General features: G+C 30.4%; 2 protein-coding genes across 2 annotated transcripts; one reads left to right on the top strand and one right to left on the bottom strand.

Moving 5' to 3' along the window:
• Positions 1–5626: 5626 nt before the first annotated feature.
• On the bottom strand, positions 5627–6304 carry LOC133320070 (uncharacterized). Its single transcript, XM_061526816.1, has one exon. The coding sequence runs from the start codon at positions 6302–6304 to the stop codon at positions 5627–5629; it is 678 nt and encodes a 225-aa protein (XP_061382800.1).
• A 23665-nt stretch (positions 6305–29969) lies between these two features.
• Positions 29970–68944, top strand: LOC116775048 (mucin-5AC). Its single transcript, XM_032667882.2, has 10 exons — positions 29970–30253; positions 56232–56438; positions 63732–66621; positions 66699–66937; positions 67017–67093; positions 67170–67533; positions 67635–67765; positions 67852–68001; positions 68110–68261; positions 68433–68944. Exons 2-10 carry the CDS (start codon positions 56363–56365, stop codon positions 68566–68568), a joined length of 4215 nt encoding a protein of 1404 aa, XP_032523773.2. The 5' UTR covers positions 29970–30253; positions 56232–56362; the 3' UTR covers positions 68569–68944.
• Positions 68945–121896: the final 52952 nt, after the last annotated feature.

Here is a 121896-nt window from a genome sequence, read left to right as displayed (position 1 = left end):
ACCAAGATGGGAATAAGGAATGTAAGTCTTAGTCACACCTTTAGTCGTTAAGAGCAATGATTTTGAGCTTTACCTTAAAGATGATTCGAGGGGACGCGAAGAGTGGCAATTTCCTGAGCGGAAGTGTTGCCATGATGGAGTAATTCGCAGCCGCCCAGTTTTAAGGACTTCTTCAGATTTAAAATTTAATGCTTCTTCCAATAAATATTACGTATCCGGTGATAATCACCGCTTTGTTCCTTTTGTACAGAATCACGAGATGTTTTTGAGAGAATAAAATATAGCGTAAGAATAAAAATCTGTGAAGTTGTTCAACAGACTGTCGGAAGCCCAATGGGGTTTAAGGGAGCGGGTTAGTTTTTTTTCTAAGGCAAAGTTTTCTATCTGATTTTATAGTCTGGCGATTTATTAGTATTTTCCATAGGGGGATGTTAATTTAAAACTACAATTATTTACGGCCTTTCGACTTTGGAGATATATTTTAAAGATTTACTTTCAATAAAAACTTTGATGCTATTTATATTTAAGCACTTCTTGATAAATCACAATATAATAGATACCTAATATACAATAAATAAATATATGCGAAAAGGGCTATCTCAAAAGCTGAAAAGATTTTACAGAATATTTGATATCATACCCATACATTTTTAAGAAAATTTAATTGTTTAGGGTTAATCGATCATCCCATGAAAAAAATAAAACCTGTTCGTTTTCTTGAAGTATCATAATGCGGCGTAACATTTTCTTCCATTTACGTAATGCGCTCTGCAATTTGCCTCTTAAGTTAAACTTGCTTTTATGTAGCATTATAGACCTAATTGCAGTTTAAAATTTAAATATAGCAACCCTACCTTAGAAGGCTAGAAATTTAGAAAGACTAGACTGTAATGGTTTATAAGCATTCGTTATAAGGATATAGTTACTGTATGACGTAGTTATTAGTAATTACCTAATATAAAACGTCTTTTCATTGCCAGCTTCGTATTCCATTTTTAAATACAGTTTTTTTATGAAAAGTTGCAAACTTTTATAAAATATCTTGATATTATGGTTTATGGTTGTATTAAATTTTGAGTACTTTAAAGGAAAAAGATATAAATATTGTACATATGTATGTATTTATAATCACCCTCGAGTCTCTCAATCATAACCCTCGTTGCTAATGGATGTGTAATTACATTACGTTTCCTTCAGGTACATTAGTTGTTTCTTATAATCAAGTTAATCAAAATATAAGGAGAGAATTATTAGTTAATAAATACTTCGACCTAATAGACTACTTGCATGGTCGGCGTTACTATTAGAACAAGAAAATGATAAAATGTCAAGTAATTTGTTTTACGCTCTACGTATTCTCCCCCCCCCCTGTCTATTTCTTTTTTCATTTGCTAGCGCTTTTAATCAAAATCTTTAAAACGTGGCAACATTACTGTATTTGTTGATTCGATCTCAAAGACGTGTAATCACTGTATTTGTACCTACATATTATAACGAATAGATATAATAAAAAAAGTACTACAGGTGTCACTTCAAGACGATAATTTATATGTTTCAGATACATTGATACCTTTCATGCATATTTTTTTAAAATTAAAATGTAGAGACAATGAGAATTTATATTAAATTTTTTCTACTATAATTTTATGATTGAATAATTAATCTTATATGTAATTCGCTGGTCACTGCAGATAAGGTCTATATAAACAAATAGATAGAATGTAATAATTGTAAACAGAAAGTATTTAAATAACGATTTAATGAAGATATTAATGACCTCAAAACAACAAGAGCCAGAGTAACACAAAGTTTTTGTTCAATTTTATTTTATGACAGATAATTATAATTTTAAAGATAATTAATATTTATACACACTAAATTTATTCCTAATACACATGCGTTCAGATAGAAATTTTGTATTATTTTTAAATGCACTTGAAGGTAAAGCAAAAGATAAATATAGAGTTGAAAAATAACACAACGATAAAACGAAACTAATTCTACTAGGCATCAGGTAATGGGGTAATGGCATTGAATTTCACCTTAAGGGTGTTTCATGAGGGCACGAGAATTGGCAATTTCCTGGTCGGATGTATCGCTATGCTATCGTGATTTACCTTTTTTTTTTTTTTTTTTTTTTGATGACGCAGGGAAACTCTTTTTACGAGCCGTCTCACCGGCCTTGGTGGGGCCGGAGAGGATGTGTGAGACTCGACCTGGGCAGGTCCCTACTCACTAAAACCACTGCGAAAGCCATCGGCCGCTATGTTGGTGCACCCCGGATCTGTCAGCGACAGGGCACACCAGCGACTGGCCGGTCCTGGCAAAGACCGGACTTACTGCCTCGGAGAAAGGGGGCGATCCCGGCAATTAGGATCGCCCCGACGACGCCGGGCTTTCACAGGAGCCGGGTTACCAGCCCGACCCCAGCCCGGGGCGCAGGGGCGCTATTGGAGGAGGCGTTGATATCGCCCCCGGCGCGCCCCCGTCCGTCGTCTGCGGAGGGAGGGTGCATCAGCCGCAACCTCCCGTTCCCGCTCAGATGCCTCCTTCGTGGACATGACCGTCTCACAGAAGGAGGACACCGCCATCCAGGACCTGTCACTCTCAAGCATCTTCTCCGCGACACTCGAAAGCGACAAGCCCACTCCGCCGAGCGCCGCCACAAGGTCTTGGCGCCGCGCAGCCCATCTCGGGCACACCTCGAGGGTGTGCTGGGCTGAGTCCACCGCAGCGCCGCACTCATGGCAGCCTCCTCCCGGCTCTCTCCTGGCCACCCGACACAAGTAGTCACCGAAGCAGCCGTGCCCGGTGAAAACCTGCGTCAGACGGAAAGTAAGGGGTTTGCGTTTCCGCCTCATCCAACGCTCTAGGACCGGACGGAGCGCAGCCGTTGTACGTTTACCGTACGGCTGGCCCGCCAGGTCCTCCCCCCACTCCCGCATAAGGCGCGACTCCCCCTGCCGGCGAACCGCCCGGATCTCCTCTGACGAAGGGTTCTCTCCGAGAGCCCTCCTACCCGAGACGTAAGAGAACACCTCGGCGAGAACCGACGCCACCAGATCCCAGGGCGGATCGCCAGCAAGAGCCGTCGCTGCGGCCCAGGAGACCGTACGGTACCCCCTAATCACCCTCACCGCGGGTGCCCTTTGCGCCGAGCGCAGTAGGGCCTTGACCCCGCGGCTCATCGGTCGATCAGCCCAAACGGGAGCACCGTACGTGGCTATACTCCGACAGACCCCAGAGTATAGCCGCCTGCAAGCTGCGCTGGGTCCTCCGAGGTTCGGGAGGAATTTCCCCAGCGCACCTGCCGTCCTCATGACCTTCGGCCCCAACTCCCTGAAATGGGGCACGAAGGTCCACCCTCCGTCAAGGGTGAGCCCCAGATATTTCATGGTCGGGCTCACCCTGACCCTCCCTCCTCCTATGAGAAGGGTGGCACCCGGCGGGGGTCCTTTCCGCCCAGTCCCGCGGAAGAGGAGGGCTTCGGTCTTGTCGATTCTGACCCGAAGCCCCAACCTCTCTATGCGGCTGACCACGAGATCAGTACCGACCTCGGCCAGCCGCGCCGCCTCCTTGTAGCTCCGTCCCCGGGATAAGACGAGGGTGTCATCTGCATAGCAAATGACACCCATCCCGGGGAGGAGGCGACTCCGCAGGACCCAGTCATACCCGACGTTCCAAAGGACAGGTCCCAATACCGAACCCTGTGGAACGCCGTTGTCGACTGTCCACCACTCTATGGACCCCCTCCGGTTCTCGACTGCCACCCTCCTCTGGGAGAGATAGTCACCTATCAGCCTCCTCAGATACAGGGGCACTCCGAAGTACTCGAGTGCCACCTGTATCACGCTGTGTGGGAGGCTGTTGAAGGCGTTGGCGATGTCCAACGACACCGCCAACACTACCTCTCCTCTGCGTTCCGCCTCTTCCGTCACCGCCCTCAGGCGTTTGAGGGCATCGACGGTCGACCGACGGGCTCGGAACCCAAATTGGGACTCTGACAGTCCCGGGCCCGAGCCTTCCTCCAGGTGCCGAACGAGACGGGTGGCCATTATCTTCTCCAGGGCCTTCCCCGCCTCGTTCAGCACAACCACCGGTCGCACCGCCGAAGCCGAGTCCAGAGGCCGGCTGCCTTTTGGGAGTAGGCAAAGCCGGCCTTCCTTCCAGGCCCTCGGGAACTGCCCGGACCTCAGACAGAGGTCGAACAGCTCCCTGAGGGCTTCCCCGAGGTGCACCAGGGAGAGAGCAAGAACTCTCCCGTGCACCCCGTCCGGACCCGGTGCGCTCTTCTTACTCTGGAGGCGAGCCAGAATCGCCTCCATTTCAGACTCCGTGACGGTGGGCGGAACGCGGTCGCCCTCTTCCAACGTCAGCCGGGCCATTCTGGGGGGAGTGAATCCCGCAGGAGCGTCGGGGAAGAGTTCCCCCACGATCCCCCTCAGAACAGCTGGCTGGAGCACTTCCGTTATGGGGGCCGACTGGGCGCAGAGCTTGTTCCGCGCCCGCTTGTATGGTCGACCCCAAGGGTCTCGATCGAGACCCTCCACCAGCTCCAGCCAGGCTGCCTCCTTGGCCCGGCAGATGGCCTGCTGCAGGATCAACTTTTTCGCGACGTAGATCCTGTACAGCCGGCCATCTCGCTCCTCGTCCTGGGGGCGGCGTCGCCTACTCCGGGTATATGCCCTCCTGGCCCCGTTGCAGGCGACCCGGAGGTTGGAGATATTCTCCGACCACCAGTACACCGCTCCCCGCGGGGGGGGACGTCCTACGGGGGGCATCGCCGCTCTGCAGACGTTTTGGAGAACGTCTCCGAAGCGACTAGCCCCTTCATCCACCCCCAACTCCGCACTCTCCGGGAGACTCCAGCGGCCGACAACGGCCGCTTCTTCAGCCAGTTCCCGGTTGAGCTTTGACAGTGCCCAACGCGGGAACCGACTTCTCTCCCGGGGCGACGAGGAACTCGACGCTGGACTCCTGCGACCTGCAGGAGTGGAAGACACTTCGAACCGTATGTAGCGGTGGTCCGAGAGCGTCTCCACTCCTGCCTCAACCCTCCATCCCTCCACTCTGCGTGCGATGGTCGGAGTGGCGAAAGAGACGTCCACCACTGAACCTCCCGACCGTCGCACGCACGTCTGGACTGTCCCTGTGTTGAGAAGGGACAGTCCGGCAGTTAGCGCCCATTCCTCCAGTTCCCTCCCTTTGGGTGTTGTGTGAGGGTTCCCCCACGCCGTGGACTTGGCGTTGAGGTCCCCCATCACAACCACCTGGAGAGGCGCTAACTGCCCTACCACCGGCCCGAGAGAGTCGAGAAATCTCTCGAAGGCCGGCAGGTCGCGGTTCGGGGAGAAATATACCCCAACTATGGCAATCTCCCCCCGAACCGCCGCCACATACCCGTGGCCCCTCGCTTTGACTGCGAGGGGGGGCACGGCGCCCGGCCTCGTGACGATAGCGACGGAGCCGTCCGCGTCTCCCACCCAGTGAGGTTGGGCAGGGACATAGTACGGCTCCGACATCACCGCCACGTCAACGGCCCACTCCACCATGGACTGCAGGAAGAGATCCTGAGCCCCGGCGCAGTGGTTGCCGTTAGCCTGTAGGAACCTGAGATGTCCAGCCATTACTCGGACATCTCAGCTCCTGACGCCTGCCTCGAAACCCCCACCCTTTTCGGTTGGGCCGGGAGTTTCCCACGGGTGGATGGGGGGCGGCACGAATGACCCCCCATCACATGGTCCGCCGGCATGCTCGCGTCAGCGCACACAGCGCAGCGCGGTGACGCGGAACACTGGGCGGACTTGTGGCCCTCCTTGCCGCAGCGGTAGCACAAGCCGCTGCGGTCTTTTGGACTGGAGCACGCGGCCGCAACGTGCCCCATTCCCAAGCACTTAAAGCAGTGCTTGGGCCGTGCCTCCATATATGAGAACCGCACTTGGCTCCACCCCACCAATATACTGCCCAGCTGCAGCAACTTTTTGGCCGCCACAGCCGGCACCTCCAGTAGGGCGGAGCCTGTGCCTCGAACCCCAGGTCGCACGTTGCGCACCCTGACCTGGGCCTCGGTGCAGCCCCCCTCCTGCGCGACCGCGGCTATTAGCCGGTCCGCGGTCGTCGCATCACTGAGGCCCGTGACTCTCAAGTCAGTGAACTTCACGGGCCTCGTAACCTCCACCTCCTCTGCCAGTGCGGACTTCAGCTTCGCGGCCAAAGCGTCTGCTTTGTCCGCACTGGTGGAGCCGGGAACCTCGATGATACGGGCCCCCGTTGCTGTAGCACGGATCTTCAGGGGCCCTATCATCGTGATTTACCTTGCTCCTTATTACATATTATCATGAACTATCTTGTTAATGAAAGCCAATACACAAATAGCTATAAACATGTCTAATATAACAGCCTGCTGAACTTTTTTTGGGATGTAAATCTTTTTTATTTGATATTTTAGATTTAAACGTATGACATCTAAAAATGTTTTACGGTTAAATTTTTTTTTCTGAATGAAAAGAGAAAGGGACAAATATTTAAGAAACAATGTCGTTATTATAAATCGTACATTTTAATGGAGTAAAATAATGGCTGGGTTATTTTTTTTCAGTCTTATAACAAAGTATTACCTTATCAAAATAACATGAACCTTAAATACTATTATTTAAATAATATGGGATGGGACGATTGTCATAAATTTCAATAGTTACAATTGTTAATATAAAATATATAATTTTATAGAACACCACTGTAATTTAAACATCATTTTTATTGGTGAAGAGCAACTTTGCAATGTTTTTTTTTGTTTAATCAATATAAATAGCACAAACGAATCCACAATCCCACTAAATATATTTTGTGAGAGGTGGGCCTGTAACCTCCAGGTCACCACGACTATATAATATAGTATAACAATGAATAAAAAATTTTTTAAGGAATTTTGTAATCAGTATCTCGTATGACGTTGTTTCTAAAAAGGAGAGTATCAGTGAAATTTTGTCAGTTTTGTATTTAATATAAGTTAAATCAATATGAAAAAAATAATAGTGGATATTATTTTAAAAAGTTTCAATTAATTTCAGGTTTCATTCAATTTTTGTTAATTATTATATCATTTAGGTATGTGGTGGACCCAAACACAAATTTCGAATCTAAATTAAATAAGTTGAAAATATTTGTAATATCAAATTTCGGTCTGAGGACATTGCCAAAAGACTCAAGTGCGAGGCAATTAAGGCTGTAAAGAAGCAGATGTAAAAAGTTATTAAATATTTTAAGCGGAAAAAAATTTGTGATTAAATGTTCTTTCCATTATGTTTTTCTTAAAAATATGGTTTTAACAACCTCCCTAAAAATAAAATGATGTGTAAAATTTTCTGAATTACAAAGTATTCTGTAAATACGTATGAGTATTTGCGCGTACAAGATATTTCATTATTAACGTTTATGATAACAAATGTTAATTTTTTAAATGGATTTCACAAAAAAGGAACACATTACTTTTGAATTAATATCAACCTGTCAAGTTTTAACTGGAGTTATTTATAACATTTTAAATGCAGACAGCATAACGCACTCACGTGAATTCGTCAATTATTTTTCAATTTTCGTGTGCCAACAGTAAATCCCATTCCGAACCGATAGGATATTCGGCTCTCTGTGTAATTGGAGCATCAATATTTGCTAGTATGGCCGTTTGTTCATCCACGTAATTCTGACTTTTAGATAATTGTCCAATTCCTTCTTTTTTCAATAAGAGAAAACTAAATTGGATATTATAAACAGTATATATAAATTTTGAAATAGTTATTGCTAATAAATATTAAGAACAAACTTAATAATAAATTAAAATGGACTATTCGTTTTCAGAATCAATTCGAGACATTCATAGTCATAAATATTAGAGGAGAAGGCTAATGGAATAATTTAATTACTTAGGGGATTGATTTGATCATGTTCCTTTTTCCGCATAAATGCCTCACAAGTTGAATCGGACGGAAATTGCTTTCATTATCTTTTTACTTTTATTTTTACTCTTACGTTATTTATTTTGTACAAAAATATTTCAGTAATTGTGTTATGTAGGAGAATTTTTTGTTTATTAATCAATTATTATGATAAATACTCGACTTTCAGGTACTATGTAATTGAAATTGTTTCAATATTTTGCAGCAATTAATATTTAAATTTAATTTTGCTATCAAGTTAAATCTGTTCATTACTAAGTCCGTATGAAATAGGTTTGTAGCTAATACTGTCTGAGATATGCGTTGTCAGGATATTACATTCTGCATTGGAATACAAAGAGCTTGATTAGCTAGGTTCAGTAAGTTTGAATACCAGCACATAGCACCTGGTACACGTCAAAGAGCTTATAGTTTCAAAACTCAATAGAGCAAATATCTGCGAGGAAACCACGATGGAAACTTTTAAAAACACTAAATAAATTCGGTTGAATGTTTCAAAAGTTTTATAAACCGAGAACGGATTTTTTTTTTTATTTTATTCATATATATAGTCTCCTTTGTTTGAGTTTTTGTAATATTTTATATTGAGATTTAGAAAAAAAAAGAAGTCCCTCATAAATAACATTTTTCTTCCAATAACTCGACCCTGTTTGATTTGCTTATCCTTTCTATACTTATTTCGTATATTAAAAATGCTTCTTGGTTTTTTATGTAGAACATAAGGTGAGATTTGGAACCTTATTGCCCAAACATAATAACTAGCCACAAAATATTAAGCATTTAATAACAAAACTTTACAGCAAATATGTTTATAGAGAACTATAAGATCACGATATGTAATATATACGAATTCTAAAACTTTTGTTAGTCGCAGAAGTAAAATTTAATTTGTCCCTTTGTTCGAGTTTTCCAATGATTCGTATCTCCTTTATAGTTCGTATTGAGATTGATTGATATGGCAATGCTCCAAATCCAACTTTGAAACCTGATTAACCATTCAAATGGGACACCTATCGAATGCATATGGTAATAGATATTACCTCAGTAATTCCATTGATCTCTATATGTTTCATAGATACATTTAAAATGGAGAATGAATTAAATATAAGATATAGGCAACATTTTAAATTAATTAGTAATCATCAAAAAAACGCAGAACATTAGACATATGTCCTGATATGACTATTAAACATATTTAGAAAGTTACATGTAATAACTCTTACAAAGGGCTGAATATAGGCGGACTGCGAGGCTCCGGTTGGGAAATTTCGGGGAATCCCGGTGAATTTATAATTCTATGTTATAAGCTGAAGTATAAAAGAAGTGTGTATATTAACATTGCTTAAATTTAAAAACAAATTCTAATAACTTTCTGTACTTTTATCAGAAAAAGTTTATATATTATAAAGAATATAGAAAAGTGTGGACATTAGTCTTCATAAATACCTAATATAACACAAATTATTCAAAATGCAATTATTTATCAATATGACGGGATTTAAGAATGAAATGTGACCTTCATATACTAGTATGTAGTTATTACGAACTACTTGAATTATGAATATAAAAATATTTTTCAATACATACCATAAAACTTAGGTTATAAAACTGTCATATACAAGATAATAGTTTTAATAACATTTTATATATAAGTATAAACTAATGAAATGTAACCTTTTATTGTTAGAGAATAGCATTAATAATTTTAAATTTGTCATACAATTAAGTTTTACCACCTGCTGCTATTTAAAGTTTGCGGTCTAGTTCGTTAGGGAGACAGTCTGTACAAACAAGGTAATAAAGCAATCTGAGTCTATACATTGTGGGACAATTGCGGAAGACAGAGCGATCAAATTGAATCCCGAACTAATTCAAGTATCAGTTTGATCATGTAACTAGTACAATTGACTGTTTCAATTCTAATTCATTTATGTCTTACAAAAAAAAAATTATATTTTTAACAAACAAAATATATATCATTGTAGTTTAAAGTAGGCTTTAGTATTCACATTTTACAAACTTCACGTTACAACGGTAAATCTTTTGTTGAACTTTTGAATGTTTCCTTAAGTATTTATTTTATTTTAAGTTCGTCATCTACAAGGTAAGGTAAACAATAAGTTGAAATAAAAAATATTGGTATTTGAATCATATGTTATAAACTTAATAAGTAGTATTCTATTGCAACTTTTATAATAAATTGTTGGTTGTTAAATAAATTCAGTCCATTAGGAAAAGGTACCAACTGTTCTAAAAACAGAAAATTTATTACAACTGGTTCACGTAAAATAATTAATTTGAGCATATTTTACCACATACGCACAAACAAATTTTACGTGTGACTGCTCATGAAAATTGGTCCACTGCTCCGCTTTCAGAACTAGGTCCGGTGCTGGGGAACATTAATCATGTAAACTTTAAAATATGTTTCGTTGGTTTCGAATTTTCACTTCGTATTACTCATAAAATATGTAATTAATTATAACATTTAGTCCACTTGATTTTGAGGTTTGACGAAATTAACTTCTAAATTATTCAATCTCTATTAGATACAAATGCTTTAATTGATTCGACAGTTTTTGTTTGATGGAATAAGAAAGAATCAAAGAAACTTCAGCATTTATAATTTTAGTAAAATATGGTAAACCATGAAAATTTTAATATCATAAAATTGTACTGCACTGTAGAACTGTGTATTAAAGTAAATAAAAGATTAAATAAAATATGTAGCCAAAGGTTTTTATTCCTTTGTAGTGATTCCTACACATTCCTTCGATTATTATTTATTCCAAGCCGACAGCTAAATCTATGACTTTCCTCTCGTCTTTCACCTTTTATTTCCGTTTTATCGTAGAAGTGTATTTTTATTATTGTTGTTTGTTTCAACAGATTTTCTACAATTCATTGCTAAGAAAGGTTTTTAACATATTATATTTATAGATATTCTCTTCCTTGGTGTTTAATCTATAGTTAAATTTACTCTTTTAGCATGGCTTGTCATGTTTATTTAAACAATAGGTATATTTTTTTTGTAATCAGTGTTACTGCTAGCCCTGCGACTTTTACAGCGTCACGGGGAGACTGGGTCAGTACTGAGACCTGCCCGTTACGAAGGGGCCTGAAGGGCCCTGATGTACTATATTAAGAGATCGTAAAGTATTGTTTTCGAGAAATGTTTGATACCCTTCTAGCATCTGTAGGTGTTAGTTTAATGTAGTTAGTCTGATAAGTGTAACTCGGTGAAGAATTATAATGACAACAATATAGCTGGTGAAAAATTTCAACAAAATACTTTAAATTAAAAAACTCTAAAATCTTTTATTCTTTTATCAATTTTTTTTAAAGATTACAAAATTTATTTGATTTATCTCTTTATTTATCTTACTGGTAGGTATTATGTTGTATACATATAATTATACCAACAACAATAATAATAAGTTATAATTTCTTGTATAATGTTAAATTTGGGTTTTGTTCCTTTTAAATAAATTCCATAGAAAACTAGTCATAACAAAAGATGTTTTCAAATACAAAGCGGGATAAAATGGGATTCTCTGAATAATAATACTTTTAATCTTACTATTTATTTCGGTACGGGTTTCGTTGAATTCGATTTATTGCTGCAGAATAACGTCTGTGAATAATAAAGTTTTCTGCGGTCTGTGGTCATTTAATGGCGCAAAAAAACATTTTAAACTTTAATGTAATTTAATGTTTTACTTAAAGTTATTGAATAAGCTGTAAAATTTGTTTTATGTTTACAGATTATGTAACTAGACGAAAATTTAAAATGGATTTGATCGTCATTTTAACTTAATAAGTTTGTAGTCCAATAAGATATTGTATATCATGTTTGTGCAGAAAATTATCCAAGTCTTTAGAACTGTTCGAAAGGAAATATAGAAAACTTAAAATTTAATGGTATCGAATTTTAAAATAGTTAGTTTTTGTTGTTACAAAAATTCTGTTGTTATTACTTTGCAATAAACTTATTTAAGGAAAGTCGAGGTCAAGGTAACGTATTTTGTTATGTTACTTGCCATTTACCTGAGATTACATACTTTATTCAATAAGTTAATGTTGTCAAATCTTATTACCCGGGTGATGCTGAACACCGAGAGGAAAAGAATCATAATGAGTTTTTTAATTTTTGCTGTATAATATTGATGTAGACTAAAGTTGAGTTTGAGAAATATCTTCTCCATTTTAAAAATAATACCTTTTTAATCTTGTCGGTGTACAGAATTAATTTGATAAAATATGTAAGGCCATTAACAGGAACAATGTTCAATATCGCCGAATGGCTAATTCAATTCAATAATGGCCGGCAACTGTTAACCGCCATATAAATGTAAACACAAAATTTATTTACTCCCACTACGGATTTTTAAACTCTTTAAATAGAACAATTAATTTCTTAATAAACGGAAAAAAGGTTTAATCGAATTAATTTAGTATGAACCTTATACTTTATTAAAAAAAAACGAGATTGAACAGAATTATAATATAAATTTTGTTTTCGGTCTTTTGCTTTGGAACAAGGATTCAATTAAGGGTTCTGTGGCGAACAATTTCGAGTAGACAAAAATTTATTTTCAATTTAGACGGCATCAAAGAATTCAAACGGAAAAGAAATATACAAACATAATTTATAATTGCTTTATTTATACAACGGAATAAAATGGGTTTATTAGGCATTATTTTGAAAAACATATTCTCTTGTATATTTTATTTTCGAAAAGATTCCTGTCATGTTTTGTAGGTACTCGTTTATTTGTAATTCAGTCTCGTGCTCCATCGGCTTATTTTATTATATATACATATATACATACATACATACATACCTACATATGTAAGCAAACATATGGTTATGTCGGTAAGAAAAATAAATTTGAGATTGATAAAGGAGATTAAAACATGATAAAAATTAATGGAAATAATAAACCCTTATAGAAGATTCCTTTCCATTTGCGTGTATATTGCATTTGTATGTATATATGTATAGGGTTTTATAGGGTTTATAGGGTTTTATAGGGTTTTCCATTAAGGGCGCTTGATCTTTGAAATGCAAAAAAAAATACATGTAGGAAAGATATTTGCGAAATTTTTTTTTTATTTGGAAGGTCTATCGACCCCATTATGTATGGAATATGACATCATTCAAATGACCGCCACGGCTTCGGTTGGTGGCGCGCACACGAAAGGTCCAATTTTCGATGACTCTGGCGCACAAATCGGGCTGTATTTGATCGATGGCGTGGCGTATGTTGACTTTGAGGGCATCGGTGGTTTGCGGCTTGTTGGCATAGACCTGCGACTTAAGAAAACCCCACAAGAAAAAGTCCAGCGGGGTCAAATCGCACGATCTCGGTGGCCAGTTCACGTCGCCTCCGCGCGAGATGACCATGTCCAGAAATTGCTCGTGCAGAACTTCCATCGTAGCGTGTGCTGTGTGGCACGTAGCGCCGTCCTGTTGAAACCACATGTTGTCCAGATCCATATTCTCGATTTCAGGCCAAAAGAAGTTGGTTATATTGAGAGTTTCTGTATATTTATACATTAAACAATGTAGTTTCTTTTGATAGGAAATTTAACAAACAATTTGTATGCAATAAAATTGTAAGAAGCTAGTATTTACACTTAACATAGTAGATCCGATAGGCTTTGTCTTGTTATATCAAAGATATCATTCAGACTGGGAACTTTAGATAATGGATAACAATTATATAATACTTATTTTCAACTAATATAACCCCAATTAAAGCAAAAAAATTATACAACGTCACTCTAGAATTATGTGATCTTCGTAAACGACATTGAAGTTGGGCAAACTATCTGACCAACTGTCAAACAATAGATAATTTAGTTTTCTTAAAATTAGTCTTGATCCCACAATGTTTAAAAATTCTTACCTTTAAATGAAACTCATCTTATTCGGATATACTACGCGTGCTTTATTTTTGTAAAAAACTACATACTCCCGAAGTTTCTTTCCTGTTTGAGTATGATGACAATTTTCTTCAAGGTGTTCTTGACACAAGTCACGCCTTCGTGGGGTTAGATTATGTATAATAGTCTCGTTTTTAAAGATATTTAAGGCATTTTAAAGTGAATAAGTGAATTAAAGACACATATCTTTGATTTTCTTGACCTATCATCATACATTGATCATTTGGAGACTTGGTTTTGTTTAACAACGCCAGCTGCTGTCGAGTAGATTTAATTTTGTGACTATGTCGGTAAAACAATTTTGGTGTTATTTATTTTCATTGTATGAATAAACAGTTAAAACATCATTTTCTGAACATTAAACCAGGCTAGATTGATTTTTTATCCCCGAAACCTCGTTCTTTTTATTATGATTATTTATATTTTTATATCCATAGATGCATGCGCATGTTATTATATATATATTTTTGTTTTATGTTAAATTCTATTATGTAAGATACTTTATCATCTGTAGACATGAAATAGGTGCTAAAAATAGGGGTAAAAGGGCAATAATATTCTTAAGTTATGTAATAAGTTGTTTGAAATTAGTTTTATTACCTTACAGAAAGTCGAGATGCTGGGGATTTTTTTTTAAACTTCCTTTAATTTCGATTTAGATGTGCATATTAGATATACTTGTTTTGTTTATTTCAAGAACGATTCCTTTCTTAAACTACAAAGTTGTAACATGTCCAAAAACTTTTGTTTTAACAGGACCTTTATATTGCACAAAGGCTGCCTTATATGCTGTTTTGAGCTGGGAACACCATACATTTTAGCTAAGCAAACATACCACTTGTACGGGACTAATTTCTAACTTAGTTTTAAGCGTGAACTTCCTTCGCACTAAGTAATGATAAGTAAGACTGAATTTCATGAAAATCTTTTAATATGATCGTTAATAATTCGATGCATTTTATTGAATCTGGCCTAAAATAATTTGTTTCATGTCTGATATTATTTCCTTACAGTTTTTTTCACAGAAAGTTATTAAAAATTTATTCCAAATTCAATGGGCTTGTAAAAAAATTTTAACGCAACATCATTACAAAATTCAGTTGATAAAAACTGAAAAAGCAAAGCTTACAGATACGATCACATTTATAAATATCAAGTAAATAATGTTTGCTATAAAACTGAAATTAATAATTTCATAGTTTAGTTTAAATAACTGTTAAGTAATAGTGAATTAAAAACTTTTGGTGACTTGTTATTTATTTAAAATTTTTTAGACATTCCGATTCAAACTTAATATATTCGATCCTCTGATATAAAGTACGAATATTTTGGTTGTAAATATAATAAAAAAATTGTGGTTGTCTCCTATAATAAAACTATTATATTAAAATATAATCCAAAACATTATCCAACGTTTTGTCATAGAAACCAAGGGAAAATAATTTAGGCCGTATTAATAAATCTTTTTAACGACTCTAATATATTATTGAAAATAAAATTATTGTAGTCACATTACACATTTTCTTATTCTGATCACAATGAAATCATGATTGATTTATAGATATTCTTTGTATTTAATTCAAACAGTCAGCAAAGAATTACAAAGAAGCATAAGATAACTACTCAATTGTATGTCTGCCGTAAATTTTACAGATCAATGGATTAGAAGAGAAAAATCACACAACTTGTTATTGGAATTTTGTTATGTACGTGAAGATTTACAATGAGTTATTGTTTCTCCTTTTCTAGTTTTCAGTACATTATAACATTTTATTTGTTGTAAGTATAAAAATGACAGTCATGTTGTTACTGGAAATGAGTCAATAATGTGATGGATTTTTTATGTTATTGTTTTAATTACTTCACGTCATGTCTAAAATACATATCTATCAGATATATATTTTAATTTTAAATCTTAGTTCATTACAATAGAGATGTTTTTTATGTGAAGCTCATTTCAGTTTAAGAGAGTAGGGTATCGAAGTGATTTCTTGAGCAATTATTTAAGTTTTGAAATATTTTGAATGTGCATTAATTATGCCAGTTTTGAGACGTAGCAAATAAGGCGTAACTCATAGAAATATCAATGACATAACGTCCCGACGTCGATATAATGGAATAACACTAAATTAAATATTGAGAACAAAAAAGATCTTGCAATGACATTCAATTTACCTTTGTACATCACCAACATACTTTGATTTTTGCTATTTGTTAGTTGTCTTTATATAAATCACGGTTCTTGCAACACATTCTTTATTAAACCTATTTTGTTTTTAAATTTCCCACATAATGTTTAATTGTGGCAAATACTGGCGACTGTTAACCACTGATTGCTTCGGTATTGTTTTAGCGAGGTTGCAATTTTCGTTTGTTGAATTTTCGTTTAAAATGTTTGAAAATGATATGATATATTTCAGTACTGCGAAATTTTTAAGTTCCGCGTTAGAATGCATGAATGAAAAATGTACCTACATCATTATTATGGATTTAGATTCAATAACACAAGAAAAACTTTTTATTTTAAGCTCTTTCTCTGGTTGGTCATCATCATATGTATGTTTGTCATGTATGTACGTCATCATATGTATCAGAACACGTACCAAAATCGCTGTTATGATTGTTGTTAAATGTATGTTAGCTTTACTGACAGTGTTTATTGTATTGATTGATTACAACTTAACCTATATTGATTGATGTTCGTACTGAGATCACAGATGATATAACAACCAATAAGCTCAAAGTTTTATATCTGACGGACTAAAACTTTCTGTGTAGATACTTCAGTTACACTTTTATTGTCTTGCTATAGATTGAAAGGAATCTATTGAGTTATTTTTTTCTGATTTATTTTTCTTGTTTCACAAAATGTATGAATATAGTAAATGTTATTGAAAACTTTAAATAAGTATTATGTTCTATACTGGTAGCAGATTTAATATTAAATAGATATGATTAGATCAACCATTTCAAGGAAACCAAATTTTATATACGAGTTTATAAAATTTATAAAATTTAACCAAAAAAGCCTGATTTATGTAAATACATTCAATGTCTTCGATGTTTGAATCATATATTTGTGTTTTACGAAAACGAAACGTTGTTTCATTAAAAAGATTTAATGCAAATAGAAGTTATATTCTATCTTTATAAAAAAATCATGTGTATTTTAACATTTGATTATTAGCTTCAATTCGAATCTTTGAAAAGATAAGCTTTTTTAATTTTTTGTTAAATTAACATGAAATGAACAGAGCACGAAGTAAATATTGATTTCATTTTTAAGAATTCGGAAAACAAAGTTATTAAATGGTAATTAGGAATTAATGTTTTCGAGTTATAGCAAAATGCAATAAAGCATGTTTGACAAATTACTTGTCATCCAATAATTAAATAGCCTGAAAAATTTTACATAGTTTTTTATTCCTTTGTTCACAACGAGAACAGAAGAAAATCTCTTTATCATTATAACGTCAAAGTTGTCAGTTAGCGTTCATGCTAGCTTCAACTGAAATTGTCAGCGAGTTTTATCGGATTACTTACAAAAGAAATAGACATGGCTTTAAAAAAAACTTTTTCAATGTTTTGTTAGAATTGGTTTTTAATTTCTGCTACTTTGAAAATTTATTCGTTTATTTTTTATGGATATTGATTTTGGTCTTCTATTAGTTTTAAAAAGTAAAGTATAATTATTTTCTAGTATATAGTGGATTTTTATATAGAAAACGTTAAACAAGATTGAAAATGGAATAAAAAAATATATTGAATTAAAATATATAGAATTACTAATTACCTTTCAACTTTTAACACACGTGGAATATATATTTTAACTTGTTATACATAGTTATGTAAAATTACAAAAAAGCTTCGGGCTTTGTATCATACGTCTTTTTATTTATAATATATTAATATATCTACTTTTCATATTAATATATCATAAAGGAATACAAAATTATTCAAATTATTCAAAACTTAATGATTGTTGTAAATGTTTCTGAAAAACTTCAAAGGCTTATAAAGTATGACGTCATTAGCGACTTCCGCTGTCTCTCCAATAATTTGTTTTTGATTTTACGATTAGGTAATTTTCTTGATTTAAATGTCAAAACTTTTCCAATAAATTCCAGGTTCTTAATTAAGGCAAAGTGCCCTGATTGGCTTGTACAAATAATTATGATTAATGTTGAATAACGAGAGATTTCATCATAATTTATAAGGCGGCCTTAATAAAAATATACATTCAAATATTTCTGTCTTGAGAAATTGATGTCATGCATCTCCATATATAATAGCATTATTCTTAATATCATAGAATATTTCACGACCACCTGCAAATCCCTCGTCAGACTTGCTTCTACATAATAATTTGCTTCAACTGCTTGCATTTTGACGACTGAGGTTCAAGTTTACATGATGAAGTTGAATTTTAATTCAACTTTGGTGAAATGTTTCAATTTACTTTTACATTTAAAAGGCAAAGGCTTTAATACATAAAGCTGAGTTGATATTGTTTAAATATCACTCCAACTATTTATACAATCAAAGGGAATACGGTTTCGCTAAAATTGTATTTCACAGGTTTTAAACCCCATCGAAAAAGTTACTACGACTTCTACGCCTTTATATTTTATGAATTACGTCTTATATATTTTTGTTCACATTATAGTCTATTTATTGGAAAGATTTAGTTTTACATCCACATGTGATATTCACATCTCGTCTACCAGTGAAACGGTTGCTGAAAAGTAAACGAAACGTCGGGAGTATGTAGTTTTGTACAAAAATAAAGCACGCGTAGTAGGTGTATCCGAAAAAATATTAGTTTCATTTAAATGAATAAAGCCCGCGAAAGTTTTACATCTCATTAACGTCTGATATCACTTTTTTAATGAACAGTTATTCGCTTAAATGTCATCAACTACGTAACAAAATGAAATTTTTGTATTTCACCATTTATTTATTTTAAATAAAAATAAGTTTTTCAAAAACATCAATTAAAATATACATTTCGTTTATACTGTGCAAAAAGGTATTTTTTATGTTACACAGTTTCATTATTGTTAAAAGCTTTCTTGAAATAAAATACAACGGAATGTAAGACTTCATTGTTAATTATTTTTAATATGCCACGGCTACTATTTCACGATAATTGTTGAAGTTAATATCCATATAGTACCTTATAATAATAAAAATATTATTAAGATGTTTAAATTCTTTCATCCAGATACAATACGTTGCTCGGGTGGTATAAAACCTTTCCGCATGAAATAAAAGAATGTGCAATTGTAGGTCACTTCCATAAATTCTCCCTAGCTACTTAGCGGATACCAGTATAATTTTTTTAAATAAAAGAGTAAAAATATATTTCGTATAATTCCAAGGGCAATGTTATATTTTCGTTTTGTATATTTAAAAAAAACACTTTAAATATTTTGCAATATCGTAAGCATAAACACCCTGATATATTTGATACACGTTTTATTTATTGCTTTCCGATAAAACTGTCCTTAAAATACGAAACGAAACAAAACAAAACAGCAGTATACATCCAGCGTCGAAAACAGAAAATAAAAAAATTCAATTAAGTCTGCCATGTAGATGCACGAAATACGTTTGATAGAATTCTAGCTGTGACATCTAACAGTTGTTGCCACTCATTGACTTGTTTGCAAGTTCTACATTGTTGGATTTTGTTTGCTTTTAATTGCTTTTTTATCAGATTACTATACCATTGAAAGCAAACAATCGATTAGCAAAATATTGGACTTGTCCGGCCGAATGAAAGCAAACGGAATTGGTGCTATTAAAATAGAAGAGTTTTAAAACAAAAAACAAAAATTTTTCACTGTTTTTGGTTACGGAAAACAAATTAAAAAAGGAAATTCAATGATTTTCATTAAACATAAGTTTGAAAGTTTTAACTAAACTAACCTTCGACAGAAAAAGAATAATTTTAATGATAATATCAATATTAATTTACTAAAATATATGAAAACGTTTGTCGTGGATCTGCTTTAAAATATTGAACCGAAATTGAAATAAAATGGCGCACACAAATTTGAACAAATTAATTGCCCTTAATTGAATTTCGAATACTTGCTTTGGTATTTAATACGAGCGATCTTAAGAATAGTTTTAATAACGTGTTTAAAAGGTGAGAGCCCAAGCGTGTGATGTCTTTTTATATTTGCCATATTTTTTGTTAGATTAAAATTTTCATAAAAGTTTGAAGGAGATAAAAGGTTGCAGACATTTTTCTTACACAGGTGTTCGTGAAATGTTCTATAAAGTGGGTAAACTTTTAACCTAAGCTTTCTTTTAACACTGCTATGTACTCGAACGTGTATAAAGATAATATATTGAACAATGTATATAATAATTAATTATGTTTTCAGCTCTATCCTAAACGCCTATATAACGTCAGACTACTGATTCCAAACCTTGTCCTCTTCATGAAAAAAGTTTTAAGAAGCCTTACTGAATATGCCACTTCAATAGCCGTATATAACATATCGTCAAACTACTTCCAAGATATGCCGAATTTCTCATTGCGTTTTCCTTAACCGACCAGAACTGAAGAAATACACGTAAACATAACGGTTGCCTGGAAGAAATCGCTTGTTAGCGATAAGGCCGCCATTTGTTCGTCCTAGATTTTTTCCTTTTGTTTTTATTTGTAAGTTTATGTTGCGTTTTATTAGAAGGCCGTAAAGGATATAACATTGCATTGAACATTTTTCCAGCAAGGGAATAGAACTCGCAAAACATCATACTGAGGCTCACATTGTAACCGCTACGACATAATTGTAGTACGCCAATATATCTATATAATAAAGTTAACTGATCACATATTTTTTTAATTCTCATTTATATTTTTGCTTTTAAATGAAGTTTTTTTATACATATAAAAATACATATAAAAAGATCCACAAGTTTCCAATTTTTTGGAAGATATAAACATTCAATTGTACCTACATATACAGTGTTACTTTTGTATTGTATATGGTGTGAATATTTAATGTTTGAAAGAAGTTGCTCAAGATGATATCTATACTTTTTGGGTGAACTCATTTAAATAGAACAAAATTTTTCGGGACACAACGGAATTTTTATAATTTTGTTTTTAGTGAGAGACGACCATTTCATCTCACCTGCTAGTGATCACGGTTGCTGAAATGTAATCGAAACGACTAGAAAATGTAAAAATAATATAATAAAAATAACTTAGTTATCCTAAAAACTTGATTTATTTAAGATGTGTATGTTAAAGTGGAATTGAATAATTTAATCATCAAAATTATAAGTGCAATGATCGACTTAACGATAATTTTGAACAGTATGATATAAAAGTTGAATAATTTTCTAAAAACTCTAAGTTTCTAATAACGTTGACGTACGATAGGGATAAGATTATCGAAGCTGTATTTTTCAGTAAAGTTACAAACCATTCTCCAAATATTTAATGCAGATTCATGTTTTGTTTAGTCCTATGCAAATAAGGTGAGGCTTGATATTGCATTATCTTATTATAAAAATTACTGAATGTTTTACAAAGAAATACTGCGAATTGCAAGCAACGGAATGTCCATATAATCGAAAATTATTTGTTTGAAACCTTACCTATTTGTAGAGCGCTAGAACTATCTAGCCGCAAACATTTTAAGGCTGTAAGCACAAAACGGTTAGGTTTTGTATTCGTAGTACAGTGTGTCTTGATTTTGAAACTTATGAGTAGGTATTTACGATAAAGCTTCCAGGAATTGAATTACAAGAGTTAATAGTTAGTTTCAAGGACTTTGTTTTATTATAGTAAAAGCTTTTTAGGCCATATTTGTAATATAATTTTTTGTGAATTTTCAAGAGAGGCATTCTGTTGGTGAATTTTGTTCCGAATGTGTATAGAGTGTTTTCGTTGATTTCTTATAAGATTTTTTCTCTAACATTTTGAAGAAAAAAGTCATTAAAAATAAATTTAAAATAAAAATTCGACTTTAATGCTTAAAATGTTTTTTTCATCGGTAAAATTGATTTTTTTTTATTGGTATTATGCTAAGATTATGTAAATTTAGTTAGAGGATTCTTTGTTTTTCTACTAAACCTTTTTACATTGTTTCTTGTTTTGAGAATAATTTATAACTGCAATACCACCTTTCAAATCGCACTTAGCTTTTTAAATATTAAGTAAACAGAGATTGATATTGATAACTTAGTTGTAAAATATTAATTTTATTTATCTAATATTGTTGTGCTTTTTACAAAATTTCATATAAATGTTGGTAAATATTCCAATAGCAATATGTCTAGGAGCATTACCTACATCTGGAATATTCAAATTAGACTAGGCAATTAGTTGAGCCTTAATGCTACGATAAAGCTATCCGAAGTTTAACAATGACTCATAAATCGTAGGTCGTATTACGTGTAAATGGAAGTCGGTCCTTTGGAATTTAATTGTTATCATTCGTGTAAAATTTATAGGATTATCTTATACGAATACGGGGATTAGGTATGTTTAATTAACAGATGTATATAATGTATTTAGTTCTAATGTATTTAAAAAAATCATCGACGCCTGCAGTAATAGTTAAGCAAATTAACATTGTTGATATATTATTCATGCGAAATTGTAAGGATTACGAATTAAAAACACGAAGATTTAAATTTAAATTTTTGTCAGAATTGAAAAACGTATACTTGAAAATTATTTCTATGATGAAAAAATATTGTTTAAGCATAAAAGTTTTATTATTATTGCACATTTGTTATATTGCATACATAAAAAATTTGCTAAACTTTGAATTGTAAATTCTAGATTTACATCGAGATCGTCGCATCCATACCGAGACATTTGTTTTGTTGTACTGTCATTGTTATTCTCTGGAACAATGAGTGCGCTAATGTTTCCATAAAGGCATTTAATGTTTTGGAATTATTTTGTATACAAGTTTTAAAATGGGATTTCATTTACTGTATAGAAATAACCATTTCTGGAAAAGTGTACTTTTTAATAATTTTGTAAAAGCACGAAAACATTGTTTTGTTATCAATACGTTAGCCACATCCTATATTTTACTTGCTTAGTCTAGTTTGATGAATAAACATTTTCATCCGGTGGTAAGACCGCAATAATATCTATGATTTTCCCGTGTACCTACTCATTTAAATGATCACTGATAGAAATTTCATCTCGTCTGCTCGTCATTGTGGTTGCTGCAAAGGAACGGAAAAGTCAGGATTATGTAGTCCATAAAATAATAAAAAACGCGTAGTATCATCCGAAAAACTTAGTTATATTTATAAGATAATGCCACATTTATATTACATTACTCATTAAATTTACTTATATTGATTACTTATGCAACACGCATATACATATATACATAGATACAAATATATATAAATATAGTTAAGTAACGAAGTTACAAGTTGAAGATAAGCCTTATATTAGAAAAGATTATTTTAACGAAAATCTGAAAGTTGAAGTGCTAAGAGATCGGATGTTTGCTAAATATATATCAGGTTGAAAGGATGTATTCGGTGAATCAAGGCATTCGGAACGGAGCTCGGGTCGTGCCGCTCAAAACTAACGATGTCCTTACCATGTAAATAGGAAAATATTCTCGACCTAAGCAAAATGTTTATTGGAAATCCGTAATATTGAAGCGGTGGTCCGGAAACAATAAAAAATTTACGAGCTCCAGTTTTGTATTTGTTGTTATTAGGGAAAAATCTTTTGGTCATGCGTTTGAGCTATTACATTTAAGATACTTAGTATACGTTTCATATAAATTTCCTTTATTTTCTTAATTTGAAAATAAATTATCCGACAACATTAGGTTCCTTCTATAACGTTCCAAGGATATCGTATCATTTCATAGCTATATGTCTCCCAGGTGAAATGATAGCCAGAAACTGGTTAGGAAGACTTGAATTTGGTTTCATGAAGGCTATAAGGTGGAAGCTTCATATACGTTTGTCTGGTGGCACTAAGGAATCGCTTTTTCAGAGTAACGAATTCAGTCACTATTTAAATCGTGTTCTTCAGACAGTTGCAGTAAAAATTTTAACCATGGTAAAAAAAATGTGCGTTCACTGCATTGAGTGGGAAGTATCAGTTACGGGGCTTTCAATACTGAAAAATTTTTAAGATGCTCGTCAACCTCTGTTAATGAAATTTGAATCGGGAAGTTTAATGGGATGCAAACTAGTTTGGCGAGAAACAAGAATATTTTAATCTATAATTGGACTTGTATTCTCTTTTTGTTTTGTCTCGGGTATAGATATAGAGACAGTTCTTTGTAAAAATAACCCCACTTACGACAAGGGAGTGCTTTGCATTTATCTCGAGCACAGTCCTAGGAGGCTAGTGGCTAAGAACAGGATCTGTAGTAGTAGAAGGCGTATGTGTAGGTGTAAACATTGAGTTTTATTAGTAATTTCTGTTACTTATAAAAGCAATATAACATTAATATTTTTCTAAATGGAAGAGTAGGATATTTCTCATGAAAGTTGTTTAAGAAGAGGCCATTACTACTGACTGACTAACATAAAATAAAATTTGAGCTACTTATTAAGATAAAGAGACCTTAATTTACATATACAGTATACTTTTTGTTTATGTTATGCTAACATTCAATGACAAAAAATTTGCAGCAAAACGAAAATAACCTTTTCATAACAGTAGCTTTTTTAAAACAAAAATGTAGATATAGAACTATAATTTATGTAATAGCATGAAGGTGTTTGATTATATCAATGTAATATTTCTAGTTTGCGACAAAAACTTCTAGAAAAATGTTGTAAGGTCCACGAGCGATGTCCCGTATTCCGTTCGAGCAAGATCAACTTTCCCAATAAGTGTTTCCTTGTTATACAGCCTCTAGAGAAAATGTGATATGATCTAATAGAATTGTCGTTATAGCCGGGAATGCGTTTTTAAAGTTATCTCTAAAATAACATAAAATCAATAAAGAAATTATATATACAGAAAAGTATATGCGTAGCATTATTTTCAAATAAATTAAAATTAATAGTATTGAACCACACGGTAACTGGGATCTGGGACAACTTTAAACAGAGTGTATATAGTCTTGTCAAATTTTTATTTAAGCATCTGCGTTCCCATTCCACAGAACGAGAGCTTTCATAATACTCGTACATGTAGGTGAAACAATGGACTAGGCTTTAAACATCATTTTTGTTTCCAGATCTAACAAAGAGAGCCTCAATTCAGGAACAATTTGTATAGTATAAAAGTGTTTACTGTTTATGCACATTATCTCTGAGCTCCAAGTTTAAAAATCTTTTTTATTTTGTCATTCGTTTTATAAACACTGTATGGAAACATGAATTTTGTATGAAAGAATTTAATTTTTGAACGTTTTTGGTATTTTTATTACAGAATAAAATAGTTTATATATTTTTTTTTATAATTTAAAATTTAGTTTTTCTTTCTGTTGTTATTAATTAATTATCATAAAAAAAATGTTAAATAAAATGCAATTATATAGCATTGATGAAATGAATTGTACCAATACTGGTATATTAACTTAAGTAACTGTATTTAGGTGAAATAAATACTTTTATTAAATTCATTATCTCGAATTCCAGTTTTTATTACAATTAAATTTAGTAACAAAGTTGGGAGTCTCTTTAATTAAAAAGGACGGTTCTCAGAATATATATATCTATGTATCTGAAATCTATATATCATATTAAATATAATGAAATATGTATATATTTATATTATAACATTTAATTTATTAATTTCTAATGAGATTAGTTATTTGTTGAAACAGAAAATATAAATTACATAGACTAATCCTTGCCAATGTTTCTATTAAAGGATCCTTCATTTTGTTGTTACTCGACGAAAGTCTATATTTCCTAGACATATACCAAACCCCTCATTACATTTTCTGAAGCACTCAGCAAACACTAATGAGGCAGCACAATAATAAGATTGACATTTTACGTAGGAGCCGATACAAGAGAGCCTTAATTAATGCAGACGGGGTCTGTAGTCTGCCCCATTAATTGCGTCGTTAGAAGCGTTGTAAGTCTGCGTATACACAAACATAACAAAAAATATTGCCATGTTATAATAATTACTTTTAAGTGTATAAGTAATTAAACTATTTTCTACGGTCTAATATTTGGAATTTGCATTTTTGTAGGTATATTGTGAGGTGGAAAATACATCAAACTATAAATTAAAATTTTATTGTAATACATATTACATCAAATGTACTTTAAAATCGATTGCTCTTTATTTAAATAAACAGTAAAAGCTGAAATACTCCTAGATTTTACTCTTAAATCAGAAATTATATAATATTATAATTTATCTGTGGCTGTGGACATGTCTCTCAGAAGTCAAAATAATTAAATAGAACAATAATAAATAAAACAATAATTTAAATTCCTGTGTAATTACACTGCGATTTTAAATTTAAAATAGAGTTTTCAAAAATATACTGTATTATTTAAATAAAAATAAGTTCATAAACGTTGGTAGAAGAGCCTATTGTAATGCTTAAACATAAAAACACGTCGTTTTAAAATATGTTATTTAAAAACGATGTGATTTTAATAAAATTGCCATTACTATTATCCTTGGATTACTATACACAGTATTACCTGACTCACTGTCATATATATTTTTTAAAGATTTTTCATATATATTTTTTAAAGATTTTTGAAAACATGATAGCTTTTGTTTTTGTACAATGACTTCAATGATGTATTTCGACCATTGAAATTTCTTAGATTTCCTTACAAACCAGATTCTTACTGTCGTTAGATCGTTTCCGCTTGCATTTTCTTCCAACAGGAAGAAGTTTAGGTCAGATACCTAACACGCGTAGTACTTACAGCGTATGATAACTTTATAATCGTATTAATTGCATACAAAAGGTTTGTAATCTGTTTAAATATATAACAGACTTTCAGATTTACAACGTATACACCAATTTATTAACTTAACTCTTTTTGTACTATAAAGCATCCCATCAGACAACAAATATTACCGGACCATCAAAGGAACAAAAACTTCCCTGTACCCTTCATCAAAGTCTGCTGTCTTAATTAATATCGTTTATTACAAGTCCTTGCTAACTCCTTTATGAGAGACACGAGTGGAACACAAATGCCCCTATTTTAGGTTTGCAGGAACAATGGGTTGTTCTTAGGTTAGGTTATCGTCGTAGGTTGGCGCTGACGGGGGTAGGGGGTCCACCAGCAACCTTTTGGGTCCACTTTGAAAATTGCGATATGGAACGATAAGTGTTTGCGCATAACAGCAATATTATGAGGAATATAACAAAAAATATCTGTGTTTTTAACTTTCGAGCTATGTTAACATGCATAATTCAATTAAAACTGTGAGATCTAATTTCATTCAATATTATTTATTTGAATTTTAATTGTTAACAAATAATAATTTTCCATTTATTATTGCTCCAAATATTAATTATTAATAAACAAGAAATTGCGTGGGGTTGATGTTGAATTAGAAATTGAGTTAGGTAGAAATATATTACGAAGTAGGTTTGTTATTTTGTTCATATTGAATTACGAAGAGCTCTCGCAAAATTAATGTATTGTGAGAAGTGTATATACCGCTATGTTATTAATAATATTCAAGTGCTTTAAATAAACCTAATTCTAAAATATGAGCTTGTGACGCCATTTATATTTCTTAATGTTTTCTATGTCTGTTCTATGACGAAATAATAGTATTAAAATATATGAATTCAAGCAATTCATTCTTAGGACTTACTTCGAAGGCAGTCCTGATAGGTTCGTTTTGAATTTAGTTATTTAGAGTGAGAGGCTTGCACGGTGGAGGTGAGCGTTTAACGCGCGTTAGCTAGGGGCCCCTTGAAACTACACGTGAGTCACAAGTCCCAGGCATTGTTTAAGCTCCTCTCCCTGCAACGCGATGGACACGGAACCTCCACGGTGAATCCATGGAATGTTTAGAAGTTTTCGTCTCATATAATTAGTCCATTGGTGGTAGCAACTGCTTAATTTCAAGATCCTCAGATAAAATTTCTGTATCCCATAGCATCTGATTTCTTGGAAATTATGATCTTTGACACAGTCATAGAGGAAAGCCATTAACGGGCCATTCATTTACTAAAATATTTTTTCCTAATTATTTTAGTAAACAAATGACTCTTACTGAGTAATTTAATATTCGGGTACCGGTATGATTTGATTTGCTAAGTGTTTTTCTTAGATCTTTATAAAATACGTGTTTTCGTTCGTTATTTGTTAAGGCCTATAAATCATATTTTTGAAATAAATATTCTATTAGTTTATCTAATGGAAAAAAGATACTTTCCTTAAACCTAAATACATCATGGTTACGTAGTTTCTGCGTGTTGAGTAGGAATTCGAAAAAAACAAAATACATACTCACAAAAACACTCGTACACAAATTATCAGTTTTATAATGTAAGTGGGATCGAGTGTTATTGTTTAATTTGCTGCATTCGACTTAACGGAATTTCAGTTAACAAAGGCTTATTTAGTAATGAGTGCAGACTATCAATAAACATAGTAATGTAGAATAGTAATCAGCCGATAGGTTCGAACTGGTACAGTGTTTATGTACTTTATAATGATACTTACAAAGGCAATACCTGACCTGACTACACTGTATTTTCTAATTACGTAACATTAAAATATGTACATTTTTTTGTAATATTACGGTCAATTAAGATCTCATTATTTGTTCATTTACTATAATAGCATTCTTTAATTTCTTAATTCTGATGTTTTAATAGGATTAGGCAACTTTTTGATTCTGTCACATATTGTTTTAAATTTTTAGCAATTTTTTACTTCAGGCTTCTAATCCAACTACCAACAGAATTTGTTGGTTTTTATTGGTGTGACTTTTTCAATAAAAAAAATCCTTTTTATTAAAGTAATTGTTCAATTGGCTGTTTCATTTTATTATTTAAATTTGAGATGTAGTTTTTTTTCACATATTCTATGGTTTTTTAAATAATAAATTCAAAACCTTGTACGTTGTGTATGTGTATGTGTATCTATACGTAAATATCTATACACAAATGTGTGATAATATCATACAATTAATAGTACTAGGGCTTCTGGAAGAAAGTAATCTAAAGAGAATAAGAAAATTGTATTAAAGTTGGTCTTCTAGAGAGTACGCATCTTATATCCAATTTGCTTTGTGCGGTTATTGAATCAATTCCTTCGACTTTCATTGAGCGACCGAGATCAAAGTAGTTAAACACAATTTTCTCATTTCTCTGTTTTTATTTTTAGGCTTTCGTATTCAAAGATCAAAGTGGAATATAATTCATTTAATATTATTACTAACTATTGTTGAGCTTATAATGTAATGTGTGTAGAAAACAAAATTAGATTGATATTAAATTTAAATTCTCGTACAGAAGGTCTACACTTCTTTGGATTTTAAAGTAAAGTCTTACAATTAACATTTGTAAAAAATGCACTCAACATACGGTAGTAGATAATATATACATTTTTTTTGTCTTTGCTTCATGAAAACTGAAATTTAAGATTAATAATCCTAAATTTGACTGAAAAAAAGCTTATTATAAAGTTTCCTCATATGTTCAGGCTTTTTCGTAATATTTGTTTTTATTGTCTGTTTAGGAAAAACCTACAATCATTTCAGTACAATTGAAATATTTTTACCAAAGAAATAAAACAGTAAACAATTAGTAGAGAAAAATTTTCGTGAGAACATCGCGATCACATTGTCAGTTTTTATTGTTCTATTTAACAATCATAACTTTTTATGTGTTCATATGTTTGTGCAATTACAAATATTCAAATAATTCATAAAGGCGAAGCATGGTTTCAACTTCTAACTATCGAGACTCGAATTCGGGTTTTCTGCGAGGCTCGGTTGTTGCGTTCTCTTTTACTCGCACCAGAAAGTGTATTCGCATATTTTCTATCCCCTTCTGGTCTGAGGAGGCTTGCGTGGAAAGAGAATGTGGGTAACGAACGACCTTTTGCCGTTACGGACGGCAGTGCGGAGCGTCCGTTCACCGAGATAGGTACGCTCGGTTATTCTTTAAACCAACTCGAACATCTGACAGCCTGAAAAAAATTACGTAAATATTACATACGTCCATCGATTATGAAATTTTGGTAGGTGTAGACTGGACTCTCACATTGTTATCTTTGATTTTACGAACCCAGTGCTTGTGAATACCTTTTGTTTACCGCCGGCTTATTTGTCCCTCGTGAATTTGTTTTATATAATTTTGTAACCCTGTTTCTTAGTGTTCGGACTGTGTCTTGTGTTTAACCCGGTTTGGATTGTCTAAGCGTTGTTGGTAAGTCATTTTATAAGTTACAGTTGTTTGTTTCCAATACTTTTTGCATTGTACCTAAGTCAGAGAAATCGACTGACTTGACTTTTAAACTTTAGAAAAGTAGTCAAATTGCAACTTAAGCTAAATTCAGATTTAATAGCATTACATAGTGATGGATTTTTATAAATAAAAATTATATAATAATCTAGTACTTTCTTAATGAATTTAATTATGTTCTTTTTTTACAAACACAGTTTCTGTTTTACGTAAAACTTATTGGACAGCTTTTTATTGCGTGTTCTGTTGTATAACGTGCTCGATAAAGCAACGCATATTTTAATGTTGTGTAATATTATTAAGAACGCAAAATGTTTAGATTCGTCTAAAATTGTATGTACATTTTAATAGACGAGATGGATTTAAACATGTGACCTTTGAATATTGTTATCCATGTCAGGGTTTTGACTTCTACCACCTACAAAACATCGATAATTTAAATTCCTTTCTGATTTGTCTTTGAACATAATGACATCAAACAATAAAGTTCTCTTAGTAAATTTTATTGACTATGCCTATTATATGAATGAGTTTGATCTAAGCCCAAAGTGTAATAAAAAAGAAGAAAGCCGCCGATACTTTCGCTCAAGACATCACAGTAAACGGCAATTCTGTCGGATACAATCCCTCGAACCCTTAACCAACTTAATTACTGTGAAGAAAAGAAATTTTTCCCTTTTTGATGGCAAATTCGTTACAAGGATGAAAAGAAATTAGATGGGGATGTAGCAATTATTTGTTATTTCGATAATCATAATTTTACAATCGACATCAAAGAATACGAGGAAATGTCAATTTCAAAATATAAAGTTTTTGTTTTATTTCGAATAACTAAAGATTTTTTTTTTAATATTTAGTTATGATAAATGGACTCTTTGTAAAATTATTACCAAATTTTTGCGACAGTGATGAGTGATTTCTCTTATTTGAATAATAAATTTCAAATTAATGACTGAACGAGGAGTTCGAAGCGAGATTTACCTATTTCTAATTATAATAGATGTAAGAGTAGGCTTGATTAAAAATTTTCAACTACCGTTTTGCATCATTATTTTGTTCTACCTACTTAATATAATTGTGCTAGTGTTTTTATTTTTTCGGTTATATAATTACTCAATGAATGAATGATAAAAAAAAAATAAAAAATCTTTTATTAGTACTACACTACTAGGCTCTATTACTAATTGAAAGATATCTTTGCATATGAACTTACATAATGTTCGACTAACAAGACTTTTATTTGCAACTTAAGTTTTGGAAGAAAATCTTTAAAAAAAAGCAATGCAATTGTTATATTAGAGATATATATCAATAAAATCAATGTGCAAATTAAAGTTAATGTTAATAAATAAACATATAATTATCTGAACAATTCAGTTTGTATAAACAAAACTTCGGGATTGTATAGTCTTAACTAGTCTAGACTTGTTGTGTAATCAAGTAATAAAAATTATAAATTTTGATGGTCTTCTGTTTTTTCTAGTCTTTAAAAGAAAAATAAAACATAAATTGATATCTATAGTAAGAGGACTATAAACAGTATAAGTTATTGGCACATTAAAAAAAAATATATATATTTATATATATATATATATTCTTTATAAATATTTACGTCCTCATGACAGTCGGACCAATATAGACTATACTAGTTTATAAGTTAGTGGTTTCATCAACCACAATATTTGATACGTGACAACTTATAAGTTACAGAAATATATTTATATGTGGTCGTATAAGGAGTATAGATGATATAGTCTTACAAAAAACATTTATTATGTTTTCACTAATGTTAATGATTATGACAACGGAAAAGACAATGTTGTTTTTGAGAATTCTTTGCCATTTTAAAATCTTAAATTAAATCTACCAAATATAATGTAGACATTGCTATTCTTAAAGAGAATATTTTGAAAGTGTTTGTGTTGAATTTGGAATGAGATTGAAAATATTCTTAGGTACTGTCTGTCAAAAAAAAATTTAAACTATACCTAACATGAATGTGTAAAATAGTAATAATTCACTTTTAAAAGGGTACATACTGTCGTTAATTATTATATGAAATGAATTCAAATTTTTAGTATCAATATTTTCTTCACGTTGGTTTTTAAAATGCTCGGAGATTTACGTAAGATCCAAAATACGCGTGGATGGGAGAAGGCGGATACCGTCAAGTGACCTCGAAAAAGACCTCTGACTCATGAATTACCTGTTAAATTTTAGTCAATAAAATGTTCTATACATTTTAAACATATACCAATGTACTTATATATACGTGTTCTTTCATAAGTATAGTTGAAAATTTTTTTAGTTTTGCAAATTCCGTTACGTAAAATTGGGCGAATTTTATATTGATAGTACATAATGAAATTATCATAAAGTTTTGAATTGTTTAAAAAATAAAAAAAAAATTAAACATATGAAAAAAGAAAGAAATAAAATTTCTTAAATGCTTAGACATTATACGTTACCTTGCTTGGAACTTATAATTCTGACAACGACTCGACTACGATGCCGATGCGAAGAATTCCACAGTGACGGCGATATGCAAATCACGAGCCGGATCTCAGTTGCAACTTGTGTAGTTTTACGCATTATTCAATTTAAGAAAAGCTAAAGTCAACTTCTAGATGGAGATTAAATTAAACCTTGTTTATAAATTCTTTAACACTGTACATAGAATAAAGTGAGAAAAAACGCTTGTTGAATAAAAACAGCGCTAGTACATTGCGGCATATAATTATTGGAGTATGTCAATGCCGATATTATCTTAAACAGTGGGCGATTTAGCATTAGTTTCCTTCAACGCATATTTAATTTGAAATGCAAGATTGTAATTGATTGAGAAATATGTCCAATATATTAATGATACTGATATTATAAACATGAAAGTTTTTTTTGTTGCTTAAATATGCAAAAGTTTTCTAAAGATTTGAATAAAATTATGTTTATAGAAAACATTGGTGACGCCTATTTTAATTTTATTATAAGCATATTTTACGAAAGAAGGAAAATGAATTGAAATCTTTGATGCAGCACATTAACTACTGTGAGTATTTCAAGACCGTTTCTTTCAGATCTTATTGAATTGACTAATAGTAGTCTAATACTGAAACTAAATCAAAACCAGTAAGAGAGTTTATACATAAATGTGTGTCTGGGATCTAGTGATATTATGAAAGATTTAGGTCTTCAATTATCATTCATGCTGAATCACGCAAAGTTGTCTGTCAGACGATCACATTTCTCAATGTATCGGCTTCTTTGGGCGTGAATACGTTGATGGATTACGTGAGCTAAGCGTCTCCGGTAAAACACAGACTGTGATCAATGACGACATATAAGTAAAGTCTCTATACATTTTTATAGACTTTTGTATTATTTCTGAAATGATTGCTTTTAGGTAAGTGTATGTGACTATTGTCACAATAGTATCGAAGTAAATAATCAAGAAAGGTTGTCTTTTTTGTTAATTAAATAAAGCATGGTTTTCAAGGTCAACAGGGTTGAAATTGGTTATAATTTATATGAAAGGATTAATACCTACGTTCGTTGAACTCAAAATATTACGTTTTCTGATCTAAAGATGTTCAATAAAAGAGAAAGTTAAGAAAGCGCAAGTGATGAAACTACACATGTGATATATATTACACTTTTGGAAAGAAATCCTTTTCTAACTATTAAAATAAATTTAGCAAAATAAAATAGAAATATCATTAAGCTTGAGGGCCGACTGCAACTTCTTACTCTGACATATAATTTTGGCTAGGCTTCCGTATCGAGGACTCTATGTTTGACTCGTATTTGAACTTATTCAGGTTTAATACTCGCACGGTAAACATTAATATAAGATTATCCTCCTCTCAAAATAAAACGTAATGATTTTGCCATTCTTGTCAATTATATACGTATATTTTTCAAGTCCTTTATTCGGTTGTCTACGTACCAGTCCGGACATTATATCTGGCTGCTTCGTTAGTTATCTGACTAGGAATAATAGGGCCAATAACTTACAGGCAAATAGTACAAGAGCCTTCGGAACCAATTAGACGGTAAATGGGTCTACCACAATAGAATAACGTAAAGAGTACTACATCATATTTCTAGTCACGTATTACGTTACCGTTCTTTGTTACGTGAGCTACTTTCTGTGAGTGAATAGGACTGAAGGACTCAGATGTGCGTTGAATATGATTAATTATTTCTTACTCATAAATGTGGCCACTGGGAAAGTACCCTGAATAACATTCAAGGGTATAGAGTCCATGTGTAAAATACTGTCCATATCTGTAGGAAAAGTTTCTATTGTTTGCAGTAGTGAAAAAATCTTTTCATATAATCATAACGGTATATAATCAAATTTTAAATAAAAATTAATTTTACAATTATGTAAATCAATTAAAAATTTTTTTATTTAAAATTATTTTTTCCTTGAGTTGTCACAAAACTGTTTTAGGTGTACGTAAAATGTATTTTTATAAATAACGAATATTATAATTCAATTAAGTCAAGTCACATGATGTAGTCTTAATTTTCTGCGACATTTGAATGTGTGCCATATTTTAAGAGTGTGCAGATGCCATGATAACGACGGTCAGTGTTAGTATACCTTTTGGTAATTAAACTACTTCGAATTCCTTCCAATATAATGAGGAAAAGTTGCGTGATGTAACTTATCTTCCCTAACGACAAGCAGTCTTTTGTTCAGATAATTTCGATATGGGACATACTTCAATGGGAGATGTAACCCGTTTTCTTTAGGATAAATAATTATAGCTACAAATATAAAGGCTATGAAGGAAAATCAAGTATTACTGCAATTAGTAAAAATATCTTTATATATATAAAAAAAAAAACAAAAGTCCACCTATAATCTTTTCATGATTATTGTTATGTTTATTGGTGTTGAGTAATTTAAGTCGAGTAACTTACTTATAATTATAATGTTCTGTTTCAAAGTAAAATTGTGAAAAAAAATAAATATAAGAATATAAAAAATAAGGTGATTAAAATTCTATGCTAATTAAATAAATGTTATATATATATAGTACCGATCTTATTTCAAATTCACAAAAACAAAGACTTCTTAAGTTCATAAGCCAAGGATCATTTTCAAGAATACAAATTCCAGTAACTTAATTTGAAATGCCGAGGATGAGTTTGTTTTGTTATGACATATTGAAATAGATACCACCTAAGTAATAAAGCCCTTGACGGTGACGAAAACTTTGGAAATTTAATAAAACATAACGCTACAATTTCAAACAGTTTCATTTTGTACGTAATAGCTTCATCCGAACCGAAGTTTCCAAAATACATTCAAGTTTTGCTGACAATGGACCAAAATTGGCTTCGTTTCAAGTCTAGCTTGCCAAGGTTCAAAGACATATCAAGACTTTTTTGTGCTGCCTATACGGCTATTCTTTTAGAGATAAGGCTATAAACGCCACTTGAAGGAAAAACTCATTTATTTATAAAACACTGCAGCGGAGTTTTTTTTAATTCTCTTAGAGGAGATTGTCCCGCATTTCATTATGTAAAATCGTTGAAAAGTCTGAGATGGAAAGGAAATCCACATTAAGTCTTGGGTCTGTTAAGCGGTAATTTACTTTTGCCATTTGATTTTGATACACTGTTCTTTTATACACTTTTCAAACAATGTCATAAAAAGAATTTGAAACATACATTTCCATATAGGATATTCTAATAAACATTATAATATTTTATTTGTAAAATATATGATGAGATGAAATGCGTGAGAGTAGCTTTCCAAAAATGTGAATATGTATTTTCCTTTTCGCCATTTCAAATTGTCAGCGAAACAAAAGGTGTCAGCGAATTTGAGCAGTTTGTTCACAAATGTTTTCAGATATATGTAGGCATTCCGTCTCTTTTTTGTTTTTTCTTGACACACCCTAAACATGATCTGGTGTTATGTTGGAAGCGAATTTGCATAAATTGAACTTAGCGACTCTGACTGGTTATAGCCGCTTTTTTGGAAAAAGAAATTCATTTTCTTGTTATGCCTAAAAGCGTTGTATTATTTTGCGATAAATTTGAAAATAAAGAAACGATGACTTTACAAGGTCAATTTCAAAAAATTACATTTATATTACATTTTTTGGGTATAATTTTTAATGATGATGATATTATAATACTGCATATATTTTTAATAATTTAATTTTTTTTTTAATCCGCAACCGAAAAAAAATTAGATATTTTAATGAAGATAAAATCAGTAAATAAAATAAATTAGGACATGTTCCTGAGAAGATGAAAATACAGAAAAATATAAAAATTAAAAAGCTAAAAAATATAAATAAAATGTTCACTTTAAATAAACTTGACTTTAAAATTAAACGGTCACATTTTTATTTTTCATGAATATTATAAACTAGCTGTTAAAGTTGAAGAAAACACTTAAGTTATTGTTATGACACTTGTCATTAAAAATAATCACAGGTTGTTTATGAAATGTATCAGTGATTCTGATGGGAAAGTGACATCACTGTACCACAAAATGCTAATATCAAAAGGAAAACAAATACTTTCTAACTCGTCTGTTTACTTTCTCCTAAATCTTCGATCAAATTTACTATATTTCTATAAATATGTTAATTTTATATTACAAAAATGACACAATGATTTAGTTATTCGCCGTGTCATTATCAAAAAGGTTGTTTTTTCTTAGAATATTTTCATAATGAGTATATATCCGGATGCTCTTTAAGATTTAATAGTCCGATATCGATATATAAATATAAATTATTCGTTATTCAAATTCAATTTACAAAAGACCCTGTATATTTTCTACTTCGTTGATTAAGGTCTGGAAATGATTGATTTTGACAAGAATCGCAATTAATCAATACGTAACAGTTTTTGGCTTTTCAGCAATTTCTTTGATGAACCTTATCGTCTCTATTTACTATTCTTAATCAAGTTTTTTTACTTAATTAAAAGTTTGTTTAGAAATACTATTATTTCTACAAAGTTTTCTGTTATCTTTTTTATTAATTTAATTCCCTAATAAACATAGATAATAAATATTTCTTAATTTTAAATTTCAATATTCAAATATGTTGCTATTACTATATTATTTAAATTTACCATTCAGGAATTCAAAAGGTAATTTCATGGCACACGCAAAGTTTTTACAAAATGGCGGTCAGGGCGATGAAAGGCCACGGGACGATAGGAATGTGACCGCTCGACCGCGCGGGAATGTAGACCCATAGTGCCTACTATTTATTATTTGAACATTGTCATATTTATATTGTATTTTAATAAACATTAGTTACTTCAAGATAAACACAACTCATGTCCATGAAAAATAACAAATAAGAATAAAAAAAATCATGAAGGAAAGTAAACATGTTAATTTTACTATGCATAAGCGTCTTGAGAATAAAATATATATAATATTGATAATCAAATATTTTTATTATTTGTTTCGTATCAATATCCGGAATCCATCTTGAGTCAAGCGACCATCTTTCTGCCTTTTGCCAGCAGTTTTAGTACCTCTCTGTATAGGCGGCGCCACTTTCTTTATATTGAAACTTATATAAAACACCCAACTCATGGATATTCTTCATTATAGCGTCGTTTTTCGCGCCTTTAACAAGTCAGCAAGTGGAAGTGAAGTTTAACGCGAAATTACTTTGCAAAGTGTTTTAAGTGTTTATGTAACCTCTCTGTTAATAAAATGGAAAACCAAAGTGTTGAAGAAAAATCCACTTCTCGGAAACGGAGTCGGTCATCATCAACGAGTTCATGCGAGAGTGATAATGTGTCGTCTGTTAGTTGTGGTGGCAGTCCAGCAAGTCGAGAAAAAAGAAAAGAATCAAATACCGTAAGTAACGCTCATTTTGAACTTTTATCTCAACAAATCGCCTTCTTAACAAATCTTTTAACGAAAGGCAACGAGAATACAAATTTAAAGCATGATAACACAACACAGTCAAACGATTTAAATTTAGAGCGGCCTGTTGTTAATCACCAAATTAACTAAAAACTTTATCGGAAATTAGTACAACAGTGAAAAAGCCGGTAATAAATACCTTCAAAAATTAATTGAGTTACAGAGGTTTAATTGTGATGATTGGTATGCTATTAGATTTTCCGATACACAGAAGAAATATTTAGCTACCCCCGAATTTTATAGAATTATCTGTCAACGACGAATTCAAAACGTTATGAATTGGCAATGTTAAATGATGATCCCCGTTATTATTTATTAGAATGTTCGTTCGCTGGATTAACTAATGCCTTACTTAATCAAAAAGCGGAATTACATAAAACATTGCAGATACTTGTCAATTGGGCGAGTGAATCAAAAGAATCACTTACTCCAAATTCATTGTTTAATAAAATCGAATCATTATTTTCATAAGATTCCAACTATAGCAGGATAACGGATGACTTATTACAAATAGTGCGTGGTAGACGAGCAGATTTCATGAATTTACGAAGGGAAGCACTGTCAAGACAAATCCCGGAAGAATTTCATGTCGATGTTATTTATAAAATACCCCCAAGTTCAGAATATCCTTTTAACAATAAAGCTATTCATGATTACCTTCAGAAAATAGGAGGGGAGAATAAATTACACGAAAACTCAAACTATGAGTCTAAACAAAAGTCTAAAGATATATTATATCAAAATCCGAAAGCCTCTACTAGTAAACAACCTTATGACACCTTTTTTCGTCAAAACTTTTCAAAAAGGGGAAAACGGCCGCGGCAGCAGTCCACTAACCCCAGATTTATGTCTAATAAATTACGAGACAAAACTAAGTCCCGGAAATCTCGGCTTCAGTCCTCAATTAAGCATAAACGTGGCGAATGACTATCCGAGTTTTCGAGGAAGTTGTCTGAAACAATTTCAAAATATTCGGAGCAATTTTGGAGCTCGGGAAAAAAATTGCAAACTATTAAGTGGGGTTCGAATCCCCTTCTCCCTTCAGCCTCCTCTCATTTATCCAAGTCAAATAGTCATGCGATATTACAGAACAAAAACTACTTCCAATATGTCAGCGGAAATCAAAAGCATGATCAAAACAGGAGTGATCGGACGTGCGGAGCCATCTCCCAGCTTCCGTTCAACGTTCCTTTTTAGTGCCCAAACCCAACAGGGAATTTTGCCCTATCTTCAATCTCAAACGACTGAACATGTTGGTGTAGATAAAATCCTTTCGCCTTTTCAATCATTTTCGAGTGCCAACCTTTCTGCAGCTCGAAGATTGGATGGTAAAATTAAATATCAGACAGGCCCATTTTCACCTCCCGATATTAAAACAACATCGACGGTTCTTAAGCTAGCAGAATTGTTGAGAAATCACGGCATCAGATGCGTAGTATATCTCGACGATTTTTTGCGTGTGAACCTGTCCAAATCGGCTTTACAGGACGATATAGCAGGGGAACTAGTGATGATGAGCACCCTAGGCTGGATGATATATTTTCAGAAATCGGTCTTAACCCCGACACAATGCCTCGAGTTTCTCGGCATAACGTGGGACACAAAACGAAACACAAAGTCCCTGTCGGGGCAGAAGTGCTTATCGCTACGCAAGGCACTTCTGTATCTGCTCAAATAGAGCAAATGGTCTCTCCGACAATACCAGTCCATTATGGAGAGACTCAACTTTGCGAGTTTTGTAACTCGCAGGGGTCGGCTTCACTGTCGAACACTGCAGTACTACAGTCGACAGTTGCCGAAAACTCACCCGCACCGCCGCGTGAGTATTCCCCAACCAGTACAGCCGGAATTAGAATGGTGGCTGAAAGAAATAGGAGGGTCAATGCCGATTAAAATACCTCAATTGACCAACCTTTTGACTATAGATGCATCCAACACAGGCTGGGGTGCACAGCTCAACGAAATCAGCATACCAAGAACGTGGACGAAACCTCAACAATCATGGCACGTGAACAAAAAAGAAATGTTTGCTGTCTTAGCAGCTATTCAGCTCGAACAGGATCGCTTGCAAAACTCGCAAATACTTCTTTAGACCGACAACCGGACCGTTGTATCATACATAAACAAAGGAGGTACTCGGTCTCTGAAGCTTCTGGGACAAACTCGGCGGCTTCTATCGGTTCTAGACATATATCTAATAGCACAATATATACCGGGCAAATACAATGTAGAAGTCGATGCAATGTCCTGACAAAAGGCTTGCCCCGAATGGCACTTGATAACAGAAGCAACCACGAAAATATTTCAAATGTGAGGGTGTCCAGAAATAGATTTATTCGCATCGAAAACGGCCCACGTAGTTCGGACATATGTAACAACAGACATTCAACATCTAGATGCTTTCTATCACAATGCCTTTTGTCGCTCTTGGGATTACAATCTGGCATGGCTATTCCCACCACCCAATTTAATCCCTAGGGTACTTGCTCACTTGAACCAGGCCAAAGGACTCTGTTATAATAGCTCCGAAATGGCAAAAGGTGTTTTGGCAATCGGATCTTCAGAACCGAGTCTTCAGAACCGAGCCATATATCTAATTCCAGATCTGAACCATGTACTTCTAGACACAAGAACAGGAACACACCTACCGGAAGTTCAAAAATTACAACTGGGAGCTTGGCTGATCTCGGGTGGCAGGAAATTTTAACAGGATGGACGGAGTCTGAGCAACGGTTGCTTCGGTCAAGCTGGAGAGATTCTACATTGAATACATATAAACCAGCATGGATAAGATGGAAGAAGTGGTGTGATTTAAATTCAGTAGATCATATATTTCCGAACGGAAGTCAAGTAGCGCGGTACCTAGCTCATCTTCATTGTGATATAGGTCTAGCATATAGAACTATTCTTGTTCATAAGTCGGTAATTTCAACTTTTACGCACTTAAATAATAGTATAGATTTATCGTCGGATTTCTTAAACATATTCTAAGAGCAATATCAATCTCACGCGAAAAGTCGGCAAAGCCACCTATCTGGAACCCAAAAAAGCTACTAGATTATATGAGTTCGCACAATCCTAATAAAAATAGCCTTTTCGATGTTTCAAGGCATGCCGCGATACTTCTGTTACTTGCTTCCGGTCATAGAATTCATGATCTCACGCTCTTGCGAATTGATAATCAGAGTTTATTATATGAGGAAGATGATTTGATCTTTTGGCCAGCCTTTGGTTCCAAAACCGACAATGCAAACCATAGGCGATCCGGATGGAGGTTAAAACCGCATCCCATTCAAAGTTTGAACACGAACTTCGGGATTAAAAGAGTATTGTCTCTGAGTTCAGATCGACGAAAAGATTTAAATCACTTATTTATTACACCGAGAGGTATGTTAAAACCAGTTTCGAGAACAATGATTGGTGGATGGGTAAAGTCACTTTTAAAAGATGCTGATATTGAAGCGTCACCAGGCTCAGTAAGATCAGCCGTGGCTTCCCTTAATTTTATTGAAAGCTTTCCTATAGATCAAATACTAGCAACTAGTAATTGGAAAATGATTCACACCTTGCAAAATTACTACCAGAGGGAATTAATTGATTATAATTCACATAATTCGAACTCATTACCTATGTCTTTCTCATTATTTCAACCCAGGTCATTGAAATATGTTATAGAAATCAATATTAATTTTTTATATTCACCTTAATCTACTACACATTATAGCGTCAACAATTTCTATAAAACACCAGGAGATAACAAACATATCACTCAAGATGGATTCCGGATATTGATACGAAACAAATAATAGAGAGTTTTACCTTAAATTAAAACTTACCTATTATTTTTTCATCAATATCCGGAATCCATCTTGAGTCAAGCGACCATCTTTCTGCCTTTTGCCAGCAGTTTTAGTACCTCTCTGTATAGGCGGCGCCACTTTCTTTATATTGAAACTTATATAAAACACCCAACTCATGGATATTCTTCATTATAAGACTCATGATGCACCAGGTAGATTTTACCTGGATTCCGGATATTGATGAAAAAATAATAGGTAAGTTTTAATTTAAGGTAAAACTCTCTATTATTACAACTAATAATGTGGCATTTCCAAAATGATTATATCGTAAAAACCAGTGAACTTATCACAGTTTACTGATTGTTAACATCAGTTTGAACACAATTCAAAAACATTAATAAATTAATATTCTGCTTTGAAGTCGTTATAGTAACTAAAACTTATGGTATTAGTGTATAGCTATTATTTGTAATCGGAGGTTTTAGTCGTTAGCTGTTAAACAGAACTGTTGAAAATGTTATTGTTATGAGAGCTATGATCAAACATTCTGCCAACAAATAGTAACAATCGCGGGAAATGTGTTGAAATTGTAGGTCATATTCCATAATTGTAATCATTTTTGATGGAACAATGAATTGAACAAAACTAATTTAATTGATTTACTTGTTCGTAAACAAGTTAAAATGACGCTGTACAAATTGGTGTTTGTTATTATTGTAACGTTATAATTTAAAGCCGTTAATATTTTATTAAACTTGTTTGAATAATAAAAAATGCCACTGAATCTTTTTTACGATAAGAGTTTTCAATGTGACTATTCACACGTGAAGTTCTTGAGTGAATCTATGAAATTGCTTAAACAGAAATATTTTTCTCAAAGGAAACCTTAGCATGAAATAAAAAATGGTTGAGTGAGTAAAGCGATGATTTTTTTTTCGTGAGTTACTTTTTATACTTTCTGAGAGGGAAAAATTTTGATAAAAAGCGGAAAAAAATTAAATTATAAATGTATTTATTTATTCTTCACTAAATTAAAGTTATTAAACCGAAATGTTGCTAGTATGTATATTTTTACTTTGTTATCCTAATGGTTAAACACCCAAAAAAAAAAGCTCACATAGGTAAAAATTTGAATTCTCCAACTGTTTTGAGAACTTTCAAGATATATCTGTTTGATGTGGAGATGCATCTCTTGAGAGTTCACAAAGAGATACTCGACATGAACTCGTCTGAGTACAATTTATACAGCGGTTAAGTTCAAAATGTATATCGAATTCAATATGCCTGCTGCACGAGATTATTTTCAAAGGTTGAATTGAAGGTATGTTTGTGTTTATTTTTACATACCGTGTTTTTTTTATTAAATTTAATATTAATAAATTTTTTGATATAAACATTACATTACGTAATGCAAAAAAGTTAATAAATGTCTCTGAAAAATAAGGAAGGAAAATATAAGGAAAGATTTTTTCTTTAAATACGCATCTGATAAGTTTGCGTAGCGGGAGTAAAGTTACATTATACCAACCCTCGCCCCGAGGCTTCTCGCGGAATATCTTATTTTGTACTTTTTACGTCAATCCCGGATGGAGGACCGGTGATATTGAAATTCCTCTCCTATTTCTCCGATATAGGACAAGTGTTTAAAAAGTCGACCTTTTATTGATAGATTCTGATGATAACTATATTTGACCTTTTGTTGTATAACTATTGTTGAACTTGTTGCTATTACTTAACAGTAGGTAGATAGTCTATAAGTGGAATAATAAAATTCTGTCTAAAAATTTAAAATATATTTTAACGGTTCACAAGGTCTAAGTTAAAAATAAAATATTAAGTATAAACGAGACAAATTAAAAGAAAAAGATAATAAAATGGGCATTAATATGTTGAGGAATAACGTACGTAAGTACTTAAATTGATACGAAGCGTAAGAAAATCCTGAATTTACAAAATATTACAAATGATTTACATAATAATCTCATTTTAATAATACTGTTGCCTCAAGCGTACATGGTACAAAAATATGTATCATGTACCGAAATTCCAAGAAGATAATCTCATACTGTCGATATTATTAACCCCTGCCGAAACGTAATGTTCACTAATTTAGCAAACAAGGCCCTGTTTTAGTGCTACATGAAGGTATCTCCACATGTTATATAAAAATTATGTTATAGATAAAGAATTAATTATCGGATTTCTGCTGAATAGTTTCATAACTTAAACAACTTTTCACTTATTTTGTTTCATGTTGTTATGCATTACAAATTATAAAAATAAAAAAAATAATTGACATTACAATAAATAACGTATTCATTTGTAATAAAAACGTTTATTTTTTTTTTCAATTATAACAGTTAATTGTTATTACGGTTAATGTTATTAATATTTTCGCGATTAAATATTATTTTTAACCAAATATATCTTTCAAATGAAAAAAAAATCACATCGAATTGGTCAACCCATTTGAGGGCTACAATACCACAGACAAAAACATGCACACGCACACAGTCACCAACGTCCGACTCATAACACTATTTTTTTGTATCGGGGATTAATAATAGCTTTTTAAGGAACCTCAGACTTGATGGAATAAACCCCTTATTTTAAAATTGTAGAAACTCCGTAGTTCGATTATAAATTAGATCTTATCTCAACTATATAAGTTATCAAACTAAATATCACGCTTCAACTTGGAGTGAGCGTTAAAGTTATATATTATGAAAAAATTTAAATTACAGAACCCATTTTACATCCTTAAAATATATGTTTAAGTTATAACAATATGATGCTTTATGGCCCTTAATTAAACAGTATCTAAAGCAAACAAAGTTCAACATAAACTACTTTATTTAGGATCATTAATCGGTCATTTTCCAGTTATTGAAAATATTAGCCATTATAGGATAAAATTTTACAAGGTTATATTAGTGGTCTCAAATTTGTAATTCTCTTCAAGTCTTACCTTTTAATTCATTCCTAGCTAATATTTCTCTTGTTTTTTTGTTAAATTTATGGATTCTTTTCTTTGTAACTAGATAATGTTTTTTAAGATATTTATTTTTCAATTAATCTTTCATACCTGTCTGATGTTTATAAAAGATATTTTTTCTATTTAGATAGATTCTTCAACAAAGTTATGAGGCGTAGAATTACATGTTTAAAATTGTCTGTGTTCGTGCTAAATATTTTTATTACTACTTAAGAATAGGTCTTTTTTGTATCAGGAACTATACAATCACATAAAGCGATTCGTTGTAACTTTTAATATCGTGAGTCATTCTATACGGACCTTAAAAAATATATATTTTAAATGATGATTTGATTATAGTGTGACTGAGGCATTTATATAGTATGTTTAATTAATCATTTAATGTGGAGACAAAACAAAAAATTGCCTGCAATATATAGGTTATGAAAAATGTCTTAAAACTTCAACAAAATATGGTGTTTCAACTCTGAGTCCGATTAAAAATTAGAGACTTGATCACGTTTTTTCTCTTGAGACTTTGAGTATGTTATCGATGTCATTGTACTAAGTGGCTGACCTAATTTCTTCGTATAGTTTGTTCTGATACTCAATCCCTAATGTTCATGATACAAAAGACTCTATTTTGTATAATCGAAGATTCAGCATCTCTTTCTCAACAAAGGGAAATTCTTTGTTATATAAAACACTACGGATAACTCTTAAAAAATCTTTTTGAAGCTTTTGAATATATTTTCCTTGATGTTGGTCGTGTATTCTATTAAAATTAGTTACAGTATAAAATAATTATTAAGTTCTAAAACAAACCTCGGTAAAAACGAGTCTAAAATGACCCTATTTCAAAATCGGTAATAATTTAAAGGTACAAAATGCTAGCAGGGTTCCAGTATGTTTATCATGGGTATACAAAGTGACCAGACGCTTATGTCTACAATTATAAATATTTTGTGCATAGCAGTTGGCAAACCTGTTTTAGATCACGACTAAGTATGGTATGTGAGTGGCGACGCAAGGCGTGGTGCGAGGTCGGCCGCTGCTAAGAAATCGAAAGTATTTTGTACTAGTTTTTATTGCGACTTTGCACGATTATTGCTTAAAAAATACAACATGGAAGTATATTTATTTTTGATCAAATCTATTCTATTACATATTATGTTGTCGGGTTTATGAACCATAGAAATTTTATTTCTATTGAGTAAAACTTAAAATTTAATATAGAAAAAAAAAGTAAGAAGAGTATTTTTAGTTTTATTATAATAGACTTCAATTTCAAATAGAATAATGATACCGCTATGTTTTATGTCTTAAGATACCAATAACATTTTCTTTGTTTGAGTTGCAATTTATTCTGACAAAAAATATTAAATAAAGCCAAGAAATAAATTATTCAAACGAAACATTAAATGGAGTTAATTCTAAGGAATTTACTTAGTGTCTACATAGAACGTGTATTTAATACTTAATAAGGTTTTTAGAGTAACAGAATATTAAAACAATGGTTTAATCTAAAAGGAAAATTACTGCCAAGTGAAAGATCACTGTGAAGATTTTCTTTAGGTCTGTCTACACAAATGTTGTACATATGTAAGTTTATGAAATATAAAGAACACTGGTTGGCTGCGTGATGTTGGCTCAAGGAGGTGAACTAGTTGTCATTAATAATCTGTAATGTTTTGCGAAATAGCCAGGTCGAGCACTGGTTTATACTCTATACTGGAACATATAACGAATATATGTATTAATCTTAAAGCAATTTTTTCAATTTTCTAAACTTAGATGCAACTAAATTTTACTAGTAAGGTATTACCTTCAAAGTATATCATTGTTCTGGTAATATCATATACTGAAACTTACTGAGCTTAAGTTATTACTTTTATTACACTTTAGGAACGTTTTCTAAATATAGTACACAATTAAACCTGGAGATCTTCCAAAGCTAAAGAAGCAATAACATTTATCTAGGTGCTCTCGGGGCTAATGAACTGAACTTTACAAACTATGCAGTTTTAGTTTTTAAAACACTTCAAAGTTTTAATACACCATTTTAAAGCAGAAGTTGAAGCAAAAAGTTTTTTCTGTCTTAATAATAGTTTTTATATATACGTGATGTAAACCTGTTTGCATATACCTTTGTTTTTTAAATAAAGAAATATTTTTCAGAAATATCCTTGTTGATTTGGATATGCGGATTTTAAGACAATACAGCCTAACACGTAATAACACTGAACAAATGATTAAACCTTATCTCAGCCTTACTCGCTTCCTGAGATACGTTTCACTTAGAACAAAGGATGCCTCCACATGTCAGCAGTTTCACAAAGACTCTGCAAACTGTTTTGTATTCCGTTTCCATATTATTTGTTATGTTAGGGTTGTTGAAAACCGCAAAACTTCTTGTTTTAATACGGTTTTCTCAAACAAAACAGGAATAATTCTGAAGACAATAGCTGTTGTATACCTAGTATTCAAAGAAATCAAGTTGTTCCTAAATATTTTACTTATTTTAATTTAATATTTTAATACCTAGATTATTTTATTTAAATAAACGTTTAAAGATGTCTAAAAGTTTAAATACTATAAAAGAGACCACCGCTAGGAAATACATAGGAGTTTTTTTATTCAGAATTAAAGAATTATTTAGTATTCAAATTCGACAACGCTTTTCCTAATTAAGACAAGTCCCATGTTAATTTGATGAACGTCCAGCTCAGTCCAGTTCAATTTGCATAATTTGCGGTCATTCTAATAGTAGTGGTTGTAATGTGTGACGTCATCGGCCCCGCAGCCATTTCCTATTCGACAAATGCTAATGTCGTCTAACGAACTCTTGTTTAAGACAAGATTGAAATAGATGGTAATCCTTGTAATCTAAAGTGCACAATATTTTTTAATAACTTGTTATTAAAGCCATATCGTGATTTTTGTTACAAAAGTATATTTAATGTACTTTAAGCTTGGTGGATCTTCTTGGTTTTGCATGTCAGATCCAATGCTTGTGATTTGAGTTAAGCTCTTGAATTCCTCAAATGAGTTATTAAAAAAAATTATTAGCAAATATTAAAAGGTACTTAAAGCAAGACGAGTAAAATAATAATAAATTTGTTGTTTTAAAATGTTCAATGTTTACGATGATTTTGTTTTGTCAAAAAATAACGTCGTAAAACTGGTTTCAATGATAAACGAGGTATTTTAAAATAAAAATAAATTGAATCAAAACGTGTCTATTGGGTACTGGTTAATGATTCGACTTTAGAAGGTGATCAAGTGACATTTAGAACGAATTCTTCTGAGTCGACAGTGAATAACACGTTATGGCCCCAGAACTATACATGCATATGTCAACGGACGCACACTTGCACAATGCTGAAGCGTTAGAGAATCAAAAATGAAAAACAGTATTTGTAAACGTGATCAAAATACCCCAACCTATTCGCTAACATTTCTAAAACTTAACATTGTGAATGAATTCAAGGACTAACTAATATCAACATCCAAAGCTTTTACAGTTTACTTGGGTAATAAAATGCAATTATACGCAAATTATTTCATATGATAAACAGTAATTTATTTTTGGGAGGTCTTTACTATAATTCCTCTATCTCAAGCTTTACTTCTCGTAATGAGATGGTTTTCGACCTTAACGGTTTGTACTATTATTTTATATAAAAAATTTAATCTGCATACTGGTAACGATCATAAAATATATCCGTGTTCTGATCTTCCATTTGCATAATGATGCTGTCATTTAAATACAGCGTTAATTTCAATAGTCCGTGGTATTATGATTTTATTAATAATAGACTATTTTATTACAAATTTATGTATAAGTTAGAAATTTGAACTCATATTTTTTACTCTAATGTTTATTAAAAAGTTTTATGCACGTTTTATTTTGAGAATTTAATTAAAGAGTTTCTATGATTTTATAACATTACCATAGTTTAATATTTATTTTTAAATATAAGTATTTAGTGTCTCCTTTACATTTACTTGCTTTTTCCATCCTGTTATTTAACGTTATGTATTTATCATACATATAATGGTATGTATGATATAGTAACACAAAAACACTGTGAAAGTTAAACAAAATTTGCTTTGTTTTTTTTTTATGGAAAACAAACAAACATTAGCACATTAATTCTCAAGTTCTCTCTCATTTAACGTACTATTAGTATGATTTTACTTCGCTTTTTTTTGCGATGGATAAGTAGTTATTTGTTTTATGGAGATAGCGTCAATATACTTTCTTATTGTCGCAGTCGAATCAGGTTGAGTAATTCTGAGTGAAAGTGTGAAGTGGAGGGGGCAAGGTTGCGAACTACGACGTGCAAAGTTGAGACCTTACCACGATCGTTGAGTAATAGAATTAGGTTTGCGCTACCAAGCCTAATAGATGACGAAACCCGTAATCACATGATAATGCATTGAAATTGTATGGAGTTGTGCCGAATCGTTTGTAATTATCTGTTTGTTTAAACCTTTTGTTATATAGGTTTTGATTATGCTGGAAATGACATAATGTGAAACGCTTAGATGATATGCATATTTAAATAGTTTTTAATTGGTTCCATAACAGATAATGTTAAAATCTAAAAAATACGAAATACATTATCTGAAAGTGCTTTATAACAAGTTCTGGTTGAAAATATTGAATAAGAACTGCTTATTTGTTTTAATTTTTGATACACATGCTACATGTCAATTATATTAACATTATATATCAATATTCATAAAGGTTTTACATTCGGAAGCGGACGTTAAATAAAATAACGGAAGTGTCGGCTCGGTTGAAGCAACACGAAGGTGAATGTCTATGTGTTAATATTTAAAAGTCTATATAAATATCTTTAAATGAAAAAAAAAGAATAAAATAAGGCGTTAATCTGATTTTTTTTCCTTTCTATACATTACCGTGTAAGTAAAACAAATAGTTCCTATTGCTTCTCAAGATATTGAAAAGCAATATTTTCGATGACTTTCACAGAACAACCTTAAAGTTAATAGTAAGTTAAGAATAACTAAAGCCTAACACAACAAATCCTTTATAGCAGCCCGGTCTCGTATAAATACTTATAATATAAGCAATTCAGAATGCGGCAAAATACCAGACTGATGTATCAGAATCATTAACTTGGCCTCCACCGAGCATTCCTTGTTATGTATGGGCTAGTTTAATATCACCTTCCCCTGTTCTACTGCATTGTGAGACTGGCAGTTTTCCTCGGCTTCGCTCAGAATCTAGCAATGCACCTTATATATCTGAGTTTTAAACCACGTTATAATCTGTTATGTAGGCTCAACACTATTATTTAAAGGTTATGTAAAAATTATTCTAGAGTTTCTTTTTTAAGGATTTTATTCTATAACCCCTGTAATTGCTCTTGATGCTATTTTTATTTTGCATTCTTATAGACATTATTTGCTTTAGTACGACACATTCTCAAAAAGACTTCGATAAATATCAGATGTTTAATTTTTAAAATAAACATAAAAATTATCAATCAATTTGTATGAGTTACTCACGGTCAGACTGTTTGCCCTGAGGTTATTTTAAAACGTTATTGTACATGTAAAAATAAATATGAAGTAATATAGTATTATTGTTGTTAATCATGAAAAGTATATGGAAATCCGGAAATCCATATTCGATATATATATTTCACAAAAAACTACATGTGTTGAATTATTAAATAGCTTTAATTTTATGCCATTCAAATGATGTGTGAACAAACCATTGAGCATGATTCATTTCTTTTTATTTTTTTCATGTTTTAGTCCAGAGATATTCTTACGCGTTCCGTATACATCCATATTAACGAAACGGGAAAGGAAAATTCTCAATCCTTATACATTACAAATCCAGCTTTATTTCTTGCTTATTACGGTTTAATTCACATAATCCTAATATCGGTTTTAATCAATATAATACCTCATTGGCACCGGATTGCGCCCTCGTAATTCTTTAGGTACTTACTAGTTCTCTGAAATAATAGCTCGATCGGTTACTTAAACCGATAGAATTCATTACGCTCCAATTACTGTGGTTGTGCTCATTGGAACGGACAGATAGGTGTTTCGCTGGTAATGACGTTTATGCTCTGAATGTGGTTGTATGGAACTTTAACGGTTAGAAATCGGGATAATTCATAAATAATAATATATAAGATTTGTTTTGGTGAAACATTAAATTTAATTCGATAACGAATTACAAGACAACTTGTGCACTTATAAATTGTTTTTACATTTATTGTTGTTTTATAACTTATAGATTTTATAAAAATAAACAATTAGTTATTATAGTATAATTATTTTTGGCTTCTTTTGTTTTGTTGTTGAGTATTTAAATTACTAAATCTTTGTTAACTTGTCGAATCAACATTTAAAAGTTTACAATATCTAATATGTTATTCTTTAAGTAGTAGCCGTGAGTACCCATTTTAACATAATTTGTCACGCTTTAAATAATTTCAAAATTTTATAAGCAATTTTAATTATTTCACATTGTACTTGATTTTCTTTAATTTGAGGTTGTATTTATCTTTTATGGAGAAATACTGAAAGATAATGCTTATCTTTCTTAGGCGATATAGATTCTTTTGGTAGTATCTTTATAATTGCCAGGCGTGGGGTTTTTTACAGATTATTCCAGTAAAACCTAGTTAATTGTGTGAGAATTTTTATTTTTTAATTTAATTCAAATTATTAATAACTGAAAAAAATATGTACTTTCTAAAATAATAATAGGCCTTTTATTCTAATAGTAGCAATTTAATCCTTAATTATTAAATTTAATGTCGATTGTTATGCTTGTTATCAATGAATTTTATTACGGATTGACCTTTAAAGTAATAACGGCGTCACGACGATTCATTTTAACATCAGAATGGTCATAAAACAGTACAACTAGGAGCGTTATTTCATGTTTTATTGCTCGATAACTGTGATCAATAAACACTCCGAGACGTCCTTTGACCACGACATTATTACGTAAGCAGAATGTGTCAAATAAACCTTTAAACAACCTGATACTACACTTAGAGACCAAGAACCTTGAAAGCGTAAAGGCCCAAACTAATTGCGTTCTTTGTGACCACCATCATCTCGGTCCATTCGTTACGGACGTCGAGATACTAAAAGATCCTTTGTCCTTCTAATGGTTATGTTTAAATTTTCTCTATTATAAAGCATTCGATTTAAGTAAATAAAAGGTTTTATAATATTTTATCTCCCTTATAAATGGTGTTATAATTCAATTTTGCTCTGTAAAATGTGTTTGTAATTAGTTTTTCAGACATGGCATGTTACTAAACTAGTGGCCTCTCATGACAATGCCTGACCATGAGAATGTTTTGTAACGACAATAGGGGCAATTTTAATCTGCCGCTTACATGGACTTACCTTCCATGCAATGCTTTTGTTGGGTAATTTTTTGATTGCTTAGCAATTAAACACTAACTCTGGGCCTTGAATGCAAATATTTTGACACAATTTATTAGTCTTATGTAGGTACATGATATTTGATTAAATTAGAAAATTTTTAAAAGTAATGAGGTAAGCACTGAGTGTTCTTTAATATAATCAATCTTTATTTTTATTGACAATATAAAAGAAAGTGGTCGATAACGTAAAAGGATATGACACAATATATTTATTTTACTATGATGACAACAGCTATAAAATGACGCAATCTAAATATTTATAATCGCATCATGCATATTGTTATGTAACAAATAAACATTGGTTTTATAATTATTGCAAATTAAAACAAAGATGTATGAAGTAATAATCCAGTTCATCATATCTGTAATACCATCGAAATATATTCACCCAGATGATTCTCGGAGCGTATCGTATTATGCGGAAATATTAAATTATAAAAATGTCTGCGAAACGATAAAATTCCGATTGAAATTATATAGTGAATTCGATTTGTATTTGGAAAATATTAAAATTTTTTTTGAGCTCGATACAGTTATTAAAAAAGACGAGTATTTATGGTTTGTTAAGATAAATAAATGAATAGACAACGTTTATACACTGGATGTTATAATTGGTAAATATTATTTTCAATAACGATGAATCGTTCTGTTGCTACGTTCAATTCCAAAAAAGTTGAACCAAATATAAGAAAAGATTTTTTAAGTGGAATAAAAGTTTTATGGAGAAATATTGAGAAAATTGCTCGAGAAGCATTGCACGTCATAATTTTCTTTTACGTAACAATATTGCAAGCTGTCAAACTTTTAGGGTTATTCAAAAACAAAGTTTGATTACTTTGGCTTTTATTGTTTCTGGCAGAACCGGAGTCGGGTCAGCGATTTTGCAAAATAGTCTTTCCTGTTACTAGTTGTATTGGCAACCTAAGAATGCAGAAGTTTAGATAGTAGAATATCTAGATTCCGATAGCTTTAAATGTAAATGAATCAAATATTCGTTGGTTTTGTATCAAAATTTGTAACCATGGATAATAAAAGCTGTCCTCAAATTATACACGTATGTTCTCATTATAAATTTATCTAACATAAATATGCCCTGTTGGATCTCGTAATAAATCATATAGCTGGTGTTAGAATTATAAATGAAACGTTATAATGGTAACAATAAAGCAACCCTTGCATATCATTTGATAATGAAATCCAGCTGAATGGGCGTTGAAATTATTAATGACTCAACCAGACAAACATTATCGCATACACCGTTAATAAATTATATCCCGTAATCTGATGTACCTCACAATGGAATAATTATTTGCGAAAAAAGATAATAATGCGATGGAACCTTTACTAATAATATTAGAGGGTTTGAGATTATGCTATTCCTTTATGATCGCAATTTGGTAAGGGAGTTTTAATTTAAGTGTGGATTTTGTTCACGTCGTAGAGTATAACAGTTTAATTTATTAAAAAATAGGTGATCCGCTCTCGGAGTCTAAAAACTGTAATACAAATTATATACGAATATACTATTACCGAATTAAAAAAAAACATAATTTCTTTAAAATTACATTAGTATGTAAGGTCTTTTGGATATGTTAATATTAATATGTGATTACTATATAACATATTTAGACGTACTGTATTTTGTTGTCCTTGTACTGTATTTTGTTTTAGTGGTTTTTCTCTTAAATTACTATTTACCGGTGATTTGAGCATAATAAAATTAGGTTAATCCTCGATTTTAAGCTAATTAACAAGTTAGTTCTTTTTAAGCTTTCTCGTTAACTTGCGTTTTAAAACTCACTTATATTGTGTAGCTGGGAATTGACATCTAAACTCCCGATTATATCCTTTTTAATTTCGATTATCGATTATCGAGATCATAGGATATATTAATATTAAACAGTCGAAGGTCTTATATAATCTTGAAGACAACTCTAAGTAGTTTAATTAAGCGACTGATATTTATTTCCCAAGGCTCTAACATCCTTATAATTGTTGTTGTATAGCAGTGTCGGTATTATCGAGAAACTGTGCAGCCAGGCATAACGCGCCGCTTTCACGATTCGTATGCTGTGACGCTACAAACACGTCACACTTTAGGACTTAGGTAGCGTTTATACAGAACTAAGGTAGAATTGAACATTAATACAAACCGTATTGATCATATCTAGCTATTAGATAAAGCATCACAAACAAGATTGTCCAATACCAAGTTTTATATTGAAAATTATTATAAATAGGACAAAATGTCACAACGAATGAAATTTGATATATGAAAGTAAACGGGGATGTGTGTACTTTGTTTTTTCTACATTTAATCAATATAACTTTAGGGATAGGTAACAAAATTTTATTGGTAAATAAGCAGATATCAAAAGATATAAATAATGGCATATTAATATATAAGACACACATACACACACACACACAAATATATTTGGTAAAGTACGCTATACGAGATTGTAATATGTTTTCATAGATAATTCTTACATAAACATATTTATGATTTAATTTCCAGTCCAAACATAAGATACGGATTCAATATTTCCTGTTAAGGTCACGCGATGAATATAAAAAGCTTTTTATCTAATAATATAAGATAAATATCACAATAATAAATGTGCGAGATTGTGAAGATTAGTGGATATATAAATGTTGGTAAGTTTAATAATTGTTAAACTCATCGAAGGGATTTATATGAGTTTTGATATTCCAATGAGTTATATAACAGGGTAGATTTAGAATGAATTCTTTAGCTATTCTTTTCCATTTAATAGTTTTATTCAGTTATCTGGACTATAGAATCCAACTAATTTAACAATTGGATGTAATAAATATTTAAATATATACATATAATACTTAGTTATACCGAGATTATTAAAAATAAAACTTAAGATGCTCCTTAATAAAGGTAGTGCTTATTCTGGAACCTGTCAACAAAAAATTTAAATAAGCAACATATACATATATCACAAGGTTTTCAGTAATTTCGTGGGGCATTTAAAATATAAGCTCTCATTTTTGTTTTTGGTTGATGGGCGGTTAACTCGTAGACTATACTCTCTTATATAAAATGATTTTATTAAATTCAATGTGAATTTTATATGAGGTTAAATTATATTATATTTTATAAATTGCCTTTGCTCCTTTTTCGCCTTGTAGTCTAAAAATTCGCTTTATATTTTTTAACCTACTTTAAAAAGAGAAATTTCTTTTCAAGTGACACAATCTATTTATTTTATTATCTAACGCGACGTAGTCACTCCCAACTTAATTTATCAAAGGACAGAGACCCAAGTTTTAAACACCTGACGCCTCGTCTTGAATGCCCTATTTGAATAAACCCAATTTTGGATTTATTGATTAAGGATCGCCAACTATTGGATAATACTCAAAATAAAATCTATGTCGTCTAAAGGGGAATCTTATTTTTCAATGTGGAATAATAAGAAATCTTATGTATTAATTATTTGTTATAATATTAAGTATTAAATATTATTTGGAATTTATTTTGGTCTTAAATGTATAGGTATACACTTTTAATTATACTTTTTTTAAAATTAGGTTATTATTTTTTATTGCCATTTATTAGTATGTATACCATATACAAAAAAGATTTAAAATTTTCCTCTTAGTTTTTTATAATTAGCGCCACATACGGAGCTTGACAGTCGTTAACGTTTTCAGAGGCGTCAATTCAACCACACCTTTATAACGAGCCAATAATTGGCAACACTTTACATCCATTTTTGAGAATTGTATTTTTGAACGGGTCTCCACTTTGTTTCAGGTGAGGGAGCATGACTGCGATATAAACGAATGTGCCAATTTTTAAGTCTTAAAAATGAGAAACAAGAAGACTTAGCGAATTATTTTGAATTTATATTACAGTATCAATGATACTTTGAGAACTTTTACAAAATGTGGCGGCGACGGTGGAGATATGCACCTATTGCTGTTTTACTGATCCTTATTACACGGGATACCCAGTGTCAAGGTATGTGATTTTTAATATTTGTAATTAAATATTTACTGAAGATAAAATATCAAAAAGATACAAACAAATAGTAACGAGATAAATCTATATGTGAGGATGTTTGTGTTATAAGGAAATAAGTAACAACCATTTTCATCTGATGATCATTTAGGTGTTTATAAAAGAAGAGAATAAATTTGTAAAAAAATTTAGTATTGTGAACAAAACAATATTAGGTTATTAATTATTTTTTTCTAAATGAAAACTTCTTAATTTTGAAATAAATTTAAAGTTTAACGAATATATTGATATTAAATTCATGTTTAGTGTATTAGAAAGAAAGATATGTGTAATATACTTACAGAAAATAAATATAAAGATTTAGTCATCTTTAGGAAATCGGTTTATAAAAAAAAGTAACACTGAACAGTGACGATGCATAAAATTAAATTTATTGTGCCTTGTATTATACGTTTGAAATTAAGAAAGCCCCAGAAAAAATACGCCTAGCTGTGCATAAGTTATTGGGTCAATTCCAATGCCCGGAAGCACATGCAGGGAAAGAAATAGGGTTAATGCAGTGTTTATGGATTCTTTCGCTGTTTTGATAACGAACGTGTGAAGTTTTAGTGAAATTAAAGATTAAGGGTAAAATTCTGTTTAAATGGAGATTGAATATGGTTTGAGTTTCATAAAGCAATCGTAAGGTATTCTCGAGTGTGCTCACGTGTCTTATGAACCAATTGATCATATCTGTTAAGAGCGGTGCTCTAAAATTAAGCTCCATTCATACAGGAGAAAATAGCTGAATAATTCTTCAATTCCCATCCACAAGAGCGGTTAGCATAGAAATTCAGTTTGAGTGATATTATTCGGTTATAATGAGGGTATTGTAAATTTCAATGCGTCGTTTAAGATTTTGACATGGTGATATTTTTTTTATTCTGCTCAGATACATTGTTTAGGCCTCTTGTGCTTGTGCTAAGGCCTAACAAATATAAGGTACTGAAATTGAGTTATGGTAGTGATAAATTAAGGAATCGCGATCATTGCTAATTACATGAATGATTAATAAATTTGTACGAATAACTATGCAGCAATACATAGAGTATTAATCTGAGAATTATATATCTGACCTATATATGTTTTGAGGTCTAATTATACTACAAATTGTGATTTAGTATAATAATAAACTAACATTTAATATTAAACGAATTAAAATCATTTAATAAATCACAAACGAAATAAATAATAAAATTTCATCTTAAGATAAAGTTATTTTTTTGTTTCAAATTTCAAAAAAACTTATTTTTTATACTGTAATAGTTTTTAAAATTTTTATCAAAAAAATTAAATAGATTAAAGCATATTCAGTACGTAATAAAAATTTGCATTATAGTCGTAATTTAATGTTGCTTATAATTCAAGCAACAATACAATCCCAAAACAAAAAACATTCGTTAAAAGATACGATGGAGGTAGTGCATTACTATTGTGCTCTTTACAAAGCATGTCCAGTAGGCATTTGTCTCAGAGAACCGGTTTCATTGCAGTTAAGTTGGTAAAGTGATTCGCGTAACAGAAACTTGTTCTCACTCTTTGTTGCGAATAAAAAGCAAGCTAGTTTTATGTAATATATTGTTAACCTTTGTAGACTTTTAGATTTATTAATAATGTGTATTGTATAAATATAATACGCCTATACATACATCTATACACCGTTTTAATTTACAATCGCGTATGTTATTGCCAACACGTTGATGTCAACCTCTTTGGTAAGGCACGAATCTAAAATTAATCTAAAATTTTATGAATATTAGATAAGTAAAATTCTGAATAATTCATAATTAGAGTTCGGAATGTTTTTCTCAAACTCGATTTTTTTCATTACTCGAACAAAGAACTCTTTCAAAGTTTTAATTAAAATTAAATAACAATTTGTCAGACTCGAGCGTACATTGACTCGACAGTTTAATAATTTAACCATCCAATAAAAGATTAATAATCGAATAAGTTGAAAAAAATAATTTAATATTCTCGAAAATTCAATCCTCATATTATGTAAGGTTATAATACATATATCTTTTAGAAACTTAAACATAATGCCAACTACATGATGTAAAACAAAAAACATTATTTTAATATAAAATATATAAAGAATTACAATATTATTCAGTCGTTATCTTGAACTAAAACTAAACTTTATTAGTGTGTTGGATGGAATGTTTACTATTCGCACGAGGTGATTAATGGGCTTGTGTCCATTGCTCTCTCTAAGAGAAATGGCAAAGCTTTGTTCTCACATATATACGTCAGTAGCAGCAGCAACATACAACCCAATCATTAAAATTAATATCACCTGCAACCCTACAAAGCGTAACAAGATTTTTAGTTAATATTTTGTAATCTAACAATGAAACGTTAATTAAAATTTAATGTCTGATTTCGAGTTTGAATCGTCGATCGTCGAGCGATTTCGAAGTTTTTATTCAAACAATATAATTATAGGATAAATCCGCTAATCAGCATGTACGTATTTCTTATTCAATCCCGCAAAAAAAACTTGACAGTTTGGATGAACTTAGGTGTATTCGGAATAAAAATAGGTTTGAGTCATATAAATAAATACGAATCGATAATGAATTTGATTGAATTTGGATAATGAACATTTAAAAAAGTAAACCATGATTACAATAAGGAATTAATCAATCTACCGTTCAATAAAGTGAATAAGGTGACATTACGAGTTGGTTACACTATGTGGGTACGTGGCTATGTGTGTAATGTTCAAACATTTGGCCAGGTTCGTGCGTATGCTTCAATTTAAAGCGTGACAGAGACCGTTATAGGATGGATGGATTTTAACATGGCTACTTACATGTAAGTTCTAATCCACAACAGACTGAAACTAGATAGCTGTAATATATGATAATTTAAGCATATTTTAATTTAAATAAACTTTACTATTTTTGCGTTACTTTTTGTTAATTTAAATAACTTTGCGATTTTCTCATTGTTTTTATATCTAATAGCAAATATCAGTGAATATTATATTTAAATGTGACATACGAAAAAAATATGATGTAAGTTATTTAATAACTAAAACGTGGCACAGATTCATCTTTAATCAATATCTAATACCACGCGGCTTGTGATCCTGAGTTACAGAATCAAATCACGTACGCAATGCCAATGTTTAATGATCGACCCACATATTTCATTCGTAGGTAGATAATGATTTACTTTAAGAGCGTTTTTTATATAATATTTTTATTTTAACCCTGGGAAAAAGCCTAGTGACATATATATGTGTTTAATTTGAAATGAAAAAAAGCTATATTCTTTACCGTAAAGCGATTTCTATTGTTGGATAGTTACTTTAGAAAGTAAGAAAAAATAACCAAAAAGACAAATGTCAATCGTAACGAATAATTCAGACGCTTATTATAATTTATTTAATAGTCCAGATTCAGCTCTGACGGAAATAAAGAGTGTATTTTATATGGTGAACGCAAAATTTTTTGGCCTAATCTGACCCATTTTCCTCGTTCTTATCGTAAATTTTCGTGACCCCAGGTAATATTCTACACATGTGCCTCGTCTCCAAAAGGTTGCAGTAGCATTTTGTGATGTAAACTATAAAAATACAAAAAAGAGGAGAAAATTACATTACATTTCTACTCGTACACCGTTTAAACAAACTAATCAACTCGGTGAATTCCCTTCTAACCGCTATTGTTCCGTGTGCAGGGCGTTATAAACGGCATCGTGTTGGAATTCTTATCCCAGAGGAAACGAACTTTTAGTTCCAACGGTACAAGTTTACAAATGTTTGTCACATCTTACGTGTTCGTTGAGAATACAAGTTTAGAATTCGAGAGAGATAATATCTTTAAGAAACTTCGTAAAACATTAAAATTGTTTTTTCTCATAATGTTTTTTATGTGACATGATAAGGTCACGAATTTAGTTTGTCAAATATGTACTTATAGATAATTAAGAAATAAGAAAATAGCTTTTTCGCGAATATTTTTAATATATTTATAAGGATACATAGTAGATTTGATTGCATACAATTATTACATGATTTAATTTTGTTAACCAGACGATTAGTATCTAACTCAAACAGGCTAGCCACAAAAAGCTTTTAACAGTTCCAAAATACCCGTTTTCCCCTTAAATGGTTTTCAAAACCTCTGTTTTTCCGTTATAAAGAGCTTTTAAACCCTTTCTGCACGTCACGCTCAGGCTTCCCTCACACATGTTCCTAATTACCTTGGATTTACGACGCCACATAAACACTTTTTTTTAACGGCCATTTGTAACGAGCGTTGGTTAAAAAGAACTCTGATGATAAAATTAAAATATTTCTGAATGTATATCTTATTACTTTATATTCCAAAACAACTATTGATCCAAAAATATGTTATGTTCAGAAATATACAAATGTATATAACCAAACACAGGGTTAATTAAATTTATAATTATCAATAATAATTTTCTTTTTGTTTTATTTACCATGAGTCCATAGACTACATTGACAAAACTTATCGTGTTTAATATAAGAAAATGTGTAAAAGTAAGCAACAAGCACAGTAACTTCTGTAACAAGACATTTCTTGCACAATTGTTACGTTAATTCCCATTATTAGTATTGCAAAGACAAACGAGGTGGCTTACCTACCCCAAGGGAAATCTTAGGTGTCTGACTTCGAAGTATGTAACGTATTACTCGCTACAAATAAGAAGCCACCTAATTCCAAGAACTGAATGTATTATACTATAATATTTTACAAAGAGGGAAAATATTTTGAGACTATTTATTTTACTCGACTTTTGAGACTATTATGGCTTTGTTTGTATACTATTTTTAAATTGTCGTGATGGTGTTATTTACGCTTCAACTGTCTTGAAGCTAATGAATAATAAGATAAAGCTCGAAAGGTTACCCAAGTTCAACGTAAACATGTTTGTTCCCTCTGACAAGGACGTGAATAATGAAATACAGGAATACACAAAAATAGGGAAAAATTTGCCTCTGTTTCAAAACATCCTCCTAAGCGTTAGTATGTTGAAAAATGGCATAAACAAAACAAAATAGTCAGCTTTGATCGTGATAAGTTATCCAATTACCTTTTACCTTCTTTGAGAAAATATTAAAGAATAAGGCATGGATAATTAATATCTAATAAAATTAATTTATCAATTTAATTATTAAGATAGTTAAAGTAATATTTTTTTTGTAACACAGAGTCATATTGTAATTATTTTATAATGATTATTGATTGAAAATTACATAAATGTTATGGTAATAAGTATTAACACTATCTATATTGTCTATAAACAAGCAAGAGACTAATATGTGTATATGTGTGTATTAAACACACACTTACATGCACATTTTGTGTCTAAACTTCAAAGACACACACTAGCACATTATATAACACAACAAGAGCGCCAAAATACGTTTATGTTTTCGAGACAGCGATGTTAATATTCATTACATGTAAATTGCTTTATTATTTCGACACTCACGCAATAAGCAGTGGGGTGGAAAAGGTTGAGTGGAATGAGCATTTGATTCTTATTACTCAGGTTTTAAGGTTAGAATGCAACAAAATATTGTAACTCGTACATAAAACAATCTGTCAGGGTAAAAGCTTTTAAATTTTATCGACCGGTATATTTGTGTATCGATGTTACCGGGTATAGAGTTAATAACGCTGGGTCCAAAAGAATATCAAGGTTTTCGATTCCTAATGCAGATCAAAAAAATATATTTAAAAAAATTATTGCTCAAAGCTTTTTCCCTTATTTATATTCTCTTTCATTATATTTGTGTGAAATAATAGCGAGTAACTCAAATTGGGCTGACATTTATCCTATTTTTTATGTTAGATAGTACAGTAGGTTTGCTGGTAACAAATTTTCCCTTGAAAGCTACTACTACTTACCATTACTTTATACTAGTGTATCGAGGTAGTACTCGCCACTGTCGCTACAAAATAAATGACATCTCTTTAGAACATTTAACTGAACTAAAAAAGACAATTTTAAATATTAATATCAAAGAATAAGCGTAGTCCACAGCTTTGCGTTTTAGTGTATTTTACTTTGTAAAAATTGGAATAAAATATATTTTTTGGATCGTTGAATTAATGGAAAACTGACGGTGATATAAAGATGTATTGGATGTGACTCATTTGCAATAAATCTTTATTTAAGGGACAGCTTTTTCAAATGTTGTAGCACTTCCAAAGATACACCAGACACAGACAGAAATATCTTGTTTAAATGGGTTGTGTCTTGGTATATTGTCAATATTAATAAACACTTGGGAACAAATATGTATCTTAAATTAAAGACAGAGATTCATTTCTATTGCTATACTATTACATCCATATTTATAACTTTAGCACTTTCAAATAAAAAATTAATGCTGAAAAGGAGAAGTTTTAGTTTTAGTTTCAGTTTTACCTTTATGTATACCGGATAGTTCATGAGAACTGTTATGATTAGCTCGTGGTAGATTAAAAATAACTCATATTTTTGTAAACTAAACACAAATTTGAATGTAGCTTAATATATATATTCAGGTCTAGAAACATATTGGTTATAAATAAAATACAATATATACAAAAAAGTAGGAATAAGGAGATAGTAAAAAAAGACTTTACTTTACAATCATCGGCAACAAGTATATCAATGGTATTTTTATTATTCGAAACATAATTTTTGTTAATGTTTCGAAGATAACAAATGTAGTAATTTTTCTTACTAAAATAAATAAATACGAAAATGTTGTTTTCTGAAAATACTTTTCAGTCAGTAGGATTCTTTATTTTATTAAATGAATTAGTATCGTCAAAGAGGATTTGTATGGCATTATGTCGTGAAATCCATTATTTTATTGTTTTGTTAGCTCCGCAATTTGGAGCGCTTTGTAGTGATAATTGGGTTTATCCTCAAAATAGAGTAATTTACATTATTTTAAAATGTCAATTACACGTCTATTTTATTCTAAATGATATGTTATCCAATAATAATAATATAAAAACATTTATAATCATATTTTATATTATTATTTATACATGACATTTTTCTATACAAACAATTGTAAAATTGTTTTAAGATAATTCCATTATACTAACTTTTTATAATATAATAGGTACAAGAGTCTTACAATGTGTGTTTAAAGTATAAAGTAAATAAGTATTGTTCGGGATATTGTAAGAATAATAATAGACTTAACTATAAAATAGTATAAGGTACGGAAACCAAATATATAGTTCTAAAAGAACTTCTTAATTTCAGATGAAAATGACTTCTACTACACTCCTGATAGAAGTTTTGCTCAAGTGCAACAACCTATATTTTCAAATAGTCGACCCACGACCTTCTATGATAATAGAGATAGTTTCAGAGTTGGGCAAACGGTACAACCGACACCTTACAATGATGGGCGCATAAGATTTCCAAGTCCTAACTATAATCAAAATCCTTCTCCATTTCAACTACCAACCGGACGAAGTCAATCTAGTTCGCCATATTATATCAATCAAGCTGACGTGTCTACTTCACAGCGTCAGAGATTTAGACCAGCACTACCCTACAACTTTCAGTTAGTTCATCAACATCCTGCTTCAACTAAAAGGCCAGACTTATCACAAATTCATTCTGTTGCATATCAGAATGATCCTTCAAAGCCGGAAACGTTTTTAGGCCAAATTACCATAAATAATCCTGATATAGATTATCTACAAAATAACAGATTCAAAAATATACCATTTGATGGTAATAGCCTCAAAAGTAACGGCCAAAGTGGCCATATTCCACACGACGACGAAATGGATAACGACGACCACGACATTTTCGACAATCATAAAGTCACTACTTATAACCCGACTAAGACCGAAAGTCGACAGAAAATAAATGTTAAACCAAATACTCTCAGATTTTCACATTTTGATAAAATACCTGGAATAGAAGTAAAGAAAACTGTTCAAAATATACCATTAAATGAACATGGAGAAAACAATAATTTTAAGCCACTTAAAAATATTCCAAATTTGTATCAAGGATCTTCTACAGAATATAAATCTCTTTTGGACATTGAACCGCTTCTTGAAGATGATATAAGTGATATTAGTTCATTTAGACAATTAATGAAGAACAATGAAGGTTCTTTCGATGTTCAGGTTATAAAATCAAATAAAAGCAAAGATTCTTACGACAGCAGACCTGATGCCAGTTCAATGAGTGCTCAAAATCTAGCTGACAATTCTGCGGTTAAGGCAAAACCTATTGAATCTAGTACTATTTCATCAAAAACACAAGCAGCTAATAATTTCAACGTTACCAAAGTACATGATCATGATACTAACGATGAAGATATAAATGAAGAGGAAGAAGAAGTAGGGGAAGAGTATGTTGAATATTATGATGATGAAGAAAGTGATGTTAAACATACAACAGCTAAACCTATTACTAGTACAAGATCTGAGCCTATTACTGATATATATGATGAATACGATTCATCTGAAGATTCAGAAAAACCAAAGGATGAAGTTAAAATAAATAATACAAATACTTTTGAAGTTCTTGTAATGAAACCTAATAAGACTTTGGTTAAAGATGACAACTTTAAACAATTTGTAGACACTACTGTCATTGACCAGACAAATTCAGCTTCCGATAACGACACAACTGCGCCCAGTTTAAAGTTTACATTTTCTAAGGAAGATGTTTCTTCAATTGAACCGCCATCAATTTTAGGCCAAGAAGTAGTTTCAGTTGTTACTACTAAAAGCGTTGTAAATGGTACTATTTCGATTCCCGATGTGACTTATCCACCGACGCCCAAAAGTAAAACTGTTACTCCAGCACTTAATATTGAAAACAACGACACTTCTCCAGTGACCACAGAGAGTTGGATTGTCGTAGCGTCAGTTCAAACTAGCAGAAGTGTGTCAGGAGCACGATTTTTACCATTCCCGGCTGTAGAACAAGAAGAAAAGAAACAGGTGTTAGCCGAAGACGAAGAATCTGTCACCGAAAATCCAAAGCAAGATTTAAGTAGCGTTGCTAATAGTCCTTCCTCGACAGAAAATATAAATGATAAATTAGATAGTATACAATCAGAATTGTCTAGTGCTGTTTTATCAGGAAATCTTAAAAATGACAACAAAAATATTGAATTAATTACTGAAACTACTCCAGAACCTATCAGAAGTACAACGGTAGCCCATAAGATAAATGTTTTTACTTTAAAAAGTACTCAACCTTTTGCTATAACAGAGAGATCTTTCCCAGAGCCTTTACCTGTCCAGATTAAAAAGTTTGTGCCTCGTGTAACTTCCACCACTACACCTAAACCAAAGAAAAAGTTAGTGACCATCATGGATGATTTATCTGGTTTACTTCCATCAGGGTATAAATCAAGACAATCGTATAAAGAAAAACGTACTAGTACAACTTCAACAACGACGACGACGACGTCTACTACAACAACCACAACGTCGTTACCTTCAACAGCTTCTACTGAAAATTTAATTATAAATGGCACTCAAGGACGTTCATCTGGCATCAGTTCTAAAAACAAAGTCATAATATTAGATGATAAGTCTTTACTTCCCAAGGAATACAAGCCGAAGCCACGAGTTCCAGAGATTTCGTTTAACAAAAATCAAGATGATATAAGTAAATTTTTACCCCCAGGGTATAAACTGGAATCAAATTTAGATAATAATGAAGACACTATGAACACATCTAAATTAGACACCTTTAAAAATGTTCACGAAGTTGACATTTCATCATTTTTACCAAAAGGATATAAGTTAAATAGTACTACAAGTACTACCACCACCGAAAAACCTAAACCGTTATCAAATATTCAAGTACATACTTCAGATATAAATGCTTTTCTTCCACCAGGCTATAATATTAATAATACCGAAACAGAAAATAATGATAGTCCTTTAACTAAGTTTAAAATAGTAGATGTCAAAAACTTTTTACCGCCTGATTTTCAACCCAATAACTCAGAAGAAAACGAGACGACAAGTACAACTACTTCTCCTGGGAAATTTAAATTGGTATTTCCATCTAGACCAAGTGGCAAAACAGCAAGAAAAAATATAACACAAAAAGTTATTATGGGTCCGCCTCCCGTTACGCCAAAGATTAGGAAAGGATGGCCGACAAGGTATTTATAATATATTTTTAACACTCAAAAATTTTTAATATTATCTGTATATATTTTCTTTATTATTTGTTAAACAGGGCTTCTACTGAATTTACGGGTTGGCCTTCACCTTCCACGACTCCATTTTCAATTGAAAAACTTCTCGAATTACAACGAAATGCGACTTCTACTACTCCACTTCCTGAAGTAAGTACTGAAACTACGACTCGTCGAATCTTTTCTACAACTACTACAACAACAGTCCCTCCACAACCAACCACACCTGGAATATGTCGATATGAATGTGATATTGCAGGAACGATTAAAATAGTTTCAGGTAATTCATCCGCTTTTGTTTCATTTTGTAGCGTATATATTTTCTTTACTAAAAATACCTATTATAACTATATTTGTAGGTGTTAAATGGATACCAGAACTTTTAGATCAACATACAAAAGAGTGGCAGAAATTGGCAAAGGAAATCAAAAATGAGGTAATTTTTGCACACAATGTTTTTGTTCTTTAATATTATCCTACATTAAATTGTATTTATCATTATAAAATTTCAGCTTAATTCTGTATACTCCAAATCTGATTTACTAAGTAAATGGTACAAGGGTATCCGCATAGATGGTTTTAGTCAAGGTTCCGTACTTGTTGATTACTTCATCGAATTGAATAATGTTGAAGAAAAAGTTGATACATATCAACTGAAAAGACTTTTCCATAAATCTCTCAATGAAGCTAAAGCCGGTTCAGTTGTTGAAGAAGAAATAGAAAATACGTTTGATCCTGATGCAATGGTCGGAGATCAACCCGAAGAAGATAGAATGAAAAAAAGTGATGAAAAGATGACTAAGACAATTGATAAATCTGCTGGCAAATTAGAAATGGGAAAATTTGTCATGGATCCGGCTTACACGGAATTCATTGGTAAAAAAATTATATAATTCTGTACTTTGTGCTATTTGCTTGTTGGTTTGTTTGATTTTTTTAGTTTTTATTTGTTTCTAATCTACTTAATTATTTTTTAGTGTTACCGAAACGAGAGGAGCCTGTATTAGTTGAGACAGAAGAGGAGTCGCTTCTCCCGCAATGGGGTATTGCTGTCATTGTAATTGCTCTAGCGTCCTTGTTATTCGTCGTTATATTTGGAGTTACTGTGGTAAGCATGTGTGTTTAGTGAGGTTGATGAGCAATATGTGCATTTTTTAATGACGAAAAACTTTAGTCGTTCTTTTTTATTTTTAGCTTGTTAATCGCCAGAAGAGTACAAAAACAAAACAGCCAATTCCACTTAGCGAAGACATGCTGCGAGAGCTTGATAAAAGTCACATGGGTGGCTTTGATGACATACATCAGTTAAAAGAACGTGATTTACCATATTTACCCTCTGGCAAGGTATTTTTAAAACGAAACGTGTTTGTTTATAAAAGACAATTTGTGATAACCATTTAAAATAAAAATGTAATCATTATTTTTATTTATAATCTTTACTATATTTTTCAGCGTATGTCTTCAGCTTTTATAGAACAGTTGGCTTATCAGAATCCTGGTGATTCTTGGAGATCTGAATGGACACCTCAAGCACAAAAATACATGCAACATTACGCCCCCGACTCGGGCCGAGGCTCCCAGATATACGGCACTACTGGAAATGGGTATGGAATTTAAAATTAGAAACGACGTATATTTCTAAAATGAGGGTATTACACTAATTTGAATAATTGTGAATATTATCGTTTCAGAAATATTTTAATTAGCACATATTTGACCTACTTTAATTGGCATAAAACACATTTTTATAAATCTATTTTTTTTACAATAAACAGATATGGAGGTGGCGGATCCCAGTTGTACGGACAATCTGGTGTTGGTGCAGCAGGTTCGCAAGTCTATGGCTACACTGGGGAATTTCCACGTTCTCACTATTCTCGGCGACGTTCTGACTACGATAGCAACTTCTAGATCTTTCCCAATAAAACTTTAACTGACTTCTTGACAATATCTATAAACCTGATTTTAGAATAAGGAACAGATTCACACGTAGTCCAACATATTATTAGACTGGGCCTTAACAGGAATTGGCTAATAGTATTCAGAACCATCAGCAGCAGGTTTTGAAATAGGTATGCTTTATGAACCAATCAAATTTCAAATATTAATGAAGTATAAAAAATATAGTAAAACTTAGGTGCTTTTAGGCCGTTCAATTATACAGTTCATATGGTGCCAAATAATAATTGTTAATAGCTTAAATAACGGATTTTTCTCATTTATTAAATGGCCTATCGTAGCAATAACATTTCAAGAAGCAACAATAAACTATAAATAGAAAAAAAAACTATACATTAGTTTGTAAAAGATTTAAGAATATTTGCCAAAATAGTAACATTGACTGATTGTGAGATGTAAATAGTTAGTTTAGATGCTCACCTTTATTAAAGAACGTTAGGTGAGTCTGTAGATATCAATGCATACCTATATTTGCTCAGAACCCGTAGATATGTCGGCAGTGTGAGCGTGAATCACCTTAGTGTGCCAATTTGTAAATATAGAGAAAAACTATACCCTTTTTTGGGATGAGCGTTAGTATGAATTAGTGACAAAATAATTTTATAAGTGAGGAAAGTAGAAGAGAATGTGTTTTGACAAATTACAAAAAAATATATAAAAATATGATTACGACTCTCGTACTATAATAAACTTAATATAGATTGAATTAATAGACCTCTAATATCAGAATTTGATAAAATTTCTTCATACGATTACTTTCTTAAGGGTGGCGTACTGCCAATATCGAGCCACCTGGACAGTAATAGAATAGTTATACTCTTATATTTATCAAATTTTTTAAATACAAGCTTTAAACACATTAAAAATATATGTAACGGCGTCTACCCATTGTCTGGGCAATTGAAAATTTTTTAGTCATATTTAATTAAAACTTTAATTTATATGTAAAAGTATTCTACACACAATTTACACAATAAATATTTGTGAATAATGTGTAGTCTACGCTCAACTGTATGCAAATACTCGTGAATGACTCGGTTATTAAACAATCTTTAAAACATACGATAATTTCAAAGGAATTTCTGTAATACTCACATCATATATAGTTTAGTTTATAATATACTACTACATGTTAAGAGTTTTATTAATGTTTGTCAATTTGTTGTAAATAGATATTTAACACGAACGATTGTATGTATTAATTTTAAGAAGTCTGTGTTTTTTCATCGTTTTCGTGTTGTCTTTAAAGTATTTTGCTGACATCGATGTTTACTAATAATCATTATACAAACATTATACCAATTTTTATCGTATATGCATGAAAATTCTTGTATATAAACATTTTTGTACATTTAGATCTTTAATTTAATTATTATAGTCAGGAATAAAATCTGTAAGTTTATGAATATAGTTATATAAAGTACTTATCAAAATTTGTTTTATTTAAATCAATATATCATAAAACTATGAATTGAAATAAATTGATATTACAAAAGGGATATGTTTGGGTGACAATATTTTATCAAGTCTAAGAAAAGTAAGTTTATGATGTAAAAGCGTCGGGATCGCTGAGAAAATATCATGTCATCAAAACTTTTAAAATAAACCTATTTTTTTTAAATAGCTAGTTCGTGCACTTTAGATGAAAAACGTATCATAAACCGTAGAACAGGCTTAATAATTAATTATGAAAAATTTTATTTTAAATATTTGTGAGATTAGTTTGGAAGACCTTCAACTAATAAGAGAAATTTTACAGATAGATTCTAGGTTGAAATCGACTTGAGGTTTAACATTCACGATATTATAATATGAGCTTTGCTTACAAAGCCGTCAAAGTATTTGTATGAGGCAAACTTCGCGGGGACGTACATTCTTTAAATTTAAATAGTTTCAGGCGCTCTAAGAATGTATTACAGAATGATGTTTTGCTAACGCCTGGAGCTAAGCTACCTGTTTCAATGCCAAAACTATTATATTTTTATTTGAGACGGGTTTTTTAAAGAAAATAATGGTTTCCCGAAATAGTCTTCTTGTATCATGTGAGTAAATAGTTATAAGGTTACTTGGTTGTTTGTTGAAAATAACTTTTTCAATGTTCTTGCTGTTGAAAATTACGGATAATCTCTATTTAAGACAAAACGTTTCGTGATATTAAAAATGATAAAATAATATTTATGTCCTGTGTATTTGAATTCGTTGATGATTTATTTTATCACTACTCTTCAATAAATCCAATGCTTTAAGAATGACAGTGACGTAAATTTTCAATATTCCTAGTTACCTTCATCATAATAAAAAAGGAACAACTAGTGGCGTAAAATTCGATAGAAAGTATAAATGAAAATGCTGAATTGGCTGAAAAGGTGAGCTATATTTAAATGTTCTTTCACTGAAAAATGTTTTCCGGAAAAAAGTATAAGGCGCTCAGAGAACTGAAAATTGGGTATAGATGTGAGTGGTTTTTGTATGAGTTTCTATATGTTTTCCCGATTGAACCAACCATGTACATTGTCGTTTAGTTTGTTTTTCGATATTGTTTTATAGGAAAATATTTTTATTGGAAAAGTTAGTTATTTTTGAAAAGGAAAAAAATAAAACATGTAAACGACTAAAATTCTTAAGTAATTTGTTTTAACTTTTGATAATAAATATTTATTGAAATTGATTGAATGGTTTTATGACCCAGATAAAACTTATTGAAGTAAGGTGCGACGGCATTTAAAACAATTTCAATGAAATGATTACGATAGTTTAGGTTGCGATGAAAAAAATTATACCAAGGTTTGAATTATTTCTCATATATTAATCGGACAAAATTGGTCAAATGATATTCTATTATTGTTAGGTTTGTTCTTTTAAAGTGTTAGAAACGTTAATTAAAACAGAAATTTTAGTCTCTCCATGAGCAAAATACATTTATTTTATAAACATATTAACCTACTTTTAAATAAAAAAAAAATAAATAAAGATAACATAATTATTCTGGAATTTATTCCTGGTCGAAATGACTGAGTTTTTTATAATCAATGAATATCTCGTAATGGTGTATATCTTTATATTAAAAGATATTGTTTGTAAAGAAAATTCTATCGGAACACATTACTTCTTGGCAAATTGCAGATGAAATAAACCAAGAGAAGTGCTATCGTTCACAGCCAAAGCGAGCGATAAATGCTCTCTGAAGACGCATACTTAAGACATAAAATAGTAGTAGCTCTTGAGTGTACTTCGGTAATTATACGTTTAAATGTCATCTGCTGATTTTCAATACTTTAGTGAAATATTTTAAGGCTATGCGTAGTTTACGTGATGTTATTACTTTCGTTAGCATCGTATAAGTCGAACGCAAAGTTACTTTTGCTGTGTTAAGAGCCTCATTATGATTATTTTATATTTAGAAGGAACGTACTTGACCGATTTTATCGAAACGCAGATGTAAATTATTTTTAGTATTCTCAAGTTCTTCGTAGATTATGCGTTCATTAAAGTTTTTTTTTTTACATTTTCTGCATATTTTCGATATGAATATTTATTATTTGTGGATAAAGATAGTTAGATAGTTAGCTCCTACGCCTAAAATTCAAGACTACAATGGGTTTTATTCAAATAGCCCAGCTATTAAAATGCCATTGAAAGTCTCTTACATTTCGTGATGTAAACGGTATTTTGAATAGAGAATTTGAATATCAGTAACTCGTGAGTCCTGGTTGATCTTTTGATGTCCGTTTTATGCCAGCTGCTCCGAGCTCGATATTTTTGAATGGGCTCGAAAATAATATTTCAAGGGACATGATTCGCATTCATATAATCCGGTTATAACCTAACTCGGAGACCGAAAAATCGTTAGTTGCAGAACAGAACAGAAGCATATAACGCATTTACGTACTTATAATAATCATAAATAATTTATTTTGCTGTGAATAATAACAATATATCATAATTTGCTACGGAAGACAGTTTTTAGAAGTAGATGGTTCATATTAAGAATGTTTAATATTAAAATATTTTAAGTTATGACACATATTTTTTTTAAGATTTTTTTTATTCTCTCTAAATATCGCGGTGTGATACATATTCAATAATACGGTAAATATAAGCAGAAAATTATATTTTGAAGGTAGCAAAAATTTATGAGGCTCTAAATTAAAACTCGCAGTCAGAAATTACCTTAAAGCAATCTACAGCAGTTCAACTGCCTTTAATGGAATGATAATATTCGATCTAAAGCGTGATCATAATTCTAACTATGTCTTACTTACGTGTTTCTGAAATTCCCAAAGGTTTAATACTATATTAATTAGAAACCGGATAATATTTAGTAATATAAAGTGAAATAATTTACATTTAGCTATTTGTTATATTTTGTCTTTACAAAATGTACGTACATTCATAAACTTCCACATGGAAGATATGAACTCATAACTTGACGACTAAAATTATTTGCCTCGTGACGAATTTTATGATGATATAGCGTTGAATTATCTTTAGAACATTAGGTTCAAAACATTATATCTTTTAATTTATGAAATACTGATAATTATAGTGGTTTTAAAGTAACGTATATTTGTTCAAAATACCTTCGTGCCTTAAGGCATTCAATCAGTGTGTGTTGCCAGTGATGACATATGGATCCGAAACATGGTGCTTCACCAAAGGCCCTTATGAATAGACTCAGAGTCGCTCAAAGAGCTATTTCTCTACGGGATCCAATAAGAAATTAGAAGATACGTAGTGGAACGAGAGTCACCGACATAGCTAAACGGATTAGCTCTTTGAAGTGGCAGCGGGCAGGCCATATAGCACGGAGAACATCGGATGGCCATAGGGGCCTAAAAGTTCTTCTTGGAAGTCGATGAGGGAGGCCTTTGTCTAGCAGTGGACTTCACTTGGCTGACATGAATGGATAGTGTTTTTAAAATTAATTGTATAATTTTTTTTATTTGATTTTTTATAAAAAATATATTGCTCATAAAAGTAAGCGTGTGTTTGAGATTTCAAGGAAACATTTTTCCTTAAGTGGTTATACTTAGACTTTATCACAATATTAACAATCACTTTTATTACTTTTTATGTCAGTCTTTCCGAATAATCATAAGAAGGTGGGATTAGATTTCAATGTACTTTTGAATACAGGTTAAGTAATCTTTTAGAACAACAGATTTTAAAATAAACAGTTTTACTTTATAGCGCCCTATGCTGCTATACTGTACTACGCAGAGAGGCTTGGTGAAATTGCAAAGAAATAGAAAACGCTTATGAGATCTAAGACTTTCGCGAGTTTTATTCATTTAAATGAAACTAATAGATTTTCGGACATACTACGCGGATTTTATTATTTAAAAAGTACATAATTCCGACGTTTCGGTTAGTTTTCAGCAACCGTGATCACAGTTTTAAAATAATAAAATCCGCGTGGTATATCCGAAAATATATTAGTTTCATTTAAATAGAAAACGCTACATAAAACCCTAAAACAGGGTAAAAGAACAATGAAAAAAAAACTATTTCTCAATATTTCATTGCTTAAAAATATGTAATAAAGTAATATCAAAATCCGTTATGTGATTCAAATACCATATTTCTAATTAATTTATAGCTCATAATTTATTAAAGACAATCTATAACATGAATGAATTTATGAACTATGCGAGCTTTATATCCAATTATTTGTAGAACAGCGGTTGTGATTGCCATTAATATCACAAATCAAAAGGATTATATCAGGATCGAAGGAATCCAACCTCAACAATCTATAATTGAAAACTCTGTCACCAATACATTAACTTTCATTTTGTTGATAACGTTACGTGGGAAAAGGGTTTCACAAATTGGACAAGAATTTAATCATAAGTTTAGTTCTAATAAAATTGAGTGTTGTTATATCTGTTGCTAGCGATTTTATTTTCATATTTGTTTTATTAAATATTTCAAAAAGATAAAAAAACTGAATACTAGACTACGTATTTACATCGAATTCTTTCGATTTTATACATATATTCTTCTGAATATGAACAAATTTGACCGAAAAAATTGTGTCAATTGTTGACTTACTGTATTTTTTTGTAACAAATATCTGACAAGATGTTAAGCGGCTAGTTTGTAAATAGAGATTGAAGAATGACCATTCGTTGTTTTTTTTTGTGGGGATATGTGGGGATAGAAACAAAAGGTGAAGGAAATAAAGGTGCCTTCATAACTATGTCCCAATTATTTTCTATTCATTGAAGTGAAGATTTCGATACTATGTCATATGAAAGCTACTCAATGTACTTGTATTATCAATTAATATTTTTAGAATGAAATAAAATTGACGTTCTTTATAAAAAATATTATCACACTTTCAATATCCGAGAATTCAACGTTTGTAAAATTTACACTGACCAAAATACATTGCCGAGTTTACTGAAAAGCGTTTGTTAAAAAACATACGTTTCTGTTAAAAGAAATTGCTAATTATAATTTAACTTGCTTTAATCCAACTGTTCATATTAAGAAGAGGAAATAATTTATAATAACAAATATTAGTTTGCTCTGAAGTGCTAATAGTAAAAGTAGTAAATTAAATCTTGATTTAATATTGCATAATCAATCTTTCTTATATAGATTTCTTAATTTTATATCTGGTTTAATATAAAAAAAATTAAATTGGGTACAACTTTCTATATCAGAAATATAATATATAGAGTGAATAAGTAACGACGAAACGTCAAGGTTATATAACTTATATGTGAAAATAATTTATTGTACGTTTTTAATTAAAGTAGAGCATATGAGTGTGATGATGAAGCTGAGGGTAGCGTGATTAATTTATGATGCATTCCGTCCATTTACTTGATAATAGGAATAACATGTGTGATGTTTATATGGAACCAGAGTGACTTTAATCTTGTTATTTATATGTACATAGATCTCTACTTCACATTATCAACAAGCACACACAAGCATATATCACAACAATCACAATAAAAGTCGTATCTTATGGGCTAGTTTCTAGAATTTGTGATAGCTCCATGTTTAATTAATGAGACATTTCCATAAGTATAACTCAAATTACTTATTTATTCTATATATATATATATATATTATAATATAAGTAACTTTATCGAAGATATATGAATAAATTTAACTTAGAGTTAATAAATTATATGCATTAGAAATCGGACAGTAAATAATTTATCAACGTCGCCATAAAGCACGATGTTGACCCTTATCCCTAAATAACACCCAAAAAACACATCTTTGTCCTTCAAGGTGAAACTAACTCCTCAACAAGGTTTTATACATTTTACAGTCAATATGGGATCAAATCAAACTGATATTGTTTGAATACCCAATCTGTGAGGGTGTATTTTGATAGAAAACCAATTCTATGTCCCAAACATACTAACTTTCTGAAACAAATAATGTATAAAAAAAAATTAAAAATCATTTCATGAAGAAGTTGATTTTTTCAATGCAATAAGTTGATGAAAATAAACATATTTGAAATTTATTTTATACTTATAATATCTAGTTTATTACCACATATATTATTGTAATTAATACTAGTAAAACTCATACGAAATATCGAACATAACACAGCAAATCTTATATAATTGTAGGTTTTTTCTAGTGATACGTGTTTATTATTAAAACAGGTATATTTTCAGACCCAAAAATAATCGCTACATTCATTAAACTTATCGTTAAAATAAGCGAAATAAAACTTAAATACGTAACATTTGCTTCACGAACTATGTGCAATTTTTGCAAGTTTGATAACCAGGCACGTATACATACCAAAAGGAGTGGATTAAACTAAAACTTACAATTGTACAATGATTTCGAAATATTTTAATTTCATCGTATAGTATTTTGATAAGACAGAACCTGATTATTCTATACTATACTATTGTTAAAGAAGGCCAACGAGAAGATTATTTTATAAGATATATACATACGTAGGCATGTACATACTCGATCCGTCTCTTTATATTAATATAAAGCACATTTGTAAAATAAAAAAAATGCTAAATGATCCATTGTGATCAACCGAAAAGTACAATCTTGAGCATAAAATTAATACACACTCAGGTTAAATGTTTCAGAAGACAGAAATAAGATATTATACAAACAGGAATAGTTTGCTTTAACTATGTAAGTAGGTAAGTAAGTTGTAGCTTGAAGCGAGCGGATATGTGTAATTAAAACTCAATCATCGTTGCTCAGCTGTTTATAATTAATTAATATTAATCCTGAATAACCTTATCTCACTACGTATCGAAACACATATGTATTTGTATCTACTTATATGATGGCTGGGTTTAGTATTAAGTTATTTTATTTGAGTGTCAAAAATTATATACATAAAACATATATATAATGCCTTAAACTTGTAAAAAAGGTTACCATAACATATTAATATAATTTTTTTTAAATAAAAAACGACTTCAATATTTTGTTTTAATTGATTTTCTGAAAAAGCGTTGAACTAGTTTCGATGATTTTTTTTAAATGGAACAACTTCCAACGCATGAACGAAGCCATTCCATATTTAAAAAGAAATCCTTACATCATTTAATATTTCAAAGAATGTCTGCGTTACAAACATATAGAACTGCAATAAAATCAACATTAAAATTCTCCTATTTCGAAATCAGTTAATGACAATAACAGACGGTAATTTTGGATGTTAGTTTACATGACGAGATTTATAGATGTCTCTTAAAAAACAACTTCAAGGAAATATTATATTTTAAGTTCATAAATAATACAAGTGAATCTTAATATATATCATTATATAAATTTATGTTTTCAACGTCCTTTAGTTAGGCTGGGAGAGCAGTCACTCAAAGTAATAGGCATAATAACTACTCCGGAGAGGTGCCATCCGTAACAGATTCACGTTTTTCTTTTTATCAAAATGTTGAAAGTAGTGCGAATGAATAAAATAAACTTACGAAACAACAGAAAAGAAGATGATTTTATGTATATTATAACTTTAAATCTTAGTGTTTTACATTATTTGTCGTCATAATTTAAATTTATTTATTGTTAACATTTTTTTTTATTTCTCTCGTAATTATTTTCTGTACTTGAAAGGTTTTCTGAAACATCTTCAGCAATAGTATTTCGCAATCAATTAATTCCCTATTTTAGTCAGAAGTTATGTAAGAAATATAATAAAACAAGTGTTATCCTTATACCTCTCGTTCAATATTTTTTAACAATAAAAGATGCTTAAGTCAGTTCTCCACTTGTCTCACTCGTTTCACTAAACAAAGAAATAAATATATAACGTTAAGTACAGAAACGAATGAAAGTAAGAGAATTAAGCATATAATGTTTGCCCTTATTACGTAAGTTGAATTAAAAACACATATATAATTTGTATGCGTGTAAAAAGTGCAAAAATACTTTAACCTTTAATCACACCTTTTTCCAATGTCCGTTGGGATAAGCAGTAGAATCTTTTTCGAAGATTTATTTCCTTTTGATATTCTGGGTCCACTAGGGACGAAGGGCATTCAAAGAAATGGCCTTGGCCTTTGGTATATGTGAATTTTACCAAAATGCTTAATATTATCAAGACTTTAATCGAAGTGATTCATTCTTAATTCAAGTTATATCTAAATTCATGTAACTAAAACGAAAAAATATTGAAAAACTGAATTTTTCACTGAAATGTTTTTTTTTTTATTACTAAAGAAATGTTTTACAATCAAATATATTGCAAGTAAGTAATTATCATCTTATTATTGCATGTTTTAGAAAACCTGTAAGTGTAATCACCATGTTGTTATAAAATAGATACTTTTGTTGGACAATAAAGTTGTATATTAAATAACAGATTATAATTAGCTGTACCTTTAAACTAAGTTTGCAAAACGTACATATGAAGAACAAAAAATTATGCATTCATGAAATTTAGCACGTAGTAATATATATAGGTTATGAATGAGAAACGGAAACGCATTATATGTAGTATGTTGATGTAAATTTGAGTTTAGTATACTGAAATGCAGTCATGACAATCAGTTTAACGGGTAGGTCCCATCGAGCCACCCACCCCTCCCGGTGACGCTGTAAAAGCCAATAGGGCTCACAGCTATAGATAAGTCGGAAAAAAAAGACAATCGGTGGGCCAATTTTGTAAAAAAAATTGATATTTTTTCATATAGAACAGAAACCTTCATTTTAAATAGATCAAAAGATTAATATTATTTTCTAATTTAAAATGAAAGTGACCTAATTATACTTAAAACATTTAAACTTATTTCTAATCTTCATAATATTCAAAGATCGCAAACCACTTATTTTTTAAATTTTACGTTTTTGCCCAAACCATTATAGATGCTATTAGTAACAAAACATATTTTAGTAGCCCTTTGATAAATTTGTTTATTTTCTGATATGAAAATAGTAAACAAATAAACGAAGTGAACGAGGCATATTTTATCAGACGTTTAATATTTAATGTTGATTGAACCAGTGACTTTTATTAAGGTTTTGGTCACTAAAGGACGCTAGATGGCGACACTGACAAATTGTTGTAATCCAAACTTCAGTGATGGACAGTCTTAAGCCGTGTCTGCGTCATCTTGGCGGCTAATTTTCTCTATACTGATTTATTTAGAATAGCATCACTCTTACTTAGGTCAACTAACTACTTACTTACTCATACTTAAGATAAATTTAAATACTTTTACATAATGATTCATCAATACAAGATCTAATACAGACTAAAATTACCCGTGTTTTCTTTCCTAAAAATTTTAAAGTAGTCATTTCTCTATAATATAATTTTATTTAATAAACAATAAGTCACAAAGACGACCCTTTTAAAAATACTTATTGCATAACCTATAACTGTTTGCTTTCTTTTATTACTCCTAAAATTTCCACAAATTACACTTATTATAAAGAAATACTTAATTAAAAATATGCACGTATGTCTTAACTTGATTCCTGAATATTTAATGGGTTAAGATCATTATTTTGAAAATATGATTATTATTATTATTATGATTCCTGTGTACAAAATATTACACTTTAAATATGTGTGTTTGTTTATTTATTGCAAAACTATCTATAAAAGATATAAGATCTGGTCATTAAACATCTGATTATTATTGAACAGTTAATGTTAACATAAAAATTCTTTTAAAAATTAACATTTTTAAAAAATAGGTATATAATTTATAACGTATAAATTAAAATATTAGATGGCCCTGAAATCGATAGTATTAGACAATTTCATTCAAATAACCATCAATAAGTCAATACATAATTCTCTGTTCTAAAACTTATTAATTAATTTTATCGTAATATAGGTTCATGGATTCTGGCTACTTGTATACATAGCTGAAGTTTCTTAAATTACATTATTTCGTAATGTTCAATCAAATTTACGGAGGTGAAATTTGTAAATAATAATGAATATTCAAAAGCATTCTTGTCATTTCACTGAACAGGTTTTGTCGTCCTTTAAAACGATTGTAGATTCTTTGAAAAGAACAAAGTCGAATAATTGACAATGTTACCTGTTGACCTGTTTGCTTTCAGATATCATGTTTCTAATCATTATAACTCTCGTTAAAAAATAACATTATTTTTGGATCAGCTATTATTTTGCAATTCGTGTTTTGTTTTTACTCTGTTTTGGTCCAGATGACTAATTAAATTGATGTTACTAAAAATATATGTTCATGGAAACGTTCTGTCTCTAAAAGCTGTAGTAAAATGGTAAATATTAATTCGCCCTTTGTTGCCTTTTCAGAATCTTTAGCAAAAGGCAGCTCTACATAGATTTTTCATTTCGCATGTTTCTGTCTGAAATAATTCGCTTCGGCAGGTACTCAAGAATTATATTACAATCTACTCAACAAATTCATTAGTGTGAATATATTCTTTTGCACGTATTTAATTTTGCTATGTGTTTTTGAGAATTTGATAAGGCAATTATATTTTAATAGCAACAAATTTTAAGCTAGTTCCTGTTAATAGAGTTATTGGAACTAGGCCGTTGGCTGCGACACGCTATTTAGAATCTAATAAATTTCGATCATCTTGTTAGCGATGCTAATGACACACTAATTTCAGCCTTTAATTTAACGATGATTAAAATTATCAAGAAAAGCCTAAATCAAAACTAGAATATCCATTTAAGTTAAACAGTTCTTCTTGTGTATATTCTCCTAAGCTATGCAATGTGAACAATAACCATTTCACGCTACGTAGAAATTATTGTGCCATTGAAATATTTAATTAACTCCAGAGAGTGCAAATTCTTGTCATATTTAAAGATTAGCAGGCGAGCAATTATTCTCAATGCAGCGTGGAATTTGCGCAGCTTTTGAAAATAACTTGCGAATCTGAAAACATCGCTGTTATAAAGATATAAGACTTTATTTTATAGGTTTTTAGTATTATAGAAAAAAGATTTTACCAAATGTAGAAAAGAAGAAATTCTTCAATTTTTGAACGAAATATTAAAAGACATTGTCCCGATTATTGGTGTCCATTATATAAATATTTAACCATATATTTAAAATGACATGTTTGTTTAGTTAATAAAAAGAAACGTCATTCAGTTAACTTAAAAAATGAAGTCCCTGAAATTCCATAACTGTGAATAAGACAGTCAAAGATTGCATAATTGCCAGAATTCTAAGTATTTTAGACTTTTCTTAGTTAGCGTTCTGAGAACAACGCACAATATTATAAGTAAAAATTCATTATTTTCAAAGTTTCAATCCTATATTTTGTCAGCCTGTAACGTAAAAAAATATACATGTTCCTGAACGTATAATATAGCATTCTAATATTTTTTTCTAAACTAACAGATTGATGTTTAAACACCAGTTTAAGATACAGGACGGTGTACAAAGAGAGAATGCGAATGATAAAACCTCTTGGCTTTTTATATTAAAACGGCGCCACTATATAAAGTGTTGTAGTCAAAGGATTTTATTTACACGACCATAATTAAAAATATTCAACATTTTTCAACTTTCAAAGGTTTCTTAACTGTGGTGATAAAAATTATAATTGCGGAAAAATGAGAATCGAGAGGTAGAAATTTTTTCGAATTTTTTAAATGGAAGTCAAATCTCAACGAGCCTTTGTGAGCTGTCTGAAAATATAGCACAACATTTAACTTTTAAATATTTACAATTTTCTGTGTTATTTAGAGTTATTTTTATCTTAAATATACTTACATTCTAAAAAATATGACGTGATTATTCTTAAAAGGGGAAATATTAGTAATTATTTTTTTGTTAATATTTAAAACATCTTATTAAATTTATATTTATAACATATAATAATTAAAATTCGGTATGGTAATAATTAAGTCTAATTGAAAACAACTTTTAATTAATGGTTAAGCAAATTAAACCTAAGTGAAGTTCTCTCATAATTATACTTCGCGAGTCGTCCTTGAAATTGGTAATCTGTAAGAAAAAGCATTACTTTATCCACACATTGTAGATGTTGAAAAAAAATGGTCTTAAGGAATCATGTCTAAATAAAAAACATCATGATGTAAACGTGAGTATGAATATTTACAATGATTTAACAAAATTCTGATAATTTAGTACAGAAAAATAATATTTATTACACAACATTATAAAGATCAATTCTATGAATAAAAAAAACTGATGATTCATTAAGTCTTTTTTTCTTAATTACGAGTTCAAAATTATGATATATTTTAACTTCAACCATGTTGCCCACAGGCTCTTGTCACAGTGTCGTGTCGCGAATAGTGAGCAGAAAAATCGATATATCGATAAGATTTTCTTTTAGAGCCTATATGAATGTCTGCAATTTTGACTTTGGGCAGAGTTTGAACTCCGTGTGCCATAATAAGTGTCAGTAACATGGCAATTTTTTTTTATAGAGCAGTTCTTAGGATATTTGCCCGAGTGGCCACCAAACAGCTAGGGCATATTATATACAAATTGTTCATGTCATCTCACATTTTGGAATCAGATATTATGCATTATCATCCGGTGTCAATATTTTTACGTCTGTAGTTAGGATACAAAAGAAATTGTTTTACTTCAGTATTATATATAACAAAACGCAGAAACACGTTGAAATAATCGCTTGACCAATTTATTTATCTACTAAAAATGCATATGAGTGTTTAAGTATAGTAACCTAAAAATATAAGGCATCTTAAGAAATGAAGTTAATTTTTTCTTGATTTATCATGAATCCGAGGATTCAAGGAACTTCAATCAAGGTTTTAAGAACCTTAAGTGTAACGTTAAAATTCTATATACATTTTTTCAACAATAGCCCGTTCAAAAGCAAATCGCCTCGACAATTGAAATAGAATCAACTGATCTCAATAGTCTACAAAAATATGTCATAATTTTTTACAATATCCGGCGGTTTAACTACTGTGGCGGTGAGCACTTATGTGGAGGTGTTCCAAGGTGGCTGTGGCTAGAGGTAGGCCCTTTTGAGAAACAGGTTGTTTGGGATCTTGCTCTTCTGGTTCCAATTCTATGGTAGGTACGATATTGTAGGTACATATAGTAGGTAGGTATATACGGCTATGGTTAGTACGGGATAGTTCCTAAAGAATTATGTGCAAAGTCGTTAATGTCCAGTAAGAGGGCTTATATCCTGGTAAGATCACTGACATTACGAGTGTCATATATCGTAGAGGTCGGTAAGATATAAATCCCACTACACTACGCGCAAATTGTAACAATGACTGATGACTCGGTCGCTTTTGACAATGGTATGACGTAATTCTCGTATGATAATGCACAAACTAATATTTTGGACGAGATAAACGAGTAAAGTATAACTCCTACAGGGCTACCATTCAGAATACTTTTGTAAAGTAATTGCGATATACAATGTGTATTTATTAGGTCATGCAATAAGACGTATTTACCAAAGAATTACACTCAAACTAGAGATATGGTTAAGAATGGTTCGAATAATTCATGTATAAAGGTATAGGTATGGTCTTGGGATGCAGGTGTATAATCTAACGAGGATGACAACAATCCCGACGATTCAACAACGTGACAAAAATTGCCTTTTAAAACTTTATTAGTGCCATTTCACGTTTGTTTTTTAATGCTTGCTAAGGTATTCGATGTTTTTTCTATTCGCTTTGTGCTTTCTTTTAGGACTTTTTATTAATGTGATTAAATTTACTTTGGATAATATTCCGACACTTTCCTTAAAACAACTGTTGAGTGGTAAATCACTAAAAGACGATTGAGGGAACGGATCAAGAGCAATAAATGGGGCAACTCAAATAAGACCATTAAAATTAGATTGTGGTATGGTGTAGGCGTGAAAACCATGTGTGGTCAACATAATCATTTCTTTTGCAGGTTACTAATCTCAGGGACGAATCACGAAGTATAGTTAAATATTATTATTTATAATAGAGCTCCTATTGATTATATATAGCAATTTTTTTTTTGATTATATGTGATAAATATATTTTTAATTTCTTGCTGAGAAGATGTTGGTTAGATATGGTCGGTGGTGTTTACAAAAAAGGTTTTTACTAGATTAACGTTTAAACTATAGAGTAAATGATAATTTAATATGTCAAATATTACAGTATTACTTTTTAAATAAAACCACATTCAATTTACTAGTAACAATTTAATGAGAACCTTTTTATATCCTTAAAGTAATCGAACGAGACAGAATCCATAAATAGTAAAGAACTGTCATAGCACCTACATTAAATGGCAAATATGAGTTTTTATAAAATCATACCTCCTTTTTTAAATTAAATCGTAATCGTATGTAAAATATAATTAATGTTTCAAATTAGCAAACAGAGGTGGAAAATACGTTTAATGTCTAATTCAAAACTGATACTTGTGAGAATATTGTAATAGTAATATATTGAAGCTCTTAGATTAAATCGAAGTACGTTCCTTTAATATTAAATTAATGTTGAGCCTACAAATAAATTAACTTAATCATTCTATGTTAAATAATAAGCATATTTTAATGTTTAATTTTTTATACAAAATTTACAAATCAGTTAAATTTAAAAAGTTACAGTTCCATAGTCCTTTTCTATCAGAACTGACAAAAAAATATTGAGCCATTGACTATATTTAAAAAAAGAAACACATTTTTCTTTTTAATCCACTTCGTAAAATGTTCGTGATTGAAAACAGTTGAAATTGAATATAATAACAGAATTTAAAAAAATATATATTAATAGCTATTAGGAAAAGAAACTTTCAAATATTTAAGTTTACTTTTTACTAAAATTAAGCTTTACTTTTTGCATAAATAAGTTTTTTCGTCAAAATTTTTATATTTTCATGTACATAATTTTGATCTAAGTATTTTATTTTACTTACATAACCAAGTCATGGAACTATTGTTTCGTTTACAATATAGCATTATCTGATTTATTACAGTCCAAAATAGTCGGAGCATTCACCGAAATAGTATTACTATTTGTTTGATAAATAACATTGATTCATTCTTGGAGAAGGGTCATTCATTTTAGAATATTATGCCAATGCTCTTTAATAAAATATTACCAATAGTGACCGATTAATCGGAGGAAAAGCAGTATTTCAGTTTTATTTCCGTCCTTGGGTCGATCCCTTAAGATATAAAGTCAGTATCGGTCGGCCGCTATCAAATTAGAACTGTCAAGTAAATAATAACAGAATAACTTAAATGGATTGTATCAATAGTTATGGAGGATAATTGGTTTTCATATAACACTAATTTAATTATAAAATAGTATGATATGATATCTATTATTAAATTAGCTCAATGAAACCCTCTTAATTTTATAAACGATAGTTTTAAATAGATTCAAAGTTGAGGTAGTGCTGGCGATATGAAAATAGAAAGAAATGTTGAAAATATGTCGAACATACACAAGCTATGTATATTAACATTTAATAACGTCAGAGTTATTTATCACAAAATTTTCGGCCTATTTTATTTCCAAATACCATGACTATGACTAATTTGGTTCAAGCCTTAGTCCGACTTTATGGCGACAGAGTCGGCATCATTCGCAGCTATATAAATGGGATAATTTACATCAGCTATAACCAAAACCCTAAATGTCATGGCTAAAACATATATCAAAATAGTTTACGAATTATTACAGAGTATTTGTTTCAATTTTTGACACTGCTATTTAACATAATTTAAATATACATATGTAAGTTTGTTTTCGCCATATGCCTAGACTTTATATCAACAATTTTTTTATATAAAAATAAATTTTGAATTGAACCGAATAGCTCAAAATTACTTTTTTAAGAAGATATTCTAAGAGACGAGACGAAACCTCTTAGCATTCAATGGATTCACCGTGCGGGTAGGGGGTCCATCGCGTTGCAGAGAGAGGAGCTTCAACAGTGCCTGGGACCTGCGACCCCTGACCTGGTTTAAGGGGCCCCTATTTAAAGAGCTAAACGCTCACCATCACCGTCCAAGCTCCCCTCTCTACCTAACCAAATTTGAAAAGAACCTACAAGGGCTGCTTTCGAAGAACGTTCCAATAATAATTAACCCATATCAGTTCTGGACAGGCCCAAGCCTTTTAGTAGATTGTAGAGAGATTTTTCCGTTATATATAAGTGTGCAGGACACCCAAAAAATATATGATCTATGAGGAAGTTGGTATGTTACTCCCTCGATTTTTAAACTATATTAAATACGTCGTGTCTCGAATTGATTAATTTAACATTCTACCTATAGAATCGAAACTTTGTTAGATCTCGTGGTAAACAATTCCACTGAAGGCTTATTTACTTCTGATCTAATTTTGTCTTTAATCAATAGTCTTTACCAATTTTATAACAAACGTAAAAGAATAAGAATTCTTATTTCTATCCATAAAATAAAAAGGAGATGTAATAAAAAGTATAATTTAATCACTATTTTAGGATTTCATGCAAAATCGTATCAAAACGAGCATATATTAAGGTTTTTTTCAAAAATTACAAAAGTCACCTATTTTTTCACAGGCAATAAAAAAACAGGCAGTTTTCAAAATTTGTGTAAAATGTCTCATTATTACAAACTTAGTCTAAGACACAACCTCTTTGGTTATAAAATATAAGGAAAAGGTTAGATTTTCCACCACGTATTTTTCTTTCGATATTATTATCGTCACCAATGAAAAAAAAAACAATATAAAATAGATTTGAAAATATTAGCAAAGTGTTGAGTCCTGAAGAAATGACCCTTAAACAAAGTAACATATTAATCTTATTTAAAACAAGACCTTAAGGTCAGTAATATTAATAAAGATTTTTTTTTAAATAAATGCTACGGTTCTAAAAAGAATGGGTTTAAATTTAAAAAATTTAATATTTTCTTAACTAGCAAACCTAAAATCAGTGTGAAAGCTCATTATCGTTTGTCTCATTATGCCACCAACCGCTACTTATGAAAATGATAATCATCCTACAATTTCAATAATCTTAAAGTAATATAATAATTGGTAGGCGTCTGTAATTCAAAAATTTTTTGATTGATCATATGTCTTACAAATGTACAAAGTAAGAGTAATGGAACTATCAGTATCTTAATATACATAATAAATAATTAAAAATAAATAAATATCGCATCTTCCCTGTATTATTTAATAAATAATATAAACTGGTAATAATAATTTTACATCACTTTTTAACAATAATAAAAAAGCCAACCACACAAGTTCTGTATTGAGAAAGTAGCTCGTAATTTATAAGTACCTAAATAGATTATAAATTGCATAATAAATTTTTAAAATGAATCAAGAGCTATTTTCGAAAATATTCATTAAAAAAATATACGTTACTTTGCCTTTCTTTTATAAGAAAGTTAATCCAAATTAGGTGGGCGTTACTATATTTCATTAGGGCCTTTTTTGGTCTTTTCTACTATTAAAGGCGGATCTTAACTACAGAGCCATCATTTCAATTATCTGTTGGACTCTTTAATTAAGTTTCTTTTCTTTTCAAGGTCTATTTATAAATGAAATTTTTCACATAATATAATCTGTCTATTTAATTAAATATATTAGTAAAAATGTTTTCATCTAATTTATTAGCCATACAACTTTTTCATAATATATCTTTTTAAGCAGTTTTAACAAGTTTTTATATATTTCTTATGTAAACATTCTTATATATTGATAATTTTCTTTTAAATTGAATATAATTACAAAGCATTCGTTTTATTTATATTCAATTTCATAATACGTTATAAGAATTTCTTTATTACCTTCTTTATATTTCCTTCCGCTCACTACATTGATGTTATAGAATTTTATGCTATAAGTAAAATAATTAAATGATTTTTATTTTGAAATGAGTATTATTAGTATATGAGCCCTGCGGATTTTACAACGTCACAGGGAGAGTGGGCCATTTCTGAGATAGGCCTGTTCCGAAGGATCCTAAAGGTCCCGTGGGGATTATATAATGAGTTAGTTATGACATAAAAATTAGGAACAAAAAGCACACTCCGCACAGGAGCTATAGCTGCATACCCATAACACAATTTATTATGCATAATAAATAGGTAAAGATTGATACATTAACTACAAATTTGTGTGATTGGAATTTCAAATGTTGTCAGCTCTAGTCTTGATCAGTAATTGCTTATTATATATTTGGTTTAACAGTTATGTGATATTATTTTAATATATTATGTAGGTTCAAGTATATTGATATTGTAGCTTGCTTCATGCAGCAAATACGAAATGTATTTTGATATATGATCAAATGGTCTGTGAAGGGCGCTTGAAGTTTGACAGTTTCTATAACTATAAAGAATCATATCTGTGTGAGTCAAATTTTGATTGATGTTTCCTAACGATTAGCCAACGAGATCCTCATCACATCCAAAAACAAACTTTACGAAATATTTTCTTACTTGGTATTAAGATATATCACATCTGTGTTTTCAATAGCTTCGATAGAATTCGTATTATCTAGTGCGAAAAAAGTAAAATAAAAAATGATATTTATTTATTGTTTTTTTAATTCTATTTGAATGATGAAATCTGTAGAAAGAATTTAATTAGAAACATTATTAGAAGAAAATTTATTTAGTAAAATACACAAAAACTGATATGAAATATAAAGGAAACCTACATCAAAGGAAATGGAAAATCAAAGCACCCGTTACGTTAAGGTTATATGTGAATAATTTATTTATATATTTTGTATAATAATTATAATATTTAAATACGATACATTAAACAAAAAGAACAAACAACATTTTAATTATTTTTTTTACTATTTTCCCTTCAGAATACAATTAATCTTAATAAATACCATCTATAGACTATAGAATTTAAATAATCTATCCTTAGTTTCGTAGGTTATACAGAAATAATGTTGTATAATACTGTCAATAACATAAAAAATCTATATTTCATTAGTTATTAATTTATTATTATTATTATTATTAAGTGTCATCTGGTAAATTTAAACGCTTGATTACATACATTTTTATACATAAATAAGCTAATCTGTTCAATATTCGATTTAACGTTAGCATTGGATTTAACCAATTCATTATGGACTAGTTTGCATTATGTCCAGGGATAACAATAATTGGAATCGAGGTCACAGAAATTCGATGCCGGCGGTGACGAAGCGTGTACGAATTCTGTCACTCCTAGCTAGATTAAATTGGCAATTCATTTTCACCAACGACGTTGCCTGTGATTAATAAGGATATTTAAAGAAAAATTCAATATACAGAATATTACTTAAATTAATTATTAAGAAATGTCGGTTAAATCATATACTTTGAATTACAATAGGATAAATGTGGACGGATGATGTTTAAACACAAGAATACATGTATATATATATATATATATATATATATCTATATATACATACCTATATTCCTCTAGTTTGAGTTCATCGAAGTTTAAGCAATTTTTAGACGTCTTTTTTTATTATTTTGATGTGTAGAGGGTAGAATAAATTTGAATGAAACTAATATTTTTCATCAAATTTACTTTGCAGCAACCGAAAAGTCGGAAGTATATAGTTTTTAAAAATAATAAATACACGTAGTGATCCGAAAAATATTAATTTCGTTCAAATGAATACCCGCGAAAGTCTTGGATCTCATTATAAGATAGTATAAGTTCAAGTTTATGAGGATAGTATAACACAGTACAATAGTTCTAAAAAAATCGCCAAAAAAATATTTTTTTAATTATGATAAAATTTTCTTTTCGTCTCTATCTGGTAATTTAACAATGAGATAACAACATAAAAATCCTTTAGATAATTTTTAAAAGAATATTTTCCTCAAAAAATTTTGTTCACTTCAGTAAGTTATCTGTGTTTCACATCGGTCCTAAGTTGACCGGGCTCTTGATTATACGTTAAGATACGATAAATGCGAATCATAAACCTTATTTTAATGTTTTATTTTTTGTTACACATTATTCAAATATGTTTTAAATCTTTAGATTATTATTAACTTATTTTGAACCATTAAACGTACAGTATCCTTTATCATTGTTTTTAATAACTTCTAGCATTTACAAGTGCAAATTACACCTATATCTCAACAAGTCAAGAAAGTCAAGTTGGACCCGTTCAGAACTTTAGAATTTAGCTTTGCTGAGATTTACAATTAACCTATCGAGATATGCGGAAGGATGCAGGTTCAAAGCCTTCTTGAGTTCTTCCTCTACTGGGGACAAAATCAGAAAGTACCACATTCACTAACAAAAAATATGTTTTCAAATGCACGAAAAATAAACTGTTAGTTTTTATATACATAACGGAATACTTTTCTAATATATAGGGCAGTTTAAGATACATTAAACTTCTTTGTTGCTTGTGTAATCTCTGTCACTCATTTTATTTTCATTAATTACGTAATACGTTTAGACTATACACGAACATTTATCTGGTGATCTGTCAGCAGTACCTTTCACGTTAGAGAGCCCTTATGAGACAGCTCCAAGTACACTTAAGGCTTCTTGGTTGGCAATGCTGCCAAAGCATCTTACCTTAATGAATACCTTTAAGTATTATTCCTTAGCTATATGTTTCCTATACTCTTTGTTTGTATGTCTAAATACTAAGTAACGATTAGGGTTGAGATACTTGTTTTCGAAACCTCTAAAAATTAAGGTACAAACATTTCAAATTTGAATTTAAAAAAAATAATTATTTAAACGGTTTTTTGTGTATGCGGAAAAATATAACTGAAACTTATAAAAGACTTTAACAGAATCAACATCTTTATTACGACTTCCGAATAATAACTGGACAAGATTTGTCACATTTCTTTTCCACTAAGCGTATCTTAGATATTTAACCGTGAATTAACAAGACTTAACAGCTATACAAAAAAAAAAACCAAAACAGAATTGTCATGATTGAAAAGTCTAGGAACTTCGTGAATGATACAATTTTTATATGTACATTATTTAGCTGTAACTCTAGACGTTGGTAGTTTGCCCGTAGACGTGCTTATAGGATCTGATAAGCTCATTCCATAGGTTTTCGTAAATACTTCTTTGTGGTGAAATACAGCGATGCTTAATAAAATATTTATTTTTTGTGGTTATTTAGAAATATTTGAATCTTCAAACCTTTAAAGAAATATATTTAAATAAATAGGTTATGTCAAAAGTGGATTTTATAAAAAATGAAATTATTTATAATATATCTATATTTTTTCAATAATATAAGAATTTTTTTAATATTCTAAGAAATATTTAAATAATTACAATTATTAAAAAACTCCAAACATATGCATTTAGATAGGCGATTCTAGTAACATTACTTCTGTAAATGTAAAAAAATTCAACTCTTTGTTTCGTTAATTCATTCTTAAGTTAAATTCTACTTTTAAACCTCTGAGTCTGTAGGCATCTGCCTACAAAAGACAAGTTCAAAAGAGCTTCGGGCAATTTCCTGGTTGAAACTAAATACTGATTGGCGTTGAGCCAGTAAGTTAAAAGAAATACTTGTAATAGAGTTTAGATTAGACAATTCTTATATAAAAGTAGAAGTTTTAAGTAAGCTTTGTTAGGTTATTCATAAACAAATCGATAGAGAAGCTCTACTGGCCAAGACATTCATAGAAACACAAAGGCATAATTTTGAAACTAGTTGAAGTAAAAACCCTTTGCCACAAAATTCCCTTTCAATTGCTAGAAAACTTAAGGTCGGGTATATTACAATTGGAACATTCAATTCCTTTGAAGTGAAAATCTATAAAAAAATTATTAACTGCATCGTCGTTGTGTAAAACCACAAAAAAACTTTTTTTTTGTTACAAACATTAACCGAAAATAGCCCATTTTTTTATTCCCTGAATTTATATAGCTTGTAATATCGTCTGAATATTGATTTTAATATATTAACATCTAAGACTTTGATTGTTTTACTAGAAACAGAAAAAATATACTTTTTTTATCGAAGAAAATAGTTAAAGAATTTAAATTTAAATTTATGTAGCATTTATTAAAACTTCTTAGTCGTTTTATGCAATTGAATCAGTCTCATACTTTTAAAATTGCCCGTTAATCATTGTATGTAATAAAATGGATACACGTTTGTAACTATGTACCTATATCATGATAAGAACAAAAATTTACTTTCAACTAAAATGTAGGATTTAAAAAAAGTATTCATGAATTATTTATTAAAAAAAATATGTTTTGCTTGTTTGAGTATTTCAATTCTATAAGTATAGTAGTGGTTGTATACATTTTATTAACAGTACATTCTTATCATTGAAATCAAAATAATTTTAATTTATAATTTGTTATTAAAATAAGCTTTTTAATATTATAGCAATATTGTACTAATACTTTCATTAAAATCAGATGAAAAATTTATAGACACGAGCACATCTTAATCGCTATAGAGAGTGAAATGCGATATTCCGGAGGTTGTAGTATCGAATTTTGCTCTCGTTGATAAAATTTTTATACTTTATTGTCTATGTCACTTTAAAATTGAAATTTTTCTTTAAATTATTAAAATCTTACATTGAATATAAATGTAACAAAAAAAGAATTAGTTTTATTTTATTTGATCATTCATATGTAAAAATAAAAACTGAGCGTAGTTATTGATTTATATCAGGAAATATCCGTCACAGCAAAGCTTTGTAACTTGATGAATGCCTCGCCCGTTTCGGTTTACAGTCGGCAGTTTTAAAGCTAAATTAACCCTCAATGTTGAAGCCATAAATTTAGGAAGGCACGTTCTAAATCAAAGATCTCTTGAGTGGATATACACTAGTTTCCAAACAAGTTTATAAAATATTTCTAAGTTTATCTTCTTACTAGCGACAGTTTGGATGGAATGTTTGCATTATGTATAGTGTAATGCAAGTATAAATTATCTAACTTAAATTTTGACATAAACAACAACCGATTTAATTTTAAGAACGTTTTTGATAAATATTTTATATATATATAAAAAAATAATCGAATATTTAACAATAAATTAAAACAACTAAAACTAAGTTTTGTTTCCTTTTTCTTTTTAAAATAAGATATATCTTTCAAGCTTTACGACTAAAATTCATACTTACAACTAAATCACTTTGATAATTGATCGCAATGACAGTACATTGTACTAAGTGTTGGTGAAGTGCACTGACAATAAAACATATTATTCTAAATGAAACTAGTATTGTTCGGATTTACTACGCGGATTTTATTATTTAAAAACTACATAATCCCGACGTTTCGGTTACTTTGCAGCAACCGTGATCACGGGCAGACGAGGTGTGACACACGGTTGCTGCAAAGTAACCGAAACGTCGGGATTATGTAGTTTTTAAATAATAAAATCCGCGTAGTAAATCCGAACAATACTTGTTTCATTTAAATGAATACTCGCGAAAATCTTAGATCTCATTAACATATTATTCTGTCTAGGTTGCCTTTAGACCTAGACTATTATTTATTTTTTAAACAGAAAGAAGAAAATTATAGTTATATGATACGTCATGTTTGCCTTCATTACGTGTTTAGGTAAAAAGGTGCCGAAGACAAACTTAACTTTTGAGTTAACTTGAAAGTTATAACCAACGGAACCTCTCTCTCAAGCTTTCAAATAATGTTGTTTATCAGATCAGGATTTTTAGTTAATTTTGACTTTATATGTTATACTTGCCCCTCACTAAATACGAAATAATTCTCCATACTATTCATTAAACTTCTATGTTAAATAAACAAAATTGCTTCATTGAAGCTAAAGTTCAAAACCTCTCGTTAAATAAGCTATCTCTGCTTTGGGTCTGATTATTTAGGTCTATTAATCATCAAATGAGATATTGATTTCGTGCGCTTTGGATAATATTCTGACAAACAATTAATAGAAAGAGAAAATTTATAATTTAAATCGGTTTCTCCATACATATATGTCGTATTCTAATTCTCCAATAGCTACAAATGGAGGGTGTCACTGAACCTAAATATTTTTTAAACATCATTCAGGACAGACAAAGATTCTTCCAAATAAAAAACATTATGAGGTTCTAGTCTCCATTTTAACCTCAATCATATTTATACATATATCATATGGTTCTATATTTAAAGGTTACTATGAATTGATATATAAAAATAAAATGACATGAAAATCAAAAAGAGAACCTAAGATTGATTCTGTATGAAAACAGTTTCCTGTTTAATGAAGACGCCAGCTTGGTGGTATTGCCCTCTTTCCAGAGTGACATGTTTCTTCCGGATTCTATTTTCATTTATACTCTGTAAAAACTAGCGTTGACACGTGATTAATGATACTTTTTGAGATAAATGTGTACACAAAAAATGCTTTATCGCCTTATCTCTTAACTCAATGCCTAAAAGTTTGTTACAAATGTGAGTAAGAATATTATCAAATACACGTCATAATATGTACAGCTTTATACAAAATACTCAGACATAAGATTTTAGTTACCAATAAAATAAAATAACGAAAATAGCTCTAATTCTTATACTTTAGTTTGTTGATGTACTATCATGGTCAGTATATGAAAAGTTCCCCTTTAAATAATTCCGAAGTATTAGTGAATAATATTAAATGGGCCTACAAGCTGAGGGTGTGAAAATATTGTTTATGTCAATGAGGGTTGCTCGAGATATGAAACACTATATTGAACTAAAAAACTAGACTGGACTTCCGTTGAATGACAAAGATTATAGCTTTCAGGAATTATGTAAAAGATAAAGATAAAGATACCGATCATTTCATAATCTGACTAAAGATATTGGAGTAGTCATTAAACTTCAGCTGGAAGGATAGTAACGGGCTATATGCTTTTGTTATTATAAAATAGATGATTTTGAAATGTTTTATAGACAAGGCTTAGAATTTTTATTTCTTGAATAGTATAACATTTTTACTTCACCATAATTCTACGAAATTATTGAAAGCTATTGATCGTTATTACAGAGCTGCCACAATGGTGGTAAAAAGGTTAAAAGATCTGTTAAAATAATTTTATTGACTGTGCTACTGCCTTAAAATACTCTTATTAAGATAGTACTCTAGCTTTTACATGTTTTTTTAGCATAATTCTGCGTTCCTTTATAAAATATGATATAAGTCGGCTGAAACAAATATCTTTACAAAGACAAATCACGTTTTGTACATATTTATGTTGGTGTTGTTTTAAACATAAGATTTGGTATACATATATATTTTTTTAACACATATGACGAAGCAGTAGATCAAGTATTTTTTTTTAAACTATGAAGTCAACATTACTGACATCATTAGCTCCTTGTTCTTGATTATCAACAGTCTCTTCGGCTTTTAAAGGAAACCTCGTGAACCTTTTCACGAATGCTTTATTTCGAATAGGTCCGATCGCTGCAACGGTACGACATTGTCTTTAAACCATTCATTGTTTTGACTGCGCAGATGGCTACGTAGGTGGTTATGCAGGTGACACCTGATAATTTTAACCATCCATAATTATTAATTACGTAAATAAAAGGTACTTGCGCATATATACGTAGAATATTCAAAATTTATATTAATTTCGAAAATACAGACTTGTTCAACATAGCATACGTGACATGAAACCACAACGCTTCCATAGCTTTTAATAGATTATAACAATGTGTCAAACTGGGATAAGATAATGTTTGTATATAGAGTGGCTTTAAGTAATTGAAACACTTATAGGATTATATACACAAGAGTTATAAGTAGATGATAATTACTTATAATCTAAAAATTTAAGTACTACTTATTAAAGAATCACAAGTGAAAAAATTATCAAGATCAAAAAAACCACAAGATGATTTGTCAAAGTTGGCTAAGAGTCTAGCTCTATAGCAACTCTTGAAAACTAGTACTTGTTGTTTCTGTCAGTAGACAAAAAAAAAATAGGTAGGTGTAAACATTTAATATTTAAAAAATATAAATGTTTGTACTTGCATATATAAATCACGATACACATTAATCAAATTAAATTATCTGATGGATATTTCAAACTAAATATATTTTTATGGCACTTGATGAATATAAACTGTGATGACAAAAAACAGGATGGACGGACATTTTCATCTCGTCTGTCCGTGATAACGGTTACTTCAAAGTATTCGCAGCATGAGTTACAATTTAAATTAAAAATTCCTGAATATCCAGAAAAGACAGTTTTATTTAAATATGTACCTAAAAAGCCTTACATATCATTCTATTTGCTAAATATTGTATTATTACAGAATAGTAAAATTAAATCTATGTTTCTAATATTGTTTTTGTATTTTACTTTTTGTAATTCTAGGGTATCTCAAGTAAACCATGTCTGCTTACAATTTATATTTAGGTAGATTTCTGGTAAAGTTGTCACATTTACCAATGCTATGAAAATATTTTAATCAAAATTAACCCATCCTCTGCGAATATATACCATTACTTATCAGTGCCGCCATCCATCTTACCGGAACTGGGTCGCTTGAAGTATTTTAATTCCCGAAAGTAATACGGTTAATATAATACGTCATGGCCATTGATATACCTTATTCTGATAGAGTATTTAATAAATTAATTTAAAATATCCAGCATTGTCTGTTATATAAGTTTTAGCATTCATTTCTTATTATTTGTAGATAACACAGCTGTTTTCAATGTGCGGGTCAGAGTGACATCAGTTAATATACTGAGTTTACCTGTTTACATAATGTTGGTTCTCAAACAGATTAGGTAGGGTTATCTACCAAAAAAAGCAATGTTAGTAAAATTAAAATGTAGCAAACCAAAAACATAAAAAATATATGTTAAATAAAACAATATATTATATAGTTATAAACAATGTATGTAAACGAGATCTATTTCATTATCAGAAAGTTAAGACGCAATTCCTTAAAGATAGATATTTTAATAACGTCCAGAGTTATTACTGCATGCCGTCAAAAGAGTTAATTTTTACCTAATTATTTTCTATTTAAAAGAAATTTTTCGTCACTATCAATTGATGATAAAAAAATTATTTATTAAGACTTTTTCCTTCCTCATAACGCTTCCGTACTTTTATAAAAATCCGATGTGCCTTCGCACATCGAATTTTTATAAAAGTTTAGCAAACATTTTGTGAATAATTGAATAATTGTTGTTAATTTTCTTTTATTTTATTCAAACGAGAACATATTTATAAATTTAAACATAAATTACATATCAATTTCATTAGTTTTTACAAAATATAAGTGCAAGAGGATTAACCAACATCTTAGGTTTCTCACCTTTACCCTCCCCTCCTCCTGATTCATCGTTCATATTAACAAACAAGGAGCTGCTTTGAAAACCAATTCGTGAAATATATTCACATGAACGTTAAAACCTATAAATATTAATGCTAATTACGGAAAGTAGCTCCACCAGAGTAAGGTCCAAAGTCACGTAAGTGACTCCATTAATAACCTTAACCTTTTATAATCTAATCGTTTTAAACCATGTCTTTTTCAACATCTGATCCAAAACGTGTACATTGAAAATAGTTCCGCTTCATAACATCAATATTACTCTGAGACCGACCAAGTTCCCAATAAATTTCCTCGTATATTCATCAAGAACTTTATTAAAAAACTTTTAGTCTTCCTAAAGCTTATCCTGAGCTTAGACTTTAATTTTTGCAGATATTTTATTCAATTTACTTTTTGTTTTACTTACTGTTTTTCTTTATTTACTTTAACTATTTAGAATCTTGTAACGTCTAGCTGAATAAATTAACTATAGTGAACTGACTCCGACTACGGCGATTGCGAATTACTGAAAACTGTATGTCATCACTTTATTGCACCAGACTTTCGCCAATAGGGCTAACAGCAACAGTCAAGTCGAGACTAAAAAAAACGTAATAATATAGTCGTACATTTCTTTATATAGTTTTAATATTTTTTTTATTTCATTACTATCGTTGAGGCACCTCTGTGTGCTATAAAGATTTAATTTGATTTATAGAACAAAAATAAATAGAGGTAAAAGAACAAAAGTATGCAAAGTAGGTCTTGTTGATAAAAGCTATAAACTGCGGTAAAAGGAAATAGTCACAAGGGACAGGAAGGTGCAATTTATATAATTTTTTTAAAGAATCTAAGCTAGTATATAAAATATATTAGATGAGAAAATGTATTGTTGAAAAACGAATTAAGATATCATTATTAAATTAGATACATATATATTTATAGAAATTACAGAAATTAAACTTGAAGAAAGACTTCATAATAAAGAAGATGTTATTTAAAAATACTAACATCTTAGGATTGACGAATTCTTTCAGGAAGCAAATATTCCATTATTTAATATATATATTTAATTTTACTAAATTAATTTAAATTTTAATTACAAAAATTTATTGTTACGACTACCTTCACTAGAAAACTCAATGATGTTTTATTTTTGAGAAAAGAAAATCCCAACGTAGCAATCTGAAAGTGACGATTTTTTTTCCACTACAACTAAATCTATTTCAGTTGTATTTTTAGTTAGAGCGTTATTATAAAATTTTATGTAATTTTTTTTTTCTGACAACGATACGATTCTGGACGAATGCTTTCATTTAATAGATATTCAATATAAAATTTTATCTCCAAACCAACTGTTCCAGCGCTTTGCAGCACCCCTGTTCACGGGAAAATAAAAAAAAATCTGTCAAATAATTATCTTATTTGTGATATCTATATTAGGATTTGTTATTTTCTCAAGCTTTGCAATCGCATTTTCGGCATCTCGCAGTGTGATCCTAATATTATTAAAAAATTTTTTGTACCCTTTAGGATTTATGCAACAACCTGTTTATTTGATAAAAAAAATAATATTAATAAAAATAAATACACTATCATAGCTCATCATACACAATGATGTAGTTTTTGTAATTATGGAAATTAGCTTTTGTTCCTTCTTTCATTCGCCCACAGTATTGTAAATACATTGTATAAAATGTTAAATTTCATCGTTAAAAAGTGTAACATTTATTAGTTTACGAGTCAAAGACTTTTAAAACCCTTTGTTGTCGCTTCAATGGTAATGTATTTTGATATCGTCATAAAGTCGGAGTTTATAAATTCAGATTTAATTGCTTTGTATGTGTATATAACAAAATAAAGTCGTTTCCCACAACCACAAGCCACAAGGCTGCTGTTTGAACAGGACTCTCGAGTTTCATAATTTAACTTGTGCCTTAAGTGAGAAACTTGGTTACTTTATGTACGATCACTTATTTAGTAAATGCACACAAATTCATGGAAGGTAGATGTGGATTTACGTCGAAAGAAACAATAATTTTTATAATGAGAATACTAAATTGTTATCTGGGAATCATATTCCTTATTTTATTTTTTCTCACCCTAATGCAGGAAGTTTATTTAGAATTCCATGGAATGCCATCTAACGACCAACAATGTACATTTTTTGGGAAAGTATTATAATGTTACTGAACATTGTATGGCACAAGCTTACTTCGAGTAGGTCGTTCATCAATCAGTTTCATTAAGTTTCTAAACTAAGAAAAACCAAACACTGCTCTAGCATTGTTTGGTTCTTCGGACTTCCGACTGAAGCTAACTTAACTAATTCATTATTTACACTTGTTTAGAAATGTAAACAACTAGTTATGAATGAACTTTGTTGCAGAATGTCTTGAAATGGAAAATTGTTGTTTAAATGATTCCTAAAAAAAGTGAAAGTTTCTATGTGCTTCTCTATATAATAGCTTATATCTAGATAAAATTAAGATTGGTTGAGTTATATTTTGCAACGAGGAACATAGAAACATTTACTTATCAAAATCTTCATCAGCAACTGAGGATGATATTGTAATAGAATATTTTTCCCATTACATTCTTATTTTTCAAAATTTTAATGCCTCCTTTTATAAGTCTGGTAAAGTCTAAATACGTTTTGTAACATAATCACATTTTATGTGTTATATTTCTGAGACTCCACGACATTTCGACAGATTATAAGATATCCAAGTCTTCAAAAGTAACTATTACCGTATTTTAGATCGATTATTCCGTAATTTATCAAAACGCGCAGGAAATCGTTAGCGCATTGCATTAAATCCCCTACTAATGCGCTTCGATGGTTTTGCTTGATCTGATATAATCAAATTATTGTGGTAATGCTTCTAGTTCAAATATATAATTATAATCAATGAGCTTAACTTGAAACCACGTAATTTAGAATTTATATAAATACTTATAGAATATTGTGAATATTGTGATAGTTAATGGGTATTTTAAAATATATTCATTTAAGATAAGACAAAAATTATATTCAATATTCTTGTTATCATGACTATTTACTTTATAAACATTATATTATTGTCTGTGAATTCAAAAAGTAGCAATACATTCCTTGTAAATCTTTATTAGCACATAAGAGACCTGCATTATTTACAGCGTTTTCATAAAAGCAAGCAGGACTCCCTCTTGAGGGATCGTTAAGATCAAGTTTGGCCTAAAACCTGTAAAAATAAATAAAATCATGACTATACCGTTTGGTAACTTATAACTGAAAGACTTATTTATTTTTTATGTTATATGCGTTCTACTTATTAAAAAAATCATTTCAGATGTAAATATACGTGATAAAAAGTGTGTTTGTGCAAACAAGTGATTTGAGACAAATCGTTTTCATTCATCGCAACGGAAGGCAAACCTCAATGAACATTTGTGAAGTCTTTACAATTACGAAGCAAACGAGTCGCGACTTTCAATAGTTCAATGTTACGTTTGCATTATCGATGTTTAAATTTACAATCCCATATTCTAGTACAAAGGCCGTCAAAATTTCACTATACTTTTGAACTTGGCGGTCGAAGGATAACATTTTACATAAACGCTTTTTTTTAAACTTGACAGTATAAATGTTATAACTGAATAGGATTTGCATATTATGTTTCAAGACTAATATTGAGATTATTTTACAGATAATATATTTATAATATCTAAAAAGTTACATTGATAGTTATAAGGTATCAATCACTTTATTTACCTAACACTGTAATTATTTTGTTATTGTTTTGTATACGAGTGTACCAGGATCTAATATTGTCTGTAGAAAATATTCGAAATTGCAATAAAATTGTACCATTGACCACTGGCTTGACAGTGTCTTCAGAATTTTTTAATAATTATTTAGTAATTTCTCAAAGTAATATATGTATTTCATTTGGTTTTTGTATTTTATTTAGTAAAATATACATATTATTTAGTCTGTTAGGTATTGTAATTGTTTAATGTTTAATAATTGTTAATATTAATTAGCGAATAGACTCACTGTTGCAAATGTAAATAGAAACTAGGTAGATAGGGGTAGGTTTTTTAAAACGACTGCCAAATGTAAAACGTGTTTAAAGCAGCAGTCATTCAATTCTCATCTTTTTGTTTGCGAAGACTTCATCAAGTCATCAAGTGTACACTAAATTGTGAATATATATTGATTTCAACGAGGGCTTATATTTTGTAAATAATATTTTGTCTTTTGTACATTGTTCTAGTTATTAGCATTTCACTAACTGAATTAATGACTGTTAGTGATAAAGAAGAGTGGTCTTAAACCTTATCTATGTATATATATATATATATATATGGTTATGCAATTATGAGAAATAAATATAATTGTTTTATCAAAATACCTGAAAGCTACTACTACTTACTTACTATTCTGATTTAAAAAATGCTTTCGTTAATGGTAATTATTTTTGGTATGAGTATAAAATATATTTTTTCCTAGCTGCGAATGAACTGGTGGAATTGTTTCACAATGTTGAAAGTATATAATCTGATAAATAGTTCAAAATCAATCTATTTTAAATTCGCTCATACGATCTATATTTTGTATTAATTAATTAAGAACTATCCTAAGCTATTTACAAACTCTATGAATAAATTGAAACACAGTTGGACTTGATGGTGACAATGATGGAGCACGTGCGAATACCGGGCAATATCTAAGCTATAAATGAAATAGCAATAAGTATCACGCATTTGGATGGTAACAATATTATTGAGAATAATTTATTAATGTGTAATATGCTATACAACTTAGAGGATACTTCACATAAATAAACTAAAACGAAATATAAAATTAAATTGAAAAATTATGACTGAGTAAGTAATCCTTCAATCAGATAAAGAGGAAACTATATATGGGAGACACAAGGAGTGTCTGAGAGTTTCAGTAATCACGCAAACATTGTATAAGATTATACATATTGCAATAATTTTTAGTAGGTAATATTATTATTAATAATATGAAAATGTTTATCTCTCTATTAATTAAATTAATTATAAGCTATCAATTAGGATATACAAAATGAATGGATTGTTCCTGACAGATTTCCGACTGCCTCCGGCTTCATTCTAACCGCAGCGATTAATATAATAACGCGGAATTAGAAATTCAAAATGAAACAATTTTTTTCCTACGAAAACATTTTCTTTGTAAATATCACCGAAATTTAATAGTGCTCATTACTTTAATACTCTAAAATGAATGTTGTAATTAAATGAAATAGGTATATTTGTACTTTACTTCCGTATGGACTTTTATGTAGGCAACCTGTTAAGCTACCTAGGAAAAAATTGCTCCGAAACTATATATACTAGAAAAAAGATGTCTTAGTAATATTCGAACTTAAATATTTAGTCTGATAATTTATTTAAAAGCAAAAATCTTCTAGAAGTATTATATATGTAAGTCCTTACTTTAGGTATTGAAGTTAGTGGGATCTATACGAAGATAGATCTCTTTCAGAAATATATAAGTAACAACTACATTGTTATTTTAACAAAACGACATTCAGGATTCTAGGATCTTTTGTATTATTTTAATACAATTCTAATTCTAAATTGTTATCTGTAATGACACCACAATGTACTCTAACTATTAATTCGCAAGACAAAAACAAAAGTGACCATTAAGGAGAATTAGAGCAGTGAAGTGAAGTAATTAGAGCGAGAATAATATATCTACGTGTTCATATTTAATTTTTCCTACCACACCCAACACTAGATATCCGCTTTTTATTTCTTACTTTATGTTCTGTTATACACTGCATGAAAAATTCCGTTATTTTCCTGTCATAAATGTTTCTTTTATCTTATTATGCTTTAGAGATAAGTTGAAATCTTTTAAAAAACGTCGGATTTAATTTTTGTAATGTACTCATATACATATATATATGTGTATAGCGTCAAGATATTTTGTACGATTACATTTTAAGAATTTGGCAAATTTTTTTAATAAGCATTTTTTAATTTTAATGCGAGATTTCCAATACTTTAGAGTGATGGTCTTGACAGGAAGACAAAAAAAATTGAGTTAAATTGTCTTTTTATTTTTTTATCTATGGTACATAATTTCTTAATTATTTTTTTTTGGCTTGTGCTTTGGAATCTAACAAACTTTGTTTGTCATAATCTGGTGTTATAATAAATTTTTATTTTTAACTTTATAATTTTGTCGTCTATATGTACAATTAATTATTATGATATGAAATTGAACTCATTTTATACATGAACATAATAACATGTAATGAAAACTTCCAGCTAAGAAAAGCAATCAATTTAATTGATTACGTAAAGCGTGGTGCGTGGTCGTGGCGTAGCGTATAAACCCCTTCACATGAGACTACGTAGCGTGTATGAAGTTAATGTCAGTGAGACAGCTATCCAAACCGTTGCACATGTCGTGCATTGTTAATTTGATTTCATTATTTCTTTATATTTAGGTTAATTTTAATGTGATGACCTATATCCATTAAATATTAGCTGCAACTGAGTTACCTACTTTTCGGTATAAACACAATGGGTTTAAATTTTTGTTTTGTGAAATCTGCAGGGCACAATATGTTAAATAAAATTATTTCTTCCTTATACTGCATTATCATAGATAGGTATAATTAGGGGTATTTTTTATCCTATTAAACCTTCTTGATCACTCATTACAATAATCGTAGATTATACTGTTCATATACAAATTCCGCATTAATTACCGATCTATAATAATCTAAAACTGATCAAAGCAACAATTAATTTGAGATATCTCAACTCTAGTTCCAGGTAGTGAATAAATCAAGATTGTAGGTTGTTTTATTGTCGGGTTCACTGTAATGGAAACACATGCATGGGAACACCTGGACTATTATTCACTTGTTTACACCATTACGAACATGTGTAGTTCACGTGTATTTGAGTTTTTAAAAGGAAGTTCTTTTTATGCTTTGATCTTTGTTAGAAGTGTACAGGCACCTTTATCCAAAAAACTCTCATAGCCTTTGCGCTAATACTGGATGGACACACCCAATTGCTCCCGGTTTGTATAACAAAATGAAAAAAATATTTCAATATTATTATCTTATGTCTCATTTTATTTCTAACCGTGGTTAGACTCATAGAATGATAATGAAATAGTTAATAAACGATTATTTGCATATTTAAGTAAAGTGCCCACGTTCTGACTTTCAGTAGTACTTGTACTTATGTACATAATTTTTGATCTCTCTACAGGCAACACAAATATAGGAATCTCATTGTCATTTACTACCCGATATTCATCGCCGATACGGTATCGCTTTTATCGAAAATCTTTTCTTGATTTTCCACTCCCCTTTGTTCATTGAACCTCATATCTTATTAATGTCATTTTATGCGTTTTGTCTAAAAATAAATATTTTTTTCAATTTCCACATAACAGACGATTTTTAAAATTTTACATTTTTTAAAGTTACTGCTTTATATAATCATAAAAGTATTAATAATAGTGGCATAAAAAATATTCTTAGAATGAATTTCTGAAATTAGACGTATCGTAAATGTATTTAAAGTCTTTAATATTTTATATATGATATTTTATATCTTTTTGTAACATAAAAACGACATAGTTTTATACCATAGTGCTTTATTTTATAGAAAATTCTTTCAGTTATGTCCGCAATGTAGTAGCTCTATATAAATCCTTTATCGGTCTTCATCAATCAGATGGTTGTTATTGGATGATAAGTAATAAAGAACCGGAAGAAAAACTTGTTACTTTGGTTCAATAAAAATTCTTCCAATGAAAAGCTAGCAGTGTTTTCGTAACGATTTTGATTCAGAACAAAATATATTTCAAATCCAACAAAGAATAAGATTTTTTTAGTACGCATTATCGATGTATTATATAAATCATTTATTATTATTACTATTTTGCATTACGAATTGTTACATTGCCGAAATCTAGTTTGTTTAATATAGTACAAAGATAAATTAACATCAAAAATTTATTTGTTTAAGGATTTAATTAATTTAAAGCAAATTAAAGTAATTACATGTCTACTGAATGTCACGTATATATTACTCAAACTACTCCGGTAATAGAAATTGAACTATGTATACGTCACATTTATTTTATCATTTTCTAAGTGATAAGTTAACTTATAAACTATGTAAAGACAGTAGTGTATGTTATTTTTCTCTTTTACTTCCTCCCTAATCCGTCCCAGATAAATATGTGTTTGTACAAACAGTATTAACAGTACTTATTTATTTTTTTCCGGTTTTGATTGACAGAAAACAACTTATATAAATCCAAATATCTTCTTTATGTTACCAACCATCGTTGTTATTACATTCCGCAGATTATTTGAGCGGACAATTTTTTGATCTAACACTTATTTGATTTGACAAATTGTTAAATATTATTTTTGGTTTTATGATTTCTTATTAGAATTAAATTTATACACATATGCTTATACGAATTCTAACTGAGGACTTTCATTTTAAATTTGGAGCAACTTAATTCAGTAGTACACAATAACTAAATTGAGGTTGAGGATATACAGTAAAATCAAGTCAGACGTGTTATTTATTTATGAATGAATTAAATTAAATTTAGTTATTACGATACATAAAGTAATTTAGGTAGCGAGGAAGCTCTGTTGAACTAAGTTGGGATAATGAGGTAATCCAATTATCTTTAGGGTTGGCAGAGCACTGTTTTTATTCGGGTTAATTAAATACTTATACTTACCAATTTAGTAACCAGTACGGAACATTTCTATTTCATAGTTCTGAAAATTTGTGGTGGACTGCTAAATTTCTGACATCCTGGTAGAAAATTTTGTGTGGCAAATTAAATACCCTCTAACAATTAAAAGCGATTGTATCAGTTGATAAACGAGAAAGCAGTATATATTATATATTATATACATACATCTATTGTTTTGCCATTTTATATTTGAAGAAATAAAAATCATGAATTTTATTTTGTGTACATCAGTCATATAAATTAGACTGCTTTTATGGATACGAAAGGTATTATTAACAACTAGTTATTATGAACATTGTAGAACAACTTTCAATTTCATATTAATTTTCTATTAATTATATTAATTGCTGGATATTTACTAATTATATATAGAGTAATCTAAATAAATTAAGTTACTAATAAGTATTTCCAACTTACCTGGCAAGTACCAATGTGATTTTTCGGAGTCATATGTACTTTCTAAGATTATTTAGACACCACTGACGGACGGTGAAGGAAAACATCGTGAGGAAACCTGGACTTATAATTTCAAATTATAAGTTTGAAATCGCCAACCCGTCTTGAGCAAGCGTGGTGATAAATGCTCTAACCTTCTCCGTGTCAGATGAGGCCTTTGCTCAGCAGTGGAGTCCGATAGGCTGATGATGAGGATGATGATGATGATGATGATGATTTCCAACTATTCACGGACTTGAATAAATAAGGCTTATTAATGTCCTTAGATCGAAAAAATTCTTTTCTTCCATCCACAGAACGTTTTTTTTAATTATTTGTGTACCAAAATACATATATTATATTTTCTTTGTACTTCAAAATTCATATATGTTACGAATGAGTTGTTAGAAGTTCTAAGAAACATAAAAAGTAATAAAATATAACGGTTTTCCGAGTTATTATTTGTGTAATAAATAGTAGAGACGAAAATATAGGTAAAGAAATAAATAGCATATAAAATCAAGTTTTGGATTTCATGCTATTAATATATATCGATTTGTAGGTATGACTGTTACATACACCTCTATATTATACCAGAAGATTTGCATTTTAAACTGCCAAATTAACAAATAATACGATAAGATTTTTTTCTTTGAGTGTACATTTAATACAAACACATTTAGCATATAACGAGATTATTTCTTTAATATTCAATTTGTAACAGCTTGTTTAAAGAATATTTATTATACTGGCAAAATAGAGTTTTCTTAAACAATTAAGCCTTCTACTTAATAAAGCTTCTTTATTATTAATTTGAGAATCCGTTAAAGATTAAATAAATTTAAAGTTTCTGTATAGATTTAATTAACATTAAATGTTGCAACTGATTTTATACAGTTGTAAATGTGAGCCCTCGTAAACATTGTTTCAGGGATCATTATCGGACTTTAGAAATGACCGCCTTATATGATTGAAACTATGATTCATCCATTTGAACTCTTTACTGCAGAAGATTTCTTAGGTATATTAAATTTTGTATTCAAATGACATGTATACACACCAGGGAAGTAACATGTCGGTGGCCGCATGGAAGATATTTGAAAAACATTAGGTGGTTTTGTTTAGCTCTACATGGTTCTGCCCTGTGTTAGAAATCCTAGCAGCCTGGATGCCTTATACCCTAATGGCCATATGTGTAATATCGTGTATAAGGAAGAATCATTGCAATGCTTTGTTAAACATCAATTCGACAACGTTTATAATATAAGACAAAACAAGATTTATTTCGGAAAATGCTGCCCAAATTCACTACTCCAAACTGCCCACACTTATCCGTCAAAGCGTAAAAAGTCGCGGCTAGTGTTATATTAAGATCGGAGTCTTAATTACAAAAATTAACTTGAATTACCCTTTGTGGAGGTAAAAAAATTTCATCTTACAATGACTTAATTAAAAGTGTTTTTTTTTAATTTTTATTTCTATAAACATTGAGCATCTCATCCAAGGATTGTTAAATATTAAAAAAAATAACATGATCGAATAATTATATAACGTCCATTGTTGAGTCGGCTAAAGATTTAAATTGTTTAAGTCAATGTTGTTTAATATTAAAGAAACAACAGTTCTATTGAAATAAACAAAATATTTTGAATCTTTTATCATGATTTACCTATCAGGTAGAATACGGCTAAGTCTGATAGATTATTCACGCCATTCTATTTATTTTATTTGCATTAGCATTTATGCGATCATGTTTATTAATAGCAGCGATACTCAAAACAATACATTTAAAATAAAAAAATAACAATACAAAAATTATTTTCTTGAAAAGATTATAGACTCAACAAAAACAGAGAGCTGTTTGTTGAGTGGAAGTTGTTTCACATTATTTATTTCTTGTTCACTTCAATGAAATAAAGCATCGCGAGAGAAACAATTTGCAAGGCTTAGACTAAGCTCCCAGTGATTCAGGCGTCAGAAAAAATATGAAGTTTCCTTCATAGTATGCTTAAAGTAGATTTGTTTTATAACCCCCAATAAAAAACAGGATATATAAACAAACATAACATGTTTCATTGTGTATTAACAAGAAATGAAATTAAAAAGGATATCGTATTTTTTATTTTTCCTTTTTTTTTCTCTAAGAATATAATATTGTGCACAAAATGGTATGTTATTGCGAATTTATTGAGCACACAATAGGTTTAAGTTTTTATAACAAGATAATAGTACGTTTCAATAAATCCGCATATTATAATCAAAATATATTGAAAGCAAATTGTGTATTCTTCCTCCACAAAGAATTAATCACATAGCCCACGTGCAACATGCAATCGTAGCAGATGTCTTTTTTTAAATAAGCTTTCATATTTTAATATTTCTTTTTTATATAACGTTTATAATTTCATTTCTTTGCATGTGAATTGTTACTACGTTTGTAGAAATGGCTAAATGATTCATTTTCAGAGGCGTGTAACAAAGATGTAAGTAATTACCCCTAACAATTATATTGTGTAATGTAGTAAGGCTTTGGTTGTTAACATTGTTACAATCTTTTATTTAACTTGCAATCAACATATATCTATTTTCATACGCGCGCGCGTGTGTATGTGTGTATGTGTGTGTGTGTGCATGTATGTGAATTTTATTCTGGTGAAACTTTGAACCTAAATTTTGACGAAGATATCTTTAAGCAAATGATCTAAAATTTTGTACACAAGTGCAGATTGAATGACAGCGTATGGCTAAACTATTGACGTATTTCTTAAACATTGCAGCGTATTCAAGATGGTGACTTTGTTATTTTTAATGCACTTCTACTAAATGACAAAAGAAGGTACCTAATGAATTTGTAGTCTATTTCCGCTACTTTAAAGAAAAGAACACATTAATAAAGCATTTAGTACAACGCTTAGGATAATTTAATTTATTTGGACAGTTCTAATTATTTAAAAAATATTGATTGACGTATAAAATTTATAAATATGGTAAGCAGATTGATTATGAGTAATAAGCAGAAAAATAGATTAAAATGTAATTGGAATGAACCAAAATCCTTTTATTAATTAGTGCCTAGAAGAGAAACTTCGCTTCTTACACAATACATGTTAGTTTTGGCTTACCTAAAATTGTCCGATGAGTAAGTAATAGTTATTGAACTGGCTATTACATCGTTAGAATGATGAATTCTCACAATATTTCGAGATGAGTATCAATTTTATTTTATACATAAACAAATAAAATCCTTAGATATGTTTCTGTTTAGTGAAAAGCAACCATGCTGGAAAATCCTCCATATCAGTTTATTTTATTAAAGAAATAATGTCACTTTAAAGTATGCTTTGAACTTAGCTTATGTGAAAATATTAAATGGCAATAGTTACATTCAAACAATTACAGATAAGAATTCACGGAAGTCGTGTAATATTTGAGACACTCTTATAGTAAGATGATTTTAAGAATTTAAAGTAAAAGTAATATTCTTTATTTTAATAATTAAAAAATAATATGAGTGCTTTTAAGAAGGAAGAATAGGTTATTGTTTATTATTAATATTGTTATTGATTTAGTATTTTTTAATGTATTAGGTTATAAAGTAATAATTTAAAGTTTCAGAGCTCTGTTCAAATCAACATTTCAATGAAGTTTCCATTTTGTTAGAAATAAGTTTACGCAGTACTTCCACTTCGATATATATTACTCCATAACTTGTAACCGACTGCTGAATAACAGCACTAACATCTTATTTTATAAAATTGAAAGTTTCAAACATTTAGATGAGGGTAAGTAGCAATATCATACAGAAGGCGCTAGTTTTCTCACATACGAGATTCCAAAAAAACGATATAAGTTTAAATATTAAATAAAAAATGTTATGGTTCCATATGAAAATAATTAGTTAAGCATTTGGACATTTAAAGTACTATAGAGTATACAGCGATATTATAATTAATTTACATTATTATAAATAATATATAGATGGCGTTTGCTATTATAAGAATTCCCAATTAACAATCACAGAGCAAATATAATGTTAATTACATTGAGTATGGACTTAAGTATTCCGAAATAATTTTTTTTAATAATTATCATTAACAATATATAATATAAAACTCTTAAAAAAAATGTTGGCACGTTTATTTACAGTGCAGTGCAGTATAATAAAGAAATATAATCCAGGCTTTTGGACAGATATAATACTCTTTACATGTGGAAAATTTATTTCAATTATATAAAGTTTACATTATTGGAAATAATAAATGTTATCCTCTTATAAATGTTGAGAAAGAATTGAAATACCAAGTAGTATTTTCATGCTAAACAAAATTGTAATACCCAATTCAAATAAAGCTTACTGATGGATAAGCGAGGCTTATTTATGGATTTGAAATAAAATTTCATCTCGACAGCGGTGAAAATTGAATTGTAAATAACGCGCTATACTGTATAAGCAGACCTTACAAGAAATTTTAGGATATTTTATGTAGAATTATATAATATATATAATATTTAAGTACGTAAATAAAAGGAAAGAATCGAGATAGGCTTACTGCCGTGAATGTATATGTCATCGTAACATCATAAAATGCTTCAGATACGACTTGCACATTAATCACTTGGTTTTCAACGAAGTCTTGGGTTCCGTTTATAATTTATGGTTGTTGGAACCACATACGTGCTTACTGTTTATGTACATAGTCATCTTTAAATATATAGAACGAGTCGTTTTTCTCCGGGGCTTATGATGGCGGTTCATTGCAATTCACGAGACCAGTAGCTTAAATGTAGATACTAATAGAGGCGCTTTTCGCTATTCATATAATTAATATATATAATAATTGAATTTCAACCTAAAAAACATGGTATGAATTTAGCTTTAAAATTAAGGCATATTAATTAATTAATTAATTAACGTTTAATTTTTTTTTATTAAAATAAGCGCTTAGCTTTAAAAAGGAAATTGTAAGAAAAGTTTTAAAGTAAAATGTTTGTGGCGTCGATAATTTACATATTGTATGTAATGGTTCTTGTCAGTGCTCCGAGATATATCTTTGTTCACTCAGTTAATTAAATAGTTAACTCACAGTTTTTAGCACGAGTGTTTCATCTGAATGATTAATATTTTATAAGCAGGGTAGCTTATTTGACATTAACACATCAGCAAAGATTTGTCTCGCGACGGTAGCTAGGGTGTTGATATAATTTACCATTGACATACCTCACCGTATGTGCAAGTTTTCTATAAACAATATGTTCCAGAGCACTTTTGGGATTTCTAAAGTCAAATGTCAAACAAAGACAATGTCAAACATTGCGATCCGTAAGTGATTAATAAATCATCCTTTCCTACTTCAAGGTTAGGTTTTTTTCCAAATGTGTATACGATTGACTTCAAAATAAATCCTTTCCAATAAAAAGTTACGAAATCGGAATGATAGTAAAAAGTTATGAGCGATCAAACATTAGAATGAGTAAGTTAGCAATAAATCTTTTCTTGTTGTAGAACTAACTAAAGGGTAGACCCTTAAGTTAGATTTTTTCTCAGATAAATATGCAAATAACTTTAATAAATAAAATATCGAAAACAGATACTCTGTGAAAATAAAACTAAGGTTTTCGGACGCTACCACGCGTTTTTTATCAATCAATGAACTACATAATCCTGATAATAAAAAGTATATGCTCGAAAAATTGATAGCTTTTTCCATTTTTCGTGACTTAAAATATTTTGTTTACATTCAAATATGCCAATATGGCAATCAATCAATTCAACAATTTTACGTGGAGCAATATCACATTAAGATCATCCAAAATATAATTTTTGATAATCTGTAATAAATAAAAAAAATATAATTTAATCGCAAATTAAATAAAAAAGTCTATCACCAAAAAAAAAAACAAAAAAGTCAATCAACAAAATAATTTCCAGTTCGAAAAATTTGCTATTGTACTATTTTGTCTAAACGTGCCAGTATTCTGAAATACTCAACTTTTTAATATACTGTTATTTTTTGTGTATACTTCATATATTTAATTTAAAATTGTCAGTGTTAAAATAAAAACGTGTTTTTATAATTCGAGGCATGCAAAATATATACCCAATACAAGACTCGCAAAATAATATCTTTGTATTTCATCAGTAATGTTTTTATAACTCTGTGATTTCTTGTAAATTATTTCTTAATGGTGCTTCAAGAACAAGAACAACAATATACACAACAAAAACTTTTTCAAATGTGTGTTGTTAAGACCGTCGTTCGATTAACAAAGTTTTTTTGCATTTAACTAAAAATAGAATAAACTGGGACTTATTTTCGTTGTTATTGTTTTGTTGGTTAAATGAGACATTAAATGAAAAGTAAGGTATAAATTAAATCATATCAAAAGTATTAGTATCAAAGATGTATATCATTATATAGCATTATTTTTCCGTATTAATACCAGGGTATCCACCTTTATTCATGTAATCATGTTTTTCTTACCTTCCCATACAGGCGAAGCCACATTCTGAACATTAGGGCTTATGTAAAACAGATAACTTATAAATATTCTTCATAATACTATTGTTTTTCATAACATTTGGAAGTTATTGAGAAATTTCTATTTGAAAATGTATTTATGAGAAATATATATGTTTTATATATAAAGAATGCAATGGCAAAGTATTGAAGTAATATCAACTGCTCGAAAATGGAGGCACTCATTATCAACGAGTTTGTGTGACGGTGATTGTTTGAATAGTTGCAGCATGGTTTCAGGAAAACGAATGACGAGGTATAATTGGAATTAAATACTGTAACTTATGCTAATTTCAAATTTTTAAGAGGTTATTTCTAAACAAATCTTACACAGAAAGATATGAAAGTAAAAATTCAAAGCAAATCAAAGTATATGAAAACTGAAATCTCAAACACTTTTCAGACGGCAAACCGGATAGTTGTATCATATACATAAACGAGATACAAAAAATATGTGGTCTCATGTTATGTTAAAACGCCGACGAGCCTAAAACTCAATTCTAATGACATATGCATCTACAAACAACTAAAGTACCCCTGAGTCAAAAAATAAAAAAACCTTACAGAGAAAGATGGGAAAGGAAAAGGTTTCTTAAAAATATTAAATGTATTATTGATAGCTGCTTTAATGTCAAATAATGAACTGTAAATTTTTTTTATACATCTTCGAAGTATTTATTGTACCTTACAATACAATAGCAACTTCTGTTGTCAACGTCTGGGGAATTTAAACTTTTAAGGAAGCAACTTTAAGTTTTAAAGTACTATCTAAAAATTTAAGATTATTCATTTGTGTTATCGCGAAACAAACATATGCAATTTTAAATTTGCACACTTGTGACAAACTATTGTGTATTCTTATAAAAGCAAAAAAAAATACCGAGTAGTAGCATTGTTTTAATCTTAAATATCCTCTAGAAGATTTATCTCCAAAGATATATATTTGTATTTGTGTACTTATATAATATTCGATATTTATAGCATCTTTAAATATAAAACTATTTGGTTATCATAATTAATATAAGCATAATGTTTTCAGAATAAAAATATATAATATCAAAATATAAAATAAATAGCTGTGTTGGTACCTGATTACATTTTTTTTCTCTATGTCCTTATATATCCAACGGCTATCCAGATTCAAAAACTTAGGTAGTGGGTAAAGCAACCTTCGCCTTATTAACCTAATAGTCGTTAATTTTATATAATGACTGTTGGTAAAAGTTCCTTAAGAGCAGTAACAGTTTGGGTAAAAGTACTTAATCTTAATGAAGTGGCCTAACTAAACTTAACCGTTTCGAAACTCCGCTCCTGTATTCTAGAGAATGCTTTTAATAGAAACGAAAGTGGTAATAGGAAAAATGATAACAAGTGTTCCAAAAAAATACAATATTTTTTTTTCAAGTGTGACCCAAAAAGTAACAGTTTATAAAAAAATAAGTAAGCGCGTGATGAATTGACATAATAAATACGAACTTTTTTATAAGTTTATACAGTTTGATAAGGTCAAAAGGGCAATAGACGGCTGAATGTAGTACTTTAAAAAAATATGTAAAGAGTCACTGCTTTATTCTCTGTGTATGTTTATACATTTATTCTATATCTATTAATTAAAATCACACTTGACCGGTTAATTTCTTTTGAACAAATTTAAAGTTTTGCCTTAAATTAGTTGGTACTAAATAAATAATTCTGGTTCGTATTAAATAGTTCCAATGTAAATTTTTCTTGTGCTTATAAATAACTCTTACTTTGAAATAAAAAAATATACGATCCAGATTAAACATGAAAGCTTTGGCAATTGTACTAAAGTGGAGGCTCAATAAAAATAGTAAATGGAATTTTATCTTCCATATCTGCAGTTAATGTGTTTTCTGCAAAGATTTCTTAATTACGAGAATTAATGTGAGATAAAAACGGTCACTAGAAGTCAAGTATCGATAGGGAGATATTTGATCCATACAACAGTGCCGCTCTGGTTACGTTCGTCAAATTTTTAATATATACTTCGTTAAAAATTGTAATATTGTATAAGCGTAGTCGTTTAATTTCACGGTATCCGTCGTACTGATATTTTTTTATTTTGTTATGTTTTATCTTCTGTGTGCAACAAAATGTTTTTAATTAATTTCTCGCTTCATCTTTTATGACATATCAGACATTTTGGGGTTAATACGATTTCGTTGCTATTTAATTTACGGACCTTCAGAAACAAAATTTGACTCAGTTTTTCATTGTAGAATAACCTACCATGCAGAAATGATGTTTTCAAGAAGACGTAATGAAAGTGTCTGACAAGTCGTGAACCAAATGGATTTTTAAAATTATTTCATTATGCAAAATTAACTATGAAATAAAATCTTGCAGAATAGATATGATGACGAACAAACCGCCACCCATCTTATCTATTAAATATTTGTTGATGTTTATTATTAAAAAAACTTTCCAAAGGTTTTAGTATATCTCTGATTTAGTGTAATGATTAAGATTAATTATCGTGTGCAAAATAAATTTCGATTACATTTCCAATTTCCTTTTACAAAATTTCATGGCTCATAAATTAATAATTCCTTTTTGGGTGCTTTACAGTCTGTTCATTTAGACTATGATATAAAACTTCTTCATAATCCCAAGGCATAAATTAAACTCGTTTCAACGCTTTTAATTAAAGTCCGTTCAATTAATTCTTTTGTAACACCTGCACCCTTTTGAAGGATTATTTTTCACCTCTCGTCATATTGTATTATAAATGTTCATATACAAAAAGAAACCTCTACGCTCGCGACATAAGTCATTATCGCGACGTAATTACATTTTTTTGTTTGTATGATATTAGATTTGGAATAGAGAAAGATTATTTGTTTCAGAAATAAATCAAATATTTACTGTAAAATGCATTTAAAAAATATTGTTGGCTAAACGCTTATGATCAAAATATGTATACGTTTTAGGGAATTCATGTTCAGGTCTGCTGCTGAAATTAAAATCTGTGGAATATCGCTCTGACTGGAGTCTGCGAATTAAGGATGCTATATACATATGTTATATTGGGTATATACATATGACAAGTTTTATTTAAAATATATTTGGTACAAGAGATGATTTTCTTCGTACAACAATCTGCTCGAGTTAAGACTTGGGAACTAACTTATTTCGCCTTTTTTCAAAGGTCGAGACCCACACTTGCCTCTTCTGGGAACATTGTCTATCCTTATCTAAGTTACACACTAATTGCAAGAGTAATAAAATAACAGATGGGGAAGTATTAGACAATTTACAAAAACTTAAGTGTCATAAACATGACTGGGGTTTTATTATTCTAGCATAGCAAGGTCATAAAAACTCCCGATTACAATATAATAAAATACTTTAACTAAAAATAAAGGACAAGAAAACAAGAAAAACACATGTGCACATGCATACCACGATGTTCCAGATACTAATCTTCCCAATGATACGGAAGTGCCGTTTTTAAGGTATCCTAACGAAAATCCTAATACTTTTTTTACTCTGTTGTATAGAAGAAACACTGTGAAGGTGATATTTTTAAAGCCATGTGGAGCTTATTTTTAAATTCAAATCGAAATATAAAATGTTAAATTCATATATACGAACAGGAATGTCGCTTTCAAGTTGCTTTTACCAATTTATTTATCGCGTCCTACCTCGGGTTGAAGTCCAGGGCTCATTAAATTTAAGAAAATGTTAAAATTGAAATAACCTTCAACATCAACTTTAATGAGTTACATAAAAACAAAATCTTAAAATCCTAAATGAACACAATGTAAAGACAAAGAAAACTGTAACAGAAAAAAACTGTAATGCAGTTGATCAAGCATTACACTGCTTAGAATGCATAAATGTTCTACCAATTTTGTAACAAAGGTTATGAAATAACTAAAAGACATATCGTTATTATATTATTTATGATATATGTATGTATTGAGCCAAGTAACTTCGAGTAATATCAAAAGACCATTTAAATTTGTAACTCGTCAAATAAATTTTATGGTGTCATTCTACTAAAGAAGATGAGTTCTCACTTCTTACAAGATACATATCATAGGGCTATCAGCCTAATCGCCTAATAGCCTATCTAATCAGCCTAATAACCTACCCACAAAGTCATCCTAAGACTAAGATTCGGATACTAAAAGCAACCCACAGGATGGACACCACCCTGGTATGAATTTCGAGGATAGGTCCAAAGGTTCAGCCATGCACCCCAATGACACTGTCAACATCAAATAAAAGCTGACAACTATACTAAAAGCGAAAAAAAGCAGCTTTAAATGTTCAAAGACAAGATGTGTTAAGGTAGGCAAAGTGGTTCTTTTACTTTGGATGAGTAATAACTTTTCTGTATTAACCCCGAAGAATAAAACATCAATCTATACGATATAAATTAAATAAGTTATATGGTATCGAATATATACATATCTCGTAAGTGATAACTAGTGATATACGTTTACGAATATTTCTTTTACCTCTGTTGGTGATTGTAATAATGGTTTAATTCTCTTCTATTCTAATGTAAACTATACCGAAAATTTTCCAATTATCTTAAAGACATATAATTATCAATGAAACGAATATTTTATGGAATAGAATCATACATACGTATACACAAAATCTGCGTTTGTGATTCTCTCACATTGTATATTTTATGAAAACAAACATAACACAACCTATAATATAAATATACCTATTTATGAGACGAAGTCTTCGCTATCTTCAACAATGTTCAGAGTTAAATAACATTCAATCAACATGCTGTCAAAAAAAATTGATATCATTTACATCATTTAAATTACAATTTACTAGTTCAAACCTCTTAAAGACATCGTTTATAAAAATAAAGTCATTCTGCACCAACCACTTCGTTGAATCAAAACCTTTGCTTTATATTCCGCCAGTACAAAATGTTACTTATTTTATTTGCTAAAGGAAGATTTACGGTTTTATGGAATGATTTTCTAGACCACTTTGCGTTTTTATTGAACGTAAAACGTATTAAAAATGTACCGAGTCCAGATTTATAAAATTACTTTGAAATAAACATTTATAATGGGTAGTAATTATTGATTTATTGATAAATGAAAGCATGAATTCGACTAAAATTAATACATATTTTTTTATATTTATACATATTTTATTTCAATGTTATCCTGAAAGAAAATTGGTTCTCATATACTGATTCCAAGGAAATTAATCTTTGAAATCTGCATCTTGATAGTAACATAAGAGTTATTCAATGTCTACTTTAAACATATTTTTTTATAATCATAAAAAATCACTATTTTTATGAATTAGGACCCATCTTGAGAAAAATGTTTTAGAAAATGAGTAGAGAAAGACGAAATACCGGGAAAGGTAATTAATCTACTATAGTGGTAAATAACAGTTAAGTCTTATGAATAAATAGTTAATGAACATATATGTAGATATTATTTAAGATATTTTGGAATTTTACATATTATATTTCATTATATATTATCAAATTGCAAAAAAATCTTAATATCTAAGTAATTATTTTTTTAAATAAGAACGAGAATAGTCTGGAATAATAAAAATATAACACGTGTTTTTGATTTCATTTACGTATAAACTTTTACGTCATATGATGGCCGAAAAACTAGACGTCCACCTTTTCCTCAACTTTTTGTTTTCCTTGAATCTAACTATAGCAAACAATTATATTATCTAGCATAAAGTTTACTACATACACAGTTTTTGTTCGAGCTCCTTTTTGTTCTCTATATATTTATTTAATTATGTTCAAGGGTTACAAACAAACCCTTGCAAATACTGATCAATATTGATTCTTTTTAAAGAATAAGGAAGAATCTTTGTACAAAGGAAGAATCTTTGTACAAATAGTGAATACAGACATGAAAACTGTATATGTAATAGCAGTGCTTAAAATTGATTTTTACAAAAACACTCTTGAGGTAAAAATATTTCTCACACAATAATCAAGTAAATCGTATGTAAGAACTTTGATAAATAAGAAAATTTTATAAAATTAATATTATTCTCATGTAGGAGTCTCGGATTTTTGTCAAATTCCTGGTACTTTGTAAGAGCTTACACTAAGCTCTCGCTTAAGTCTTTTCATCTCATGTTACATTCTGGTCGCGTTTTGCACAAAATAAATAAAACAACTACTGTAAGATTCAGCATTAAAAGCTTTTCACTGTAATGTATAAAATTTTAGTGTGTTTTATAACTCCAAAAGATATAGATATAAACGCAATTTTTTTAATATGTTCCTGATTCCTTGGTTTTTGACCATGATAAATTATTGTTAAATGACTTTGTTATTTTATCTGTTTATAAGAAACAAAGCGAACTCTCTAACATAAATTTGAAAAATTTCTATGATTTTTATATAAATATTAATACAACACTAAATATTATATCTCTTTTTTATTTTAACTTTTGATATTTGGGAATAGTATTATTTAAAATAGAATTTTACAGCTTTCTAATTTTGGTTGAAATCATGTAATTACATACATTAAGAAGCACTCACAGTAAGAGGAAGGCTAATAGAATTTTGTTTCAAGTTGCTGGAAGACGTAGATTGCATTTTAATTGGGTAAACTTAATGTTGCTAAAGAGGTTAAGACATTTTATTACAGTACCACACTTTAATTAAATTTATATGAAACATTGCTTTGTGTTTCAAAATAAATAATAATAAATAAGACTGCCTTTTTGGATTTTATATAAATTACAGTGGGATTTAAATTTAAAAAAATAATCAAGTCATTAAAAGACCGCTTTTAAATGTCGAATTGTAATAATAAATATATATGAAATTCTTAAGAACAGGTCACATGAAAATTATCTTCAGGTTGACTTGACCTGACAAGACTTGAGTTGGTTGTTTCGAAATGAAAGCTTCTATTGTTATAGAAAAAAATTATTGAGTGAAATAAATTACAAAATCTTGTAATTGTAATAAATAATAATAAAAAATGTTCTTTTTTTAAGTTTATTTTGAAGCGTACTATCCGATGCTTTTTGTTAAATTCCATTTAATCCCTAAGCGTGTATTGAATAATGAAAGAAGGCTAAAAGCTAAATAAAACGTTTCGATTGATTTGTAAATATTAAAGTGTACCTACAAATATATGACTAAACTCTCTATACGTGATTAGGAAAATATTACAATTTTAATTGCTTTTTATAAGTAAGCAATTGAACAAGTGACAGAGATGAGTTACACAGGATTACATTTAAAAAATCTTAATCTTTTTTCAATATTTTATTATCGTTCTACTACACAGTATTACTATAGGCAACTTATATTACAGACAGCGAGTTAATAAATTTAGGTTGAGATAGTAACCACATAAACTACTCACAAACAATTTATAAAATTCGTTCCCTTTATTTTTTCATTTCACTATAAATAATGCAGCTAAACGATTCGATTTTAATTGAAAAATGTCTATTCTAAAGACCATTTAACAGACTTATTATCAAAATTATATTTTCATCAACAAAAGTTATTTTCATGTTGGTATTTTTATTTTCTTTATACTATACAAACGCTTTATTAAATTAACACTGTCGTTATAAATAGCTTCAACAAGGTTAAAGAGCTTAAATTGTTACACTGATGGATTAATTAAAACTTGAAAGCGTAAGAATTGAAAATGTCTCCATATGGGATTTAAAGATTTTCGTTTTAATGAATGGACCAAGCATATTGCTTGAGATTATTAGAAACAAAATTTTTCTTCGACATAGCTAATTTTAGTTCCAGTACAAATTTAAAGCTTGCGCTTCTGATCCGAACTCATACCGGTATGCGAAGACTTTCAGTTAAGTTACAAAACATTCCCCGTCTCATCTGACGTGGATCGATCCATCAAGATTACTAGAAGCAGATAATATGATCTGGAATACTTTAGATTAACCATACTCTAAAGTAACTTACTTGCTTTACATATCTTGGGTATATTTTGACATGAATTTTTATCGGTGCGTTCTAATATTTGCGTATTTTTTGAAAAGGTATCTTTTGTCGGAGTCCCCATCTCCTTGAAGACATCTATTTTTCCAATTTTAGGTGGCAGTGGAAACTGATTTCGACAAAATAGTCCATGCTGTTATTTACCTATAATATAACGGTGACTAGAAGACAACTCTATTATTCGAATACATCAGTGAGGCTTATGATGTGGCCTAATTTTTGCTACCCTTGTCACAGCCATTATTTTTAGGAGACTTATAGATCCGCCTTCAAGTCTGGCTGAATCCATATAATCTGACCGACCAGGGAGGGATAAGTGAAATTTCACTCTATCGCAAAGTCTTTTACAGTTGATAAAGAAAGCTATAAAGGTGTCAGATGTGGATGACTATACAGCCAATGAAATGGATATATTGCTCACATCCATTCCAAACAGATACACCCTCGAAGTCACAATCCCATTGAGGACTCCTCGGGTAAGTCAGTATCGACATATAATCAGCTTGATCAAGTACAACTCAAAGCCACCAATCTTAAGATTAACTTCGTATCTTACCTTTCAGAACATATCCTTTTAATACGCCGACTGCCTTCATTTAATAGGAATTGAACGTCAACATTGGATGATTCACTAAGACTAAGCCTGTAAAGAAACAGTATCCCTTCTAATTCTCTTCAAATCCTAGATCTGGGTGTGTGGAGCACTGAAGTTACGTATAAGCAAGCGCTACCAAATCGAAACTGAATATTGTTGATCATGATTACGTTAAATCCTATCTAAATATACTTGTACAAAGGTTTCAAACCCTATTAATATATTCACTACAACATCCAGTACTAA

This window comes from Danaus plexippus (assembly GCF_018135715.1).
Source record: "Danaus plexippus chromosome 3 unlocalized genomic scaffold, MEX_DaPlex mxdp_30, whole genome shotgun sequence".
Lineage (NCBI taxonomy): Eukaryota > Metazoa > Arthropoda > Insecta > Lepidoptera > Nymphalidae > Danaus > Danaus plexippus.
Note: the sequence above shows the minus strand (reverse complement) of the source record. Positions and strands in the feature narration are given on the sequence as shown.

Excerpts from the sequence above, each read along its gene's own strand:
- LOC116775048 (XM_032667882.2), top strand. The coding sequence starts at position 56,363 with ATGTGGCGGCGACGGTGGAGATATGCACCTATTGCTGTTTTACTGATC. Across the intron at positions 56,439-63,731 it reads ACGGGATACCCAGTGTCAAG|ATGAAAATGACTTCTACTAC; the intron begins GTATGTGATTTT and ends TCTTAATTTCAG. Across the intron at positions 67,534-67,634 it reads GGCTTACACGGAATTCATTG|TGTTACCGAAACGAGAGGAG; the intron begins GTAAAAAAATTA and ends ATTATTTTTTAG.
- LOC133320070 (XM_061526816.1), bottom strand. The coding sequence starts at position 6,304 with ATGATAGGGCCCCTGAAGATCCGTGCTACAGCAACGGGGGCCCGTATC.